This window comes from Sorex fumeus, unplaced genomic scaffold (genome assembly GCF_029834395.1).
Source record: "Sorex fumeus unplaced genomic scaffold, SorFum_2.1 ptg000098l, whole genome shotgun sequence".
NCBI lineage: Eukaryota > Metazoa > Chordata > Mammalia > Eulipotyphla > Soricidae > Sorex > Sorex fumeus.
Genome location: NW_026606155.1, coordinates 66,346,758 through 66,490,936, shown reverse-complemented (window position 1 = coordinate 66,490,936; position 144,179 = coordinate 66,346,758). Strand labels below are relative to the sequence as shown.

Sequence of the window (144,179 nt, the reverse complement as noted above, 5' to 3'; positions counted from 1 at the left end):
ACCATATGGTTCCAAGGATCAAACCTGGGCTCCCATGCTCATAGACTTAGCTGTCACAACCACAATGTGCCTCCGGGCTCCACCTTAGCACATCAACAGCCTTTGTCCAGAGATGCCTAATTGAATCGCAAAATGGATTAGTGCCCTACACAAATGTCTATGGAATCCAACCATTTACAATCTAGGATTTCAGAAGAGCGTGGCCCTGGCACCCAAGATATTCAAAATGAGCAATGGACAACATATGGCAGACAGGATTGAATGGTGGTGGGAAAATTCTAGCAAAATATAATGCCCCAAAATAGAAAGAGAGTACTGGCAAAATTGCCTCCCACAGAGGCAGGGTGAGGACTGGGTTGGCAGAGGGGATGTACTGGAGACTGGGTTGGCAGAAGGGATGTACTGGAGACACTGGTGGTGCAAAGAGTACACTGGTGAAGGGATGGGCATTCGATCATTGTATGGCTGCATCTCAAGCATAAAATCTTTTTAACAGTATCTCACGGTGATTCAAAAAAATAATACGTAATGTGGAGTTCATGCCCAATTCAATCAGCTTAATCAATGACTTAATAGCAGTACTCCTACATTAAAAAAAAGTCCTGGGCTCCCAAATACAAAGCATGCTCTACAAGCCTATTGAGTCACATCTCTTTGGCCCCATAAATTTATATTTTAATTATTTAAAAATTTCATGGGCTGGAGCAATAGCACAGCAGTAGGGCATTTATCTTGCATGCAGTCAGCCCGGCTGAGCTGGGTTCGATTCCTCCGCCCCTCTCGGAGATCCTGGCAAGCTACTGAGAGTATCTCGCCCGCACGCCAAAGCCTGGCAAGCTACTCGTGATGTATTCAATATGCCAAACATAGTAACAATGAGTCTCAAAATGGAGACGTTACTGGGCCTGCTCGAGCAAATCGATGAACAAAGGGAGGACAGTGCTACAGTGCTACAAGTTTCATGGTGCCTGATGAATTGATTAAATGGTCATTGATAATGTAGTTTTATTTTAAACTCTTTCGATTGTCCTACAATACTCCGGATATATTCAATCTTTGATATCAGGTATATAATGCTTTTAACTTCTGGGCTGGAGCGATAGCACAGAGGGTAGGGCGTCTGCCTTGCATGCAGCCAACATGGCCGACCCGAGTTCGATTCCTCCGCCCCTCTCGGAGAGCCCGGCAAGCTACCGAGAGTATTCGATATGCCAGACACAGTAACAACAAAAGTCTCCAATGGAGACGTTACTGATATATTCTACACTAATCAATTAAGAATGAATTAAAAAATGCAATATGAATGAATAACGGTGATTTAAAATTACCTAGTATTTAATGTTTAAAGATTCAACTAGTAGGAAAGTTTGGCAAACTTGTTCCCCTCTGGCACCTACTATTCTCTTGGTGTAGTATATTTTCATTCCTTTCTCCAATTTTCACTCTTTGTCCTTGAGGTTTTAAGCTTAGGTGGCATTTTCTGTTTCTTTTCTTTTCTTTTTTTTCATTGAATCACCAAGAGCAACATGTACAAAGCTTTCATGTTTGAATTTCAGACATACAATGATCAAACACTGGTCCCTCCATCAGTGTACATTTTCCATCACATGTCCCCAGTATCCCTCGCCCCCTTCCCAAGCCCCACTCCCCCCCCCCCCCCCCGCCTGTATGGCAGACAGTTTCCCTCTTACTACTTATGCACATTATGGTTTGCAATACAGATAATGAGAGGCAACCATGTTTGGTTCATTATCTACTTTCAGCACACATCTTCTATTACAAGTGATTTGTCCAACCATCGTTGATTTAGTGATCCCTTATCTATCCCAGCTGCCCTCTTCCCCAGCTCATAAGGCAGGCTTCTAACCATGGAACAATAATCCTGGCCCTGTCTCTACCGTCCTTGGGTGTCAGTATCATATTATTTTATTTTATATTCATGCTCCCAATTCTTCTAAAGCAAGTATACACATATAAAACAAAGTGTAGTATGTCTATAAAGATGAGAAATAGAGAACAGTTTAGCCTTCAATTTAATAGTCTAGGCGAGAAATGTATTTTCTCAATGGATTTTTCTGATGAAAAAAATCTGTCTTTTCTAATTTTGGGGGGGCTTAATCAAAATTTCTTTGGTGTGGGGGGTGTTTGGTGAGATAGTACAGAAGTTGCCTGCCTTGCAAACAGCGGACCTGGTTTTGATCCCCCTAATCCTATGTTGTCCCCAGAGCTTGTCATGAGTAATCACTGAGGGCAAAGCCAAAAGAATTACTTCATTTCAAGCAAGTTTTTGATTATAAGATAGAGAATTGAAGAAATCATCTGGATTAATTTGGCCAAGAAAATTTGAATTTTTGAGAAAATTAATTTTGTTTGGTTTTAGGCCACATCTGTTAGTGCTTGGGGGCTACTCCTCCCTGCCTGCTCTGGGGTCACTCCTGCTAGTGACTGGCATCAACGATCTAGGCTTGAGCATGCAAAACATGTGCTCCACGGGCTCTAACGATAGCACAGTGGGTAGTTCGGTTGCCTTGCACACGGCTGACCCGGGTTTTATTCCCAGCATCCCTTATGTTCCCCCGAGCATCACCAGGAGTAATTCCTGAGTCCATGAGCCAGGAGTAACCCCTGTGAATCTCTGAGTGTGACACAAAAAGAAAGAAAGAAAAAAAAAAGAACACTTGTGCTGCAATACTTTGAACCATCTCTCCAGCTCAGATTATGAGCTCTTATTCAAATTAATGCACTGGGACTGTGACTCAGCAGAAGAGTCTGTGTCCTGCTGGCAAAGGCCCTGGGTTCCATTTTCAGCCCTCCCCCGCCCCCCCCCCCCCCGCCCAATTTTCTCCAAGGTTTTCCAGTGAACTGGGAGGGCAGAGAGGTGAGATGTGACTTTCCTGAAGTGTACTACAGAATCTCAGCCCTGGGAGCTGGAGGTTGAGAGCTGTGTAGATAAAGGAAGAAGGTGCATGCATCTTTTTTTTTTCAAGAGCTCAGGTGATTCATAGCAGATGCAGACTTGAAGTTTTGTTGTATGGTAGCCATTCACTGAGTCTCAAATGCTTTCAATCTACCTAGCACTGTTGCTCCTCCCTCTACTCCATTTTTTAACACATAGCTGATTGTGATAAAGTGAGACATTTTTTAGTGAAAAGGATACAGTTATAATACATTTAAAATATCTCAAAAAGCAATACAATTAGCTAAGCACTTATATTTTATTAGTAATAGCAAGCAAGATTAATAAGTAAATTCAACTAAAAATGATTATGTGTCAGAGTGTATAGTTTTTACATTGACATTTCACATAATCTGACTTTGCTTAGAAGAGAAATCATTCGGCTGTTAAAATTACTTTTAAAGAGCTGTCAAAATTGGAAAACCTGCTGTCAAAAATATGATGAGAAAAGTTTAAAAATGGTAAAGTATGTTGACTTAGACAAAAAAATATTACCCTCATGAAGGAAAACTTGAATATTTATCATTATCTTCAAAAAGGATGATTTTTCCTCCTGAAATCGGACATCTTTGTTTTAAGATTTATATCCTGACACATGTATTTTCACTTTAATTGCTACATGAATGAAGCCATTTATATTCGTGCTACATTGAGAATATTTCAGGTGCTAGAGATTGCTGAAATATTAATCTTATGTGTGCTCTTTCTTATTACTTTTTGTTTTATTTTTAATTGAAGATGAATTTGAACCTATGTACTTATTTATTTCCAGCTTCTCTGACTTCTAAATATATTAATTTGGGCTGGGAAGATAGATTAACAATCTGGAGCACACATTTTGCATGCTGGAGTACTGATTTGATACCTGGCAACACATGGTCCCCTGAGTACCCACAAGGAGTGACCCCTGATCACAGAGCCAGGAGTTTACTCTATTGTTCCAGCACCAGTGGGTCTAGTCCCAAATTAAAAATATATATATCTTAATGAGCTGGGGCAATAGTACAGTGGGTAAAGGCATTTGCCTTGTATGTAGTCTACTTGGATTTAATTCTCAGCATCCTATATGGTCCCCTGGGTCTGCCAGGAATGATCCCACAATGAGGAGCTCGTAGTAAACCCTGAGTATTGGTGGGTGTGGCCCAAGCCCCCAAAATTAATTTTTAAAATTAGCAAATATACAAATATATTTTAATTAATGAAATAATACAAATATGTTTTCTAAAAAGTTTACCAAGACTTTTATCTTTTAATTTTAGCTATTAAATTAAAAGATAATACTATCTTTTATACACATAATGAATTTAGTATGCTGAGCAGCTCCTGCATTGCCAATTTGTTACTGTCATGTAAAGTTGGATGCTTACAAATTTCTCCACATGTCAAATATAAATTATTTCTTCACTTTTGTGTGGCATCTTCCCAAAACTTTTTTGACAATTACAATTCAAATTATTGTAAAGCACATTACATATTCCAGTTTTATTTTATAAAGTATAAAAGCAAAACAAAGATCTAAGTATAATGAAGTGGGTTAGTTAAGCTGGAATTATGGAAGAAAAAGATTCACTGATAGAAGAAATAATCCAAGAAATTCTCCACATCGAGCAAATAATAACATTTTATTATGTCTATTATTTTATTATTTAGAAAAAATAATTTAGAATGGACTAATAGATTTTCCAATATTTATTTAACCTTATGTTTTAATCCCCTTAGATTTAACATCAACATTTTAAGAATTGAATTTTATGTATCAAGTAATATATTCTAAATTTCATCCTGAATCTTAACCAATAAAGATACATAAAATCATTGCCACAATGAGATAAATGTAATTTCATGGCTTCAGCCATAATTTTAGGGGATGTCAACTGTATAGAAAATTAGGTGTAAAATTTGTAAATTTAAATACATCTATATCTGGATATATAAATCTTATTGTTCTCAGAAGCGTGTTGACATACTTTATTACATACATTCATAAGAAAATATAAATTTAGAGCTCTAATTGATAAACCCAAAATATATTTTGTATACATTTCATAAAAGTTTGTGTTTCTATGGGAACTTTGGTTTTTGTTTACATTATATTGCAAACTATATTATGTGCCTTGGTTCACCTTAATGACTACCTTCATATATTGCTAATTATACTATTTTTGCTCATTCACTCTGATGATTAACTCCTTAAGGTTAATATTGCTCATCTTTATTGAGTTAGTTTATATTTTTCTTGAATATAGAAAGATGAAGTTACATTTAACTTCATTTGTGAATATTGCATTATGCATGCCACCATCACCTGTTCATTACACTAAGTAAAAGGAGTTTTAGCTTTTATGAAATTTGCAAAATTATATTTATAAAAATTATAATCTTGACCTTATTTATCTATAGGAACAACATGTTTCAAATTGTGGAAAATAAAATTTATGAACAATTTTTGTTTTCTAAATTGAAATGTATCATTTGCTTATTAAATTTCCTGAAGCATTTTAAGACAGGAAATCTAGCTATTAAAAAAACTGTTCACACTTTTAATGTTAGTCAAGGACATGGTGAAAGTTTATTATGCGTATACTAAATTCACTCTGAGATAGTAGGATTCTATAGAACTGGTTAGTAAGTGAGTGCACTATATTATAATTATGCCTATAGGACAGAAATTAAATCTCACTTAGCCTTTCCCTATTTCCAACTAGATACTTGTAAGTTTATGGACTATTTTGTTAGACAAATTGGACCTAAGGTCTTTATTCTTAAATGGTCACTGTGTTCCCACTCTGTTTTAGAAAGTGCTAGTATGGGTATTCATGATAATAGATGTAAGATCTTATAAAGTTATAATTATTTAAAGAAGCAATCATTATATAGTCTTTCAGCGTCTGCGTTTTATAAAGTGTAATTGAAATCCTTAGGATTATTTTTATTTCTAGGAGAATATTATTGTGTTTTGTGTTGCATCAAGAGCTTTCTAAGTCACAAGGGGTAAAAAACAATCTTTGTTAAAATTGACAAAAACAAAAGGCAATTTTTTTTCAATTTTTGATTATTTAAGTCATTCTTTTTACCTTTCTTTTAGTGTTGAGGCTATATTGATTTAAAATACTGTATGTATTTTATTAGTACATGTTCTCACCTCTTCATATGTGTGTTATCACACTTTATTTACCTCTCCAATAATCCTCCACCACAGTCCATTGAGTGCGTTTTCTTTCTCACCCTCTTTCCTTTATAGTAACCACAGTCTCAGCAGTCATAATTCAAGTACTTATTCTGACTTGCTTTTGTCTGTTCCTTTGCTTTTTTCATATGTGAGTGAAATCATGGTTTTTTCTCTTTCTGACTTATTTAGCTATTATAAATAGTGCTATGACAAACATAGGAGTGCATATATCTTTTGGATTTGGTGTTTTTATATTCTTTGGATAGATTCTAGGAGTAGATTTGCTGTATCATATGGTAGATCTACTTTTAACATTTTGAGGAAACTCCTGTTTCCATAGAGCTGTTTTCTATAGAAACTGCTCTAGTTTAAATTCCTATCGGCAGTCAATGAGAGTTCCTTTTTCTACACATTTCCACCAGCATTCATTTCCAGTCTGTTAATTTCTTTTTTATTAAACTATCATCATTAACAAAGTAACTAATAGTTGAGTTTTACGCCTACAATGTTCCAGTGCAAACCCACCACTAAGTGTCAACTTCCCTGCACCGAGGACCCCAGGTTCCCTTTCAACCCCCAGCTTGCTTCCTTGACAGGCATATTTGTAAGTTAGATTATTGTAGTTTGGATCTCCTGCTTTTAGTGTGGTTGGTCCTGTGATATAGATACACAGATATACCACATCTCTACATCACTAATGTGTCCAAGACTCCTGTCCCCTGCTCCTGTTACTTCCTGTCCCCTTCTTCTTATCTACCCCTTTGATTTCTTTCCTTTTCCTAAACCTCTTTATTTCCATAAAGTAGAGAACAGTGTAATCTAGGTTTTCCCTTTTGGTTCCTTGTATTCCCCTTTCCTTTTACTCTATTTGGCACAGATAAATGAGATTATCCAGTATTTGTCTTTATTTTTCTGACTTCTTTTTGAAATAATATCCTCCAGTTCTATTCAAGTTTCATTGAATTGCATGATTTCACTCTTCCTTGCAGCCGCATAGCATTCCATTGTGTACACATGTCACACCCTCATAGACTATTCATCTGTTGTTGGACACCTAGGTCAATTTCATATCCTAGCTGTGCTACGTGCCGCAATGAATAATGGTGTGCATGTGTCCTGTCTTAGTGCTTAGGAATCACTCTGGCAGGAATTGGGGAATCATGTGAAATACTGGGGATTGAGCTTGGGTTAGCCATGAGAATATTATTCCCGAATTTAGAGCTTTTGAAAAATAATGTGGGGGAATAAAAAGGCCCCAAGATTGGTGTAGTCCCCTGGGTAAAACAGTCTAGGTCTTTTAGATAACTGAGTAGCAAATGTGGGTCCAGGCAAGAATAGAATAGGAAATTACCATGACTTTAATACTGCACTTAAAAAATACTTGCTGATTATGTATCACCCTATGGCTATGACTATATAAAAATCCCAGCCTTTGTCCTTTATGTACCTACTAAGCATTTTTGTTTGTTTGTTAGTTTTAGAGCTACACCCCCAGGTACTCACGATTTACTCCTGACTTTGCCACAGGTGGGTGTCCAGGAACCTTAAGGGGTTTCAGGAATTTAAACTTTTGGGGAGGCAAGGCCAGTACTCTGCCTGCTGTACTCTCTGGTCCCAAACAGTTCTTAATGTGCCTGTTAACAAAAACAATGGTTCACTTGTCTGGAGCTGGGGAGCCAGGGTGGGGAAGTAGATTTTGTGTTTAATAAAAGTCCAGACTCTTCTCTTGATCTGGGCTGTCAAGGCTATCTTGTTGCCTGGACATGCCACAGTCTGTCTCTCTCTTTGTGACTGACCCTGCTGGACAGAGGTCAAAGGTATCAATCTGATTGGCTTTGTCGTGACAAACCACCACAAAAATACCCAACGAGGGGGATGGAGTGATAGCATAGTGGGTAGGGCGTTTGCCTTGCACGTGGCCGACCTGGGTTTGATTCCCAGCATCCATACAGCCCCTGAGCACTGCCATCGGTAATTCCTGAGTGCAGAGCCAGGAGTAACCCCTGTGCATCGCTGGGTGTGACCCAAAAAGCAAACAAAATAAAACAAAATAAAATCAAAGAAACCCCCCAAAATGACTAATAACTCACTGTAGGTCCACATAGGTATGATTAATATGTGACTGATATTCCTTGAAAACAGTGTTATGCCTAGCTTTAGGGAGTTTCAAAGAGGTTGCTTATGTCTTTGGCCATAATAGAGAAAAGTTATGTAATTCTTTTTATTTAACTCTCCCTATATCTATTCTCTTCTGTGTTACAAATAAGTTTTATACCTCTAGTACATGAATATAAGGGAACTTGCCTAGTAGCATAATTTCCAGACAAAAAACAGTCATATCAGATTTTTTACCTTTGCCTTACTAAAATTGCTCAGGGAGATTATTTGATGTTCTTGGCAAGAGCAATGAAAGTGAGACAGACTTTTGCAAGATTTCTTAAAATTCAAGAGAACAATAACCTAAGTAAGGTAAATGTATATGAAATTCTAGAAGTTATGTGTCGATAATTAAGGAGGCCAAGACACTTTTACAAGAGGGAAATAAAACACTATAGCTTGAAGTTTAGAAGCTTCAGGAAGAAAGTCTATAATTGCACTGTGATTCCCTAATAATAGTATTTTAGAGGACAAGTTTACAGCTACCTTTAGACAGTGTAAAAGAAGCTCACAAGTAATCTTTTCCCAAGAGATGACATTGAATGGGCACCAAGAAAGATATTATAACTATAATGAATTTTAAGTATATATCTATTTATATATAAGGTGCTCATCTTTTGAAATAGTGTGATAAAATATAGTGTAACTTAAAAAATGTCCTCTTCTAGAAGTGTAGCAAAGTTGGAGTTCAATGTAAAATTGTGTGTGAGATCATTTGAAGCTGAGAAAACATAAATACAGTATGGGCCCACATACCATGAAAAGTTAACAAATAGGGAAAGGAAGCAGTGGGAGAAACTCTAGAGTCCTTAATCTTATTTTATGGTGGAATTCATGTATTGAAAAGACTGGAAGAACAGCCCCCACACTTCTAGAAATGAGTCAGTTTCATGTCTCAAGCTGATTATAAACCATTCAGGGTGGCAGCCTCCCACAGACGACTTGAACAGTGACTAGAATAGAGGATGGTGGCTAGTACAGCTTACCATATGTACCCTGAAGGCTCAGAGCCCAATCACCAGGTAAACTGGGGATTTTAGGATCAAAAAGTTGTCTAACATAACTTTTATGTATTCTGAAAAAAGATAGCTAACTATGTGTGTGTTTACATGGCATATACATATCTATATTTATATGACATGTACATGGCATATACATATCTCTATGTATATGCTATGTTATATAAATATGCCATGTTATACACACATACACACACATATATATATCATATTTTTTCTATTTGACATATGTTTAGCATTCTAGACCAATTGTACAAGTTTAGGAGCTCTATCTTATTAAAAACTCTTCCAGATCACCATTCTATGTGATGAACACAGGTCATATTGTTTCATATAAATTCTGTCTTAAAACAATTTTTTTTGCTTTTTTGGGTCACATCCAGAGATGTACAGGGATTACTCCTGGCTCATACACTGAGGAATTACTCATGGTGGTGCTCTGGGGATCATATGGGATGCTGGGACTCAACCCAGGTCAGCAGCGCGTAGGGCAAATGCCCTACCACTGTGCTATTGCTCCAGACCCTTAAAACAGAATTTTTATCACTGTACATTCAGGACTATTTATTGCCTAGAAGATAAAATACTTTCTAGTTAATGCAATGCTCCTAAATAATAAAAGACATGCAGAGATGCTAAAAAGAATAGCACTGTAGCACTGTCCTCCCCTTGTTCATCGATTTGCTAGAGTGCGCAACAGTAATGTCTCCATCATGAGATTTGTTGTTACTGTTTTTGTATTGCTTATTATGATTCCTCCACCCTTCTGGGAGAGCCTGGCAAGCTACCGAGAGTACCCCACCTGCACAGCTAAAAAGAATATCTTGTTTTTTTCTTTTCTGATCACATTGAAGGTTTAATATTTAAGGTTTTTCTTGTATTTTATTCTTAAGTAGACATAAAATATAATTATACATTTATGTATAATATATATTATAATGATAAAAGAAATCTGTTTTGCAGAATAGAAGAATTTGTACATATTTCCTTGACTAAGAGCAGAAGTAGCCAAACTTTCTTAGGATGTTCACATTTTTGTAACACACTTTCAAGTGTTAACACCCAAATTTAAAACCACTTTTTTTTTAATGTATATATATTTTATTTATATATTTTTTCCCTTTATTTTATTTTATTTTTTTTAAAGTTGTAGATTTACAATTTTTTTTTCTTTGGTTTCAATCATACAATGATCAGATACCCATCCCTCCACCAGTGCCCATCTTCCACCACCATGGATAATATCCCTCCCACCCCCAACCCCCCATCCCCCCTGTCTCTGTGGCAGGGCAATCCCCTGTGTTCTCTCTCTCCTTTTGGGTGTTGTGGTCTGCAAAAGAGGCATTGAGTGGCAAACATGTTCAGTCCATAGTCTACTTTCGACATGCATCTCCCCTCCTGGGAGGATCCTCCAAACATCCTTTATTTGGTGCTCCCTTCTCTATCTGAACTGCCCTTTCCTCTAGGATACCCGGCTGGCCTCTAAGTTATGGAGTAATCCTCCTGGTGCTGATCTCAGCTATTCTTGGGTATTAATCTCATACTTTGTTACTTTATATCCCCCAGATGAATGCAATCTTTCTATGTCTATCCCTCTCTTTCTGACTCATTTCGCTTAGCATGATACTTTCCATATTGTACCACTTGTATGTAAATTTCATGACTTCATCTTTTCTAAGAGCTACATAGTACTCCATTGTGTAGATGTACCAAAGTTTCTTTAACCAGTCATCTGTTCTTGGGCATTCAGGTTTCTTCCAGTTTCTGGCTATTGTAAAGAGTGCTGCAATGAACAAACAAGTGCAGATGTCACTTCGACTATACATTTTTGCCTCTCTGGGATATATTCCGAGGAGTGGTATTGCTGGGTCAAACGGGAGCTCAATTTCTAATTTTTTGAGAATCGTCCATACTGTTTTCCAGAAGGGCTGAACCAGTCGACATTCCCACCAACAGTGAAGGAGTGTCCCTTTCTCGCCACATCCACGCCAGCATCGGTTGCTTTTGTTCTTTTGAATGTGGGCCAGTCTCTGAGGTGTGAGATGGTATCTCATTGTGGTTTTGATCTGCATCTCCCTGATGATTAATGATGTAGAGCATTTTATCATGTGCTTTTTTGCCATTCGGATTTCTTCTTTGAGAAAGTTTCTGTTCATTTCATTGCCCCATTTTTGGATGGGGTTGGATGTTTTCTTCTTGTGGAGTTTAACCAGTATTTTGTATATCCTGGATATCAACCCCTTGTCAGATGTGTATTCGGTGAATATCCTTTCCCATTCTGTAGACTGTCTTTGTATTTTGGTCACTGTAAAACCACTTTTTTATTGCACCATAATTATTTGATTATAACAATTGTGATAGAACAAGCGCTATAGGATAATGAATATTCCTAGCTAGGAGGCTTAGAACAACACCAGATATCCTTATATGTATAGTGCAAATTAATAAAATTATATAGAGTAATTGTATTAAAAATTACCAACTAAAATTTAAGAAAAATCCTTCATAAAATTGCTATTTTAAAACAAAATGTGGAAATAAATCTGAGTACAATTTATGGTCATTTTATATAAAACATGAAAATTCTTATTTACTATTTTGTGAAGATTCACTGAAAGCTTAAAATGCTAAATTTAGAGAAATAGAAGTCAGGTTTTGTTTTTATTTTATTTTGGGGGGGGTTGGGTCATAGCCAATGGTATTGGTGCTCAGAGATTGCTCCTACTTCTGTAATCTAGGATAACTCCAAGAAGTGCTTAGGAAATTCTTTGTGATGCTGAGGATCAAACAGGGGTCTACAGTGTGCAGAGAAAGTACCTGGAGGACAAGTATTTCTACCCTTGTATCTCCAGTTTAAGAAGTCAGTTTTAAAGTTATCATATATATTTTTTCAGAACTCAATTTGACCTGTTAAATATAGCTTAAAAATAATGAATCTGAAATGGCTGTAATGGAAATTTTAAAAGACACTCTTTTTTCTTTGAAAAGACATTCTTTTACCTGCATATTAGCACATGTTCAAGTAACTCATACAACCAACATTGTGTAGCAATACGTAAAAGGAAGTTTTGAAAATTGAATATAATATAGGATATTTGAAGATAAATTTTGAACATAATGTGGGAATTGCATATACTGCTGTATTTCACTATATGTTTATTCACTGATGAACCTATCTGGCAAGTTGAACTATTAAGGCTTTCAGCATTTTAAATTCCCAGTATTCCACTCTGCTCTACTAACTTGATAATGATGTGTATAATGGAATTTTCTCAAAAAGTTTTATTTCAATTTTGTTAGGAGATTTTTAGAAAAGCTTGATTTTAACTTATTTTTCATAGAATTAAAAAAATGGTCAGTTTATCACTTCATATCCTTCTGAAAGAAAAATAAATAAGGACCATAAATAATCCAGAAATCCAGGATTTATATTAATAGGCACTACATATTTCTGATATGTCCTCTAAACTAAAGGTTTATAATGAGTGAGACAAGAAATTATAATTCACTCTATCAAAAATCTGAAGAGGGAGGGAATATTTTTGCTATGCACAAGCTGAATCAAGTTAATGAGGCATCTAACATTGCAAAAAGAACGTTGTCTATAAATAAATTCAGTCTGATTGGGATGTATTAGTTGTCTGATAATATTCTGTAGCCTACAGATGCTTTGGGTAGAATGTAGATTCTTAAAAAAGAAAGACCAGTGGAATTACTTCTGTAAATCTCCAGGTTGTTTCTTGTATGTTTCATTACAAGAACATTTTCTTTAAAACATGACTTTGCATTAAGGATATAAATTTCAAAGTAGTCATAGGCAACATGTATTCTTCAATTGAAATCTACCCAAACCTTAACATTTGAAAAAAGTATAACCATTAATATTTTTCCATTAAAATCTGTCTCTTATGGTGCTGCTCAGAGAAGGTACAAATTTTGGAGTTTAATAGAGGATAGATATAATTATGATATGAGATACTGCTCAGTTAGATCCGTGATATTGTATATGAGCTACAATCTTATTGTTGACAGGAGATTTGGCTTATTGGTGAGTACATTGCTGTGCAGGCGGGATACTCTCGGTAGCTTGCCAGGCAGGGTCTCTGAGAGGGGCGGAGGAATCAAACTCGGGTTGGCTGTCCCGCCTGCACAGCAAAGCCTGGCAAGCTACCTGTGATGTATTCGATATGCCAAACACAGGAACAAGTCTCACAATGTTACTGGGCCTGCTCAAGCAAATCGAAGAACAACGGGAGAACAGTGACAGTGACAGTGACAGTGAGTATATATTATTTCTGACTAGCTACTGAATGTTTCTATATAGTTAAAAAATGTAAAAAAATAGGATTGTAGCATCTAGAAGTATAGTGGATATTATATTGCTGATCCCTTTCCTTTCTCCTCAGGGATTTATAATACTAAATATATATGTCTGTCTGAAATAGATTCTTTTATATTCAGTGCAAATTTACTTCCATCCTTTATAACTTTAGATTTGTTTTAAAATTTGATTCTTTTTTTTCCCTTTATTTTATTTTATTTTTTTTAAAGTTGTAGATTTACAATTTTTTTGTGCTTTGGTTTCAATCATACAATGATCAGATACCCATCCCTCCACCAGTGCCCATCTTCCACCACCATGGATAATATCCCTCCCACCCCCAACCCCCCATCCCCCCTGTCTCTGTGGCAGGGCAATCCCCTGTGTTCTCTCTCTCCTTTTGGGTGTTGTGGTCTGCAAAAGAGGCATTGAGTGGCAAACATGTTCAGTCCATAGTCTACTTTCGACATGCATCTCCCCTCCTGGGAGGATCCTCCAAACATCCTTTATTTGGTGCTCCCTTCTCTATCTGAACTGCCCTTTCCTCTAGGATACCCGGCTGGCCTCTAAGTTATGGAGTAATCCTCCTGGTGCTGATCTCAGCTATTCTTGGGTATTAATCTCATACTTTGTTACTTTATATCCCCCAGATGAATGCAATCTTTCTATGTCTATCCCTTTCTTTCTGACTCATTTCGCTTAGCATGATACTTTCCATATTGTACCACTTGTATGTAAATTTCATGACTTCATCTTTTCTAAGAGCTACATAGTACTCCATTGTGTAGATGTACCAAAGTTTCTTTAACCAGTCATCTGTTCTTGGGCATTCAGGTTTCTTCCAGTTTCTGGCTATTGTAAAGAGTGCTGCAATGAACAAACAAGTGCAGATGTCACTTCGACTATACATTAAAATTTGATTCTTATCTTAAAAAATTTATAGAGAAAAAATTAAGTGTAAAGTGACAAATAGAAGTCTTTCTTCCACTCTTTTAACTTTCCCATACTCAGTCCTCCAACCTAAAGTTTTATACTATTTGTGCTTTCTTGTGCTGTATATTTTTTACTGAAACTTTTCAAGAATTTTGTGAAACCTTAGAGACCTCTTCTAGTTTAATTGAAATATATAAAAGTAAAATTGGAGTTTGGTGAATTATGCAGATTTAGTGATAATTTTTTTCTTGACATTTTATTATCTTATTTTATTTTTTGTTTATTATTACTAGTGTTAGATTGAGATGTCAAAGGTTTGAACTTGTGGCCTTTTGATTGTCATGCAAATGCTTTATGGTCCAGTAGAGCCACCTACTGGGAACATAAATCAAAATATCTTTATACTGACATCTTGGATACTTTTGCTTTCATTGGCTACTTCTAATAACACTTTTTTCTACCTTAATTAGATAAAAGTTTATAGAATTAAAATAAATTTTTTGTCCAAAATTTCTATTCGTAGTTATTCTTCATATTGATTTTTTCTTCACTTCTTTACAAATGCAACCCATACTATTAAGGATAAAAGAAATGCTCACCAATGCTATTTCAATCCTTCGCTCCACAAAAGTTTCCCAGAGCACTACCAGGAGTGGTCTCTAAGTATAGAGTCAGGACTAGCCCCTGAGTGCCACAGGTGTATCTAACTGCTCTCTCCTCCCAAGAGACTTTCCACCTGTGCAGTTCAGCCTTCTTTTTTTTTTTTTTTTTTGCTTTTTTTGGGTCACACCCGGCGATGCACAGGAATTACTCCTGGTTCATGCACTCAGGAATTACTCCTGGCGGTGCTTGGGGGAACCATATGGGATGCTGGGAATCGAACCTAGGTCGGCTGCGTGCAAGGCAAACGCCCTACCCCCTGTGCTATTGCTCCAGACCCATCAGCCTTCTTTTGATGATCAATTCTTTGTGTTATTCTCCATAGTTGTTTTCAATCTGGCTCACAACAAATATTAAGAAAATAATTGCCTCATGATATGACCATTTTATTGTTTGCTTCTCTAAGTGCCATTCCTTGTGCCTAATCATATATAGGTTCTTTAACTTTGAAGTTAAGTTTGATTTCTGATTGAAGTCTTGACTCTTCTCGGATCACGAATTTTCTAGATGTCAGGATAAACCTTCTTGAGTTATTTTAAGCATTTATAAAATGTCATACTTTTGATCTTTTCCTGATTTTAACTCATTTTAGAAATCATTTGTTAATAGTCGTTTTTTTGTGAAGCATTAATTTCAGGTGCTGGAATTCCAGTACTATGAAATGGCTTGAAACCTGGAGGAACTTAGCATGTTCATTGTCGGTTTCTACCAGGTGAGTAAAGTGTCAAATAGTATATAGCATACTTGTTGAAATAATATGTAAATAAAGATAATTATGAAAAAATAAATTGAATGACAGGTTGATCCTTTGAGTAACTGTTGAAGTTAATAGAACTAAAATGTCACGTTTCTGCTGGCAGCTAATTGATTATTGCACAATCTAGTTCTTGCCAAGTTCTGTAACTCCCTGTTCTCCCGCCACCACAACCACAACATGTCAGCCACATCAGCCTGTTTAAAGTTCTTCAAACAAGTCAGTTTTTTTTTTCTTGCCTTAGAGCCTTTGTATGGACTCTCTCCCTTTGAATAGTCTAAAATTGGAAAGGTTCATATTCCTTTGACAAATTCATCCATAAATAAAGTAAAAATATTTTTTCACTTCAAACCCTGTATGGTAGATAGATTTTAGTATGTTTTTATAAACATAAATTTCTGAGAAGATTCTAAGGAAGGCGGAAATTCCTAATTTTACTTAATCTTAATGTTTTCCAGGAAGCATAGCTAATCATAAATTTATGATGTATATGCTTCTAGAATTATGGTAGAGCAAAACATCTTACTGCATTACCGATTATTAAATATGACTTTGCGAAAATACTTAATTTCTCACAATCTTCTATTTGCTATTTCTGAGGGGACCTGTAAAGACTCAAATTTTACTGTTTAAATTTTTCAGGAAAAGAGTAAATGTTAAAAGTACTGGATGGAAATAGAAACATTTAAAATTTTTTGTGTCTTGGACAACACTTGGTATTACATTTCTCAATTAGCAACTTTTAACCTGATCTGTTCACTGAGTGCCACCTGTGGCTTTTTGCCTGTTACCTCAGCCTGTAATGCTGTTGGGTTGTTTCCCTGTGAAGGCTGCAGTTTTCTCCTGAGCACCTTTTAGAGTAACCTAAGCAAATGGAGCTGACTTCCCAATGGGTATATTATCAGTTGCCAAACCACTTAATCCAGAGTTGAAGTTCTCCTGTGAGAAGTCCTTCACGGCAAATCAAGCACACTTTTACGAAGTGGAAGACTGGAGTTCTTGGTACCTTTTAAGGATGAGTCATGTGGTTATGGAAAATATGCTCTAGATAGACCAACAGCTGAGCTACATAGCAATACCTGGGTAGTTGCTGTATTGAATATGTTCCCTGACATAGCCTGCCTCATGGTGCGGTGCTAATTGGTACTTTTAGTTCTCATTTCCGGGTTTCCTAAAGCTGACAAGGGTGGTATCAGAGTACAGAGATGGCTGCAATGCCTGCTTCGTTCTAAAACATTGGTAAGTAACTAGTCAATTATTTAAGGGGAAAGTAATCACAAAACATTAAAATATAGGTGGCTTTAGCAGATAAAAATATAGAGACTCAGAGAACTAGATACTAGAGTACAGCAGGTGAGGTGCTTGGCTTGCATGCTTCCAACCCAGGTTCTATCCCTGGCATCCCATATGGTCCCTTGAGCTCCTCCAGGAATAATTCCTGAACCCAGAACCAAGTAGTGCCCCTGAGCACTGCTGGGTGTGACCCAAAGGGCAATAGAAATAAAAAGGAGGAGGAGGAGCAGAAAGATGAGGAGGAGAAGGCAAAGGAGGAGGAGGAGAAAAAGGAAGGAGTAGGAGGAATTTCTAAACTTTTTTAAAGTATGTATTCAATATATAGCAATGATTGAAAATTCACTGTATTATTGTATCAATGTCATCCCGTTGTTCATCAATTTACTCAAGTGGGTGCCAGTAACATCTCTATTTGTCCCAGCCCTGAGACTTTAGCAGCCTCTCCTTACTCATTTTTCCTAACGATTGGAGACTCTTTCCGGGTCAGGGGAGTAAGACCTGTTATTGTTACTGTTTTTGGCATATCGAATATGCCACGGGTAGCTCTGCCGTGGATTGAAAATTAATTTAGTTAAATTATATATATGTAAATTATTATTTTATGGAATATTTAAAATAGCTATTCTTTAAAAATTTAGCAGTAAAATTGTTAAAAGAAAAGATAAAAAATGAACTTAGCCAAATTTTATATATATAAATAAAATTGGAAAAATATTAATGCATTTGGTAGTCTGTATTTAGCAAGGGAATCATATCAACATCTCTCTTCATTTAATACACATGTATATAGATATTGTTGTGTCCCCTTCATATACACATACATATACACACATGAAGATCATTTGAACTTTACCTTACACATAGCCAATTATATTAATAAGCTCCATAGAATGGCATAGTGAGAATTTTGTAGAGTGGTAAAACACATGACTTAGTAGACTTCAGGATCTCTAATTGGAGGCAAGTGACTGGGCAGTACTCTGAACTGAATTGTGTTGATACGATTCTTTGCTTCCACTGCACAGTGTCCACAATTCTCAAGGAGTCTTTAACATTACTGCATTCCCATGGACAATTGAGAATTCCCATAGGGAATCTCTTTGTTACTTTTTTCCTAGTGGGCTAGTTTTCATAATTTATTTTTTACTCTGGCAACGTTAGAAAAACCTACATTCACATATATTTTTTTGTTGGTGTTCCGACTTCTAGTTATTGCAATTAATGTGAAATGGGATGACTTTCTGAGAATGTTTAGGTCTTAAGAGAGATACAGTTTCCTGATGTTATACTATGCATCTGGTTGTTAAAAAATTTCTCCGTGATTACAACTATCATTTCTTCTCATCTGAGATTGATGTTTAGGGCATGATAACTTTGCACTGATTAATCTTTAATGTTAATTTATATTTTTGCTGTCTTTACTGCCTCACATGGTCACTGTGATACAGGCTCAGACCCATATTTCTTAGGTTAACTATATTTACTGGGCTGGAGCGATAGCACAGTGGGTAGGGCGTCTGCCTTGCACGCAGCCAACATGGCCGACCCGAGTTCGATTCCTCCACCCCTCTCGGAGAGCCCGGCAAGCTACCGAGAGTATTCGATATGCCAGACACAGTAACAACAAAGTCTCCAATGGAGACGTTACTGGGCCCGCTCGAGCAAATCGACGATCAACGGGAGGGCCTTTACCTTTACCTTTACCTTTCTTTCTTATATATATGGCACCGATCTTTGAACATGTCACTGGTGATGGGAATCTTTGCTTTGATATCCAGTTTTCTGCTGGGACAATCGATGAAAGTCCTAGCAAATGTCATATATTTTCAAGTACTAACCTATTTAGTTAGTAAGATATTAAATTTAATAGTAAGAAATTGAAGTTCAAATATGCTTTTCTGGACAATAGTGATGATTGATAAATGTGCTGACTACTTGAAGGCAATGGAACAGAAAAGTTTGGGTAGTAGCTAGCAAAGAGCAGATAAAGGTAAGAGCAAGGATTCTCCAGTAACACATTTTGGAGGAAGCATGAATGCTCCCTTGGGTAAAAATGCAAAATACAGAGATTCAATCATTAAATTAGGTTGGTTTGATGATTAATGTCTAAAGTACAGTTTTCAAAGTGTTTTAATGAAGTTTCATAATACTCTGTGCCTTATTATTGATGAAACTCAACTAAGAATTTCAAAGTGGTATTTTTCAGTATTTCATGTGTCCAGATCCTGAATCATTGAGGTTATATTGGTTCCAGCATTATTTAATTTTCTTTAAGTTTCTTGTTGCTTTTTTTTTTCTTTTGAGATACACGCAGCTTATGCAGGGCTTTCTTTTGGCTCTGAGCTCAGGGATCACTCCTGAGGGGGTGTGGGGGACCATTATGTGGTATCTGGGATCAAACCTGGGTGGGCCTCATGCAAAGCAGAAGCCCTACCCACTTTTCTATAGCTCTGGACCAGTTTCTTCCTATCTTTTGTTAAGTCTTCTGTCTACCAAAGGACATTATTTTAGAATATTTTTTTTTAAATAAGCTTTGGTTTCGTGCTTATTTTGTAGGACTTCCAGAAGTCATGTTCATAGGTTCTATCTGAATAATGACTCCACCATCAGCAGGGATGGAGACAGAATCTTCTAGCTTTCAGATTTTCTTCTCTAGTTATGCTCTCAAATATAAAGTTTTAACCTGTATTGCAAATCATAATGCCCAAAAGGAGAGAGAGAGAAAGAAGAAAAGTGATTGCAAAAGAGGCAGACTTGGGCTGGGAGTGGGAGGTGGCGGGAGGGAAATTGGGGACATTGGTGGTGGAAAATGTACACTGGTAGAGGGGTAGGTGTTAGAACATTTTATGTCTGAAACCCAATCATGAACAGCTTTGTAATGTATCTCACAGTGATTCAGCAAAAGTAATTTAATTAGAAGAAAAATAAAGAAGGTTTGAACTATTTTTACTAGAATGGTAAGACTTATTTTACTAGTTTTACTTTCTAGTATTTACACAAATCACTCTTTGAGTTCCTAGATCCACAGAGTTAAAGCAATCTGGAATAACAGCATCTCCAAAAAAGAAGCTCATATTCCCAGGAAAGATTCTCAGTAGGTTGACCATGCTGATGAAGCAAAGTTCTCACTACCTTATTCAAGATGTAGGAAATTTTGATTGTTATTAACTTGATAATACTTTATTAATTCAATTATTAAATTGTAAATATATTTGTTTCATGTTATAAGATCAATGGCAATTTTTGCATTACACATTGGGTCAAGTTTAGACTTGACATTCATTCTTTATTGTCTCACACTATGCCAAAAGGACATAAAACATCTACTAATGCAGTTAAAAAGGGTTTTCAAAATAGCTTTTCTATGTTACATTTGAGATAAATGAACAGAACATACTGAATGTGGCTAATTTAGTAAATTTTAACATAGCTTAAAGCTTTAATAAGTTCTAATGGTCAAAATAATGTACATATATTTCACTTCCAAAAATTTCCTCGTGCCATTTCTAAAATATGAAATTTTTCCCATTTATTTTTACCTCAGGGCTGGAGCGATAGCACAGCGGGTAGGGCGTTCGCCTTACACACGGCCAACATGGCCGACCAGAGTTCGATTCCTCCGCCCCTCTCGGAGAGCCCGGCAAGCTACCGAGAGTATTCGATATGCCAGACACAGTAACAACAAAGTCTCCAATGGAGACGTTACTGGGCCCGCTCGAGCAAATCGACGATCAATGGGAGGGCCTTTACCTTTACCCTTTTATTTTTACCTTAACACCAACTCTCAGAATTTCCCATGCAATTCCACATTATCCAAGAGAGTCTCACTAGAATAAATAGTAAATTTCAAATAAATAGGTAGAGTAGAGCAGGACTCAATCTATTTTGTGGTAGCCTCCTATATCTTGGATGTTTAAAACTTTCATCTGTTCTTAATTTTTAGAAATCTGTATGTGCCATTGGTTTATAGTACACAAATTTTAGGAATATAACTTCATACATCAATAAATCCATGAGGCTAGAAAGATAGTAGAGTGAGTAGGGTGTTTGCCTTGCATGTGGCATACCTAAATATGTTCCCTAACACTGCATATTGACTCCTGAATTCTTCCAATAGTAATCACCAGTACACAGCTATGAGTAAACTCTGAGCCCTACCAGGTATGAACCCCCCAATTAAAAAAGCAGATGGATATCACACCCAGCACCAAAATTTAGTACTATTATATCATTTTGTCCTACTCTTCTGCCACATTACCATTTGGTAATCACTATTCTGTAGTGAGAATATAAGTTATTTGGCTATATTTGATCTAACCATTGATTAGTTTTCTTATAAGCTACACATGAATGAAACTAACCTCTTTTTATCTTTCTGTTTTTGCCTTAATTTGCTTAGCATAATCATTATGAAGTCAACTCATATTGTTGTACAAGATTTCATCTCTTTAAAAAACAGTGAAATTGGACAAAAGCAATACTACAGTGACTTGGGTGTTTGCCTTGCATGTGCCAGACCCAGGTTTAATCTTCAGCACATTTGGTCCCTGGTTCCTTCCAAGAGTGATTCCATAGTGCAGAGCCAGAAGGAAGCCCTGAACACTACAAGGTATGGCTCCAAAATAAAACAAAAAATAATAGTGAAATAGTGTTCTACTATGTGTATGTTGGAGTGGTTTGTGTGTGTATGTATATATATACGTGTGTGTGTATGAGTATGTGTATGTGGGTATACATATATATGTATAAACATGTATATATATGCACACACATTTTCTTTATTAATCTTGTCACTGGAATTTAGTTATTTCCAAGTTTTGACTATTATAAAGAGTGTATCAATGAACATAGTGAAGAATAAGCTCTGTTTATTCCCTCTTCTGACTTTATGCCTATATACTCTCTACTCCCTATACCTCTCTGGCCTAATAGTCCCCATAGTAACAAACAAAACCAGTTTTATATTTCAAACTACAAGAATAATAAATAATTTTATATTTTGAAAAAGAAAACCCAAATCATACACTTTCCCAAAGCAAACACTATTATTATTATTGTTGTTGTTTCATTTTGACTTGAATCACACCCCGCTGTGCTCAGGACTTACTCCTGCCTCTGTGTTCAGGGATCACTGCTACTGGTACTTGGGCCCATATATGATGCTGGGAATTCATTAGGGGTCAGCTACATATAAAGCAAGTATCTTAAGCCCTTTGGTATCTCTCTGACCTTCCTAACATTATTTTGAGCAAATATGTAGCATAATTTATCTTATCGCTCCATGTAGAGATACCTCATTTTTAACTTTTTTCATTTCTTTTTTTTTTGGGGGGGGTCACACCCAGCAATGCTCTGGGCTTACTCCTGGCTCTGCACTCAGGAATTACTTCTGGCGGTGCTTGGGGGACCATATGGGATGCCAGGGGTTGAACCCGGATTGACTGTGTGCAAGGCAAACACCCTACCCACTGTACTATTGCTCCAGTCCCAACTGTTTTTATTTCAAAATTTTAAATAGTTGTTTATATTGTATCAATGTTCTATCCAGCAAAACCCACTGTTCTGTTGCAATAAAATTGTTGTAAATTAAAGGGAAAAAATGTATATTGGTAAGGTGTTTGCCTAGCATGTGAATGACTTAAGTTGGATCCCTGGCATCCCTTGTGGTCCCCAAAGGACCCCAGAAGTGATCCCTGAGTGCAGAACCAGGAGTAATTTCTGAGAATTACCAGGTACGGTTCCAAAACAAAACAAAAAAATAAATATAAAGCACAAATTTAGGTTTGCTCTTCAAGTCCATGTTCTCCCTTGAACGTTTATCTCACATGCTTGTCTTAATGTTTCCTTGCTTGCCTATTTCCACTATTGAGAAGTCTGTGTTCTCTCTTGAATATATTCTTCTCCTTATTTCTTCCCTCACATCTTTCTTTTTTTTAAAGAACAAAACAGGTATATTTCTATTGGACTATTGATACAGAGGATAGAGTGGTATGAATGGATATTATGAATGACAAATAATACAAATATAGTTTATTTGAAATAAAAATGCTTATACAGCTCTGAAGGACACTCATAAATGAACTCTTGCTTGACTTTTTCACTCAGCAAAAAAAGATGAAGCACAAGCACCCTTTTTTTGGACATGTATTTGGAGAAAGGAAGACACTACTTGGCTTTTAAAAAACTGACCTTCCTTAAGAACTGGTCATAGAAGTGTAAACAATGTAAATGAGTCCACCATTACCAGCTGTCATATCACATCGATGTCACCTGTGCATTAAGATTACACAAAACCTGCCACTAGAGGCTTGCTATATCACAGTTACATTTGGCAGGCAGGACTGAGAAAGAGTAATTTAGAACAAATTTTACAACCTATTTAAAACAGATCACCAGTATTCCCTGAAATACCTGGTTACAATAGAAAAAATATTGCCTGGAAGTTACCCTTTTCACTTTGGTTCATTTATTTTTCGTTTGTGTTTGATTCACTTGCTTATACAATCCTGCCAATATATTAAAGCACAAAATATCAATACCTACTTTTCCTTCAACATCTGCATTTTTAAGTTTTATATTCTACTACATCCCTAGTATGTCAGCAGTTCCTGAATATTAAAAAATGGATTAAAAACTCCTCTGTAAATGCAGATATATATAATTATAATAGTACTAGAGGGAAGGAGACAAGGTAAGAAAAAAAAGCAAACACATTTATGGGCAGGGAATGTGGCTCAAATCTTTGTATTTAAAAACAATTTTTTCAGAGAAGCTTGTTATTATGGAATGTCCAGAAACTTCCTTTGCTCCACCCCAAAAGGACTTGAAAAGTCCTAATCAAAACTTTTGAAGGCTACAGTTGAGATGTTATAAATGATCAAAGCAGTCAGAGGGAAATGTCTTCCATTCAGCCATAGTTGGTAGCATAGCTCCCAGCTGCTGGTGGATCAAGTACAAAGCACTGAAGTACCAGAAGTGCTCTGAAGGATAAAGGTAGAAAAGTACTGACCAAATGACCTGTCTATATCAGTAATAGGACTTTATGGATAGGAAAATTTCCTAAACAGAATGACTCCAGGATAGATCAATGTTTCCATCACTAAATGTTGCAAATTAAAAAAAAAATTACAAGTAGATATAGTGAAAGAGAAAATTACAAGGCAAAAAGAACACAAAAGAAACAAGACAATGCTGGACAATATAAGTCCAACAGTATTCCATGAGACTAGAAAACCTGTTAACTTTGAAAGCCCTAGCAAAATATCACTCTTGTTTATAAATCACTTATATATCGAATGATCACATGTTGAATCCTTTCTTTCCATGTAAAGAAGAGCCCTGCATTCAGCCTTTAAGCATTTTGCATTTCCTTCCCAATCTTGTAGCTGAGGATCTTGTTCCAGTCGATCTTGGTGCGGGTGACTGGAAGCCGCCGGCTGAGGGCCTTGAACATGGTGTCTAACATTGGTAGTTCTCACTAATTGCTGTCTGATACTCATTTTCTGCATGCTCTATGATTTTAGTAAATTCCTTGGCAGTTTGGACTTCATTTGAAACAGTTACTGAATCTTGTACATCTTTATGGCTAACTGAACATTTCTATCTTCATAATAGTGAACCTGTATTTTAAGTACTCCCACCACTTGAGCTGTAGGTGGTGTGATGGTGAACTTCCACTCTGATCTTCAAGGACCATTCCAGAAATTTTTAGGCTGAAACTGGTGGCTTTCAATGCAAGCAATAATGGTCTGTTGCCCATCTAGAGTTTTAGCATAAACAGTACAGGAGCCGTTGGAATAGTGATCTTTCACATAGGCCCTTAAAGCAGTCACAGTATTCTCTCCACGACTTCAGACTATCATCTGTGTCCTCTGGCTGGGGGGTCACTGGCTTCTTTCCGTAAGTGATCAAACTTAAAGAAAATCTTGTTTTTTGGATCTAAAAATCTGATATTGCCCAGGTCACCATGTTCTGCAATTAAAACCTGATCTTCATATCTTTCTATCTTCACAGGCGTGAGCTGATCCATGTTATACTAGGCAAATGCATGTGCTGCCCCTTCTCTGAGGAGATTGTCATTATTAAGTAGTAGTCGGACATCACTGAACACTTAGTTCAAGTCTCCTGGGGGTGCATGAGTAATGCATTTTGCAGCTATAGTAACTTCTCCTCATCCAAAAACCGATCCTTGAAGTAGGCTATCCTGACTGCTCTGGTCCGCCCACCCCAGCGCAAAGCAGGCCGGGAAGGAAACCGCGTGGGGAGCAGCAAGGGGGCCGCCGGAGGCTGGAAACGCTGACGGGGACGCTGCAGCCCGTGCCCCGGAAGTCACCTGTGCCCGGCCGCTCTCGGGTCTAATTGCTCTTTGAGTTACCCGGCCTGACAAGGGGAGGCGGCGGGCGGGAGAGGGGGGTTGGTCCTGGCACCAGCTCTCGGTTCCACCAGTCTGTACTCGGTTACTGTCCCCGCACACGTGACCTCCCGGGCAGTCGGAGCCCCTCCCTCACATCTTTCTAAATAAATTTCGATGAAAGCTTTCTTGCGTCATCAAAAATTTCAATAAATAAAAACGTACAAGTTATACCTGAGAAGTTATTTATGAATAACTAAATTTTCATTTCAAAATTTGAATATATTAGCTCTTATAGGTGAAAAAGTTTGGACAATTCATAGAGGCAATGTAACCAATAACTTGGCTTATTTAGGAATATAATTTTCAAAAATTTGGTGAAATTTGAGGAAATTTTCTTACCTTTAGGCCTTGAAATGGACCCAAGTACTGAGATTTGCTAGAAGGCTGTATTTCAGAGGTGGTAATGATGGATCCTCATAGTGTATTCGATCTGCTCCCTTAGGCAATGCATATGATCCAGTCCATTGAACTCTCTTCCTAATCCTATTGGAATACTTTGATAAGACGAATTTTATTTTATTTTGGTTATATTTTAGGAAAAATTATGATGAGAAAGATTTAAAACAATCATAGTGAAAAGGAAGATTTAAAAATTTTGAAACAGATTTGGTTGGTAGCAATAGCTAAGGCAAAAGTCAACCCTTAGAGGAAAATGGAAGCTCTGGAAGTTAATGACCTACTCAAAATGATGTAAAATTTGATTATGAATCATCTGGCAAAGAAAACAATAGTCTTGATAGGTGAGTTTGAATTTTCCAAACCTTGTAACAAATATTTAAAAGTTCACATTTGGAACAAAAAGAAGTTGACAGCCACTGGAGCTTTCTAAGAGAGGGAATGATGTTATCCAAACAACATTTATGGAAGATTATTCTAGCAGCTGTGTTGGATTTCTTTAGTTGCCTTTCAGTATATTGCCTGATTGCAAGTAACATTATAAAATATGGCAGAAGAAACATTTGAGAAGTTGATCTAAAATTTTTCATCTGTGAAAAGCCATCACATACTAATGAAGTATCTTGCATGTGCAAACTTTAATGTTAAGAAAAATTAATACAAAACTTTTGGGTAATATAATTGTAATTTATGTATATCAGAGTATAGAAGTAACATAGGCATTATTTTTTAAAGTATTTTTTTTAACTTCACATATATATTAGATCCTGTCCTCCAATATGTGCCAAAATATTGATAAGTTTTCTGATATAGAGCTCTATTTTTAAAACCATAGCACTGTAGCACTGTCGTCTGGTTGTTCATCAATTTGCTCAAGCAGGAACCAGTAATGTCTTCATTCTTCCCTGTCATGTGCTAGTGTAGCCCAGTGGTGTCTACTAGCTCCAGGAACACGAAGTGAGACTTGTTGTTACTGATTTTGGCATATCAAATATGCCATGCGGAGCTTGCCAGGCTCTTCCGTGTGGGCGGGATATTCTCGGTAGCTTGCCAGTCTCTCTGAGAGGAATAGAGGAATCGAACCTGGGTTGGCCACATGCAAGGCAAACATTCTACCCGCTGTGCTATTGCTCCAGCCCATAATTTAAAACCATAATTTCTTGAAATTATGTTATTCATTTAGAAAGAAATATCATAGAGGTGACTTTGTTTTAAATTTTTCAGTTGTGAAAATGATCCTCAATATCTAGATAGTAATAAAATTTGTGGAGGAATGCTTGGTTACTGTATTTACATCTTTAAACGTACTTATAGCCAATCATCATGGCATGAATTGTGTACTTTTTGTTGTTAGTTTGATGTTCATGCCTGGTAATACTTGGACAGTGGAGGAAGTAGGGCCGTAAAGTGCTAAGAAATGGAATTCAGGGCTTTACATGTGAAACATATGCATTCTACCACTTGACTTTCATTCTTGGATCCTGAACTGTGTACTTAAAAATTCATATATTGAGGGGCTGGAGAGATAATCTAATGGGTAGGGTGTTTGCTTGCATGCAGCTAAGATGGATTTGATCTTTGGCATTCTATATAGTCCCCCAAGAATCTCCAGAAGTAATTCCTTGTGCTAGATAGGAGTAAACCCTCAGCACAACTGGGTGTGGCCCACCCACCCCCCAATTCATACATTGAATTATTAAACCTTAGTGTTTGGAGACGTAATCTATAAAGAAGTAATCAAGTAATAACAAATTTTAATTAGTCTGTGGCTCAATACAACATGATTGATACCCTTAAAAGAGGAAGAAGATTGATTAATACAGGCAAGGAAACAGAAAATAAAATGAGCAAAGCCTTGTATTCTAACTGCAGAAATGAAGTTATCAAAAGGGAAGGGGCAGAGGATAACAAAGTAGGTAGTGGGCCCAATGGATTGCAGTGGATAATTCTGGATTATCAGTGGTGGATGCACTATGGTTATTTAAGCTTTGAAGCGGTGTGAATTTGTTGTCATAAGACATCTGTAGCTGTATAAACCAACAATACCTCTTTAAAAAATATCCTTATGGAACAAATTAATTATAAAAGATTGTTGAAAAAAAGAGCTGATAAAATTGTTTATTCTATAATTCTACCTTAGTAAATATAATTGCAATTGCTTAATAAAAGTGTAGAAGAAAATTTATCAAAAGGTAACACATTAATTGACATTGTGGTGATTATTTTCTTCTGTTTATTTTATGTGCTTTTTGAAGCTGCATTGAAAATATGTTTTGCCATTATGAAGTATTCTTATTTATATAAATAGAAATAAAAGGCAAATAGAATTAGGTAAGGTTTTATTGTAGTGAGAAAAGCACATTTTTATCCCTTAAGTGTATGCCTCTATGAAGTGTGTGTTTATGAAACAAGTATAAAATAACAACTGCTTGTTTTCCCTTTTTTCTACTAGGTCACCTCTAGGGGATTCAAAGTTCAGATAAGAAGGAAAATATCTTTTTGAATCAACTGCAATTGAAATAATTACTATTGCTTTGTCTTAAGTTCAGTGAAACTTCTTCCTGCTATCTACACTCTTGCATCCATATAGAAAATGTTCAGAGTTCTTGTACTGTATTGGTCAGTATTAGAAATTTTCTTTTATGTTTTCTATTTATCTGATAAAACTGTTTCCTCATGATCATATTTTCTTTTAAGTCCTGGTACTATTAATAGTTCCCACTTCAAAATCATTGTATTTTTATTCCATTCTTTGCTTCAACTTATAGCCTATTTATTTAAAAATATTTTCAGATTCCCATGAACATGATTTATATTTTTTAGTACTGTCACTTATAGGGTCTAATGAACAAAGTGTTTCAAGATTACATCTCGCACCTGAGTGACCATCATCCTCCACTGAAAAAGAACTTCTTGACATTTGCATTGGTGACTACAGCAGAGCAGAAAGAGAAATGTGTAGATATTTTGAGGAAAATAAGACATAGGATATAAATTAATATAGATATTCTGGATATTCAGACCTTTCCATTTCTTATTTTGAAATAAGGAAGCATGTATCAAATGAAATTGAGGCTTATGATATATTCCTTGCCCTTCAGACCTGAAGAAGTGGGTACAGGAAGCAGGTGTTGTTTATCTTATCAATATCTATTTTATCATCCAGTCTGTCCTTTAAAAAGTTGATTAAGTACTGCAAAATGGGTATATATCTTAATTGCAAATACCATGCTAGAGTTCTTATCATTGTTTTAATAATAATAATAATAAATAATGGTTCAGATGTGGTAATGGTTAAAATTTAGCAAACTTGTTAATTTTAATTAGCAAATATACAGTTTGTGTTAATTTGTGATAGACAATATTTGTACACACTGTTGCCTCAGCTCTGTGTTAAATACCTCACCTTATTACAAATAGAGTACAAAAATGTCTTCACTGCCTGGACATCTCATAGAACACTCCACTGATAAATTATGTCAAGGACATCATGTTGATAGATCTGAATGAACAAAGGATTACTATTAACAGGAGTCTTTGGTAAGAGAATTCAGTCTTAGAGGTAGTTTATAAATCCCACAATGACTCAGGTACCACATCAGAAAAGATTTCAGAATACAGTAGTCAGGAGCATGTCACAATTTACACCAAAGAGAAACACAAATTCCTGAATCTTTTACCCACTACCTAAAGTAGGGAACTAATCACTTAGAAGGTCTCTCTGGCTCTATTGGTCACACATTTCTCATAAATGTATCACTCTCTTATTGTACTACTCAGTGACCAGAGAGGACTGTCAACTTTGAGTAGGGTCTGGAACACTTAAGTGCTACATTGTAGTTTCAAATTCTTTGTATAACTACCCAGCCACCTGAGTCTAATCTGGCAAATGGATCTTATGATTTGGGAATCTTAGTGATAAAATGTGGCATGCAGTGTATAGAAAGGCCCAATAGAAAAATCACAATGCAGCTTTGGGATTATGGGGCAAGATCTTGCCTTTCACTGTATAAAATTGTGTGCTCTTTGAAAAGAATCTCCTGTCATGTTAATGGGTTCTGATATGAGAGAGAGAGAGCAAGAGAGCACGAGCACTTGATTTGGGACATTAAGTGACAATTCATCTGGAATTGCCCATTATGAGTTGAATTCATTCTGACCTGTCAAGTCATAAAGCAGCTGATAGCTACCTAGATAATGTGCCTGCATCAGCTTCCACCTTCTACAAAGAGGGCTCCTCCCTATTTAAAAGAAATACTTCACTCTCCATAGCAGTTTTAAGTTCATGACAAATTTTAGTGAAAAGACAGATATCCCACATATCCTCTCTTTCCCTTACATTTACAGCATTTCCCATGCTCTATATCCACCGTTAGAGTGATACCTTTGAAAAAATGGAAAAAATAAGTTACCATCGAAATGCAACATCTAGGAAAGGGTGGCCCCTCAGAAAAAGAGAAGCTACCGGAGAACTTAAAGGATATGATAAAAACATGAAAGGATCACTAAGAGCCAAGACTGTTTTCCTATCTTAGCATCCTGATTAATTTTTATATGTGCAGAGAACTTCAGACCAAAACAATTGGAGAAACTATATATAACATTCTTCCAAAACTCATCCTTCACTGTTTCCACACTGTAGAAGCTCATGTTTTTTTCTTTAACTTTTTCTCTCTCTTTTCCTCTCCCACTCTTTCTCTTCTCACGTTTCTAAGTAAATTTCTTTGAATAAGAGTATTTTACTTTACTAAGAAAAAAAGATAAATCTACATCAACAAATCATAATTACCCAACTCCATAGTTCACGTTAGATTTAACTTTGGGTTTGGGCAAATAACTAATGATATGTATATCCCATACAATAACTGTAGTCTATCCCCTAGTCCTTGAAATCCACAATCTGCCTCCTCCTTTCATTGGTCTTTCTTTCTTTCTTTCATTCTTTCTTTCTTTCTATCTTTCTTTCTCTTTTTCTTCCTTTCTTTCTTTTTTTTAAGAGACAGAGTAGTCATGTTTTATTATAGTACATGTATAAAAGTCACTTAGTGGTGTAATCAAGTTTTGTAAATCTTGTTTTTCTTTTACAGAATGTGGTGTAGTTGGAATAATGGATCACATAGCTTCTTTGAGTAGCCTGTTTCACTTAGTACTATAAAGTAAATTTCTTCTGTGTGTTTTCATGGTTTGATAGCAATATGTTTAGTGCTGAATAATATTTCAATTCATGGATAAATAAAATGTTTCATTGATATATATATCTCAGTTGTTTGTTTTCCTTTTAAGTATTCTAAGAATGATTATGCATTTTTGAGTCCCTTACTATAATTATTACAAATAATTTATGTTGAGTTGTAAGACTGTCCTTTAATTTCCACTATTCTGTAATATTCCATAAACTTTTATAACCAAATCCTTCTGGTGGACTCCATCAAGTCATATTAAATTATCCAAAAGTCTTATATATCATCCTCACAAAATTGCCTTTTATCCATTCTCTTTCTTTTCAATATTAACTATTTAAAATATATTGTAATCTAATAATTTGATCTTTTATATATGGAATCTGCCATGGTTTTTAAATTTTGGTTCTATACAACCTATCTTATAGTTTCTTTAGCTCTGCCTTTGTACTCATTTAATCTTCAGTTCAGTCTAAATATGCTATTAAACATGGTTTTAAACTTCACAATTATGCTTTCTTTCTTTTTTGATTGCTTTTTGGATCATACTTGACTGTATTCAAGGCTTAGTTATGACTCTGTACTTAGTTATCCCTTCTGGTGGGACTTTTTGGAGCATATGTAGTTCTGAGAATCAAACTAGGGTTATCCACTTGCAAGATAAGAGCCTTACCTGTTATACTATCTCTCCAGTATCCAAATTAGACTTCTTATGTCTAAATTTGATTCCCTTTAAAAACTGTTCATGTTTTTATTATTTTTTACAATTCTATGATGGTATTTTCTATTTCTGTAAACACTTCATTTGTATAAATTTTATGTTTGGAGGCATAAAATGTCAACATCTGAAGGTCTTGGGACCAAATCTGTTGTTCTTTCTACTGATTGATGAATGATTTTTTCCCCAATTTGTTTGATAATCTTTGATTAAGTGCTCCTGTTTGTTTGATCTCAATTTGTGTAATAAAGTTGCAGGTCCTATTCCTTCAGGCTATACTCCCCCCTGCTCCCCCCACACTTTATTTAAACATTGTAGTTTACAAAGATATTCATTATTTGCTGCAGGCATTCAATATCCCAACACCAATCCCACCACCACTGTCATCTTCCCTCCATCACTATCTCCCTTTTTTCCAACCACCCCTCAGACCTGTTTCATAACACGCCCACAATAATTTATTTTATATTGCTTGTTACCTATAAATGGCTAATAGAATGAGAAAAAAATATTTCCTTAGAAGAAAATTAGTGAAGATTGTTGTATCTTACCATGTGGATCTTAAGTCCTTTTTTGAGGGATTGCTAAGATATTGTTATAAATTAAGCCTACTCAGTTAATGTTTTTGTTAATCAAGATTTCTGGTTTCTACATTACATCCTATCCAATCTGATGTGCTACTACAGGGTTGTCAATGTTTTAAAGTTCAGAGAAAATCTAGAATTTTTAACTGGGCAGTCAAACCGAAGTTAAATTTTTTTTTTCTTTTTGGATCATACCCGGATATGCACAGGGGTTACTCCTGGCTCTACACTCAGGAATTACTCCTGGAAGTGCTCAGTAGGGGACCATATGGGATGCTGGAAATCGACCCGGGGTCGGCGGCATGCAAGGCAAATGCCCTACCCACTGTGCCATTGCTCCAGACCCTGAAGTTAAAATTTTAACTGGGCTGTGTCCATGAAAATTTTGTGGCTAATTGATCCCTTTCAAGATTTATTTATGAGTCTCTGGAACAAGGTCAATAGATGAGCTTACACGGTGGCAGAGGTGTTTTGTGGTCCTTCAAGCTAATTTCTAATGGGAGAACATTAATTAATCTCAAGCTACTTAAGCTTCTTTATAGAGTAACGATCAATGAAAGAGAGTGTAATTCTACTCTCCTGCCTTAAGATTTGCTCAAAACTTTTCTGATAGCATTACTAATACTCCCATTAAATTTTATGGAAATATCATGGTTCTCATTTGCCTGCTCCATACTGACTTTATTCTTGGTTCATCAGACACATTTTTCTGATTGTAGATAGTGCTTTAATAATGTTCTTAGGTATTGTGGCCTCAGGAATGTGCAGAAAATTAAGTTTTATCAAGTATGTACTTTATGGCTGGAAAGTTTATTGAACTCTGTTGAGTCCTAGCACAGCTTATGGTTAGGATGTGCATTCTAAACAAATTATCTGTCTGTCTGTCTATCTATCTATCTATCTATCTATCTATTTTTAATGGAATTACCATGAGATACACAGTTACAAAATTGTTTGTGATTGAGTTTCAGTCACACAATGTCCCAACATCTGCCCTTCAGGATGTGCAGTTTAATAAGCACTCTCTCATACTCCTGTACACCAAAATATAAGAATCAGTGGTGTGGACTAGGATGCAAATAAATGGTATGCCCAGTGAGTACTTCCAAACCAGCTGAATCCCAGATTGAATAAGAATATTTTATTTATTTATTTATTATTATAAAATTTTTTAATAGTGAGACATCATGAGGTAAAGTTGCAGACTTACACATTTTTGTGCTTGGGTTTCAATTATACAATGATCAAACACCCATCCTTCCACAGGTGCCCATTTCCCACTACCATGGATCACAGTATCCCTCCCACCCCCCATCCCCCCCACCCCACCCTGCCTCTGTGGCAGGGCATTCCCCTCTGTTCTCTCTCTCCTTTTGGGTGTTGTGGTTTGCCAAAGAAACATTGAGTGGCAATCATGTTTGGTCTATAGTCTATTTTCAGCATGCTTCTCCCATCCTGGGAGGATCCTCCCAACATCTTTATTTGGTGTTCCCCTCTTTATCTGAGCTCCCTTTTCCCCTAGTATGTGCGGTTGGCCTACAAGTCATGGAGTAAAATTTCTGGTACTAATCTCGGCCATTCTTGGGTGTTAGTTTCCTATTTTATTACTCTATGTTCCCCAGATGAATGCAATCTTTCTATGTCTATCCCGCTCTTTCTGACTCATTTCGCTTAACATGATACTTTCCATGTAGTACCACTTGTATGTAAATTTCGTGACTTCATCTTTTCTGACAGCTATATAGTACTCCATTGTGTAAATGTACCAAAGTTTCTTTAACCAGTCATCTGTTCTTGGGCACTCAGGTTTTTTCCAGATTCTGGCTATTGTAAAGAGTGCTGCAATGAACAGACAATTGCAGATGTCACTTCGACTATACTTTTTTGCCTCTCTGGGATATATTCCGAGGAGTGGTATTGCTGGATCAAATGGGAGCTCAATTTCTAATTTTTTGAGAATCATCCATACTGTTTTCCAAAAGGGCTGAACCAGTCGGCATTCCCACCAACAGTGAAGGAGTGTCCCTTTCTAGCCACATCCGTGCCAGCACCGGTTGCTTTTGTTCTTGTGGATATGGACCAGTCCCTGTGGTGTGAAGTGCTATCTCATTGTGGTTTTGATCTGCATCTTCCTGATGGTTAATGATGTGGAACATTTTCTCATGTGCCTTTTAGCCATTCGGATTTCTTCTTTGTGAAAGTTTCTATTCATTTCATCTCCCCATTTTTTGATGGGGTTGAATGTTTTCTTTTTGTGGAGTTGAACCAGTACTTTGTAGAAACAGTGGCCAAAATACAAAGACAGTCTACAGAATGGGAAAGGATATTTGCCAACTACACATCTGATAAGGGGTTAATTTCAAGGAATAAGAATATTTTAAAGCAAAAATTTTTGTTAGATTAAGAGGCTGAAAGGGCTATATGGATAGTTCTAAAGAATCAGATTTTTTCAGTTTTGGGAAAATAAAGGAGGTATTTAAAACAGACATATATGTGTGTGTATGTACGCATGTACACACATATACATACATTCACACACACATTTAGGTTTAGGTTTATGTCCAGTTGTCCAGTGGTGCTTAGGATTTATTCCTGACCCAATGCTGAGGGATCATTCCTTGCAGGTTCGGGGAACAATATGGATCAACGCCTTGTTGGCTATGGGCAAGGCAAGCACTATACCACTGTACCATCGCTCCACCCCTCAAAAACACACGAAAATATTTTTAAGTTTATGTATTAGAAAGAGAAATAAGTACGATAAAAGGGTTTTAAAAATGGAGACTGGAAGCAGAAATATCGGTACAGAAAATTTTCTCACATTTTTATATTAGAATTATCTTCTGAAATTCTGATGTGTGAGAATATCACCAAATCATTCTATTGTACAATGAAGTTTGTGAATCATTTAGATAAAGGATTTAGCCCCTGTATGAGATTTGATAAGGAGTATGAGAGGAAGAATCATAAAGAAAAGGAAGCATTGACAGGGCTAGCCAGTATTTGATAGTGTTTTGTATTTTAGGTGTATAGTATTATCATGCAATTTACAGCTCAGTACATATGAAGTTGAACCCCTTTTCATATGCTTATCTTCTTTTCCCAGATGCTTTCAGAACTAAGCCTACTAGGGGGAGGGAGGGTGAAGGGATGGTTTTTGCCACACTTGGCTCAGGGTTTACTCGGAGCTCAGAGGTCAATCCTGGCAGAGCTTGGGGACTATATGGGATATTAGGTATTGAACTTAGGTCAGCTGCATGCAAAGTAAGTACTGTCCCCACTATACTATCTCTCCTGTCCCAGAACTTTACCTATTTTATTGAGTTTTTCCCCTAGTTTTCTTCTAGGTTAGTTTTAAAAGTTCTTAGTGTGTTTTGGAATAAAATTATTGATCAGATAGGAGCTTTGTAAAGAAATTATTATTTTTTTTTTGTTTTGACCACACTTGGCTCTGCTGAGGGTTTACCCCTGGTTTTTTGTACAGGAAATCTTCTTCTTTTCTTTTTTTCAATGTCTGTTCTATTTTTTTTAATTGAATCACAGTGATATACACATTTACAAAGTTGTTCATGGTTGAATTTCAGTCATATAATGTTTCATGACCTGTCCCTTCACCATTGTACTTTTCCTACCAGCAGGAGTCCCAGTTTCACTTTCCCCTTCCCCCTCCCCCCACACCCACATTTTGTCCCACTGACTGCCACTATGGCAGGCATTTCTCTCTCTGTTTCTCTCTCTGTCCCTCTGTCTCTGTCTGTCTGTCTGTCTGTCTGTCTGTCTGTCTGTCTCTCTCTCTCTCTCTCTCTCTCTCTCTCTCTTTCCTTTTGAGCCTTATGGTTTGAGATGCAGATAATGAAAGGTTATCAGGTATATCTCAGGAGTTATTCTTGGAGGTGCTTGGGGGACAATATGCAGTGCTGGGAGTCAAACCAGGATCAGCTCTATGCAAGGCAAGTCTTAAACTCCTGCACCTCTGAAATTCGCAAAGAATTGTTTTTTTCAATTGAATCACCCCTAGAGATATGCACAGTTACAAAGTTGTTTAGGATTAGGTTTCAATCATACAATGTTTCAACAGCCATCCTTTGCCAGTGTACATTTCCCACCACCAATGTCCCCAGTTTCTCTCCAGATCCTCCCCCTCCCCCGGTCAATCATCCCCCAATGTGCTACTCCACTCCATCCTGCCTCTCTTCTCTCTCTCTCTCTCTCTCTCTCTCTCTCTCGCCCTCTCCCTCCTTTCTGACATTATGGTCTGCACTGCAGGTACTGAGAGGTTTGCCCTTTTACCAATTTTCAGCATTCAGTTCTTGTCGCAAGTGATCATTTCCAACTATTCTTGTTGTAGTGGTTCCTTCTCTAGCCTAACTGTTCTCCTCCCTTCTCTCTCCAGTATTACCACTTGTGGCAAGCTTCCAACCGTGGACCATTTCTCCTGGCCCTTTTTCCCACTGCCCTTGAGTTTTAGTCTCATACTGTTTTTTTTATACCCCACAAATGAGTGCAATCATTCTATGCCTGTCTCTTTCCTTCTGACTCATTTCACTCAGCATGATACTCTCCATGTCCAATATTTATAATTGAATTTCATGATTTCGTTTTTCCTGGTGGCTGTGTAGTTTCCAATTTTGTAGATGTACCATGTTTCTTTACCCAGTCATCTGTTCTTGTGCATTCAGGTTTTTTGCAGATTTTGGCTACTGCAAACTGTACTGCAGTGAGCATAGAGATGCAGATGGCCTTTCTGCGGTTTGCTTGTGGGTCCCCAGGGTATATTCCCCAAAGTGGTATTTTTGGAATATGTGGGAGTTCAATTTATAGGTTTTTGAGGACTACCCATATTGTTTTCCAAAAACGCTGGACCAGTTGGCATTCCCACCCACAATGAATGAGAGTCCTTCTCCATGCATCAGTGGTTTTGTTATTTTTGATGTGTGTCAGTCTCAGTGGTGTGAGTTATTTTCTCGTGGTTGTTTTGATTTGCATCTCTCTGATGATTGACAATGTAGAGCATTTTTTAATGTGTTTTCTGGACATTTGTATTTCTTCTTTGAGGAAGTTTCTGTTCATTTCTTCTCCCCATTTTTAAATGGGCTTGGATTTTTTTTCTTGTAGAGTTCTACCAGTGTTTTATATATTGCAAAGGAAAATTTAACTTATTTCTGACAGCTTTTCATCCTTTTACCAGTTTCTTTTGCAAAATGAAGTTTTTAATTTTAATGAAGTTTAGTTTATCATTTGTTATTTCATGAACCATACCTTTGGTGTTGTATATAACAAACGTACCACCATATCCAAAGTTACCTATTTTCATCTATTTACTTCTAGGAATTTCATAATTTTGCTTTTAAATTTGAATTGGAAATATATTTTGAGTTAATTTTTGTGAAAGGTGTAAAGTCAGAGTTTAGATTCATTTAAAAACATAGGAATACTCCAGAGAGCAACACAACTTGTGTGCATTTTGTTTAAATTTCTTTGATGAAAGTGTTAGTTTTTTCAATTTTATACTTAATTTTTGGAATATTTTATTGTTTCTACCTATTTAAGGAGAATTAAAGAGAATCATTTATGGTCTATAGCATTGTGTCACATATAATAAGATAACATGGAAAAATCATCTGCAATTCCTTCTCAAGACCTTTATTTTCTACAGAATAGACTAGCAACTAAACTTGTGACATGAAAACAATATTTGTATTTTAAAGATACGATCCTTGTAGGGCAAAAGAAATAGTACAGTAGATCAGGTAGTTATCTGGTATAAGGCCAACATGGGTTTGATCACTGGCATGACAGATGAGCCCCAGCAAGAAGGCCAACAGAGAGAGCAGGGGACATTGATTAGATTTTCTACAGAGGGATATTCTAAAATGGGAACAAACATAACATACAAAATTATCTTTGTGCCAGTCTTCCTTAGTTAACCTAAAATGAACAATCAATTATGTTTACAAGTATTTATACAGACCTTGGAAGAGTAAGAAATACTTATTCATATATGTACACATATATCAATGTATGTAATGAATGTGTTTCACCTCAATATTATTTTTTCAGCAGGTGGTGTATTTGAAAGTGTTAATTTTTCCTTTTTATTTATTTATTTATTTATTTATTTTTTATAATTTATTTCTTTATTGAATCACTGTGGGAAAAGTTACAGAGCTTTAGGGTTTAGGTCTCAGTCATGTAAATATCAAACACATTTCCCTTTACCAATACTTATTTTTAACCACGAACCCCAATAGAACCCCACCTCCCACCCCTCCCAATTCCTGTGAGGCAGATTAGTTCTAGTTAATACTCTATCTACTTTGGCTAGATACATTGTTTCGATAGAAGATGCACAATTATTGTTTAGAGTTTACGACCCCCCCCATCAGACATGCTGAAACAGCGTTGTGAAATGATTTGCTTTCTACAACTTGGTTTAAGAATAAAATGATGGTTTTGGATTTCTGCTATTTTACTTATTAACCCTGGAAGAATTTCTATTAAAAGTTAGATAGTTAAGAGATTGGTTTCTGTGCTCTGGAGTCGTGGCCGTGCCGGAGAGCCGCTCGTGGGGGGCAGCTGGCGACCTCGGTCGGGCGTGGAGGACGGCCCAGAACGCCCCCCTTCCCATGAGGTCCCTGCCGCTCCCACCACCCCCGGCTCAAACCTGCTGTCCACAAGGCTTCCGTGCGGCCGCCATCTTTCTTTCCAGAGAGGAGCGGGTGAAAAGTGTTAATTTTTAACCAGACAGACAATATAGAAGGAAAAAGTATGGCTTACATGTAGCCTACCTGGAGTTTGATCTCTGATACCATATATGATCCCTCAAGTCATTGCTTGTCAGATATCAAAAGTATATGTTGTTTTTTTAAATTTTGGGCTCTCTCTCTCACACATATTTTATCCTCTCTTATCAATACTGTATTATCTTTCTCAATAGAATTTATCAGTGGTTTTTATCTTATTGTTGCTGTTGATATGGTTTTGAATTTTGTTCTGGGACCACACCCAATGATGGTCAGAGTCTACCTCTGACTTGTGTTTTTGGGTTGCTGCTATCAGTAATAAGAAAACTCTGATGTATCAGGGCTTGAACCTGGGACACTTGTATGTGAGTATGCTATCTCTCTGGCCCTTTGAGTGAAGGTTTTGAAGTAAAGCATTAATTCTCTGAAATAGCTATTGAATTTCACAAAGCAGTTTAAAAAACATGTTGGAACTTTCTTCTCATAGTTTTTAAATTCTCTTTAAAGTTCATACCTGCTATATTTTTGGGTTCTAATAAAAATGATTTATACTTTATTTATTGAATTCCCATAACCTTTGTTCTTATTTGGAAAAAAAAACCTACTTTTTTGTTTTGTATTTGGGTCACATCCTGTTGTGCTTGGGACATACTCCTGGCTCTGTACTCAGGGATTGCTCCTTGCAGGCTGGAGCGAGAGCACAGCGAGTAGGGCGTTTGCTTTGCATGCCAACCAGGGTTCAATTCCTCCGCCAGTCTCAGAAAGCCCAGCAAGCTCCCCGTGACATATTCGATATGCCAAAAATAGTAACAAGTCTCACAATGGAGACGTTACTGGTGCCGGCTCGAGCAAATAGCTGAATAACAAGAGGATAGTGTTACAGTGCTACATCTTTGGTAAACATTCTGATTTCTTTTGCATTTCATAGAAGCAAGTAAAATGGTACAAAACCACCATGGATTCTACATTTATTCTTTACTGGTTGATAGAAACTCCATGGAGAGTTTCTAAGCATCCTAAACTTAGGTTGACCTTATACCTGTCTTTTGTTTTAGAGATAACATTTGTATAATAACACTTTCCTGAATAAATTGGATTATAGACTCACTCTATAGGTTATTGATCTTGTTGCACTTTTATTTTTTAAGTTAAATTCTACAAAAAAATCCCTATTTTCCTTCCAGCTTTGTTATGTGGTAGTGTGTCCCACAATAACGTATAGCTAGCTTTGATTTTCCTACTAAATCATTACTTTTGTTAATTTGTGGGTGGTAGTTTTCCTGGCTTTTCATCAATTCAAAACTTAACTATTTCCAAGACAATGCTGTGAACATATCCCACTATCCATTCTAATAACATTATTTCATAAGTACTAATTGTTAATTGTGAAGTAGCAGCTGTTCTAAGTGAATTGAAATAGCACACAGGATTTATAATATGTCCTCTTCATACAGTATAAACTATTTCAATTGGAAATATGCAATACAGAAGAAATGACAATAGGGTCTATTTTTAATAGTGAAAGTTTAAATGCATAAAATAAAACAGGTTGGTTATTGAGTTAAAGGAGACCACTTTAAGTAGGCTGAACTCTGAAAGCATCTTGGAACTGAACTGGAAGGCAAGGAGTTAGATATATAATGCAATAATAAGAAAGACTTTTTGAAGGAAGAACCAGCAGTAACTATAGACACACTCAAGTAGGAAAAATATTAATGTGCTACAAAGGTAGGAAGTGTGTTGATGTGGAGAGAATGCATGATAAGAATGCTGAGGCATTAGATAGTATTTGGCTATGTAGGCAAATTATAACAGATGATATGCTGGGTTTCTATTCTAATCACAGTAGAAAGTTTTTCAATAGCTTCTATCATATAAGTAGTTTAATATGATTTATATTCTTTAATACATCATGTTGGTTGTCAGGAGGAAACTTCATTATGAGAGACAAGAGTACAGGGTAATCAGATAAAACACTGTAGTGACCCTGACAAAAGATGGTTGGAGTTTGAATTAGGGTAGGTGGTAGTAAGTGGTGAAAAATGGTCAAATTAAAAACTATTTTGAATGAAATGTTTATAGGATCTGCTACTAATTTAATGCAAGTAGAGAGCCTATAATTGAAATATAACCCCTATATCTTTACTATTATTATTATTTTGCTTTTGTGGGGGAAAGCGCGTACCTGGCAGTGGCCAGGGACTATAGTAGGCTCTATGCTCAGGGGTAACTGCGTGATCCTTGGGTAATAATGTGATGCTGGAGAACACACCAGGTCAGATGCATGCAATAAAAGCACTTGAACCACCACATTCTTGTTTCAGGGTCTTTATTTATAGTTTGAGCAAGTACAATATAATATCAGTTAACAAAGATAGGAGAAAATGTGTGTATGCCACATATATATGTGTGTGAACATGCATACATGGGTACACACATGCAAGCAGATTAGAGGGAAGTTAGTTCAGGTTGATTGTAATAATTTTTGCTTATCTCTGTAGTCTTTGAAGAGACAATTTTATCTTATAAAACTTACAATATACAAAAAGAAGAAGCCAGCATCATGTGTCTTTTCCCTCAAGTGTTGTTGCTTTTTTCCTTTCTCAAAGATTTATGATTTATCTACTTTTATAACTGCAGTGATTTTCCTATTAAAAACTTAAACAACTGGATGTTTATTTTATAAATGCAATTTTAGATACTCTCTCACACATGTACAAACACACAGATTTGTAACTCAAGCTCATTCATTAATAACCGTTGAAGATTATTTCCTCATCTCTTACATTTTAAATTTCTACAGTCACTTTATAATTATTTGAATTTAAGTCATATCAGTTTATTAGATCAATAATCTAAAAATAACCTTATTCACCTTCTTATGGTCATTTAAAAGCCATATTTTATTTGAAATTATTAATATATTTTCTGTTGCATTTATAATGCTACTTTAACACTTTCTCACTTTCAGTGCTTTTACAATTTATGTTAACTACAAATGACCTCTAATAGCTGAAGAAATTTTAAGAGGAAACGAAAAAATGCAGCTGTTACACGCTCTGATTTTAAAGGATATTGAAAGGTAATAGTAATTAAATCAGTATGGTATTGGAAAAAAACAGGTGCAGAGAAAAGATGGAATAGAAATACCAGAAGTAAAGCCATGCATATACAGACTCTTAATATATGACAAAGTCTCCTGCCCCCGTGCCTGGCTGTCCTCACCAGGGCCCCTTGGAGGGGAGTGGGTTGAGTTTCCTTCCCCACCCCCACCAGGGCTCCGGCAGCGGAAGACCTCCAGGACCAGCCACCACCATGCTGAGACCACTCTCCACAGGCATGAAGGTACCGGCAGAGGAACAAAGGCACGCGGGTCCCGGGGCTGAGATCTCCAAGCCTGCTCAGATCGGGGCTGAGCATCCTCCACCCAGATCCTCCATATTCCAGTAGGCTGGGGTCACACCTACCAACTGGCCCCCTGGCACCGTGTAATCCCATCACTGGTCAAGACCCAGAGACTATAAAACCCAGGTCCCGGAAGAGAACAGTGCAGAGTCTCCTGCCTCCCGCACCTGGGTGTCCTCACCAGGGCCCCTTGGAGGGGAGTGGGTTGAATTTCCCTTCCCGCTCTGACCAGGGCTCCAGCAGCCGAAGACCTCCAGAACCAGCCACCACCATGCTGAGACCACTCTCCACACGCATGAAGGTACCGGCAGAGGAACAAAGGCACGCGGGTCCTGGGGCTGAGATCTTCAAGCCTGCTTGGATCAGGGCTGAGCATCCTCCACCCAGATCCTCCATATTCCAGTAGGCAGGGGTCACACCCACCAACTGGCCCCCTGGCGCCGTGTAATCCCATCAATGGCCAAGACCCAGAGACTATAAAACCCAGCTCCCGTAAGTGGCTGCATTCGCGGCCGCGCGATATCTTATTATCTCATTCTTACTGGCAGGCTACTGCATTTAACCTGCCCACACGGCAGAGTCTGGTAAACTCCCCGTGGTGTAACCAATATGCCAAATACCAGTAACAATGATGGGTCTCATTCTCCTAACATTGAATGAGCTTTGATATGGGACTTAAAAAAAAATCTCAGGGCTAGGGCGAAGGATACGTTACTGGGGCCTGCTCGAGGCAATCAATGAACAGCAGGATGGTCGTCGTGATCGTGAATACATGACAAGCAATACAAAATTATACAATGTAGACAGGGCAGCCTCTTCAAGGAATGGTGCTGGGAAAATATGGGCAGTTATATGCAAAAATAAGCACACTTGGCCACTATTTAACACCTTGCTTAAAAATATATATTGATTCAAAATATTAAAGTTTAAACATCATATTTCAAACCACAAAACAAGCAAAATATGAGATAATATATTTCATGACCTAAACATCAGAGATTTTTTTGTGACTCAACTCTGCTGACAAAGGAAACAAAAGCAAGAATAAAGAGATGTAACAATGGTACAGCCAACCTGGATTTGATCCCCAGTGCTTCATGTGGTACCCTGAGCACTGCAGGAGTAAATCCTGAGAACTGCTGGTTGTGAGCCCTAAACATGCATCCCTTTATTCCACCTCAATGAAGACAATCTAGTAATTGGAAGACAATCTAGTAATTGGAAGAATATATTTGCACATCACACATAGGACAAGCCATTTACATCTAAGATATACAGAGAACTCACACAAACAATAAAATGGACAAAAAACATGAGTGGTAATTCTCCAAATAAGACATATTGATGGTCCTCTGACATGTGAAAAATGCTCAATAAAACTTATTAATAAAATGAAAATAAAAAGTACAATGAAGAATCACCTCACACCTGTGAGAATGGTCTGTATAAGAATGTTTATAAGCAACAAGTGTTGGCAGAGTCATGAAGAAAAAGAAATTTTGGTGCACTGTAGGTAAAAATACAATTTTATGAAATAACTTTATGGGCAATGTAACATAATGTGGAGAGATATTAATCCCCAAAGACATATGTACACCTGTGTTCTTTGCGGCACTATTTACAATAGCCAAGGTAAAAAATAACAGCAATTTCCCAGTAACAGATGAGTGGGAAAATATATCATACACACAATAGACTACTATTTAAATATAAGAATATGAATATTTTCAGTTTGATGCAACTTTGATGGAGTTGGAGCGTGTCACATTGAGTGAAGTGAGTCTGAAAGCAAAAGATTAAAAACTTGATGATCTCACTCATATGAGGAGACTAAAGAAACAAAGGAAGAGATTGAAGTAGATCTTGAGACATGATTAAAATAACTGGGAATAGAGAGAGAAGGTGAATGGGGCCAGTGGTGGCAGGGTCATTTAACACTGGTGAAAAGATTGGTGTAGTACTATAAAGCTGTAAAATAATGACTTCAATACTAAAATAAACTATGATACCAAAAATAAAACTGAAATTTCCAAATTTCCAAATGCTCCAGCAATACCTCTCCTAAGCAATTATTTGAAGGGTAGGAAAACACTAATTCTAAAGATTATTTGAAATTCTATGTTCAAAGCAGCATTAGCAAGAACATAGAAGGAACTTAAGTCTAAAAACATATCACTGGATAAATAAGTTGTGCTAGATCTACTTAAGAGAGCACTACCCTACCATTCAAGTGATGAAATCTGTCTGAGATTTCAGACATATAGGAGGAAGAGTGCCTTCCTTGCATAAGACTGACTCAGGTTTGAGCACTGGCAACACATATGGTTCTCTAGGCTGCACCAGGATTTATCCCTGAGCACCAAGTCAAGAGTAAGCCCTGAGAACTCCCAGGTGTGGTCCTCAAACCAAAAAGAAATTTAAAAAAGATAGAATTATATTTTTGATATAAAATGAAGAATGTTTGGATAATTCTATTAATTGAAATAACCAAGAAAATCAAAGACAATTATTGGATAGTCTCACTCACATAGGTAATATGAGATATTAAAGCAAACATACTGGTAAAAACTAAATAACTTCTGGATTTTGAGAAAAATATGGTGGCTATCAGAGGGAAAGGAAAGGTTAAAGTCAGAGGATTGTGAAGTTGCTAGTGGTGAGATGAAACTGAAACTTTTGTGGTAGGAGTGGGAACATTACATATATGAAAAAGAGGTATGATGCTGTACACCCGAAGTTCATCATATTTCAAATTAATGGTCAGTCAATGAAAAAAACCCTTTTTTTGAACATAACAAGGATGGCTCAACCCTCCTCTGGTGAAGACCACCTTCTTGGTCACTTTGATTTGTTGGGTTGTAATACAATAGGTGAAAAACTACAAATGCTCTTTCCTTTGCAGTTAGGTGAGTGGTGTTCAAACATAAAATCGAAAGTATTATAATAAGTTGTGTAAGCTCCTCCAAAGAAGAACAGGAAAATGGCACAGTACTTTTCTTCTTTATTTTGACCTATCATAGTCCTAATACTCATTGGCACAAGACTTATTTATTTATATTTTGAGTGTAACATTTTACAACATAAATCACGTGTATAAGGAAACATGGACATGGAGAGTATCATACTGACTGAAATTAGTCAGAAAGAGAGGGATAAACATAGAATGATTGCACTCATTTGTGTGATATAAAAGCAAACAAACAAACATAGCAATGAGACTAATACACTGGGACAGTAAAATCAAGGACCAGAATTGGTCCATGATAACACTGCTTAAAGTGCTGGAGCAGTAGGCAATTGAAACAGAGAAAGGACCACTACGACAAAGATATTTGGTAAGATCACTCTGAATAAGAACTGTGTGCTGAAAGTAGGTAAAGGAATAAACATGATAACCTCTCAGTATCAGTATTGTGAACCATAATGTCCAAAAGGAGAGAGAAAGAGAGAGAGGGAGAGAGAACGAGAGAGAGAGAGAGAGAGAGAGAGAGAGAGAGAGAGAGAGAGAGAGAGAGAGAGAGAAATAAGGAAACTGACTTCCATAGAGATAGTCTGATGGGAGATGTGGCAGGAGGGAAACTGGGGATATTGGTGGTGGGAAATGTACAGTGGTGAAGGGATGGGTGTTGGAACATTATATGACTGAAACATGATAGTGAACAGCTTTGTAACTGTTTCTCATGACGATTCAATAAAAAGTAATAGAAAAAGAAATCATTGGTGCAGGTAAATCAAAGTGTACTGGAACATGCTATTATTATTTGCCTGTATGCCTCCATCGCAAGATGGAGAGATCTAAAGGCAGATACAGTACCTGAGATTTTTTGCATATAAAAATGTTCTGAGCATAATGTCTCACATGAAGGCATTTAGTATTTGTTGAATGGCATTTTATTCCTTTCTGGTGAGCTTATTATTAAATAGTTCTTAATTAATTAAAAACCTTGCTTAAAACTTACTTCCTGCAGAAGGATTTTCATGTTTAATGCTACTTGATTGTGATTATATTGCCACTTGGCATTTCCTTGGTACTTACGTATCTCTGGCTAATAAAAGTGCCTATCTAATTTTCCTTGATGCATATATAAGTTTTACAATATATATTAAAATGCATTTTAGGCAGGAATTTGGAATCAATTTTGAATCACACCCTTCTTTGAATAATCCCACATAAAACCTGACATAATATTCTGTCATCATATAAGAACCTTTTAAATATACATGGAAATTCAAAAGGGCCAATCTCTTCCCTGATATTATAATTTCCACCCCAATAGAATAGCTGAATCTAAGAATATTTTATTCATCAGATGATCATAATTTAAATTTCCAAACAAGTTATGCAACAAAAAAGAGTGTGTATTTGGGGAATGCAGAGGATAATAACACTCTAAATGTTATATATAACTTTATTTTTAGTTATAATTAGATGAATTGATGTTTATTTTTCATGTAAACATGTATTATTGTATTCTTATCTTAGTTATAAAATTTTATTGAATATATTACCTACAGAGATGGCATCTATAGTAAGTGGAAGGTATATAATGACTAAAACTAGCAAATAGAGTGATACATTTGATAACCAAGAATGAACTAATTTTTAAAGCACTGTAGTGGACAAATGAGAACAAATAGTAAAAGCACAAATAAGTCATTTTGTTCAGTGTATACAAATACACTATGCTTTATAATAATCTTTATTTAAATTGCTCTGTTATTTCAGCTCTTTGGAGTTACTTGAGTTAAGGGCAATATAAAGTTGAAAATATTAATAATTAACTGATTTGAGTATCTTTGAATTAAAGGGTATAGCATAATGCAGAGTAAAGAAACAGCATAATTTTCACTTAACAAGAATATAAAGGTTAAAGAGATGAGAACTAAAGATCTAAATTCATTTCCCAGAACAGGGCTTTATTACCAAAATAAACTTGAGACCACCACTTAGCATCAAAGAAAAGTCAACAAAGAGATTAGATAGTCATTAATCATCCTAAATGTATGGTACTCTCTAAGTGTCTGATTGACATTGTTGCTATAAATTTTCGCCTAGGAATATGCCTCAGATTTTTCATATACCTCTATAATTTACTTTAGTACTAATCAACCACACTAAGGTTTAATATCTGAAAAAGTTGGTAGAAAACTTTTTTAGCATCTAAATACAAAATATTGATTAAATATTGATTTAAGTTTCTAATTCAAAGTAATCATGGAAATGTTTTGTGTACATTCTTCTAGTTAGAGTGTAAGAAAGTTTGTTTCTTTGTTCTTTTGAAAGATTCTTAGAAATTTAAAAATTTTTGGCTCTATTTAACTGACTAGGGCTACATATAACTAATTTCAAGTTGGTTTTAACAGGTAATTGTGTTTATCTCTTGGTATAGATTTTCATGGTAAATATAAGGTCACACTATATGCTTGAATCAAAATGTAAACGTTATATTTTCACTTGTCATTTATTTATAATGAATTACATGGATTGATACTGTCTCACAAACATATAGCAATCGTGATGTTCATAGTAATTTATTTTCATGTTTACAAGTGTTTCATAGGATTCTATAATTTACAAACTTGTCTTCAAAAAGGTCATTCTTCTAATTTTACAGTTTTCTCTCAGTATATTTAATCACCTTTTATTTATAGTAGTAATGCAATATCCAAATGCAGCTAGACATTGTTCATTGTTTTTCTCTTATTATTTATTTTATCACCAATTAGTAGGCCCAATAAATGTATTCTGGACAATAATCTATAATTAAAAATAATGACCTGGAAAACTGATCATCATCGTTGCCATAAGTGACAAGCATTAGTATGAATTGATAGGGTACAATGTTTTGTGTCTCAAAAGACAAATTATGCTTAAAAACCTCAGGGTATTCAATTTAGTAAATTTTAACTGAATTCCAAATACATGCTTTGTATTGTCTAAAGTCAAATGAGGTACTTATCCATTTTTTAAGGCTCCTGTAAACTAAACAATTAAAGTATAGATCTCCATGTATTGTGTTTACTCGTCTTGGAAATCATAGTCTATTGACATGTAAAATCTAAAGTGTAAACTGACTTCTAATTTTAATTTCAAGCTCAATTAATTTATGGACTAATAATCAGTTTTATTTTATTTTGTGATTAAAACAAATATTCTCAATAACTATAAAAAGTTAATTGAGATATTAACTCAATTCTTGATACTTGGTTCTTTTGATACTTGGTGTATTGAAAGTTTAAGGATTGAATTCATGACAAATAACATTTAACTTACTTAAAAAGATACTACTGAAATATGAATTATTTATATCATTACGTGTGGAAGTTTTTATGCTATTTTAACATGCACATTGGGTAATGAAATAATCGCGAAAATCATTTCTATCAATAATAGAAGGGTAAAACCAACATTTAGAAAAAGGTTTATTTAATTAAAAGGGAACAAAAAGCCTTAATAAAATGTCAAAAATGCTTTAAGCTTCCTAAAAATAGAAAAGAAAATTTAAAAAATCATAATTTATGTAGGTGAATGATAGGGAAGGACAAGGAATGAAAAAGCAACAGGGAATGAGAAGTTTTCAACCAAGATATCTTTGATGTATTACTTTTAACAAATACCATATATTTTTTAATTCTATGAACACAATTGAATGAAAATGTTAATAGTTAATTCAGTAAAAGTCAGCGAATGTCATTGCAACACAGACTTCTCATGGTACATACATCACTTCTTAATTAAAAGTGCCATAAATCCTTACAGAACTTACATAGTTTGGTCTAGTGAGGCAGTACAAGTGTAGGGTATATGCATACAACCCAGGCTCTATCCCTGACAACACATAGATCTTTAAACATGGCTGAAAGTGGCCCCAGAGGATCCCGAATACCACCAGGGTGGCCTGGTGGTGCCCTTCTTTGTGGGCTTACCCCTCCCCAAAGAAACTTACGTTGTTTGAAGGCTATACACGATTGAAGGAGTTGATCATTTAATAACACTTTGTTATTGTCATATGAGCAATGTCTATTTCTTTATTTTTACTAAAAAATCCCATAGTTAAATTTGTTGACCAAAACAAGAAGCAAAAGCTTCTATGTGTGGTAATATGAAAGAGTACACATGAGAGCGGAGTGTGTTTTCTTGGCAGTTCTTTTGCTACCATGTTTTTTGTTTTGTTTTTAGTGCTGGAGGGCAGCAAATTGGCAGGTGTAAATAAGGATCTAGCTAGTTTCATACTGTATTTACAATCAGTTATGATGGGTTAGGAAGTCTATGGTGCATAGGGAATTGCACATACAACGTCTGTTAACTAGAATGGAAGCTTAATATTTAATTTCAAACATTGCATTATATTCAGCTTCAGTCTAATCTTTTAATACTTTTTACCAATTTATAAAGTATACCTACATAGATTATTATGAACCCACTGGGTCTTATTTTATACTTGAATAAAGTTTCAAAACTTTGAATTTACATATTTTGTATCTAAAATTCAAATGTAGCATATAAATTTGGCATAATATAAAACTAGGAGGTAAGGGGTAAATATTTCTTTATAGGAAGAGGAGTGTGCGCACGAGAGAGAGTGCATATGAGAGAAAGAGACTCCTCAAGTAAAAAGATAATTTGTTTTAGGGTACCCATAAAGCATATTGTTATAATGTTTAATTTTTGAAAATAGAAAATAGTAATTTTCCCATCTAATTTGATGTAAAGCAAATCATTTTGTGATATACTTTACACTTTTCTAGGATTTGCATGTACCACATGTCAAATCATGTCTCAGAAACATAGCAACCACTAACGGATAAAGCTTAATGTCACATGGTTATACAGATTATAAATGTTTGTACAGATATTGATTTTAATAAGGATTTTTCATATCAAGGCAGGAAAAGTAAGAATGGTCTCACAAAAAATTTAGAGTGGGTTATGTTTCTGCAATGCACTTATCTGCAATAACTTTTAGAAAGCTTCTGGAAACAGAAACTTCCCATTTCTCTATTTGTTCAGTGCATTCAAACAAAAGAACCAAGATTGTCTTGATTTTCAGGAGGAATAGTGGAAAAGATGAAAGGAGAGTGGTATGAAATAAATAAGAAATAAATAAGAGACTGTTGAATAAAACAATTAGTTTTGCCCCAGGCTTCTGCAATAGCTTATGAATTCTTACCAGCATTAGTTTACAGCTGTAATTTCAGGATATAATAGGAGATTGAATCTTATACAGGCAATGAAACAGATGAACAAATTCACAAGGGATTGTGTCAGGCTTTTTCCAGTACTAAAGAAACATATTAATCCTTGTCACTGTTTTCAGAAACGCTGTGACAGAAATAAACCTGTACTGTAACTTGGCCCTTTTAATGAGCTTCTGGAGTGTGGGCTTTCCACTCAGCACCTGAAAAACACAACAAAACACCTTTTATATTAAAGATGTGAGGTTTGCTGCTGGCTAAATTTGTACACAGAAGTCTATAAACCAGTGCTCAGCCAGCTGGGAAGCAAGAAAGCAAATTCAGATTCTGCCATGAACTTCACAGACCAATTATCTACTTGGAATCATGGGAGTTTAACAAACAAATACCAGCCCCTGCTGAGCCTTTTCAGGCCAGCAGCTTATGGGTGATTCAGTTGCATCCGAGGCTTTTAGACTGATCAATTCTTAATCACAAAGCGCAAAAATTATTCTCAGACTCATGTCAGTTTCTTTGGACACGTTTGTTAACAATCTGCTTCAAATCATTTTTTTAAAAGAAACTGCAGACACTGTTTTTATTGACTCCCCACTTGTAAAATGTTTATAGCTTGTTAATTTATATTTACCCCTTTACTTTTGCCTGCAAATCAACATCACTTAGCACAGTTTGGTTACACTTTGTCCAAAGGAAATTACAGAAGCCTGCTATGGGGCTAAAATGAAGGAAAGCTGCGGAAAATCAATACACTGCTGATTAAACAGATCGTAGCAAATTCACGGCTGTATGCTACAGCATGGAGACATCAGTGTGATGTCTATCTAGCAGTTAATGTGCTTTCAGTCAGGTGAAGAGAATTTCAGAATAAGGCAAAAACACCCAGAAAAACAAGAGCTACCCCTGACACAAGAATGTATGTGCTTATATGAAACCTACATTTTTGTGCAAGGTAGCATTTCACGTGGGAATAAATAGGATGTGTTAATTTTATAAACCAGAACAGGGCAGTATCTTTATTACAACACTTACCTTTTGTATTATGAGAGGAACTAATGGCATTGTGAGATACCATCTATTCACTACCTTAAGATAAGTTTTGTTGTTGCTGTAGAATATTGGACCGATCACCACGTTCTCATATTACTTCAATTTGGCAATCATCAAAGTGACTGAGAGCTAGATTATTTATAGAGGATATCCAAAAGTAATAATGATAGCCAATGTAATATTCTAAGAAATTCAGATAGAATCACTTAATTTCCAAATTTAGAGCGGGAGAATGAATATGAGATAAATTAGGTATGAGGGAAATGAAGTTCATACATAATTAATTTTTTAAATATAGTGGGAATAGAAGATGCTAACAGTGCAGTTATGAAGGTTAACAATTATTTATGAATTTTAGACAAAGGCAACTTTTGAATTACATGGGAAGATTTGAATTATGCAGACTAAAGTAAATGTGATCTTAAAGTATAAATTCTCATTTTTATGCTACCTTGTTCTTTGGGCTTTGCAAAGTTGAATACTTTGAATACAGTAGAAGAATATGCATAGTCTAAAGACTGGTTAAGACATGGCACTTTCTCTAATGCAACTTGAAGAGTGCCCTCTCTTATATTGTCAGGGAATTAAGAAAATGGTACAGCAAAAAGTTTAAATAGAATCTTTTTGGAAAAGTTCAACTGAAAGAGATTTTGCTTCAACCTTTTAAGATTTTATTTGACATCACGTCTATTTACTTAGACTACTGTAATGCTATACCAATTTATTTCTTAAAAAGTTATATGCCAGAATAAAATTTGTGGCTCTACTTACCATTGTTCTTTCAGAATAACTATAACTTGAATCTATTATAGTATTCTGACACATAAAATTCAGTGGTAATTCCTGATAAAAATACTTGAGAAAATTGTGTTCTACACAAAAGGCAATGTAAGTTTTAATCTCTTTTGTTTTTAATTCTTCTTTCAAAATATCAAAGTCTTTCAAATGGTAGCATGGTTAAGTTCTTTGCCAAATTCCATGTGCTAAAATGAAGGTGTTTTTGAGTCATCAAAGCTTATAAAAAGACCTTTAACAAGTAAACAGCTTTTCTCTCTCTTTTTTAACTGGAAGATGTGGTATAAGAAAACACATTCATGGACACCATATGTGAACCAAGTTTCATCCCAAGATTTTGAGAATTTTGAGAATTCCTAGAAAAGGCGGGATTAAATTTATATCTAAAAAGTCCCATTCAATGATACAATTTTTATACTGCTCTCTGATATAAAAATCTTGGCCCTATGCTTTGATTATTCCACTTAAAAGTCTCTGATAATCCCGTTTAGGAGCCGAAGTCTTCAAGTAGTTCAGTTACATGAACTACTGTTATTATTAGTAGGTTTAGAATATGTGTATTTACGATCACATTCTATTTTTTGGCAAATATTGACTTTCCTAGCACGGTGAATTATCCAACATTTTTATTGTGTAAGCTAAAAAATGAGATAATTTCTTCTTATTTAAACATGATTTTGTTACATTAGAAGAGCAAAGCAGTGAAAACTAGATAAAACTTTAGAAAATATAGAAAAATACCTGTGTTTGAAATACTTGGTTTGCAAAATTTGATTGCTAGGCTAATTTGCTCTTCAGTATGTGTTTAACTATTGTTTTTCTTTGTGGTATTGAAGAAAAGTTAGAGGCATAGCAGAATATAAGAAGAAAGAACTGAACATCACCAATATAAATTGTTAAATAAAGATAATTTACACGTGGTTTATTTGGGTATTTTCTCATTTTTGTAGTCCCAATAAGTTAACAATTGTTGTTTGTATACATGCTTTACGTTATTTAAAATTCACATACTGTATAAATTTGATTGTTGGCAGGGATTTGAATACCCTTTGGTAGAAACCCCCTTTTTCTTAATAATACATGGTAATTTATCACCATGAACTATATGATCCCTCTGGAAAAAAATTGATGCACATTGCTCTCTAGTCTATAATTTTAGTGTTCATGATATTAAGCTTTAATTAAATTATAGTTATTTTAGAAATGTATATCCTTAATTAAATTATACCATGCATATAAAGAAGAAATGAATTTGGTGTGATTAAAATGTGTTTAAAAAATGTTCTACTAAAATTTGAATGCTGTCTGTCATCTCCAAAGTATGACTAACTAGACTTCAAAAATGATTAGAAAGTCAACTGAAAAATTGCCAAGTAAAACCTTTTGGTTCTTTAAAGTACTGTGCTTTAAAATTTTGGACAGTTTCTCTATTAAGCCTAAATATACTTCTTATAGAACATACAATATTATATTTCTAAATTAATTGCATACTCTCATTTGTTAAAGAATTTCACTCCATGTGAAAAGCAAAGTCTCACTAGATGTGAATTTTACACTGTGCTAGATCAATCCCAATACCAGTAAATGGATATTATTAAACAGCATGGGGTAGTGCAAACTGGGAAAGAAAACTTGTAGTGTGCTGCCTTTGAGCAGACCTGGCTTGCATGCTGTGACAGGGCAATTGTCGACATGCTTTTTCATGCCAATCTGCAGCTTTTTCAACTCTAGATGCTATGGCAACCAGGGTTTAACAGACTAAGCAGCTAACAAGCTTCCCTGATGGAATTGTCTGGTTGTGTGATTGCCTTGTCTTAGGGAAAATATAAAATAGAATGAAGACGCTTGTGGACATTTGTCAAACTGATTATAATTTGGACAGTTGAATCATAATTGTCTGTTGTGTAGTGTATAGTAGTGACATATGTTATTTTCCACGTTCCTTGCAGAGCACACCATTGCATTCCCGCATAGGCTCTGCTTCCCTTGGGAACAATGGGGTCCTGGCTGCTGTAGGTTTGGTGCAACATGGCAGTCCACACCTCACACCAGATCATCTGGAAAAGAAAAGAACAGAATAGTGTTGAGTTCTAATTTTTTTCTCTTTGCAAAGGTTTATGTTTGATTTACACTATATTTGTATAAAATATGATAACGTAGTTGATATAAAAAAGAGATTTCCCTTTTATAAAATATTCCTGTTCATAGGGTAAGTTGTAGATCAAAATATGCAGTGAATTAATTTGTTATTTATGATTGGGCATAATTTTAGTTCTTTGGGAATATTGATTTTTTAAATTTGCAACCACTTAAACATGTATTTGTGTCACCAATCATATGCATAATTTAAAACACTGAGGAAATAATCAAGCTTCTCTGATGGAATGGTCTTGTTTTAATACTGCCTTGTTCTATTGAATGGAATAGAAGCTATTCTATTGTTTTAAATGATTAAAATTCTGCTAATAAAATTTCAGGTTCCTTAAACAGTCAAAGGCATTGTATTTTCAAGATCATTGAATACCAGATTCTTATTATTTTGTGGAAATATGAATTTAAGAAATTTTTAATCATTAGAACAAATATTTCTGGAGGAATGTGAATGAAAAATAAAACACAGTATTTTATAGGTAGAACTATAAAATAAAATTAACTATTTTGGAAGACAACCTCATGGTTTTATAGTGCAAAGCAAATTATTTGTGCTTAAAATTTTTTATGCTTTGAAAAATTAAAATTTGATTTTATTAATAGGTTCTAAACTAGCTGAAGTTTGTTAAGTATTGGTTGATGGTACAATTTTTTATTGAGTAAGTGCATCAAAAGGGTGCATATGATAATGCATACTTTTCTTGGTTGCGTCTCACCAATGGGCTAATTATTCTTTTTTGTATTTTAAATTTTGAAATAGTACACATTGATATCTTTGGTTTGAGACACCAAGACCTCTTCAAGTTACATTAATGACATATTTAGATGGTGCAATTCTTGAAATGGATCATTTTTTCAGTTTGAGAGACCTATTCTTTTTCTTAAATAGAAAGATCTAAGGTCGAGAACACCTTCTTCTATGATGAGTGGTACAAAAAGAAGAGTAAAAATGAAGTTGGGAACATTTTGCTTCCTTCATAAAGAACTTCCTTTGGACAACATTGCAATTGCAGCTCTAGAATGTACCAAAACTAATGAGCTGACAATTACTGCCATAAAAGATTCATCTTTTTTTTTATATAAGTGTAAATCTTTCTTTCTTTTTTTTTTTTTTGGTAAAAATAGCTTCTTTATTCAGTGGTTTCCAGGTCTTCTTCTCTGTCTTACTTGAAATTATCCTTTAGTATTAGTCACCCTGTACCTTTCACTTTCCTGATGTCAGCTTCTGTTGTACCATGGATAGCTCTATTTAATTTGATCTATTAAAAAATGCAACTTAATTGCTCTCCAACAGGAAGCTTAGTTGAATCGTATGTTAAACAATTATTTAAAATTAAATAAAATTAAGTATATTTTCAGTAGAATGAAAATTTAGTCTCTATCTTTTTATTTAAATAGCAAGAATTCAGATATGGTGTATTTTACTTTTAGATTCACTGAAATTCCTTTTTACTCAATAGTTTCAAATTTTGAATGCACCTACACTAGAATTTACAAAACTGTGCCTCAAAACAAAGTAATTTTTTGAGTCACAATGAGTTGAGTGAGAGTCACAGTGCCTTTTCAGTTTTTTTGAGTATCAGAGCTTTATAGTTCAAAGCTTTATCTTCCTGAAGACATTGGTGGAGGGAAGTTGACACTAGTGATGGGATCGGTTCTGAAAAATTGAATACCTAAACTCATCTTTGAATAACTTTGTAAATCATGGTGCCTCAATAAAAATTGTTAAAAATAAATAAATAAATAAGAAATAACATTTACTCAGTTACATTTCAGGAATGTAATTTCAGTAAATTTTAGCAATGTTAAGAAGTCGGATACCTTTGTAAAATATCTAAAGTGTATAGAAAGTTCTGTTTGCCTATTATTTATTTTATTATCTAGATTATTATCTGGGCTGGAGCGATAGCACAGCAGGTAGGGTGGAGTGATAGCACAGCAGGTAGGGCGTTTGTCTTGCAAGCGGCCAACATGGCCAACCCGAGTTCGATTCCTCCCCCCTCTCAGAGAGCCCGGAAAGCTACCGAGAGTATCTCGCCCGCAGGACAAAGCCTGGCAAGCTCCCCGTGATGTATTCGATATGCCAAACACAGTAACAATTGTCACAATGGAGACGTTACTGGGCCCGCTCAAGGAAATTGATGAACAACAGGAGGACAGTGACAGTGACAGATTATTATCTATCACTTCATGTAGGTGAACATTGATTAAACCTAATTTGAATCTTAGGAAAGAAATGAAAGGGCTGGAGCGATAGCAGAGAGGGTAGGGCATTTGCCTTGTACGCAGTCGACACGGGTTTGATTCCCAGCATCCCATATGGTTCCCCGAGCACTACCGAGATTAATTATTGAGTTCATGAGTCAGGAGTAACCCCTGTGCATTGCCAGGTGTGACTCAAAAAGCAAAAAAAAATAAAGAATAAAATGGAAAACTTGGGCTGAAGAAATAGTGTAATAGTATGGGGATTTAGGCACTTGCTTTGCTTGCAACAGAGTACATTTGATCCAAGGCACAGTATATGGTTCCCTAAGCACCAGCAGTAGTGATCCCTGAGCAAAAAGAAAAACTTGAGTTTAATAAAAAGGCAAAAATTAGTTCCTACCCTCTCATTTCTTCTAAATATATTTTCTTTGTCAAAGGTTATAATATTTCATTGGCTCTGAAAATTATGATCAATTCATTGTTGTGAAAAGAACCTAAGGCTCTAGTACACTATCCACAGCACACTGGCACTAATTATTTTGGTGAAAATATCACATCAGTCTATTAAACAAATGCCAACTTAATGTACTTGATTTAATTTCAAGATATTATATGAAAGTATATTTAATTTTTAATACAAAAAGTTTAAATTATCACTTGCGTTATACTGATAAAATTCCACTTGGGATTGGTTAGTGGGCTACATCCAACTTCTTTTTTGTTTCCCCTTTATTTTATTTTTTTTTTTTACAGTTGTAGATTTACAATTTTTTGTGCTTTGGTTTCAATTATACAATGATCAGATACCCGTCCCTCCACCAGTGCCCATTTTCCACCACCATGGATAATATCCCTCCCACCCCCATTCCCCCATCCCCCCTGTCTCTGTGGCAGGGCAATCCCCTGTGTTCTCTCTCTCCTTTTGGGTGTTGTGGTCTGCAAAAGAGGAATTGAGTGGCAAACATGTTCAGTCCATAGTCTACTTTCGACATGCATCTCCCCTCCTGGGTTTATATCCAACTTCTTATTTGGCCACAGACACATCTCGATTCACTCGTGTAGGCTCTTGGAAGATGGCAGAGAAAAGGCAGCAGTAATGATGGTATGCTGCCTCCTCCGTGTGATGATGCATACTTGACATCTATGAAATGAGTGAAGATTAAAAACAGAAGTAAAACTTACTCCTGGAAACAAGTGAACCCTCTCCTTGAGAATGTCAGGAGCGGAACTTTGAGGAAAATATGAAGTATGCAATAAAACATACGCACTATGACCAAGCAACAAATTTGACTACTTTTGTAAGCATTATCATAGCCTCAGGCAGGTGAAGTGATGTTTAGATTTCAATTGATTTTCCCCATAAGAAGTGGGACTGGTGTGACATTCATTGAGATTGCTATACCTCTTCTTTTAGGGATTATTATGACTCTTATTATATCTAATAAGTATTATAATGTAGAACTCAAGAGTTGTGTCAATGGGGAGAGATTACCATTAACCTCTTATTAAGATGGTAGCAAATTGTGATCCAAAATTTTCCTCTTTATGTCATATTTTTTTTAGTAATAAATGGTGGCATTTTTAAAAGTTGGTCTGGCAAATTTTCAATTGAGCCAAACTTTCTAGGACATATTTTATTACAAAAAGTATCCTTTCTCTTTTTGGCCACATCCAGTGATGCTCAATTCTTCTGACTTTGCTCTTAGGGATCACTCCTCGTGGTTGAGGGGTGAGTTGGCCCAGCAGAGTCCATATGGAGTGCCAAGGGATTTAACCAGGATGTGCAAGACAAGGGCTGGAGCAATAGCACAGCGGGTAGGGCTTTGGCCTTGCACACGGCCAACCTGGGTTCAATTCCCTCATACCTCTCGGAGAGCCCAGCAAGCTACCGAGAGTATCCCGCCCGCATGGCAGAGCCTGGCAAGCTCCCGTGGCATATTCGATATGCCAAAAACAGTAACAAGTCTCACAATGGAGACGTTACTGGACCCACTCGAGCAAATTGATGAACAACAGGACAGTGCTATAGTGCTACAGTGCAAGACAAAGTCCTACTCCTCTAGTATTGCTTTGTACCTAAATTTTTTTCTTATGAACTTGGACATGATTTGGAATAAATTTTACTATATAGTGTCCATGATAGTAACCTGAACTATAGAAACTTCAGTTCATTGAAATTTTCAGTATACCATTGAACTTAAGTACTTTGGAAAGATTTCTGGTCAATGATTAGCACCTTTGGAGTGATATTGAAAGAGCTGGCCTGTAGAAAGGGAACATTGAAGACAGAGGACAGAGGATGTAGGAGCTGTGAATGCTCTGGGACACAATCGCAGATGTGGTCATAATTCTTTCATCTTCCCTCAAAGCATCATGCGCAGGTTCGTGTCAAAATTATTGACACAGTTACACATTTTCATACAGATTCAGAAACATTAAAATACCTTGCAACATTTCTATTTCTAAAATTTATCTACAGGCAGTATTTTATCTCTTTCTGAAATTTTCTTTTTCAGGCTATTGGGAATTAGTAAAATCTTTCCTTTTTATTGCTGAAATGATTCACAAAAAGTCCAACAGGAAATTCTTTTAAAATAAAACCTGGAATTAATAATATTATCTTCTTTTGCTTTGAGCTTTCTGGGTTATTTCTCCTAAATAACAAAAGTGAATGAATGCAATGATGGTGAAAAACATAATCATGGGAATGAAATAATTAATATTTATTTAGCACTTACTGTGTTACAGGTTTTTATTGATTACTTTAATCTACTATCTCTTTCATTTTATTTATTTATTCATTTATTTGATTGTTTTGGGGCTACTTTCAGCCGTTTTCAGAGCTTATGCACTCTGACTCTTTACTCAGGGAATACTCATGATGATGGTCAAGGGACCATATAGGGTGCCAAGTATTGAATCCAAGTCTGCTGCATGCAAGACAAGTGCTTTATCTGCCACACTATTTCCCCAGCCCCTATGTTAGATTTTTTTATCCTACTAATAAAACCCTAGAAAAATGATAACATTTTTGTGTCATTGTATAGATGATGAAATAAAGACACGGAAAAGTTACAACTACTAAGTATAGAACTTTTATTATTAACTAAACTGTCTGATTTAAAGACCACAACTTTTAATTCTTCAGTGTTTTAATTTGGTAATTAAGCAACTATTCAAATCCTAGGGAGCAATAAATACATTCCATTAATTCTATTTATTACCAATATTAGACTTGGTGAGGATGGTCAAGTTTTCTCCTGACATCATCTGATTTTAAGTCCTCGATGCTAGCTTATAATATGCACAACACATTGCAGAATTCTAAAAAAAAAATGAAAATTAGGAAATTCATTCCTTAAACAGCATCAATATACTCATATTCATACGTGATGGATAATTATTACCTTCTTTGATAACTCAAATATTATAGCAGTGTGCTAGGTGCTTTATTGATATTCACACCAATAGAATTAGGGAGACATTCCCTTTTGCACATAAGTAACAGGCATAAAGAAATAATCTATTAAAGAACTACAAGTTTTCAATCAAATTTACATCTTTTTTCCTAGGATTTATTTTTATTAAACCAAAGTAGTTTAGGTTGTAATATATAAGAATGATAGAAATGAAAATTTAAGCATTTCTTTATTCTTTTTGGTGGTAATGAGAGGTCATGTTGGGGTAAGCATGTGTTCAGTGATGGAGTGCATACTTTGCCTCTGTGAGGTCCAGGGTTTGCTCCTCAGCACTGCAGAAAAAAAAGAAAGGGAAAAGAAGTAAATGGAAGGAAAGGGTAGGGAATGGAAAGGAAGAGAATGGAAGGGGAGGAAAGGAAAGGGAGGGGAGTAAAGGAGAGGGAGAAGAGGAGGGGAGGAAGAAAAAATATGATTGTGCCATTAGTGCTTAGAGATGTAGTATACATTCATGCTTTTAAAAAGATTTTTTTTCTTTTTCTTTTTAGGTCACACCCTGCAGTTCTCAGGGGTTACTCCTGCTTTGCACTCAGGAATTACTCCTGATGGTGCTCGGGGGACCATATGGAATGCTGGGAATCGAACCTGGGTCGCCACATGCAAGACAAAAGCCTTACCTGCTGTACTTATCACTCCAGACCCTAAAAATATATTTGATAATGTATGTAGTCATTTTCAGTGCTTCAGATTACAATATGACCTGCTTGACAATTTGCACATAAAATATTGTAATATATAGTTTCATTTATTATGAATTGATCTTGCTCTAGAGCCAATGCAATGTTGAAGACGAAAATAATATTTCATTGGTTAATTAAAGGTAACTCATCTCTTTCAGTTAAAACATCTTGTAAAAAATAAAATCCATATATTCTCTTATAGTTTTCTCTCATTCACTTTCACTTAATATAAACTTGCTTGTTTTTTGTTTCAAGAAAAAACTATACAGAAATTAATAACAAACATTTTTTTTTCTTTTTGGGACAACAGGCGATGCTCAGGAATTTCTGGTGGTGGTGCTTGGTGGACCATATGCGATGCCAGGAATTAAACTCAGGTTGGCTGCGTGCAAGACAAATGCCCTACCTGCTGTACTATCGCTCTGGTTCCCTGTTATTCTTTTGCGGGTCACTCCCAACAGTACTCAGGTCTTTCTTCTGGCTGTGCCCTCAAAGATCACTGCTCAGGGCTCAGGGGAACATTTAAGATATTGGTGATTGAACCTAGGTTGGCCGCATGCAAAGCATATGCTTGTTGTTATTGCTCTGGCCCTTACAGGTAACATTTTAGATTAGAAAATAAATGCACCGCAGTTTCCTCTGACTTACTTAGTGTTACTTTGGGGGAAGTCAAAGAACACATGATGAGGAGACTCAGAACCCCGCAGAGTGACAAGTATGGCAGGAACTAAGGCCTCAAGCAAGTTGTTGGTCAGGATATGAGGCCTGCCAGCACTAGGACCACACAGCTAAATAATTCCTAGATCACAACGGAATTAAAGGTCTTTTGAGATAATAAATGTTACTGTTTTTAAGCCAGCAAGTTTTGGGGATAGTATTTTAGTTATACAGCATTCTCTGTATAGTAACAATTTCAAATTTAAACTTTTTGATGGGTAAACTCTTGCTCAAATCTCTCAAAGGGAACATCTTTACTTTCTGAGATGAAAGTTTTACAGTCCTTTTTGAAGCAGTGAAGCAGGTGTTTTTTTTTTTTTGTTTTGTTTTGTTTTTTTGCTTTTTGGGTCACACCTGGCAATGCACAGGGGTTACTCCTGTCTCTGCACTCAGGAGTTACTTCTGGCAGCGCTCAGGGGACCATATAGGATGCTGGGAATTGAACCCGCGTCAGCAGCATGCAAGGCAAAAGACTTACCCGCTGTGCTATTTCTCCGGCCCCTGAAGCAGGTGTTTTGTACTGTCCTTTACCGCTCCTCTTTCTGTTGTGTGGAGTCTTGCTTTTTTTTGGAGGGGGGGGTCACACCTGGCAATGCACAGGGATTACTCCTGGGTCTGCACTCAGGAATTACTCCTGGCAGTGCTTAGGGGACCATATGGGTGCTGGGAATCGAACCCGGGTCGGCCACGTTCAAGCAAGCGCCTTACCCACTGTGCTATCGCTCCACCCCGAGTGGAGTCTTATTCAGACTTAAATTTGTCTCAATGGAAAGTACTAAGAGCCTGGTATTATTTGAATATGATTCTAGAATAATCTGACAATGAATCTAGTCATTGCAGCTGGTCAGAGTCACCATCCCATCTTTACCAAGGCCCACTACTTTTTGAGCTACTTGTACATTCAGCAACTAAGCATACAAGAACTTTGAACACCCTACATATCATTTATGGCTTCCAAGAAACCTGATGCTCCACCATCATAGATTGATTGTAATATCACTTAAGGGAGTATTTTCTCAATATCCAGTTTGATGTGAAATTTTTTTTTCATTTTTAAAGTTCTGCTACATTATACTCATTAAACCTTATGGGAACAAATTATTTCACAGGGAATTTCTCACAAATTTGTTATACTTGCAAAGTGTTGGAAATAGTCTGAAAGAAAAAACATAGGAAAATAACTGAAAAAACCATAATACATCTTCAAAATGGAGTGCTGTTCATTTGTAAATAAAGAGAAAGTTCTCAGAATATAGGTTTCTGTGAAAAATAAAAAGCAAGATTAGTAAACTATTTACAATAGTGACCAACTAATGAAGAATGAAGTATAAGATAATATAAATATATTTGCTCATTTGTGGAAAAGACAAAGGAAGGATAAGACAGAACCTAAAGACATTTATTACAACCAGAGATAAGAAAAGGGTAGTGAAGTTGGAGATGTAGTACAGAGGATAGGGAGATTACCTTGCTCCTGGCTGGTCTGCATCTAATCCCTAGGAGTTATTCCTGAGCACAGAGCCAGAATTAAGCTCTGACAACAGCCTGGTTTTTCTCCAAAACAAAGAAAAAGAGATAAAGAGAACAGAGAGAGATATAGAGACAGAGAGAGACAGACAGACAGAGACAGAGAGACAGAGACAGTGGCAGAGAGAAACAGAGAGATAGAGAGATAGAGAAATAGAGAAATAAAAAGGAAGAAAGGGGTAAAAATAAAGCAGCTATAGGAATGTGAGACAGCATTGAAGGCGAAACAATACTTTTGAAAGTATACATTTTCACACAGTTCCTAGAATTATGAAACTTTTAAATAAACAAACCACTTGGGATAAATTCAGGGTGTGCAGGGCTTCAGACACAGGACAATAGATTGGGTCAACTCAGATTCAACATCTGGCACCCTATATAGTCCCTGGAGCCATGAGTGAATGAATGATCCTGAATGAAGAGCCAGGCATAAGCCCTGAGCACCACTAGGTATGGTTCAAAAAAAAACAAAAACAGAAAACAAAAGAAAAGCAAAGCAAATCTCAGGATATGAGGAGAATCCAAAATGAAAATGAAAAATTACAAGTGAACCAATTAAGTTATCTCTACCCTCATCAATCAAAAGCTGATGAGGCTAGAGATTATAAAGGAACACAGGTAACTTTAGAAAGCAGTGTTTCGATTGAAGATAAAAGAAAATTTAAAAAAGCCAAAAGTTTTACACCAGATTTATGAAATTTGTAAAAAATGCTATATTTTATTTCTAACATGGGTATTAATGATGAATATATCAACTATGTTTGTGTGAAGTTTATGTAAGTAAATATGAAATAACCAGAACCATGTTTCTCCCTGACAATCATATGGAAGCTTAAATTAGTGTGTGTGTGTGGGGGGGGGGGTCACACCAAAAGTGCCCATTCCTTATTTCTGCTTTTGTGCCCTGGAATCACTCTGATGCTTCTTAAGAGATCTTGTGCAGTGTTGGGGATCAAATCAGAATTGACTGCAAACAAGGCTAGCTTCTTAACCCATGTATTACCTTTATATCTCTGAATTTAAACTATGGTTTTTGCAAACATTTTAAAAAATTGGCAAAGTCAAACATAAGTCAACAGAGGCCAGAGTGATAGCACAGCCAGTAGGGTGTTTGCTCTGCAAGCGTAGGACCCAAGTTCAATCCTTCGAAGCCCATATGGTTCCCTGAGCACTGTCAGGAATAGTTCCTAAGTATAGAGCCAGGATTAACACCTCAGCATCGTTGGGTGTGACCCAAAGTGTAAAATAAAAACCTGAAAAACATTGGTCTACAACACCATCATCTTTTTTTAATTTCTTGATTTCGTATCTTAGGCATATAAAGCTCCTTTTGTCCACTCAAACCCAAACTCTTTAAGTTCATATATTCCTCTATCTTAGCTGATATTCCTGTTAATATTTTATGGAACAGAGTCAAAAACATTCCAGTAAAAGAAACTCATATGTGTCTCCCTGAAGCTGTACTGAGACATACTTAAAATATTACCTATCGCACATTCATAGACTATTCTATACATTTTTTATACCATACTTTCTCTAAAATTAGTTCTCCTAATTTTAACTGTATCTTTCCTGGATATTATGAAATTTTCGTAAGGCCAGAGATGATATCTCAAACACCATTTGTGTTGCCATGGTATGTAATAAGTAACAAAGTAGTTAGTGCACATTTCACTGGTTGTTAGATTCATCACAAACCACTGAGTAAGATATTAAATAAGTGTAAAGAAGGGATAAACAAGGACTAAAGTTCATGATATACTTCCAATTTGTTTTAAAAAAACTTTTATCAATCCTGCAAAAACATTTATCCACAATCCAACTTAAATTTTCCACCTTGCCTTCCTGTACCATGTGTTTTTGGTTATGGAAAATAATTATATGTTCACTTTTTTCTTTTTGGGTCACACCCAGCGATGCTCAGGAGTTACTCCTGGCTCTGCGCTCAGAAATTACTCCTGGCGATGCTTGGGGGACCATATGGGATGCTGGGAATTGAAGTCGGGTCAGTCGCGTGCAAGGCAAACACCCTACCTGCTGTGCTATCCTCCAGCCCCAATCATATGTTCACTTTGCTTAAATATCATATGTATTATAAATAGCTTCAAGGTATTTAATGAAAATATAATAAACTTAAAAATACATAATAATTTTGAAGACCTTGGTTGAAAAAGTAATATGTGATCTGAATACTCATACCAACCAAAATTGTGGGAGAAAACACTTTTATCATATGACTCAGCTTCATCTTTTGAATTTTAATCAATTCATTTTTTTTATTTTAAAGCTTTGGGGACACACTCAGTGATGGTTAGAGCTTACTTGCTTACTTATGGTTCTGCACTCAGCAATTACTCCTGGCAGTGCTCGGGGAACCATTTGAGAAGCCAGGGGTCGAACCCAGATTCACTGATGCAAGGTAAGCACCCAACCTACTGCACTATCTCTTCAGCCCCTAAATTTTCAACAATTTAAAAGATATTTTCATTTAAATCTAGGATAATTTAAAAAATTGAATGTGGAGAGAGTAATATAGGTAAAGATTCAGTAGTAGGATATAACTCATACACTATTATTTTGTTGAGAAATCCTTGCTTTAGAGTCAAATATACATGGCTTTTTCACAAATATAGGAAAAAGAATTTATAAAATGTTTTCCTTAAATAAATCATATTTTAAATTTTTCTGTGACTAAGATAATTTTTAAAAGTATGATTTTGCGTGCATGTGCTGATATGCTAAGAACAGCTTTCAGTTTTTTTAAAAACAGGCTTATTTTTCTCTATCTTATTGAAAATTCTATAATGAAATGAAAAAGGCAAATGATTTTAATTCACTGGGGAAAAGAGGACAATTCCACTTGACGTAATTGTTGCTTTTACAAAGTAATCATGAATTTATTGCTATTTCTAATAAAAGCTTATTTTTAATATTATAACATACACGTGCAATAATGTTTCCCCTGCTAGTTTTCTTTATTGTGGAGTTGTGGATAAGGATAAAAATATCTTAGAGAAGTGTTGTAGGCACCATAGCCAGCCAATTCCAGGGCATCCAGCAGTTGCAGCAGGCCTACAAGTGGGCCTTTGAGAAAGTTTACCTGCAAACAATTGAATTGGAGGCTGTAGCAGGTCACTGAAGCTCAGGCAGAAACTGGACAATACTGCCTACAAAAGAGCAAGGAGCAAGGCCAGGAAGTTGCTAGCTGGTCACTCTATTTTAGTGACCAACACAGGGCAGTTGGTCACTAAAATAGAGAATACCCAGAATATGACCATACTCCAGACCTATATTTGGCAGAAAAGGGAGGAAGTTCTGGTTAACCTTTTGGCCTTTGTCTCTGATATGCAGCCACAAATCCACAAAAATACTGTCATGAGATTCTCATTTTCTATTTCTATGATGTAAGTGGCAATTTCATTCTGTTGTAGACTCTAGGTGGTCAATTATTTCTAGAAAGTTATAGTTTCATCTATAGAGATACTTTTCCCAACAGTAGATAAGACAGTTGCAGTGACATGAAACTTAGCTAGGCTAGAACAAGGGACTCTTAGCAAATTCTGGAGGTAAAGTAATACATTAATATCTAGGTCTAGCATATATCAGGAACCATAATAGCAATAATTCTTTCTTAGTTTATAGTCAATTTCTCTGCATTAATCTAGACACCCAGCTTCTTAAACTATGGGGCTCAACTCCAGGTGGGGTTGTATAACTGAACGTGCATGTTGCAATAATTTTATTTTTTAAATTATTTTTTTAAAGAAGATTTATTTTATTCACTTGGGGAAGGCATGGGTTACACCTAGCCGTGATGAGAAGTTATTTCTGGTTCTGCGCTTAGGATTCCTTGCTAGTAGTGCTCCGGAGAACGTCTGTGATAGACCGTATGTGATGTCAGGGATTGAACCAAGGTTGACTGCATACAAGGCAAGTTTCTTTTTTTTAATTTTTATTAGTGAGACATCATGAGGTATAGTTGTAGAATTACAATTTTTTTTTGCGCTGGGGTTTCAGTTAACAATGATTAAGTACCCATCCCTCCACCAGTGCCCATTCCTCACCTCCAATGCTCCCAGCATCCTTCCCACCCCTCCCACCCCTCCCCATCCCACTCCACCCCTGTGGCAGGGCATTCCTTTTTGATCTCTCTCTCTCCTTTTGGGTGCTGTGGTTTGCAAAAGAGGCACTGAGTAGAAATCATGTCTATAGTCTACTTTCAGCATGCATCTCCCATCCTGGGAGGATCCTCCCCAAATCCTTTATTTGGTGCTCCCTTCTCTATCTGAGCTGCCTTTTCCCCTAGCATGTGCGGCTGGCCTCCAAGCCATGGAGTGAACCTGCTGGTACTTATCTTGGCTATTCTTGGGTGTTAGTCTCCTATTTTGTTACTTTATATTCCCCAGATGAATGCAATCTTTCTATGTCTGTCCCCTCTTTCTGACTCATTTCACATGGCATGATACTTTCCATGTAGTACCACTTGTATATAAATTTCATGACTTCATCTTTTCTAACAGCTACATAGTACTCCATTGTGTAGATGTACCAAAGTTTCTTTAATCATCATCTGTTCTCAGCACTCGGGTTTTTTCCAGATATTGGCTATTGTGAATAGTGCAGCAATGAACATAGAAGTGCAGATGTCATTTTGACTACTTTTTTGCCTCTCCAGAATATATTCCCAGGAATGGTATTGCTGGGTCAAATCGGAGCTCAATTTCTAATTTTTTGAGAATTGTCCATACTGTTTTCCAAAAGGATTGAAAAAGTCAGCATTCCCACCAGCAATGAAGGAGAGTCCCTTTCTCGCCACATCCACGCCAACACTGGTTGCTTTTTTTCTTTTGGATGTGGGCCAGTTTCTGTGGTGTGAAATGATATCTCAATGTTGTTTTGATCTGCCTCTCCCTGATGATTAGTGATGTAGAGCACTCTCTCATGTGCATTTAGCCATCCAAATTTCTTCTTTGGAAAAGTTTCTGTTCATTTCTTCACCCCATTTTTTGATGGGGTTAGATGTGTTCTTCTTGTAGAGTTCAACCAATGCTTTGTATATCCTTGATATCAACCCATTATCAGATGGGTATTGGGTAAATATCCTTCCCCATTCTGTAGATTGTCTTTGTATTCTGGTTGCTGTATCTTTTCAGGTGCAGAAGCTTTTTAATTTAAGATAGTCCCATTTGTTTTATCTGTTTCCACTTGGTTGGTCAGTGGAGCGTCTTCTTTGAAGATACTGTTAGCTCCAATATCATGGCGGGTTTTGCCGACCTTATCTTCAATGTATCTAATGAATTTTTGCCTGATGTTGAGATCTTTAATCCATTTTTATCTGACTTTTGTGAATGGTGTTATGTTGAGGTCTAAGTCCATCTCTTTGCGTGTGGTTTTCCAGTTATCCCAGCACCATTTGTTGAAGAGGCTCCCTTATCAAAGATTAGATGTTCATACATCTGGGGTTGTGTGTAGGGATATTACACCCTGTTCCATTGGTCTGCAGCCCTGGCTTTGTTCCAGTACCATGCTGTTTTAATTATTACCACTTTGTAGTAGAGTTTGAGGTTTGGGAGGGCAATGCCTCCCCACGTCTTTTTCCCAAGAATTGCTTTAGCTATTCCTGGGCATTTGTTGTTCCATATGAATTTCAGGAGTTCTTGATCTACTTCTTTGAAGAATTTCATGGATATCCTTATAGGGAGCACATTGAATCTGTATAATGCTTTTGGGATTATTGCCAAGGCAAGTTTCTTAATCCTTGTACTATCTCTACAGCCTGAATTTTTTTTCCTTTTTTGGGTCACACCCAGCGATGCACAGGGGTTATTCCTGGCTCATTCCTGGCTCATGCACTCAGGAATCACTCCTGGCGGTGCTCGGGGGAACATATAGGATGCTGGGAATAGAATCCGGGTCGGCTGCGTGCAAGGTAAACACCCTACCCACTGTACTATCACTCCTGCCCCCACACCCTGAAAATTTTACTTAAAATACTTTTGGCTTCTTTTTAGCAAATATTTTATTTGTATACATATTAAAAATTCCTGAAGATGTGTACAAATGTCTTAGGTAACAAAAGTACTACAAGTGGAAGAAGTTTAAGAAGCCCCAATCTACACTAAGTAAAGTAATGGGAAACTTTTGGGAGGACACTTAGAAATACTAATGTTGGATCCATTTCTTGGTAGTAGTATGGTATCTAGAGTTGTATTTAAATATGAAACATCATACTAGTGCCACCTTTAAGTAATTTTTCTATTCAAATTGTCATATTTTGCTCCTCAAGTTCTCTTATCTACAACCAGTTGATATGCTTTTGAATAATACAAACAACATTAAAATGTAATTTGTTTATATTAATAATTCATGCAATGCAGGTGTGTGAGAATTTAGCAAAGAAAACAAAGTAAGCAACAAGTTTTTGGATTTAGGGATGCTACAGCAGAAAATAAAGCATTGCCAGTTTTTAGCCTTATATTTCAAAACCTAGTAGACTATTCTATTTCCTTCTGAGAGTAAGACTAGAAACACTCATCACTTTTTTTTTCCCCTTTATTTTATTTTATTTTTTTTAAAGTTGTAGATTTACAATTTTTTGTGCTTTGGTTTCAATTATACAATGATCAGATACCCATCCCTCCACCAGTGCCCATTTTCCACCACCATGGATAATATCCCTCCCACCCCCAACCCCCCATCCCCCCGTCTCTGTGGCAGGGCAATCCCCTGTGTTCTCTCTCTCCTTTTGGGTGTTGTGGTCTGCAAAAGAGGCATTGAGTGGCAAACATGTTCAGTCCATAGTCTACTTTCGACATGCATCTCCCCTCCTGGGAGGATCCTCCAAACATCCTTTATTTGGTGCTCCCTTCTCTATCTGAATAGCCCTTTCCTCTAGGATACCCGGCTGGCCTCTAAGTTATGGAGTAATCCTCCTGGTGCTGATCTCAGCTATTCTTGGGTATTAATCTCATACTTTGTTACTTTATATCCCCCAGATGAATGCAATCTTTCTATGTCTATCCCTCTCTTTCTGACTCATTTCGCTTAGCATGATACTTTCCATATTGTACCACTTGTATGTAAATTTCATGACTTCATCTTTTCTAACAGCTACATAGTACTCCATTGTGTAGATGTACCAAAGTTTCTTTAACCAGTCATCTGTTCTTGGGCATTCAGGTTTCTTCCAGTTTCTGGCTATTGTAAAGAGTGCTGCAATGAACAAACAAGTGCAGATGTCACTTCGACTATACATTTTTGCCTCTCTGGGATATATTCCCAGGAGTGGTATTGCTGGGTCAAATGGGAGCTCAATTTCTAATTTTTTGAGAATCGTCCATACTGTTTTCCAGAAGGGCTGAACCAGTGGACATTCCCACCAACAGTGAAGGAGTGTCCCTTTCTCGCCACATCCACGCCAGCATCGGTTGCTTTTGTTCTTTTGAATGTGGGCCAGTCTCTGAGGTGTGAGATGGTATCTCATTGTGGTTTTGATCTGCATCTCCCTGATGATTAATGATGTAGAGCATTTTCTCATGTGCTTTTTTGCCATTCGGATTTCTTCTTTGAGAAAGTTTCTGTTCATTTCATTGCCCCATTTTTGGATGGGGTTGGATGTTTTCTTCTTGTGGAGTTTAACCAGTATTTTGTATATCCTGGATATCAACCCCTTGTCAGATGTGTATTCGGTGAATATCCTTTCCCATTCTGTAGACTGTCTTTGTATTTTGGTCACTGTTTCTTTGGAGGTGCAGAAGCTTCTTAGTTTAAGATAGTCCCATTTATCTATCTCTGTTTTCACTTGCTCGGCCAGTGGCGTGGCATCTTTGAAGATACCATTAGCTTCAATGTCATGGAGGGTTTTGCCAACTTTATCTTCAATGTACCTTATGGTTTCTGGTCTGATGTTGAGGTCTTTAATCCATTTTGATCTTACTTTTGTACATGGTGTTAGGCAGAGTTCTGAGCCTATTTTTTTGCATGTAGCCGTCCAGTGATGCCAACACAATTTATTAAAGAGGCTTTCCTTACTCCACTTCACATTACTTGCACCTTTATCAAAGATTAGAACTCATCACTTTTTTTTTAATTTTATTGAATCATCGTGAGATACAGTTACAAGCTTTAATGTTTGAGTTACAACCACACAATGATCAAACACCCATCAGTCCACCAGTGCACATTCCCCACCACCAATATCCCCAGTATACTCCCCCTTTCCCACCATCCCACTGCCTTCATGGCAGACATTATTCCCCATACTCTATCTCTACTTTTGGGCATCATGGTTTGCAATACAGACACTGGATACTCATCATGTTTAGATAAACATAGGTGTTAAGAGTGAAACATGGTCAGAGTGTGAGGAAAAAAGTAGAAGTCTACTTAAGACTTACAAAAAAAAGAATGCTATATTTGAAGCATTCTTTAAAAATTGCATGAGGGAGAGTATCTGAAATATAATAAGCCTGATAATAAAAAATGATAGAATTAAGTTTATGGAAACTGGGATTACAAACTTCTACCCACATTAAATTGATATTATTTTTCTATAAATAAAAATTTATTACCATTAAATTAGGCTGGAGCAATAGCACAGTGGGTAAGGCATTTGGCTTGTACACGGCTAACATGGCTCACTCAGCTTCGATTCCTCTGTTTCTCTTGGAGAACCTGGCAAGCTACTGAGACTATCTTGCCCTCACGGCAAAGCCTGGCAAGTTACCCCTGGTGTATTCAATATGCCAAAAACAGTAACAACAAGTCTCACAATTTGTTGTAAAACGTTACTGATGCCCACTCGAGCAAATTGATGAACAACGGAAGGACAGTGCAGTGCTATACCATTAAATTAATTATTATTAAAATTGGGAAGATGGAAGTACATTTCACAATTGAGATAAAAATATTGGATCTAATGATACTTTAAAATATAACTTACATAAAAATGTTAGTCTCTCAGTACCAAATATTATTTAGTTTTTTTTTCAGTTATGTTGTAAAGAATATATCACACTTGGTACTAGTCTAGTTTATAAGAGACAGACTGGGGCTGGAGACATAGCACAGCGGGTAGGGCATTTTCCTGCACGTGGCTGACCTGGTTTCGACTTTCAGCATCCTATATGGTCCCCTGAGCACTGCCAGGAGTAACTCCTTAGTGCAGAGCTAGGAGTAAGCCCTGTGCATCGCCAGATGTGACTCCAAAAAACAAACAAACAAAAATATATACATGAGACATACTATCATAGAAAAAAGCAAGTAAAAATTTAGTTATTTAAGTAAGACTGCTATCAGTTTGATAATATAGAAAGGCAATAAAAGATAGCAACAACATTCTATAAAATTTTATATATTTTTATTGTAGATGTGAATCATTCGTTTTACTGTGAGCCATTTTGTTAAAATTATCATGAGGTTTACAAAAGTGACATGCAATGACAAAATAGAAATAATTTTCTAGTAGAAAAATTTAAATTGCCCCATTTAATTTTTTGCAATATGTAGCTGTTTGATTCCTCATATATATGTATGTATATATATAAGTATATACACACATATATACATATATGTACTTAGTAGATTTTATTTGAGAACTACTATCTACATATACAAGGAGAAGAGCCTTATAGTTTAAATTTTAAAGAAAACAATGTGGGATTAGAATAGTTAATCTAAAATGAATCAGATAATTTTCATCAGTAAACAAACATCAGTGGCACACATATATGTTTTGGCTCTGTGAGTGATGATAGAAATGAAACATCTGGAGACACATTGTCCTCTACCTCTATAGATATGGCAATATGGATTGATTATTGATCTGTTTGCTATATATATTTCTTCTACTTTATTTCTAGACTGAAATAAAGATTTGAGTATCTTTTAATACATAACTCTTCAACACATAGCATGCAATGCACTAAAAAAGTCTTTGAGTCTTTTGTAATTATATTTAAAAAATTATATTGCCTTGTGAAAATGACTACATTATGCAAACTTATCATATTGTATTTTGGAAACAATGACAGTATTAAAATGTACAACTGCTATTCTATAGAGAATTAAGCATCTGAACAAAATTTACACCATTGGAAAATTCATCTTGTAGCTGATTTTCTGAAGGAACTATTGTACAATGAACCCAGGCAATACCAATGTGTTCAGTGATAGAGAAGAAGACGGTAATTGGGTACTAAGGGAATTTGGGTATATTTTTGATAATGTACTCAATTACTTGGGCTTTGTGAACATTCATGGAGTAATTGGTTTTACTTAATAAGTCCATTTATGAAAATAGCCTCTGTTGCACATTGGTTCTTATCAAAAGCTTTTTTTCCTTGAAGAGATTGCCTTGTAAGGCATCAACCTACCAATTAATGTAATTTGTTTAGAGCTATTTTTATTTCTGTACTATCAAGGCATTAACTCTCAAAGGTGAATGGTAAAATACCCAGCCCTATGTCAGCTGAATGGCTATCCCCACAAGTTAAACAAAGAGAGTGGTAGAGAACATATGTATTACGTTTACCCAGATTTTCCCCATAACTGAAGCTTTTGAACTAAGATTGATAGAAAACAGTGTTTAGGAAGAAATAATGCATACTGATTTATATAAAATGCTATTCGTTCTATTTTTCTTTTTGTATTAGCTTTAATGAATAGATATGCCTTTTTGTTTTGTGCTACCCTACCATTACATGATACCATCATTTTTTCTGCCTAAATAAATTCAAATTCTTGTCACCTACTATCTGTACAGGAAGATTTGAGACATTATTTCTAATTGAGATTTTTTACTGAATATCTTTTAAAGATAAATTTGTTTTATTCTTTTACCCACTATTTAAAAGGATTTTCACATTTTTTATCTTCTAAAGGAATTGTCAATGAGAAACTAAAACTGCATAGACTATACATTAAAATCACTTTAGTTTTTAAGCTGTCATGAACTGTTTCAAAAATGCTAAGTTGCTATTGTTTAATGTCTGTCATTTTATAATGCTTTAGAAGTTATCTATCCTGTAAAATTATTAACTGATGCTAAAATTGCCTTGTAAGTATTAGGACAATAGCAATTTTGTAACAGCTGGGACACTGCCAATGTAAGATAAGTACATTTTGCTCTGTAGATTCATAAAGTGCTTTGAAATGGTTTGTAACTGATGGATGGATGCATTTTCTAAGTGTAGAAAGCAATATTTTGTAGAAGGAAATGGCTTGAAAGCTGACACACATGCATGCAAATGCCATTCTCTTCAGTAAGTAATTTGCTTTTTCTTTCAAAAGCGTAAATGGCATAGTTAGACACATTATTTTGTATATTGCACATAACAATACAAGATGCACAAAAACAGCAAGTACAAAACATTTCATATTGATAGAAGAACCCATGGCTGCGGTATATGATTAGCATAAATGTATACACACTGAAGTAATGCCTTCAGGATTAAAAAGTGAAACTGAAAAAAAATAGGAAAGTTCTACTAAACTTCAGGAAATGACAATATTTATTATGCTTTCCTCTTCTAAATATATTACTTGATTAAATTGCTGTATTTTTCAAATAGATATATTTCCCTTAAACCACTAAATATTAATCTTGGTGTCAGTGCATACTAACAAAGCTATCATGTTATTTTGCATAGCTGCTTAGGATGGCTAATATTTTTCAGCATTTAAAAAATGTAAGTCAACAATATCCTTTCCTATACGACAAGTATTCATATAGAGCTAGTTATAATCAAGTTATAATTGCTCTATGACTTGATTGGATATGCAAACTTTAAAAATACAGTTACTGATGCATCCTGAGTACCTAGAACAAATCTGGAGGGTCTGTAAGTTATATATATATGTAGATATTTGTGTTATGAATTTCTGAAGCATATATAAGAAAGAACAACTTTGAATTAAATCATTCTTCAGAGACAGTTGATTTTAAGAGCAATTTTTTTTTTGCAGCTCTTCATTTGTTAAAGAACTGAAGCTCTGGATCAACATTAATTAGCTTTGTGAACTTAGGGAAGCTGTTGAACTTTGTTGAGGTTCAGTTTCTTTTATAAAGTGCTTTGGTGGCCAAAGTGATAGCACAGGAGGTTAGCCACTTGCCTTGTAGGCAGCCAAACTGGGTTCAAATCCCTGGTACCATATGGCTCACTGAGCACTGCAGGGTCACTCCTGAATACTCAAGAATAGTTTCTGGACAGTGTCAGTAATTGCCTTAGTCCTTGTCACTGTCACTGTCCTCCTGTTGTTCATCAATTTGCTCGAGCGGGCCCAGTAACATCTCCGTTGTGACACTTATTACTGTGTTTGGCACATCGAATATGTCATGGGTATCTTGCCAGGTTTTACCATGTGAGCGAGATACTCTTGATAGCTTGCCGGGCTCTCCAAGAAGGGCGGAGGAATCGAACCTGGGTTGGCAGGGTCGGCCGCCTGCAAGGCAAACGCCGTACCTACTGTGCTATCACTCTGGCAGCAAAACCAAAAAAAAAAAAAAAATAAAAGATGTTTATTTTTAAAAGTTTTAAAAAATATTTTTCTATACCAAACATTTCTATTTTATACATTATAGCTTTTGTATCTGATATTCTTATCTTTCACACTTCCATCATATCCACATGATTATTATATTAGCTATATATTTATAAAACCATTTTGTTCTTTTTTTGGGGAGGTGGTTGGGTCACACCTGACAGTGCTCAGGGTTTAGTTCTGGCTCTGTACTTAAACCAAGTCATCCACATACAAAGTAAATGCAACAACACACTGTACTATCATTCCAGCCTCTTTAATTTGTTTATAGTTTCCTTCCTAACATGGACAAATTTCTCTGATGATGCAATTGATTTTCCTCATTGTCCTACTTGATTCAGTATGTTCAAAAGAAATAAATTAATAAAGCCTAACAACTTAAGTAGTATTTTGATTGGCAGTAAGACAAAATTTGTGATTTTTATTTTGGAATATGCCTGTTATTGGGTATTTTCCCAGAAACTGGGTATTAAGACATTTTTGAATTCACTCGTCAAACTATGTTATATAGCATAATTTAATTGATTAATAGATCTGTAATGGAGTAAAATTCTCTACCTTCTCCCTGAATGCTTTCTTTAGTGATGTGGAAGATTTTTGTCACAGATATGCCACAGAAATGCTTTCAAACCACAGGAGTTTACGTATGAGTTATTTCCACTTGCAAGACATCCAATGGGATTTTTTTAAATTTGAAATCCTCCTGTGATAAATGAAAAGAAATATTTGTTATTTGAGCATTTTGCAGGTAAATTCTCAAGGCTCCTTACTATGTAGCTGTTAGAAAAGATGAAGTCATGAAATTTACATACAACTGGTACTACATGGAAAGTATCATGCTAAGAGAAATGAGTCAGAAAGAGAGGGGCAGACATAGAAAGATTGCATTCATCTGGGGAACATAAAGTAACAAAATAGGAGACTAATATCCAAGAATAGCCGAGATAAGTACCAGGAGGTTCACTCCATGGCTTGGAGGCCAGCCACACATGCTAGGGGAAAAGGCAGCTCAGATAGAGAAGGGAGCACCAAATAAAGGGTGTTAGGAGGATCCTCCCGGGATGGGAGATGCATGCTGAAAGTAGACTATAGACCAAACATGATTTCCACTCAATGCCTCTTTTGCAAACCACAGCACCCAAAAGGAGAGAGAGAGAGCAAAAGGGAATGTCCTGCCACAGAGGCAGGGTGGGGAACGGGGGTGGGAGGGATACTGGGATCAGTGGTGGTGGAAAATGGGCATTGGTGGAGGGATTGGTATGTGAACAGTGTAATTTTAAGTTTAAAATTAAAAAAAAAATTCTCAAGACTCCTAATTTTATAGTTTCTATGGATCATTTAGCTTAGTAAATGACTTCTATAATTCAGACTCCAAAAACATATCTTTTATTCACAGTTTCAAATTGCACTTTGTTATAGCCTACACTCTTGGTGTAACATTCTGTATTTATATGCACAGCTGAGTCTCCCTCCCCACCCCAAGCAGAAACCTGGCAGTCGAAAACCTCCAGAACCCAATCACAGCCATGCTCAAGGCCACTCTCCACATACTCAGACGAGTCTCATGTGTGTAGGGACTGGCAGAGGAACGCAGGTATGTGGGACCCGTGGCTGAGATCTCCAAGCCTGCTCAGATCGGGACTGGGTCTCCTCCACCCAGATCCTCATTTCTCCAGTAGCTTGGCAGTCAGACCCACAAATTGCTCCTGGCGCCATATAATCTCATCAATGGCCAAGATCCGGCAAGCTACTGAGAGTTTCCAGCCCGCATAGCAGAGCCTGGCAAGCTCCTTGTGACATGTTTGTTATGCCAAAAACAGTAATAATAACGGGCCTCATTTCCATGACCCTGAAAGAGCCCCCAAAGGGGCAGTGTTGGGAAGGAAGAATAAGGAGAGGCTGCTAAAATCTCAGGATCTTTCTATTCCTGGAGCGAGTAAACGCCTTCGGGCTACACTAGCATGTGACAGGGGTGAATGGAGATGCTACTGGTGCCTGCTTGAGCAAACCAATGAACAATGGGATGACAGTGATACATGATACAATGATATGTACAGTTTTAGTTAGAACTGTGTTATTGGTGTTTTTGTTAGTGTGTTCATTATAATAATAGTCCCCCCTCAAATGCTGTTTGTAAAAAATGGCACAAAACCTATTTCTTGACAGTCTCAATGGCACGCATGATGGAGGTAGAATGCAAATGTTGGAGTGTTTACTTAGCACCATGAACCCTTTGATGCATGTCAAACCTTCACAGAAGATTCTGAGGTTGGGTCCCTTAGCTTCTGTATCCTGGCTGTCACTTAGAACCTTCAGTTCACACTGGAGATTTTCCTGCACTGCATGTCTCAGTCTTCAGAGGCAGCAGGAGGATGGAGTACAAAATGATTTTAGCTCTAGGTTGGCTACTGGACCAACTGGTATTTCAGTATTTTTGAAGAACTTCAGCACCTCAAGAGAAACTGTTTCCTCCAGATGTGGAAAGTCTGTCCCTTTACCTCATGGTGGACAACATTTCAGCAAACCAGAGAAAAGTTTCCCTGGAAACCTGTGGCTGCCAGATGAATGCCAAAGATAGAGATAGCCTGGTCTTCTTACAGACTGAGTACCAGTAAGCTCTAAGCGGCTCATTTTCATTTTTTCCCTCAATATTGTGGATTCATTGAAAAGTAACGCACTTTATGGTTTACCATCTATCACTGTATCAAATTCATCCGATAGAGAAATATACATTTCCCCCTAGTACTGTTTAGACCTTTTATCTCAAAATTCTGTGACTTCTAGGTTCATCTCCTCTGATACTTATTATATATTACAACTGTTAATTTGGTCAAGAGTTTACGATTATCAACAAAAAACTTATTGAGGACTCTGGGTTACCCACCAGCCTTGAGCCTACTCCTTTTCGTCCCCATCGCTGGTCTGGTCTTCTTCCCCTCCCAGGTCAGTTAAGCCTCCAGTATCCAAACCCGGGAATTGGTTTTCTTTGCATAAGCACCCCGGGCGTCCTCTAGGACACTGGGTCACCCACCAGCCCTGAGACTCTTCCTGTTCGTCCCCAATGCTGGCTGTACCGGTCTTCTTCCCCTCCCAGCTGGTACCCCCCACCCCCGCCAGTAACTGTGTGGTCATGCCTCTACAGAAGTGGGCATGGCTTCGGTGGAAGTGAGCATGGCCTAATTTTAGTCAGGTGGACACTCACACGGCCGCAGATAGTTTAGTCATACCAAGAAATCTAGTGTCACATCTCAGTCCCCGTACCTCCACACCAACATGAAGAAACAATGCAAATCCTCACCATGTAGGGAGGATGTTTTAATGAGTCCAGTAACCACAGTAGGCACTACTCACCTAAAAGACCTCTCTGAGAAAGAAATCAGATATGAAGTAATGAAGATGTTCAATGAACTCAATGAAACAGTCAGACATATATCCAGCAACGTGACAGAAACAATCAAGAAATTACAGGAAGAAATGAGAGCAGAAATTGGAAAGCTACACACAGAAGTGTCACAAATAAAAGATTCCATAAACGAAATAAAAATCTCAGTCTGTGCCCTCAACAGTAGAATGGCCAGAGCTGAAGACAGAATCGCTGAGCTGGAAGATCAGCTGCACCAAGTCAACAGGCAACAAGTAACAATGGCAAGAGAACTCAAAATAGCTCTAGAGCGAATCAGAGTCCTAGAAGATGATTCCAAGAAGAACAACATTAGAATCACTGGAGTACCAGAAGCTCAGGGAAAAAATCCAAATGAAAAAGCCATGGTCAAATAAATCATTGCTGAAAAATTCTAAGAGCTGGACAATGTAGCCATTCGGATTCAAGGAACCTGAAGGGTAACAGATAAAAGAGACCCTAACAGAAACACTCCAAGACATATCATAGTTAGAATGATCGATGCCGCTGATAGAGACACAATAATGCAAGCAGCAAAGTCAAAGAAGGAAATCACATACAAAGGAGCACCCCTTAGATTCACAGCAGACCTATCAGAGGAAACCCTCCAAGCCCAAAGGCAATGGCGGCATATAGCAAAAAAGCTCACTGAAATGAACGCTTCATCAAGAATAGTCTATCCGGCTAAACTCTCACTCAAACTTGAAGGAACAGTACACTATTTTCTAGATAAACAGCAGCTTGGGAACTTCATAGACTCAAAACCAAACCTAAGAAGGGCTAGGGGGCTACTGTAAGACAAGAAAAACCCTACAAGCACAACAGACCCTTACAGAAAGATGACAAAAAACCCCATAACAATAATCTCTGTCAATGTCAATGATCTAAATTTACCAAATAAGAAACACAGGGTGGCAAAATGGATTCAGAGACAGAACCCAACATTCTGCTGCCAACAAGAAAATCACCTGAACAGTTGGAGCAAACACAGACTCAAAGTTAAAGGATGGAAAACAATCTCTGCTGATGCAGATCAAAACCACAATGAGATATCATTTCACACCACAGAGACTGGCCCACATCCACAAGAACAAAAGCAACCGGTGCTGGCGCGGATGTGGCGAGAAAGGGACCCTCCTTCACTGCTGGTGGGAATGCCGGCTGGTCCAACCCTTTTGGAAAACAGTATGGATGACTCTCAAAAAATTAGAATTTGATCTGCCATTTGACCCAGCTATAGCACTCCTGGGAATATATCCCAGAGAGGCAAAAATTTATAGTCGAAGTGACTTCTGCAATTGTTTGTTCATTGCAGCACTCTTTACAATAGCCAGAATCTGGAAAAAACCTGAGTGCCCAAGAACAGATGACTGGTTAAAGAAACTTTGGTACATTTACACAATGGAGTACTATGTAGCTGTTAGAAAAGATGAAGTTATGAAATTTACATACAAGTGGTACTACATGGAAAGTATCATGTTAAGCGAAATGAGTCAGAAAGAGCGGGATAGACACAGAAAGATTGCATTCATCTGGGGAACATAAAGCAACAAAAAGGGAGAGTAACACCCAGGAATGGCTGAGATTAGTACCAGGAATTTTGCTCCATGAATGGAAGGCCAGCCACAGGCTCTAGGTGAAAAGGAAGCTCAGATAGAGAAGAGAGTACCAAATGAAGGGTGTTGTGAGGGTCCTCCCAGGGTGGGAGAAGCATGCTAAAAGTAGTCAATAGACCAAACATGATTGCCACTCAAAGCCTCTCTTGCAAAACACAGTGCCCAAAAGAAGAGAGAGAGAACAAGGGGGAATATCCTGCCACAGAGGCAGGATGGGACGGGGGGGGGAATGAGGGTGGGGGGGGGTGCTGGGACCCATGGGGATGGATGACGGGCACTGGTGGAGGGATGGGCACTTGATCATTGTATAACTGAAACCCAAGCACAAAATTTGTAAGCCTATAACTGTACCTCATGGTTTTTCACTAATAAAAAAAGAAAAAAAAGAAAATAAAAAAAAAGAAAACAATCTCTGCAAGCAAACAGCTCCCTCCAAAAAGCTGGGGTGGCCATACTAGTATCCGACAACATAAATTTCAGGTTGAAAAAGATTAGAAGGGACAACGAAGGCCATTTTTTATTCATCAAGGGATACATACAACAGGAAGATATCACACTGTTAAATGTATACTCACCTAAAACTAAGAAGCTTCTGCACCTCCAAAGAAACAGTGACCAAAACACAAAGACAGTCCATAGACTGCAAAAGGATATTTGGCCAATGCTCATCTGACAAGGGGTTGATATCAAGGATATACAAAGTACTGGTTGAACTCCACAAGAAGAAACAATCCAACCCCATCAAAATGGGCCGATGAAATGAACAGAAACTTTCTCAAAGAAGAAATCCGAATGGTAAAAAGGCACACGAGGAAATGCTCTACATCATTAATCATCAGGGAAATGAAGATCAAAACAATAATGAGATATCATCTCACACCACAGAGACTGGCCCACTTCCAAAAGAACTAAAGCAACTGGTTTTGGCGCAGATGTGGCGAGAAAGGGACCCTCCTTCAGTGCTGGTGGGAATGCCGACTGATTCAACCCTTTTGGAAAACAGTATGGATGATTTTCAAAAAATTAGAAATTGAGCTCCCATTTGACCCAGCAATACCACTCCTGGGACTATATCCCAGAGAGGCAAAAAAGTATATTCGAAGTGACATCTGCACTTGTTTGTTCATTGTAGCACTTTTTATAATTGCCAGAATCTGGAAAAAACCTGAGTTTCCGAGAACAGATGACTTGTTAAAGAAACCTTGGTACATCTACACAATGGAGTACTATGTAGCTGTTAGAAAAGATGAAGTCATGAAATTTACCTATAAGTGGTACTACATGGAAGGTATCATGTTAAGCAAAATGAGTCAGAAAGAGAGGGATAGATATAGAAAGATTGCATTCATCTGGGGAACATAAAGTAACAAAATAGGAGACTAACACCCAAGAATAGCCGAGATAAGTACCAGGAGGTTTACTCCATGGTTTGGAGGCCAGTCACACATGCTATGGGAAAAGGCAGCTCAGATAGAGAAGGGAGCACCAAATAAAGGGTGTTAGGAGGATCCTCCCGGAATGGGAAATGCATGCTGAAAGTAGACTATAGACGGATCATGATTGCCATTCAATGCCTCTTTTGCAAACCACAGCACCCAAAAGGAGAGAGAGCAAAAGGGAATGCCCTGCCACAAAGGCAGGGTGAGTTGGGGGGATTGGAGATTGAAGGGGTACTGCGATCCATGGTGTTGGAAAATGGGCACTGGTGGAGGGATGGATACTTGATCATTGTATAATTGAAACCCAAGCACAACAATTTGTAAGTCTACAACTGTACCTCAACGTGTTTCACTAATAAATATTCAAAAATAAATAAATAAATAAATAAAAAACCAAACTTATTTTTCAATCCCATGAGCAGAAATAACTGTAAATTTTCTGAATATCTGATTTAAAAATGCCATCATGTGGAAGAAGAGTTAGGATAGAGAAGCGACCAGTATAATTATGATAGATGTAAATGATCATTCTGGATAAGAACTGAGTGCTGAAATTAGGTAAAGTGATTAACATGATAACTGGTACTAAGATTTACTAATACTGGGATTTACATGATAACCTCTCAGTACCTGATAATGGCAGAAGGAGATAGAGAGAGAGAGAGAGAGAGAGAGAGAGAGAGAGAGAGAGAGAGAGAGAGACTGAGACAGAGAGATTGAAGAAAAGTGCAGCCATAGAGGCAGGTTGGGGCAGTGGGGACCAGAGAGGAAGGGTGGCTTGAGGGAAACTGGGAACACTGGTGGTGGGAAACATACACTAGTGAAGAGATGGGTATCGGATCATTCTGTGACTGAGACTCAATCATAAATAACTTAACTGTGTATCTCATGGTCATTAAATTAAAAATAAAGTGTCACCATATAGGTTATTTCCTTCCTACATTGCCAGTACGCTCAGAGCAATTAGAGCTCATCAGAAGAAAGGTTCAAAGAAATTCTATTTTTATTTTTGTCAGCATTCTTTCTACTTTATATTTATACACTTTCCCCACGTCCTAATTTCCTCTCTCACCTTTAAAATATGTTTCTTATAAATCTATAGGGCTGGAATGATAGCACAGTGGTAGGGCATTTGCCTTGCACACGGACAGCCCGGCCAACTCAGGTTCGATTCCTCCATCCCTCTTGGAGAGCCAGGCAAGCTACCGAGAGTATCACGCCCGCACAGCAAAGCCTGGCAAGCTACCCATGATGTATTTGATATGCCAAATACAGTAACAACAAGTCTCACAATGGAGACGTTACCAGGCCTGCTCAAGCAAATCGATGAACAATGGGAGGACAGTACTACAGTGCTATAATTCTATGTTACATAGATTTCTTTGTAAATGAATTTTGTAAATATCATTAGATACATTCTACGTTTAAACTAATATTACAATGAAATTTATATGTCATTGTACCAAAGCTTTAAAGCATTGACTTTAAATGTTTACATTTTGATGGTATGAATAAAAGAAGTACTCTCAAAATACTTTTTATTAAAATTATATAATTAATTTTATAATTAATTAAATATAAAATTTAAATGATAATTACCTTGTCCATACCTAGTATATTCAATTTTGAATAATATACTAGGAAGGATTAAAATAGTATTCAAGGTTTATATTTATTGATTTTATTTATTTTTTGTATTTTATTATAAATACAATAAATTTTATTTTATTTATTGATATTGTGAAACATGATTGAAATTAACTTTGTCATGAAATAATTTCTTTCATGAAAAGATGAATACAGTTTTAATTTAATTTAATTTAATTTTTTTAAATTTTTTTTATTTTTATGTAGGAATACTGCTATTTATTCAGCCACTGATTAGCTGATTGAATTGGGCATGAACTCCACCTTACTTTTTTTTTCATAATTTTATTTATTTATTTTTTCTTCTTATATTTATTTATTTAATCACTGTGGGAAAAGTTACTAAGCTTTCAGGTTTAAGTCTCGGTCATACAACACCTATCTCTTCACCAGTACTCATTTTTTACCACCAAGAACCACATTATACCCCCCTCCCACCCCTCTGATGCCTGTCAGGCAGATGATTTCTACTTAACTCATCTCGACATTGATTATATTCATTATTTCGACAAAAGATGCACCATTATTGTTTAGAATTCCCCCCCTCCACCCAACAATCAGAATTACTGAAAAGGCATTGTGAAATACTGTGAGAATTATATAATGCTGTGAGGCAACAATAGTGGCCACGCGATTTTGGATTTCTGCAAAGAGCCAGATAATTACGAGATTGGTTTCTGTGCATCTGGTGTTATGGCTGTGCCGAAGAGCCGCTCGTAGGGGGCAACTCGTGACCTCGGTAGGGCGTGAAGGATGAGACCGTTCCGCTCCCCCTTCCCATGATACTGCAGTTGCCCCATCACCACTGGCTCATACCTGGCTTTTCTATAAGATCTGAGGCAGCAGCCACCCTGCTGCTGGGGGGAAAAAGGTGGAAGGGAGCAACACCCTTTCTCTTGCGGGGAGGCATGGTGCCGTAGTTTAACACATGGTCCATTCACTTTTCTTCCGCAAGCTGCCGGGCTCTGGACTAAGTCCTTTTTCCTCTGGAGCCATGGCCATGCTAGAGAGCCGCTCGTGTGGGGCAACTTGTGATCTCGGTAGGGTGTGATGGACAAACCAGAACCGCCCCCCTTCCCATGAAACTGCAGTTGCCCCGTCACCACCAGCTCATACCTGGCTTTCTAATAAGCTCTGAGGTGGTGGCCACCTTGTATGCGGTCCAGATGCATTTCTGCCAAAAGCTGCTGGGTTTTGAAAATTTGTTTCTGAGTCTCTGGGATCATAGCCATTAATCAGCTTGATCAGGAGCCAGAGAGGCCGTTTGTAGGTGGCGACTTGGGGTCTCTTTGGGATGGGGAGGAAAGGGCCAGCTCTACCCCTATCTGGTGAGGCACTGCATGTCTTGTCACTGCAGGCCCAAACCTGACTGTCCAGTGGCCTCTGGAGGATGGTGGTCACTGGGCCGCCAGGGGGAACAGGCCAAGGCACGAAACCTATTTCTACCTGGAGTGGCCCAGCACCAGTAACCTACTGCAGGAACGGGATGCATTTTTGCCAAAAGCCTTTGGGTTCTGAGATTTGTTTCTGAGTCTCTGGGATCATGGCCACTAAGCAGTTCGATCAGGAACCAGAGAGGCCGTGCCTCCAATTATATAGCTGAGCCAGAGGTGGTTTGTGGGTGTGTCTCCCACATACCTAACTTTTGTTCATTTACTTTCTTGGTAAAGTTTGCCCCAAGTTTTTGGGGTGTGGCCAAAGGCACAGCATCAATTTTGGGGTATCTGATAGTCTGACGGTGCCATCAGGCTGCTGATGCACTTTCCTCACAGGTACAGAGTGACCTGCTGGTGGCATCATACTCCCAACAGTTGTAATTTTAATGAAGGGATGGGGACGTAGTAGAGGAGACATACCACTTGCGTTGCATGTGGCTGACTGATTGGAATCCCTAGCACTGCTTACGGTCTTCTGACGACCAAGGAGTAATCACTAAGAGTCTTTCCTGAGCACAGAGCCAGGACTAGCTTCTGAACAACACTTGGGATGTCCCTTATGCTAAAAATAATAATTAAAAAAAGACAAAATGAAACTAATATCTTGTCAGTAAAAATTTATTCCTGAGCACATAGTTAGCTAGTGGTTACCCTTGAGCACTCTCAGTCATGATCCAATACTATGTCCTCAAAAAACATCCAACATAACCCAAATAATAATAATTAATATTCAGGCTGACCCGAGTTTGATTCCTCCGCCCCTCTCAGTGAGCCCAGCAAGTTACCAAGAGTATCTCGCCCAAACAGCAAAGCCTGGCAAGCTACCCGTGATGTATTCAATATGCCAAATACAGTAGCAACAGGTCTCACAATGGAGATGTTATTGGGCCCGCTTGGGCTAATCGATAAACAACGGGAGGTCAGGACAGAATTTTGTGACTAAATTATGACAAAATTATTAATATAATACTTTGCTATGATAGTTTAAAATTAGTTTTAAAAACTGAACTAGAGGTGGTTGTTATTAATTGAATTATTTCCCTGCAAAACTTTTGCTCAACTTCTGAATCCCCGTACTTGTGAATCTGACCTTGTATGGAAATAGTGTAAACACAGATGTAATTAAGTTAGGATAAGGTCATACTGGAAATGGTTGGGCTCTAATTTAATGACTAGATTGCTTACATGAAAAATATTTATTTATTTATTTATTTATTTCAATTTTTTGTTCACACACCTGGTGGTGCTCAGGGATCACTGACTGTGCTGAGTGATCCCTCCTAACAGGGTTCAGGGGACTATATGGGGAGCTGAGGATTGAACCCTGGTCAGCCATGTGCTAGGCAAGCACCTTACTCACTGGACTATTGATCCAACCCCATGGCAATTTAAATACAGAGACTGGGAGAATATTGTTAGTGTAGAAGTATGGAAAAACCAAGGAATACCAAGATTGCAACCACCAAACTAAAAGCAATCAGGAAGCACATGTGTCCTTTAGAGCCCTAGGTGAAGACACATCCCTAAAAACATCTTTATGTGGGACTTCTGGCCTCCAGAATTTTGAGTCGTAAAAACTGTTGCTTTAAGCCACAGAACTTTGCAATAATTTTTTCTATCAGTCCTAAGAAACCAAAATATTGAATATTATTTCTGGAAAGATTCACTTTACAGTTTCTAAAAGAGAACATATTAATACCATATTTTGTATTCTTGTTTTGTCTCTAAGTGAGGTCATAAAAAATACATGCTTGCTAATGATGAAAATAAAAAATTGAGTGACTAGGGATAGTATAGAGGTTATGCTCCTAACCTACAAATACCACCAGGTATGGCCATGGTGTCTCACAGCAACCACCGTGGTGATTGTGATGGTACTAGGCACCACAAATCTTAAGCAGAATCCACTCTCAGGCCCTGGTAGGTTGCTGTGAACTGCTGGACAAGCTGGCTGAGTATTGCTATGAGTGGCCCAGGAACCACTTAGTTTGAAAAAATTTTGAACATTCAAATATCAGCGAGACAATACATCAGAGGAAGAAAATGTACTTCAGGATTAAATGTAAAAGAGTTTCAATATTCAAACTATTAAGAATATATTAAGAAAAAATCAGTAACCATTGGTTATGAAAGTATCCGATTCCCCACCCTCATGTCATAAGCATTAAATTGTTATAATTTTAAAATCTAATCAATGCAAGGGGCCAGAGAGATTATGCAGCAGGTAAGGTACTTGTCTTGCAAGCAGCTGACCTGGTATGATTTATGGCAGCCTATATGGACCCCCTGGGCTCACCCCTCCCCCCCGCCCCAGGAGTGAACCTTGAGTGTAGAGGCAGGAGTAAGCACTGAGCAAAGCCAAGTATGGGTCAAAAACAAAAGCAACAACAACAAAGTTTTCAGTGTAAAGTTCCACTACTAATAATTTTATGCACAATGTGAGAAAGGTAATTTGATATTTGAAGCTCTGATTAGCATCTAAAAAAATCATTGACGTAACTCTACTTTGAAATGACTGCTTAAGACCCCGTGTTTTATAACAAAACATGAGATTAATACCCAAGAATAGCTGAGATCAACACCAGGAGGATTACTCCATAGCTTAGAGGCCAGCGGGTATTCTAGGGGAAAGGACAGTTCAGATAGAGAAGGGAGCACCAAATGGAGGGTGTTTGGAGGATCCTCCCAGGAGGGGAGACGCAGGTTGAAAGTAGACTGGACTGAACATGTTTGCCACTCAATGCCTCTTTTGCTGATCACAACATCCAAAAGGAGAGAGAGAACAAAAGGGAATGCCCTGCCACAGTGGCAGGGGGGATGGGGGGATGGGGGGAGGGATATTATCCTGGTGGTGGAGGGTGGGCACTGGTGGAGGGATGGGTATTTGATCATGGTGTGACCGAAATCCAAGCACGGAAATTTGTGGGTCTACAACTGTACCTCATGGTGTTTCACTAATAAAAAATAAATTAAAAAAAAGACCCCGTGTTTTCTTTCTTTTTTAAATTTAAATTTTATTGAATCACCATGAGATAGTTACAAGGTTTCATGTTTGGGCTACAATCACACAATGATTAAACATCCATTCCTCCACCAGTGCACATTCTCCAGCACCAATATCCCCAGTATACCACCCATTTCCCACCATACTCCTGACTCCATGGTAGATAATATTCCCCATATTCTCTCTCTACTTTTGGGCATTATAGTTTGCAATGCAGATACTGAGATGTTATCATGTATGGTCCGTTATCTACTTTTGGCACACCTCTCCAATCCTGACTGATTCCTCCAACCATCATTTTCTTAGCGACCTTTTCTCTATTCTAGCTGTCCTCTCCCTGCCCGCTCATGAGACACGCTTCTAACTATGGAGTAATCTTCCTGACCCTTATATCTACTGTCCTTGGGTGTCAATCTGTCAGTCTCGTGTTATGTTATTTTATAATCCATAATGAATGCAGTCCTTCTATATCTTTCCCTCTCTTTCTGACTCATTTCACATAGCATGATACTCTCTACGTCTATCCATTTATAAGCAAAGTTCATGACTTCATCTTTCCTAACAGCTGCATCATATTTCATTGTGTAGAAGTACCAAAGTTTCTTTAACCAGTCATCTGTTCTAGGGCACTTGGGTTGTTTCCATATTTTGGCTATTGGGAACATTGCTGCAATGAACATATAGGTACAGATGTCATTTCTACTGTGCTTTTTTCACCCTCTGGATATATTCCCAGAAGTGGTATTGCAGGATCATATGGAAGCTCAATTTCTAGTTTTTAAAGGACTGCCCATATTGTTTTCCAGAAAGGCTGGACTAGTGGGCATTACCACCAACAGTGAAAGAGCATCCTTTTTTCCCCACATCCATGCCAGCACTGGTTGCTTTTGTTTTTTTGAATGTGTGCCAGTCTCTGTGGTGTGAGATGATATCTCTTTGTGGTTTTGAAATGCATATCCCTGATGACTAGTGATGTGGAGCATTTTTTGATGTGCCTTTGGCCATTTGTATTTCTATTTTGAGGAAACTTCTGTTCATTTCTTCTCCCCATTTTTTGATGGGGTTGGAGGTTTTTTCTTGTACAATTCTACTAATGTCTTGTGTATCCTAGATATTAATCCCTTATCAGATGGGTATTGGGTAAATATTCTTTCCCATTCTTTGGGCTCTTTCTGTATTTTGGTCACTGTTTCTTTTGAAGTGCAGAAGCTTCTTAGTTTGATATAGTCCCATTTGTTTATGTTTGTTTCCACTTGCATGAAGACCCCATATATTCAATGGAATCATTCTGTTTTGAAATGTTGCCCTAGGAGCTTCTTTTATTAAATATCATAAATGTAATTCTACTGTAACTAAAGTAAAACAAATCTGTATTACCTTGCCCTATTACTGACGTTATCAAAATTTGAATTGTATCTGAAAGTTTGATTAGACTGAGCATGTAGGAAATCAATTTTAAGAAAGACAAATCTCTTACTGGTTAGTGGTTTTAAGTAAATATGTTACTAAGTATGTCAGTGGTTTAAAGTAAGAAAATAAATCATGAAAATTTAATAGCTATTTAGTTTCTATCTCAAGAATATTTTAATCTTTTAAGGTCATAGATAGCCGCCTTAGATAGATAATCTTGTCATTTTGTAATGGGTCCATTTCACACTAAGAACTGTCCTGTTTCCTAAAAATTTCATGTGAGATGTGCCCCAGTTGATCTTTGACTCAGGTATTTAAAACTTTTCCTTCACAATGCATCTCAGACATAAAGCCCATTAATCAAATTAAATGGGAAAAGACAAGTTTCCCATGGCTTCATTTTTTAACTTGTGTATATGATGATTAATCATTGTGTAAAGAATAGTCACTGAAAATTTTTGTGACAAAATATAGTAAATGATTAGAACCAATACATGATATATTTCAAATAAATAAATTTCACTAGATGTAAATCTAACTTTAATTAAAAAATTTACACATGAAGACTTACCAATTCTCTATTCCTAACAAAATTTTGATATGCAAGAATGAAGGATTAAAATTTCCAAATATTAGCATTTATTATGCATTCCCATCAAACACTACAAATGATGGTCTGATTTTCTTGCAGTGTATGCCATTCTAAAATAAAAAAGGAGACATTTGCTTGCAAAATAGCAATTACTGCAATTATTTTCACGGAGAGAAGCAGGTATGTAAGAATCTTAGTGATGTGGTACTTAACATTTCTCTAATTTCATTTTTCATGCTCTGTGTGCTGTCTTATCACCAAACTATGTTCTTGATTTTATTTATTCTTTCATTCTTTCTGTCTTATATGTTAACATTGCAAAAATCTGTCTATCCAATAACATTGTCTTCAAACATATGCCTTCTAGATAACGTCCATCTCCACTCTAGCGTTGAAATTTCAGCATTTTAAGTCTTGGTAGAAGTCAAGGTAGATGAATCCTTCCTACTTTGAAAAGACATTAATCCATATGGTGATACTATTATTTTCTCCCTCATTTCCTTCAGTTCATTCATTTTTAATTCTCATTATTATTTTCTTTTTGGATGCCTGTGTTTGGGCCACACCTGGCTGTGCTTAGAGTATACTCCTCTCTCTGTATTCAGGATTTACACCTAATGGGCTCAGGGGACCATATGTATTTCTGGGGATTAAATTAGGGTAAGCTATTGGAAGTACCTTCCCTGCTGTACTAACTCTCCAGCCCAATTCTCATTTTTTTAAAATTAGCTCCTTCACCATTAAAAAAAAAATTCTGATTGACTTTACTTCTTAACAGTTTGATAAGCTTAGATAGATTCCTATCTAAATCTATGAGTGGAATTGTTTCTCATGGAACCATATGAATGGAACTATTGGTCAATATGATAGTTCTATTTTTAATTTTAACTGCGAAATCTCCATATTTTTTCTATAGAAGTTGAGCCAGCATTCACATCAATAACTAATGAGCTTTCTTTCTCTACACAGTTCCACCAGCACTTGTTTCTAACCTTTTTATATTCTCACAGATGTGAGATAGTATCTCCTTGTTTTCATTTTTAATTTTCTTCTAATAATTGATACTGAGTATTTTTTTTATCATGCCTATGATTATCTGTGTGTATTCTTTTGTTAAAAAAGTATCTTGTCAGTGTTCACTTTTGCTTTTGTTGTTGAATTTTATGAGTTCATTATGTATTTTGGATGTTAGAGTTTCATAAGATGTATGGAGGGAAAATATTTCACCCCTAGAATAAGTTGTGTTTTCTTCTTGGAAGTGATAGAGTGCTTTGTTGTGAAGAAGACTTTTGGTTTCTTGTAATCCGTTTATTTATTTTTGTGTTTGTTACTCTTGTGGATATGTTTTTATGATAACTATAGTTTTTACTAGCTTGAAGTCAGGGAAAGTGATATCTTCTATATATTTTTCTTAAGATTGCTTTGGCAATTTGTACTCATTGGCATTTGCATTATTATATATAAATTTAACAACATTTCTTCCATTTTCTTAAAGATTACCAGAATAATTTTAAAAAGGATTTTAATGAATTTGTATAATGCTTTGGCTAGAATGGTTATTTTATAATGCTACTTCTTCCAATACATGAGCATATAATATATTTCCATTTCTTTGTGTATTCTATTTCTTTTTACAGCAACATAAATTTGATGTACAAGTTGAGAGGATGTAATCCAAGAAGGAGTATCATATACTAAACTTCTGATTATACATGTATATTCTTACAAGTGCCAATGTTTTCTTTTTTGTTGAAATTAAGAGATTTTCTCATGTAAGCCTAAACCCAGTTCCTCTCTAATATAAATGACAATAGGTAACCCCTGTGCTATCTCTCTGGCCTCAATAATAGGTAAAAATAAGATATTCCTGAAATATCTGCTGACACAAATTAAACTTCCTATTATCAACATTATCCATACTAACCATTTGGAGAAAAATTTATCAACAGTGAACATTTTTTTTCTTTCTTCCTTTTTTTCTCAAACCCTTCTGTGCATACAAAGATATTCACTGATTCTAACTTTTTCTCGATTGAACATTGAAAAGAAAAACTTTCTGTTTCATGACTCAATCTTTTTTTTTTTTTATTAGCGAAACACCATGAGGTACATTTGTAGATTTACAACTTTTTGTGCTTGGGTTTGATTATACAATGATCAGATACCCATCCCTCCACCAGTGCCCATTTTCCACCACCATGGATAATATCCCCCCCACCCCCACCCCCCTATCCCCCCCGCCTCTGTGGCAGGGCAATCCCCTGTGTTCTCTCTCTCCTTTTGGGTGTTGTGGTCTGCAAAAGAGGCATTGAGTGGCAAACATGTTCAGTCCATAGTCCACTTTCGACATGCATCTCCCCTCCTGTTTGGATCCTCCAAACACCCTCCATTTGTTTTTCCCTTCTCTATCTGAGCTGCCCTTTCCCCTAGAAGGCCCTGCTGGCCTCTAAGCTATGGAGTAATCCTCCTGGTGCTGATCTCAGCTATTCTTGGGTATTAATCTCATACTTTGTTACTTTATATCCCCCAGATGAATGCAATCTTTCTATGTCTATCCCTCTCTTTCTGACTCATTTCGCTTAGCATGATACTTTCCATATTGTACCACTTGTATGTAAATTTCATGACTTCATCTTTTCTAACAGCTACATAGTACTCCATTGTGTAGATGTACCAAAGTTTCTTTAACCAGTCATCTGTTCTTGGGCATTCAGGTTTCTTCCAGTTTCTGGCTATTGTAAAGAGTGCTGCAATGAACAAACAAGTGCAGATGTCATGACTCAATCTTTATGGCATTATATTTTTTACCTGCTTGACCTAAATTTGGTTTAAAAACCTAGGACTAACACCTGCAACTCAGCTTCAGCATGCCAACATACTTTGCATGAGTAGCCATATGATATATGGAATTTGAGATTTGGAACATTCTTTAAAAAAATGGAAACCCTGGTCTTCAGAGCCCAGGCCTCTAAATTCTGTTTGACCCACACATAATTTTAGAGAAGTCAGGGCAAAAATGTGACATCCTGGGAATTTCCCTTTGCATTTGATTATTCATAAGGATGTACCAAATACATCTCTCCTCTGCTGGTCCACCCTCTTAGGGATGTGTCAGGTAGATGAGAGATGCCTTTCCCCATAAGCTCAGATTTCCACAATACTCTTCTACCTACTGCGCTATTGCTCCAGCCCCTTCTCCAAAAGTCTTTTGCTGATGGTGAGTTCTTGCTTTTAGGGACTCCATTAATTAAAATATTTTCCTCCAACTCTCATTCTGTAAAAAAAATTGTAAATATACTAAACTTATGTTTTCAACTTCTTTAGTCTAAAACTTGTCTTTTTTCCTATCTCTCTGTTTTTTAAAAGTCCTTTCTACATTTTTTTCTTATCTCTTCTATATACCTCTTACTTTTCCTCAGACCCTGAGGATCTACACTCTTTTTCCAGCTCCTTGTATGCAGTGCCCTCTATAAAGTAACAGGAACAAAGGGAATGATTCAAGGACATATTTCCCGTTCTCTGACTTATCATTTCCAGTTACTGCTGTCGTCATTAAGGAAAATCCAAAATTTAGATTAAGCCTCAATATATAATACAGTACACAAATTATTCTACAGTAAATTTTTATATATAATTTTGTAGAGGCACACCAGGTGATGCTCGGGGATTAGTTCTGTCTCTGAATGCAGGAATTTTCCTGACAGTTATCTGGAGGACCATATGGGGTTCTGGGCATTGAACTGTGTCAGCTGCATTCAAAGTTAGCACTCTACATGCTATACTATCACTCTGCCATCTGAACATAATCTTTTTTAAAAATTTTTATTAGTGAAACACCATGAAGTACTGTTATAAATTTACAAATTTTTGTGCTTGTGTTTCAGTTATACAATGATCGAGTACCTATCCCTCCACCAGTGCCCATTCTCCACCACCACTAATCCCAGTATCCCTCCCACCCCTCATCCCCCCATTCCACCCTGCCTCTGTGGCAGGGCACTCTCTGTTGTTCTCTCATTTTGGGTGCTGTGGTTTGCAAAAAAGACATTGAGTGGCAATCATGTTCGGTCTATAGTCTACTTTGAGCATGCATCTCCCATCCTGGGCAGATCTTCCAATACCCTTTATTTGGTGCTCCCTTCTCTATCTGAACTGCCTTCTCTGACTGTTGAGATGAGTTTCTTGTAGGCAGCAGAATGTTGGGTTCTGTCTCTGAATCCATTTTGCCACTCTGTGTCTCTTAATTGGTGAATTTAAACTGTTGACGTTGAGAGAGATTATTGTTATAATTTTTTATAACAATATAAAAATTGTTTTTATAAAACACAAAAATTGTTTTGTGTCATCTTTTTGTAAGGGTCTGTTGTGCTTTTAGGGTTTGTATTGTCTTATAGTAGCCCCTTTAGCCCTTCTTTTAGTTTTGGTTTTGAGTCTATGAAGTTCCTGAGCTGCTGTTTATCTAGAAAATAGTGTACCATTCCTTCGAGCTAAACTGAATTCTTGAAGGACATATTTTGAAGTTTAAGAATGTAGTGGTTTGATCCCTTGTGTCTGAATGGCTTAGATGTACAGATACCTTATGTCTGCACTTGCCTTGAAAAACCCCTTGCCCATTACCCCAGACCCTCTGAATCCCTGCATTCCTTCCTTGGCATTTGTTTCTGTAATCTAGAACCCACCTTTGATACCTTCCATTCACTAGATGTTATTCTATACACCACAGATTCTTGAGGACATTTGTATTTGTCCTTGTTCTTCTGAATTCACATGAGATCCTCTGGTTTCATCCAAATTGTAGTACATTACATGATTTCATCACCTTTGTGTCTGCAGAGTATCCCACTGTGTACAAATGCCACACCTTCATTATCCACTATTCTGTCATTGGACATATCTGAGTTATTTCCATAGCCTTGCTATTGGACTAAGTGCTACCATGTACATAGGTGTGCTTTTATTTTTTTGGGGGGGGAGGGAGGCAACACCCAGCTATGCTCTGGGCTTATTCTTGACTCTGCACTCAAGGATCATTCCTGAGGAGGCTCTGGGGACTATATGAAGAATCATGAACCTAATTTGGTCAGCTGCATGCAAGCAAGAACTTTATCCACTATACTCTCTCTCTTTTTCTTTTTTTGAGGGGGAAAAGGGTAACATCTGGTGGTGCTCAGAACTTACTCTTGCTCTGCACTCGAGAATCACTCCTGGTAGGCTCTAGGGACCATATCGGGTCAGTGTAAAGCAAATGCCCTATCAACTGTACTCTCTCTGGTCCCAATTTTCTACTTTCTGCATTAGAACATATGGTCCAGGAATAGCCTCCCCATGCCCCAAACTAAAAACACTACAGGATCGGAGAGAGAGGCTGAGTGACTGCCCTGCATGCAGGATGAGTGGCCCCCTGACACCGTATGTGGTTCCTTAAGCCCTACTAGGGATATGTCCCAAGCACAAAGTCACAAGTAGACCCTGAGCACCACCAGTTGTGGAAAAAAAAGAAAGAAAAAAGACCAAAAACTCCGAATCTCCATCCAGTCTTGAAAGGCATGACACTTGGACCTCAGGTCTGTGTCTGATATTTTGTACACTCGCCTCCACTAATGTACCTACTTCCATTAGCAAGTTTTCTCCAAGTTTCATACCTCAGGGCTCTTCATACTGCTGGCACAAGGACAACACTCTCCCCATATTACCACCCTTTAAACCTTACAAACAAGGCGACCCAAGTGACAGTAAAGGACTTAAGGCACTTGGCCAAGACCAGAAATCCCTGCCACCTCAGATGGTCCCAAGCAATAGGAATGATCCCTGAGTACAGAGCCAGGACTACAATGAGCACTGTCAGGTGTGGTTCCCTAAACATATGAAACAGCTCAGTGGTAAAGCACCTGCCTAAGAGGTTTGAGTTCATGGAGATAAACCTCTGGTACCGACCCTATAAGCCACGTGTGATTCCAGCCTTTAGGTCCCACTGCCATGGGCCATCTGGCACACCACAATAAAGGGCACATAACACTGGAATGTGCAAGCACTGACCCCAGGGTGCAAGTCCCATTCACGGAGAGAAAAAGCACAAAATTCTATGGCTCTTGCTTTGTGTAACACCAAGCCAGTTTGAATCCTGGCACTGCATATGGTCTCCCCAGCAGCACCAGGGGTGATTCCTGAACACAGCCAGAAATAGCCTCCAAGTAACGTAGGTGTGACCCCATCCACTCCCCAAAAAAATCCCAGAAGAAATAAAAACATTTTCCTGATCTGCTTTAATTCTTTTCACATTTAGCTAAACTGTAGTTGCCTATAGCAGTTCTGTATGTTCCCTAGTATCAGAAACTATAAAACCACTAAAATCTAAAGAGGAAACATTAAGAATCCAAGGAACAAGGAGCCAAGAATCCGGGTATGAGGTTGTTATGTATGTAACAGAGAAGTCAAGACTGCTGGTATGAGGTTGTCACCTATTTCACCCACCCAGAGGCAAGCTCAAGAAGCCTAAGCCGTTCACCACAACGAAAGCCTCGCTGTGAGGACAAGCCCAAGATGGTCCTATAGTCAAGTTTCAAACTGCAACTTGAACAAAGGCCAGGCCAGGTTGTTGCTGCCAGGGAAACTTGAGTGTCCTCTTCCATGGCATTCCCGTACATTCAGGCCAGTATTGGAACATGGCGGCCTCAAGCAGGGATGGCTAGAAGTTAATACTGGAAGCAGCGTTTCGTCTGGATATCATCAAGAATCTGCTGGGTCTCCTCATCTTCAAACTGGCCCTTGAGGCTTGGGATCAGAGCCTTGGGCTCCTCTGCGGTCTCGGGGCAAAGGTTGGTCAGACATGCCAACTCAAATTTATGTAGTTTCTTCTGTAGTAATAAACTCCAATGGTCTCTCTGTTTTTGAATGTTTTGGCAATGGTCTCTCTGTTTTTGAAGCGACTAAAGTGGGCCGTGTAGTTTAGCGTCTTCATGAAGACCTTGGACAGCTCCTGCTCATCCTCGGCGCTCTCGTTCTGCTGCTTCGGATGCTTCAAAAGCATGTACAATTTGGAATTCAGGATAGTGTCGGCTGTTTCAAATTCTTTGGGAAAGATAAGCTGGGAAGCGTCCTCCTCGACGTTGTCTGCTGGCGGGTTACAGTATTCAAGTGGAGGAATCAGAAAGAAAACATTTCAGATCCAACTTCAGTGTACAAAAGCATAGCAGCGGGTTTATCTGCTTGGCTTTCACCCTTTCAGTAATACTTAAGTAAATAAAAATCCTTTAGTCTGGGTCTAAAAATCTCACAGGGAGCCCATATTTGTGCAGCTAGTCAGGTCACTTGAAATAAGTGTGCAAATATTATTTCTCCAGAAGCAGCATCCTGCTTTCTCAAAACTGCAGCCAGTGAAGGAAGGAATGACTGTTCTAGCCCACAGAATGGTAGCAGTCATGAACTTTTTTTTTCGTTTTATTGAATCACTGTGAGATAGTTACAAGCTTTCATGTTTGGGTTACAATCACACAATGATTAAGCATCCATCCCTCCACTAGCGCACATTCCCCACCACCACTATCCCCAGTGATTCTCCCCTTCCTCAGCTTCCCCCTACCTCCATGGTAGACAATGTTCCCCATACTCTCTAATTTTGGGCATTATGGTTTGCAATACAGACACTGAGAGGTCATCATGTTTGGTCCATTATCTACTTTCAGCACATACCCCTCATCCTGACCATTTCCTCCAGTCAACATTTTCTTGGTGATCCCTTCTCTATTCCAGCTGTTTTATCCCTTCTTCTCATGAAATTGAGCTTCCATATGACCCCACAATACCACTTATGGGAATATATCTTGAGGGTGAAAAAAGCACAGTAGAAACGACATCTGTACCTCTATGTTCATTGCAGCACTGTTCACAATAGCTAAAATCTGGAAACAGCCCAAGTGACCTAGAACAGATAACTGGTTAAAAAACTTTGGTACTTCCACACAATGGAATATGATGCAGCTGTTAGGAAAGATGAAGTCATGAAATTTGCTTATAAATGGATAGACATGGAGTGTATCATGCTACGTGAAATGAGTCAGAAAGAGATGGGAAGTCATGTACTTTTACAGCTACTGTCCAGTCTTTGCACAGTTGAGGCTGACTTGCTGGAAATTATCTGGTGGGTGTCACCACATCCTGGATGCCAGCACCCACCCTCCCTTTCTTAGTCACAGCTGATTGAACTGAGGGTAACTCTTCAAACATTGAGACTATTTATATTTTTTGACATGGGATCAACTTTGCTCTGCTCATATTTTTAGGACCTCAATTGCCTTCCTCCATCTCTATTATTGGAATTGATAGTATTATATCCCAATCTTTAAAATCCATTAACTCACTTTACTCTGTCATCAAGAGGGTATTCATGAAGCCTAGGGCCCCTACCAGATATTATCAGCAAATTCACAGGCGACTGAATGTAAGATCCAGAGGATGCTGTGTTGCTCAGGGATTACATGCTGGTCTGGAGTGGGGCCTTCAGGGATGCATCTGAAGATTACTGGGGTCCATGAGTGATTGGGCAGTGAATCCAGGTTGGAGTGCATGCTAAACATGTACCCTAACCTCTCGCCTGCTCATAATAGATCTATTATTGACTCATGAAAAAAAGCTAGGGACACGTCTCAGATTTTTCTCCTGAATTGTTTGTTTGTTCCAACTATTAACTCACTTCTGCTGTGAGGACATCATTTCTTACACAAGAATCCACCTCTGTTTTTTTACTATCCAGAGAGCCACCCAAGCCTCAAATAAAATTTCAAACAAAAATTCTATAAATTTCTGAAGCTGTGCTACAATCCCAAAGAGAGGCCTAGTTTCTGTCTTTCCTAATCTCTCCATTGACTATCAGTTAATACTAATTTATATACTATACTGCATAAACCCAGGAGGATGCTTCAGACACAAATCACTCACAATTTAATCTCCATCCAATAAGCGGACCCGACATACATATAAATCAAACCAACAACAGAGGTTTATCTAGGTTTATCTGTCTACCACACTCTCTAGCACCAGCAAGACCTTTACGTAACAAAACCAGAATATCTCACGGTTCAGGCCAACCCTCTGCCAACATTCAAATCCATCTCCATATTGCTTTCAAAAGTTTACTACAGATTTTTCCTGTTTGGGATATAAGTTTTTTTCTTTCAATTCTTTAACATAAAAAGATGCCGAAATTATGTTAACAAAATAAACCAACAAAACAATACACCTCCTTCGTTCAACCAATGCATATATTCTCCCTCACCTTGTTTGTCTAATAGTAGCAGCTATCAGGGCGTAAGTATAATTTGCACAATACAGAGAGGAACTTAAGAAACCTTTTCATATCTGTCAAAATCCCAGTTATGATCTTAATTTTCCTTTGTTGGACTGTAAGCATTTTTCTGCTTGCCTCCTACTTGGAGTAGTAGCTAAGCCTTCACTAGCTCATAGTTAAATTCACTTGCCCCATTACCCTATATTGATTCCTGAGCAAATATGGAAGTAGGGGACTATTGTTTAATACAATGTTCAGCAATCTGAAACTTTGTCAGTCTTTACTATTTATTAAAATTCTTGTAGGGTAACTCTGGAACAATAGATTATTATGTCCATTTTGAGAACAAAAATTTTTCTCTAAGGATGACAGACAAAATGTCTAGACATTAAGACTATGAAAATTCTATAGTACAAATGGTATTTCTTGTAGCTGTTGTTGGGCTGGAGCAATAGCACAATGGGTAGGGTGTTTGCCTTGCACGCGGCCAACCTGGGTTCAATCTTCTGTCCCTCTCGGAGAATCCTGCAAGCTACCGAGAGTAGCTTGCCCACACAGTAGAGCCTGGCAAGCTCTTCGTGGCGTATTCAATATGCCAAAAACAGTAACAGCAAGTTTCACAATGAAGATGTGAGTACCCACACGAGCAAATTGATCGAGTACCCATTCCTCCACTAGTGGCCATTTTCCATCACCACTTATCCCAGTATTCCTCCCACCCCCCATCTCCCCATTCCACCCTGCCTCTGTGGCAGGGCATTCCCTTTTGTTCTCTCTCTCCTTTTGGGTGCTGTGGTTTGCAAAAAGGCATTGAGCAGCAATCATGTTTGGTCTATAGTCTACTTTCAGCATGCATCTCCCATCCTGGGAGGATCCTCCCAACATCTTTTATTTGGTGCTCCCTTTTCTATCTGAGTTGCCTTTTCCCCTAGTATGTGCAGCTGGCCTCAAAGCCATGGAGTGAACCTCCTGGTACTTATTTCAGCTGTTCTTGTGTGTTAGTATCCTATTTTGTTATTTTATATTCCCCTGATGGGCTGGAGCAATAGCACAGTGGTAGGGTGTTTGCCTTGCACGCAGCCAACATGGCCGACCCGAGTTCGATTCCTCCGGCAAGCTACCGAGAGGATCTCGCCCACACGGCAGAGCCTGGCAAGCTCCCCGTGACGTATTCGATATGCCAAACACAGTAACAACAAAGTCTCCAATGGAGACGTTACTGGGCCCGCTTGAGCAAATCGACGAACAAGGGGAGGGCCTTTACCTTTATATTCCCCCGATGAATGCAATCTTTCTATGCCTGTCCCTCTTTTTCTGACTCATTTCGCTTAGCATGATACTTTCCATGTAGTACCACTTGTATATAAATTTCATGACTTCATCTTTTCTAACAGCTACATAGTACTCTATTGTGTAGATGTACCAAACGTTTCTTTAACCGGTCATTTGTTCTTGGACACTCAGGTTTTATCCAGATTCTGGCTATTGTGTAGATGTCACTTCAACTATACTTCTTTTGCCTCTCCGGGATATATTCCCAGGAGTGGTACTACTGGGTCAAATGGGAGCTCAATTTCTAATCTTTTGAGAATCGTCCATACTGTTTTCCAAAAGGGCTGAACCAGTCGGCATTCCCACCAGCGCTGAAGGAGGGCCCCTTTTCACCACATCCGCGCCAGCACCGATTGCTTTTGTTCTTTTGCATGTGGGCCAGTCTCTGTGGTGTGAGATGATATCTCATTATTGTTTTGATTTGCATCTCCCTGATGATTAATGATGTAGAGCATTTCCTCATGTGCCTTTTTACCATTCGGATTTCTTCTTTGAGAAAATTTCTGTTCATTTCATCGGCCCATTTTTTGATGGGGTTGGATGGTTTCTTCTTGTGGAGTTCAATCAGTACTTTGTATATCCTTGATATCAACCCCTTGTCAGATGGGCATTGACCGAATATCCTTTCCCATTCTGTAGACGTCTTTGTGTTTTGGTCACTGTTTCTTTGGAGGTGCAGAAGCTTCTTAGTTTAAAACAGTCCCATTTGTCTATCTCCGTTTTCACTTGCTTGGCAAGTGGCGTGACATCTTTGAAGATACCATTAGCCTCAATGTCATGGAGGATTTTGCCAACTTTGTCTTCAATGTACCTTATGGATTCTGGTCTGTTGTTGAGGTCTTTAATCCATTTTGATCTTACTTTTGTACATGGTGTTAGGCAGAAATCTGAGCCCATTTTTTTTGCATGCAGCTGTCCAGTTTTTCCAGCACATTTTGTTAAAGAGGCTTTCCTTGCTCCACTTCACATTTCTTGCTCCCTTATCAAAGATTAGATGATCATTTGTTTGGGGGATATTTCTTGGTAGATGTTTTAGGGTTCTCTAAGTATAGTATCATATCATCTGCAAATAGTGAAAACTTGATTTCTTCCTTTCCTACCTGAATGCCCTTAATATCTTTTACTTGCCTAACCACCATTGCAAGTACTTCCAGTACTATATTGAGCAGCAGTGGAGAGAGTGTGCATCCTTGTCTCATCCCTGATCTTAGAGGGATGGCTCTCAGTTTTTCCCCATTGAGGATGCTGTAGGCTTGTGGTGTATGGCTTTAACTATATTGAGAGAAGTCCCCTCTATCCCCATTTTGGTGATAGGTTTCATCATAAATGGGTGCTGGACCTTGTCAAATGTTTTCTCTGTATCTAAAAATATAATCATATGGTTTTATCTTTTTTTGTTGATATGATGGATTATATTGATTGATTTCCAAATGTTAAACCATCCTTGCATCCCCGGGATGGATCCCACTTGGTCATGGTGTATGATCTTTTTGATGAGTTGTTGACTTCTATTTACTAGTATTTTGTTGAGAATCTTCGTATCCGTGTTCATCAGAGATATCTGCCTGTAGTTTTTTTTTTCTTGTGGTGTCTTTTTTTCCTTTGGTATTAGAGAGATATGGGTTGCATAGAATATCTTTGGGACAGTTTCTGTTTATTCAATTTCCTGGAAAATCTTGAGAAGACTGGCAGTTGTTCCTCTTTATATGTTGGAAAAATTTGCTAGTGAATCCTTCTGGGCTTTTGTTTTTGGGAAGACTTTTGATTATAGTTTCAATTTCCTTGATGTTAATATGTCTATTCAGGTACTCTAGATCTTCTTGATTCAGCCTTGGGAGGTTACAGGAATCCAGGAGTTTATCCATTTCTTCCAGGTTCTCTTGTTTTGTGGCATACAGACCTTCAAAGTAGTCTCTGATGAACTTTTGAATTTCTTTGGTTTCGGTTGTAACATCCCCCTTCTCGTTTCTGATTCGGTTTATTAGGGTTCTCTCTCTCTCTCTTTCTTTGTGAATCTTGCTAGTATTTATCTATCTTGTTTATTTTCTCGAAGAACCAGCTCTTGGTTTCATTGATCCTTCTGGGTTTTTTTGTATGTTTCCATGTCGTTGATTTCTGCTCTAAGCTTTATGATTTCTTTCCTTCTGCCTGATTTGGTCTCCTTTTGTTGAACCTTTTCTAAGCTCTTGAGCTGTACAGTCAAGTTGTTTATGTGGGTCCTTTCTTCCTTGCTGAGAAATGCTTGCAGAGCTATAAATTTCCTCTTAACATGGAGTTTGCTGCATCCCATAGGTTCTGGTAGCTCATGTTCATTCTCATTTGTTTCCAGGTATCTTTTGATTTCGTCCTTGACTTCCTTTCTGACCCACTCGTTTGTTCAACACTGAGCTGTTTAATTTCCAGGTGTTTCATTTCGTTCTCTGTGCCTGTATGTGAATCACTTCTATTTTCAGTGCATTGTGGTCTGAAAAGATTGTTGATACTATTTCTATCTTCCTGGTTCTATTGAGGTATATTTTGTGTCCTAGCACATGGTCTACTTTGGAAAATGTTACGTGTGCACTGGAAAAGAAAGTGTATTCTTTCTTTTGGGGGTGTAAAGTCCTGTATATGTCTATAAGCCCCCCCCCCCCTTCTATTTCTTCCTTCAAAGCCAATGTTTTCTTGCTGAGTTTTGTTCTTGTTGATTTATCCAAAGGTGCTGAGGCATTGTTGAAGTCTCTGGCAACTATTGTGTTGCTAGCAATGTTCTCCTTAAAATCTGTTAGCAGTTTTTTAAGTATTTAGCTGTTCCCTTATTAAGTGTGTATACATTTAAGAGTGTGATATCTTCCTGTTGTATGTACCCTTGATGAATAGAAAATGGCCTTTGCTGTCCCTTCTAATCTTTTTCAACCTGAAATTTATGTTGTTGGATACTAGTATGGCCACCTCAGTTTTTTTCTGAGGGAGCTGTTTGCTTGCAGAGATTGTTTTCCATTCTTTAACTTTGAGTCTGTGTTTTCTCTGACTGTTCAGATGAGTTTCTTGTAGCTAACAGAATGTTGGGTTCTGTCTCTGAATCCATTTTGCCACCCTGTGTTTCTTAATTGGTAAATTTAGATCATTGACATTGAGAGAGATTATTCTTATGGGGTTTTGTATCAACTTTCTGTAATGGTATGTTGTGCTAGTAGGGTTTGTCTTGTCTAACAGTAGCCCCCCTAGCCATTCTTAGGTTTGGTTTTGAGTCTATGAAGTTCCCGAGCTGCTGTTTATCTAGAAAATAGTGTACCGTTCCTTCGGGTTTGAGTGAGAGTTTAGCCGGATAGACTATTCTTGATGAAGTATTCATTTCAGTGAGTTTTGTTTTGCTATATGCCACCATTGCCTTTGGGCTTGGAGGGTTTCCTCTGATAGGTCTGCTGTGAGTCTAAGGGGTGCTCCTTTGTATGTGATTTCCTTCTTTGACTTTGCTGCTTGCAGTATTTTTGTCTCTATTGACGGCATCCATCATTCTATCTATGATATGTCTTGGATTGTTTTTGTTAGGGTCAATTTTAGCTGGCACCTTCCTTGAATCTGAATGGCTGCATTGTCTAGCTCTGGGAATTTTTCAGCAATGATTTGTTTGACTGTGGCATTTTCATTGGGATTATTTCCCTATCTGGTACTCCCTTGATTCTAATGTTGTTCCTTTTAGAATCATCTCCTTGGATTCTGATTCGCTCTAGAGCTATTTTGAGTTCTCTTGCCATTGTTACTTGTTGCCTATTAACTTGGTGCAGCTGATCTTCCAGCTCACTGATCTGTCTTCAGCTGTGGTCATTCTACTGTTGAGGCACAGACTGAGTTTTTTATTTCATCTATGGAATCTTTAATTTGTGGCATTTCTGTGTGTAGCTTTTCAATTTCTGCTCTCATTTCTTCCTGTAATTTCTCGATTGTTTCTCTCATGTTGCTGGATATATATCTGACTGTTTCATTGAGTTCATTGAATGTCTTCATTACTTCATATTTGAATTCTTAGAGGGGTCTTTTAGATGAGTAGCACATACTGAGGCTTTTGGACTCTTTTCATTGTTCTCCACACGTGGTGGGGATTTGCGTTGTTTCTTCATGTTGGTATGGATGTATGGGGGCTGAGATTTGACACTCGATTTCTTGGTATGACTAAACTACCTGTGGCTTTGTGTGTGTTGGCCAGCCCCAAATTAGGGCACACCCACTTCTACAGAAGCCACGTCCCCACAGGTACCTGGTGTGTAGGTGGTTACCAGCTGGGAAGGGACAAAGACCTTTGTCCCCAATGTCACAGCATTGGGGACAAACAGGAAGAGGCTCTGGGATGCTGGGCAACCCAGGGTCCTAGAGGACGCCTGGAGCACTTGTGTGGAGAAAGTCAAGTCTCGGATTTGAATAGTGGCGGGTGGCTAACTGAACTGGGAGGGGAAGAAGACCTGCACAGTGTTGGGGACAAACAGGAAGAGGCTCAGGGATGCTGGGCGACCCAGGATCCTACAGGACGCCTGGGGCGCTTGCACGGAGAAAACCAAGTCCCGGGTTTGAATACTTGATCTTTCTTTCCTTCTTATTCTGTTGGTCATCATACTCACTATATCTTTATTTGCTTTGATATACTGTTTCTTTTATTCAACAGACTTTCCAACAATACATCATGCAACTCAACAGAAATACTTGGAGGTCCCCTTCAGAGTATTTCTCTCCCCCTACCTCTAAATCTGTGTCAGTTTTATACTCTATGACTAGCATAAGTATATATATATATATATATATATATACTTATATATGTATAAGTATATATATGTGTATATATATGACTATATATGCTTATACATATAAGTATATATATATATGACACGCACTGTCACACATCCATGTTTATTTTAAAATACAGAGTAACGAGAATGAGCGAGCACAATTCAAGATGGTGTTTTATGGGCTTATCTTCTAGTCTTGACAAAAATTCTCTTAAAAAGGTTCAAGAGGGCTGAAGCAATAGCACAGTGGGTAGGGCATTTGCCTTGCACGCAGTGACCCGGATTTGATTCTCAGCATTGCATATGGTCCCCCAAGCACCGCCTGGAGTAATTCCTGAGTGCATGAACCAGGAGTAACCTCTGTGCATTGCTGGATGTGACCTCCCCTGCCTCAGAAAAACAGGCCCAAGAATTTTTATGTGAATTGAAACCCTCTAGCATGTCTTTTAAGTGACAAATAGCATGAGATATTACTCTCCATAAATATTTGCACATAGAAATCAAACTTCCAATTATCAATATTCCGTATTAACAACCAACCATCAAGAAGATATTCTTTTTTGTTTTGTTTTGTTTTGGGTCACCCTGGCGATCTACTGGGGTTACTTCTGGCTCTGTATTCAGGAATTACTCCTGTTGTTGCTTGGGAGACATTATGGGATGCTGGCAATCGAATCAAACCTGGGTTGGCCACGTGCAAAGCAAACGCTCTACCCGCTATGCTATTGCTTCAGCCTGAAAAGACATTCTTTATGAATAACGAAAGCTTTGTGTAGCTTTCCTTCACACGTACACACATATATACACACATGTGTGCATATATATGAATACATAAATAATATATATGTAAGGTATATATATGGAGATCCTCTGCCTGCTCCCAGCAGACCTCCACTACCTCTACTACCTCCACTACCCAGCCGCTGCCAATCTCCAGGACACTTTCTGGATACTTGGCCGACAGTCATGCACAAGTGAAGCCCCATAGAACCAGGGAAGTAGAACTTTGTTACCTTGGACTCCAGCCTCAATGGACCCGGGAACAGAGATCCTCTGCCTGCTCCCAGCAGCCTGGCAGACCTCCACTACCTCTACTACCTCCACTACCCAGCTGCCGCCACACTCCAGGATGCTTTCTGAACTGTGCAGCCGCTTTTGACACATCATAATGCACTTACAAGATTACCGCACCATATTTGATGGGGTTCAAATATGGTTTGAACAGTGGAATCACTTGTAAGGATGATTAGAGGCCAATGTAAAAGCCTCTACCCCTCTCAGAGAGCCTGGCAAGCTACCGAGAGTGTCCCACCGCATGGCAGAGTCTGGTAAACTATCCATGGTGTATTCAATATACCAAAACCAGCAAATACAATGGTTCTCTGTTAGAGACACCAATATGGGCAAGCTTTAAGAAGGATGAGGAAGGAGAGGCTGATAAAATCTCAGGGACAAACTAGGCTGCCAAAACGAAGAAGGACAAAAATGATTGTACTTTCAATGCACATATACTGGCATCGGATGCATCCACTGAGGACTTGATGGTGCAAGCGCAAAAGATCAAGTACAACATCATTGGTCTGACGAGAAGGCATCAATCATATCATGCCATTTTCAACACTGGAGAAGAATCATTCCTCGGAATATGCGACAAAAGAGGCATCGGTGGTGTTGGTGTCCTTGTCAACATGAACTTGGCCATAAACATTGATTCATTCGAATGCTTAACAACCTGAATCAGATGATTACACTTGAATAGATGTGGCTCACTGCAGGCAGTTTCTGTCTTCGTTGTCTACACACCAATATTCAATTATGATGAAGGAGAAATTGAGAAGTTCTACATGGAGCTGGAGAAGTTCTATAAAGAAGACTATACCTTCTACAAGATCATTGTTGGTGATTTTAATGCCATGATAGGAAAAGAAGATTAGCCGAAGAACTCCGCATAGGAAGCCATGGTCTAGAATGAAACGACAGGGTGAGAGACTGTCTGAGTTAATCATGTCAACCAAGACCATCCATGGTGTCTCATAGTTCCAGAAGGCCGAATGTAAACGTTGGACATGGGAGTCTTCCGGTGGACAGTTCCACAACAAAATTGACCACATTATATTCAATCGACGGTCTTGCCTGACCGATGTTGCTGTTGTCCCAAAATTCCAAAAGGAATCATACCACCCTCTCTTTTATGCAAAATTCTGCTTCACAGGGCAGGGAGAAAGGGCTGTAGAGTTTAAGAAGAGTACTATCGGAAAGATCACCAACTGGGAGCTCATTGGCATTATTGCTGCAACATGGGAAGATGCTGCCATTGACAGCATTGACGAGGAGTACGAACGACTTGTTCAGCACCTTCATGATTGTGCGAAGAATGCTGAGAGAGACTTAGTCACAAAAAGATGCCTGTCTTTGAAAACTCTCAAGCTTATTTTTCAAGGTGTCTTGGCACAAGCCTCAGGTAACTGCATGTGAATGTCCAAGCTTCCAAAGCAGTGCAGAGAAGCGTTAGAGGAAGACCTCAAAGAGAGAAGAGCAGCAGTGCTAGCAGATGTGACAGAAGCTGGGAAAAGCATTCGCAACGCTCGTCTGTCCTTCTCCAACTAGAAGACCAAGATGACTTTCCTCCGACGTCCTGATGGATCCATCAGATCTTCCCGAAGGGCAATGGAGAAGATTATCCATGACTTCTACTCGGAGCGATAGCTCAGCGGGTAGGGCGTTTGCCTTGCACGCAGCCAACATGGCTGACCCGAGTTCGATTCCTCCACCCCTCTCGGAGAGCCCGGCAAGCTACCGAGAGTATCTGATATGCCAGACACAGTAACAACAAAGTCTCCAATGGAGACGTTACTGGGCCCGCTCGAGCAGGGCCTTTACTCTACTCAGATATCTTCAATAGCCATGTCCACCTGCCCACAAAACGACATTGGGATATGTCATTCCCAGTGTTCTCCCTTCTGAAGTACGACATGCCATTTTATCAGTAATGAAGCAAACATCACCCTGCACAGAGAAGGTCATACCCGAATAACTGGAGAACCTGCAGTCAGTACTCATCAATAAACTGGCTCGGTTTTCACATGCTACCTGTCTGAATGCAAGTTTCCGTCCCAGTGGAAAACCAGCAGGACTGTACTACTGTATAAGAAAGGAAACATCCACAACATTAGCAACCATCGCCTAATCTGCCTGTTGTCTGTCGTCTACAAGCTGTCCACTTGAGTCATCCTGAATAGGATTGGCACAACACTAGATGAAGGATAACCATGCGAGCAAGCTGGTTTCTGACAAGGATTCAGCACAGTTGACCAAGCAAATTGAGGTTTCTCGGAAGTTCAAGATGCCGCTCTGCCTAACGTTCATTGATTTAAAGGCCTTTGATTCTGTTGAGACTAAAGCGGTCATAGAGTCCCTAAACAAACAGGGCATTCTAACTCAAATACATCAGGATCCTCATGAGCTGTATTGCGGATTCGCTACCAGGATCTCACCATTCACCATTGACGTCAATGAGGGAGGTCATCATAGACGTCAAGAGAGGGGTTCAACAGTGTGATACCATTTCACCAAAACTCTTCAGTGCCATCCTCGAGAACGTCATGCAATGACTGGAATGGAAAGGAATGGGAGTGAAGATAGACAGTCAGCAACTACACCACCTCCGCTTTGCTGATGACATAGTTCTAATAACACCAAACGTTAGCCAAGTGACACAAATGCTGGCCTACTTCGACTGTGAGTGCGGAATGGTCAGAATACAGCTGAATCTCACAAAGACAATGTTTATGAGAAACAATTTTGTTCCTGACTTTCCATTTGCTCTCAATGGAATGAACATCTCTAAATGCAACAGTTATGTGTACCAAGGTCAAGAAATCAACATGACAAATGACCTCGCACCTGAGTTGCACAGGAGGAAGAGAGCGGCTTGGAACGCCTTCAAGAGTGTTGAAGAAATAGCTAAGAGTACAAAAAACCTCTGGCTCTGGGCACTTCTCTTTGATTCCACTGTTATTCCTGCATTAACGTATGCCTCGCAGACTTGGGCCTTACAAGATGAGAATGCTATTTGGGTTTTCCAAAGAGGAATCAAAAGAGCTATGCTTGGAGTATCATGTTTCACTCAAATGAGAGAAAGAATCCCGAGTTCCGATCTCTGTCCATGGTCAAGAATCATTGACGCTGTCTCGTTTGCCAAGGTGTCGAAAATCAGATGGGCTGGACACATAATGAGATTTAGAGACGACCAATGGACTAAAGCCATTACCGACTGGATTCCACAGGATGTCAAAAGATTGTGTGGCTTCTCACCTATGAGATGGTCAGACTTCTTTGTCAAGACCCTGAATGATCGTTTGAGGCTTTTCGTGTTCCTAGAATGAGCGGACGCCATTGGTGTACACTAGCATGTGACAGGGACGAAAGGAGATGTTACTGGTACCCACTCAAGCAAATGGATGATTAACAGGATGTCAAATGATCAAGTGATCATGATATATATGTATCTAAAACTTCAAACCTTTTAATGGGTGATAAGATATTCCCTGATCTCTGATCCTCTTCTATTTTAAAGAGATAAACATTCTGTTGCACAATTTTCTGTCTTCATGCATTTTTAATGCTTACCTGCCTAACTTTAAACTAATCTTATCCCCTTTGGTAAGTTGATTCTTGAGCCTTCATTATTTTGTTGATATTGTTGCAATTATAAATAGTATTGTTTTCTTGAAAACTTTTCTCTTCTAGATAAATTGTTTATATGTAGAAATGCAACAAACTTTTGCCTACTGATTTGGTTGCCTGCTACTTTACTGTATCAGTTTATTGTTTCTAATAAGTTTTAATGGGAGTCTTTAGGTTTTTCCTCTGTATATTATCATGTCATCTGCAAATAGTGATAGTTTTACTTCTTTTCCAAATTTGTATCCCTTTTATTTCTTTTTCTTTTCTAGTTGCTGTGGCTGGGACTTTCTATGTTACCTTAAGGAGTACTGTTGGAAAATCATACAAGCAACTAGTACCAAAAAAGGCAAGGATAGCAGAACAAAGGAGCATATTAACACATAAAACAATTACTATGTGGGAATAATTGTACAGTGGGTAAGCACTTGCCTTGAATGCAGTCACGTTGTTTCAATCACTGGCATCACATATACCACCCACTCCACCTCCATCCCAGCTCTGCCATGAGTGATCTCTGAGTGCAGAGACAGGAGCATGCCCTCAGCACCACCAGGTGTGCTCCTACCACAAAGAAAAAGAAAAAGAGAAAGGAAAAGCAACTACTAACAGCTCTTGGCAGAGGTATCAATCAATATATTGTAGTAAACTTTTATAGTCCACTCTTATCACCAATGAGCAAATCAACTGGACAGAAAATCAATAAGATAGCAAAAACCTTACACGAGGATTTGGATGAATTGAGCTTAAAAGACATTTACAAGGCACTTCATCCCAAAGAGCCAAATACACATTATTTTCTATTGCAAAAGAAACAGTTTTGAGGGTCGACTGTATTCCCGGACACAAAGCAATAGTCAATTGAGTAATTAAAAATCGAAATCCCATCATATCACATTTGAGATCACTCTGGTATAATACTAGAAATCAATCATTGCCAAAAAGCTGGAAAACCTCACATTTGGAAAATAAGCATGCTATTGAATAAATATTTGTCAAATCAACGAGCAAATTTAAAAATCTTAGAAACAAATGAGTATGAAGGTCCAAGCTATTATAACATGTATGACACAGCAGAAGATATAGCAAGAGGGTAGTTAATAGCAATAGAGACATAGATCAAGAAATAAGAAAACGATCAAATAATCTCACACTGAAAGCAGCTATAAAAACATACAAAACTTATACTCAAAGGGGGAAGAAATAATAAAATTTGATTTAAGTGAAATATAAATTAAAATGAAAACAAAAGGTTAATGAAATCAAGATCTAGTTTTTTAAAAGAACAGGATTGAACTATCTAAAAATTTAACAAACTATTCTCATGAGGAAAGAAAAAGAAACAAAATAAACCCTAATGGAATAAAAACAAGAGAGAAGTTGCAATACTACAGAAATTTTTATTTCGAAAAATTATTTATTTATGTATTTATGTTTTGAGCAACACCTGGAAGTGCTCATGACTTACTTCTGGCTCTGTGCTCAGGAATCACACCTGTCTGGGCTCAGGGAACCATATGAAGTAGCAGGGATCCAAACAAGGTCAGCTCTGTTTAGGACAAATGCCCTGCCCACTATACTATCACTTTAGCTGCCTACCACCTACTGCAGAAATTTTTAAAAAATCATGAGATGTCTATGTCCTATATACGACCAAAATGAAAACACTAGATTATAAGGGTAAAGTTTAACAGTCATATCACTTTCCTAGACTGTCAGAAGGAAATATATAGCATAAAAAATGAATAATAAGCAAATCAATTGAAACAATAATAGTCTCCCCAACCAAACAAAAGCTCAAGTCCAAGATGTTTTCCTATTGAGTTCTGTGAAGACATTTAGTAATAGCTGACCTATTACTTTTCTTTCTCAGATTTATTCAGAAAATTATAGAAAAGTAAATTCTTCCAAACACACCTCTTGAGATCAACAGTATCCTGATGTAAAAAAATGGAGAGAGACATTACACACAAAAAGGAGAACTATAGATCAATATTCCTGATGAACTTTGCTTCAAAAGGCTCAGTACAAGTTAGTGAACTGAATACAACAATGCATTTTAAAAAGCATGTCCCTGGGCTGAAGCAATAGCATAGTGGGTAGGGCGTTTGCTTGCATGCAGTCAACCCGGGTTCAATCCTTGGCATCCCATATGGTCCCCCCCAGAACTGCCAGGAGTAATTCCTGAGTGCAGAGCCAGGAGTAACCCCTGAGTATTGCTGGGCGTGACTCCCAAAAGAAAAAAATAAGCATGTACCAGAACCAAGAAGCATAATTTCCGGGATGCAAAAATTGTTACATAGCCAAATTCAAATGTACCCATTCAAATTAATTAATGTAAAACACATCATCATCACAAGGAAAGATAAGAATGAAACTATCATATCATAGGTATAGAGATAGATTTTAATAAGATTAAATTTCTATTTATGATGGGAATGAAAGATTCTTAACAAAATGGGGAAATAAAGGAACTTACTTCATTACAGCAAAGACAACATACAATAACCCCACAGCTTATATTGTACTGAGCCTCAGAAAAAAATGCATTCTGAATGGAAATACTGGAAAGAAATGAGTGAAGAGAGGATAGTCATAGAGGAGATATATATTAGAGATGAAACAAAAAGAAACAAGTAATGGAAGCAAGTAAAGGTCAATGATTCGTATTTGAGTGGACATTAATGCCTATTAATAAGTTAGCTGATGAAAATTTAAATAATTTCATAGGAATGAAATGAATCTTAAAATATTTAAACTGAAAAATAATCAACATTAAGATTTATGCCCAAAGAAATAATTTATATGTCTTAGTATTAAGAAAGAGGGCAGGGAACTCTAGTTTTTAAAATCTTATAGAAAGAAAGGGACTATCAAGAGCATGCTATATATTTGTCGTTATTTTTTATATATCTATTCATTGAACAATAATACTGCTAAATTCATTTGGCAAAGTCCTCTTCATTATTTGTAATATAAAGACAGTACTTTTATTGCTACCTCTATTTTAAATAATGACAACATTTATCAAGTGATTATGAAATGCCGTATGCACTCTAATATGCATGTTGAATGCTTCACTCGTTTAACCTTCACTACAGGAACTGTGAAATAGATATTATCATTACAATTTAGATGAGAAGAGAAGTTAAAGTAAATTACAACTGGTTACCAGTGATGCTGGGATTTGAGCCCAGATTGTTAGCAACTAAAGTCCAAGGTGGAGATTTTCACACAGCTTTGTCTCATACATATCTGATATTTACTCTCATCATGTATACTTTACATACAGAAATAAGCCTAAATAAGGGCTGGAGCGATAGCACAGCGGGTAGGGCGTCTGCCTTGCACGCAGCCAACATGGCCGACCCGAGTTCGATTCCTCCGCCCCTCTCGGAGAGCCCGGCAAGCTACCGAGAGTATTCGATATGCCAGACACAGTAACAACAAAGTCTCCAATGGAGACGTTACTGGGCCCGCTCGAGCAAATCGACGATCAACGGGAGAGTAAATATCTGATATTTACTCTCATCATGTATACTTTACATACAGAAATAAGCCTAAATAGGAAAATAAAAGTAAATAAGACTCCAAATCGACATTTAAATTACATGCATATGTATATAACATAAATTTACTAATGTATATTAATATATATTTGTTTGGCCGTTTTACTAAGTGGTGTTCAGGGCTCTTCCTGGCTACCTGCTTGTTGATCATCCCTGGCCGACTGGAAAATGATGAAGTGCCATAGATCAAACACAAGCCTCCTGCATGCAAAGCTTTAACTGGTCTAGCTTTCTCTGTGACCCTAAATTATTTTTCTTTTTCTTTCTCTCTTACTAAAGTATGAGCAAGTTAAATGTAGAATTCAAGGTTATTAAATTTGTAGCTTCGGGACCACAATGGTTTCTGAAATGTTGGTTATATTGGGTCTAGTCCTCCCATTGTTCATTGATTTGCTGGAGCGGGCCCAGTAACGTCTCCATTTTGAGACTTGTTGTTACTGTGTTTGGCATATTGAATGCGTCATGGAAAGCTTGCCAGGCTTTGCCCTGCAGGCGAGATACTCTTGGTAGCTTGCCAGGCTCTCAGCGAGGGGTGAAGGAATGGGACCCGGCTCGGCCAGGCTGGCTGCACGCAAGGCAAATGCCCTACTGCTGTACTATTGCTCCAGCCCCTGAAGTGTTATAGACGTTAAACCAACATATGTTGAACTGTTGAATGAGTCTAGGTTTTAAGTCTTGAGAATTAATAAGCTCTTAATTCTTCAGCTTAATCTTTCATTTTTATATCAGATACTTACTTGCTCAGTATTTGAGGTGAAATCCAATTTTTATTAGTGGAATATTGAGTTTAAAGCTCTTCAGTAAATTTATTAGGCCTAAGCTTTGCTGTGTGTATCTTCTCTACCAAAATTACTTTTTACAAGATTACATCACCAAAATATCATGCTGGTTGTTTATTAAATTATTTTATGTAATTTGTTCTAAGTTGTTATTTCATGCAATTTGTTTAAGCCTATCTTTTTTTTCTGGATTCCCCACCATTTTGAAGTAGTCTTCTATTACTAAGAATTTAATTTCATGCTGCTCTCAAGTATCTTGAATGGAGACCAAAATGTGTGTGACTTCTGGAATGGTAAAATACTAATTTTGTATAATTCACCAAAGATAACTGTGTTAAATGTTCCTTGCTGTAAAAATGCAATAGAAAAGATAAAGAAATATTCTTTTCAAGTAATTTTAATTCAGCAAGTTACCTTTTATTGTAAGAATTATGAAAAAATATAGTTTTAACAGGACTGGAATTATCACTAAATTAAAAGATAAATTGTCTCATTTTAACAATGACTGGGTTCTGCCTTAGAAAATTTGACATTATTAAAATGTTTCACTATGTCAGAAAATTTCCAACGAGACCATTTCTGTTATTAAGATGCCTTCATTGCTTTGACACACTTTCCAAAATACATGCTGTTTTTCCATACAATTGAAACCAAACACTCCAAAACAAATGTTTCTGTGCAAAGCAATACTACACCATTTTAAGGCTGCATGGATTGTTTAAATCTAAGCAGAAATAGCTTCTACTCTATTTGCTGGTTAATTTTGCTAAATTTACCTCACTCGGGTGTATTGAATCAAACTGCAATTTGTAGCTAAAAAATTATTTTTGACATAGAGAGAAATCATAGGAGGGAATTTTATACTCCTTAAAATAAGTTTTTATTTGGAAATAATTTTGTTTTTCTTTTGTTTTGGGGCCACTCCTAGCTGTACTTAGGGCTGATTTCTTGCTTTTTGCTGAGGGATCACTGCTACTAGTGCTTGGGTTCTTTACCCTCTGTACTGTCTCCCTGATCCTACCAAAAATGTTATAGGAGCTAAATCTGGCATTGTTGGCTGTGGGATAGAGTCCACTCCTAGAGGTTCTTGGGGTACCATGTAATGTCATGGATCAAGTGAGGGCCTTCAATATGCTACATATGTGCTCTCTCTGCCATTTGAACTATCTCCCTTATCTTCAAAATATTTTTTTCTTTTTGGGTCACACCTGGCGATGCACAGGTGTTATTAATGGCTCTGCTCTCAGGAATTACACCTAGAGGTGCTCAGGGGACCATATGGGATGCTGGGAATCGAACCCAGATCAGCCACATGCAAGGCAAATGTCCTACCCACTGTGCTATTGCTCCAGCCCCCAAAACAAAATTTAAGGTTAGTCTTCTCTATGTTTTTACTTACTCTGTTTTGAAAGCTTCCCCAAAGATACTCACTCCAAAAATGAATCAATACATTCCCTATAGATTGACCATTTTCTAAGAAAATGTACCTAGCAGTAAAGGAGCCAATTTAGGTTTTATAGATCTAACAAGCACACTTCAGCCACTTTCATTACCAGAGATAGGTGGAATCAAGTGACTTTGTATTTTGTAGTTCAACGTGACTGACTTTTAAAATTATGCCCTGTTGAACTTTTCCTTACCTTTACAGAAAGACAAATGGATTTACATGTTCTGATTTATAACTTGTAATCTAAATTCTTTCATTTTTTCCACTTTTGTATAACCTATCTCTCATACTATGAACTTCAGCCTCCTCATTTGCATAATTTACTGCTCTATTTTTGCTTAACTGGAATATTTATCATAATCATTCACTGAAACTATTAGCATTATAAAACTTATCACCTCTTTACCTTACTTAACATCTTCAGAACTTGTATTATCAGCACTAACGTTACTTGAAATAATTTCTACTTTCCTACGTTACCATCTCTGCCATACTGGACAGCTGTGTCTGAGCATGTGATTAACAATATATGTGAAAGTCCACTACAAATTTACTTTAGCTAGCTTCATTTTGATCAACTCTGTGTTTTTATTTCTAAGAAAGCTTTTCCTACCTCACTAAATTTTTGACAATCAATCATTTTGAAAGTTTCTGTAACTTTAAAAACATGAACTCCGATTTCTAGAGGCTCTAATGAGCCTCATCCATGAGTTAATCTGGTGAAAAACCCAGGTATATGGGACTTGTGACCAAAATCTGCAGACTCACATGGAGTTGGGAATGGATAACCTTCCCTTATCTCCCTCTGCTTCTGGTGGCCTGGCAATCATGCCCATGAACTGCCTCTAGTGTCATGAGCCGATTAACGGCCATGATTCAGAGACTCACAAATAAACCTCAGAAGAGAAAGAGAGCAACATGCCACAGAGATGCCTCCAGACCCCCAAATCACCATCAGTTAAAATTTTAATTCTAGTTGTATCCCCCTATTCAAAATCTTAGAATTCTTGGAGCATCTCATACGCTATATAAGGGCTTGATGATTCTAGAGTGATACAACAATCTTCACACACTTTCCTTAAGGAAACATTTTTGGATCATCTTTAGCAGATTATTCATAACAAGAAATACAAAGTAAATCATTTCGGTTCTGCTTTGGGGGCAGGCTTAGGTGACCGGTGTAGAATAATTTGAAATATAGAGTGGTGGGAAGGTATAATGGTTGTGATTATTGGCGATGGAGTATTGAATGTAATAAATTATTGTGAACAACTCTATAAAAATTAAATTAAAAAATAAATAAAAAGACAAACAAAAATTTGTTTTCTTCATATATTAAAAAAGGTCTCATTTCCTTTTTATTTTTTTAGTGAAGCAAGCTTTTTTTGTTGTGTGTGTAGGGTTCACACCTGACAATACTCAAAGATTAGGCTCTGCACTTTAAAAAAGTATCATTTCCTGGGAGATGCATGCTGAAAGTAGACTATAGACTGAACATGATTGCCACCCAATGCCTCTTCTGCAAACCACAGCACCCAAAAGGAGAGAGAGAACAAAAGAGAGTGCCCTGCCACAGAGGCAGGGTGGGATGAAGGAGGGGTGGGTGGGTGGGAGTGATACTAGGATTGGTGGGGATGAAGATACTGGGACTGGTGGTGGGATGGGTATTTGATCATTGTATAACTGAAACCCAAGCACAAAAACTTGTAAGTCTACAACTGTACCTCATGGTATTTCACTAATAAAAAAGTATCATTTCCTTTTCATTTTTTTTAGTGAAAAAGTTTATTTTTGGGGGTTGTTTTGTTTTGGGTTGTCCAGACAACGCACAGGGGACCACATGGGATGCTGAGGATCAAACCTGGGTTGGTGGCTTATAGGGCCATCTTACCTGCTCTACTATCTATCACTCCAGCCCCAGGTAGCAAGATGGTCTTTATTAAATGAAACCTACTTAGAAAGATGTGAGTGGGAAGGGAATGAAAAAACATGTATTCAACAGAGAACATGATCTCGAAAGAGCAAGCAAGTAAGGAAAGAGACATAAGAAAAGCAAGCAAGATGCATGTTCAAGGGAGAACACCGGCTTAAAAAACATACCTTTCTCATCTATTTTTAAAATCAGCAGCACTTAAAACATATTCTCCATGTATTATTAAATGATATCTGTGTCTTAGTTGTGATTTCTGTTCTTTATAGCTATTTTCTCTTCACTATGATTTCTACTTTTATTCAGAGGAGATTTTCCTTCCCTAGGATAAATTTAATATCTTGTTGCATTATTGTTATATATCATCTTTTCTTATCTTTTCTTTCTTGTAAAATATTTATTTTTTCTGCATTATGTACTGCTCTGCATTGGACCGTATCACCTTTCTTCTATGAAATTAAGCCTTCTTCTAATTTAAAAATTTCTTTTTCTTTTTACCTTTTCATTACTAAAATATGAGTCAGTTTTCAGTTTTGCAGTTTCCCTTTCCACATACAATTGCCTTAATTTCCTCTTTTTTTTTCTTTTTGGGTCACACCCGGCGATACTCAGGGGTTACTCCTGGCTTTGCACTCAAGAATCACTCCTGGCGGTGCTCAGACTTCATTCTGTGTCTGTCCCTCTCCTTTTGACAAGTTGCAGACAAAGATTGTCAGCATTAATATGAAAAACAAAAAGCTTACTAAAAAGCCTCATTTTAGGGGCCTGAGAGATGGTACAGAGAGTAAGGTGTTACTTTTTTTGACTTTCTAATACGATCTCAACCTCTCTGTTAATTATTTTTATGCATTCATTTTTTAAACATCCTTTTCTAAGTTGTCATTTGATATTTATTTACCTTGAGTCTGCTCTCAGTAGCCTGTCTAAAAATACTTTCATCTCTATGTATTATCTCTATGTATATCTGTCATTTCTCTAGGTATGCTCTTCAAATAGTAACTCCAAGTATAATATGACTCCTTTTTAAAAAAAATTATTAGTGAATCACCGTGGGGTATAGTTACAGACTTACAAATATTTATGCTGAGTTTCAGTCATACAATGATCGAGTACCCATCCTTCTACTAGTACCCATTCTCCACCAACAATGATACCAATATCCCTCCTACCACCCCCGCCCCAATCCCCCCCCCACACACACACACTACCCCTCCCCTGTGGCAGGGCATTCCCTTTTGTTCTCTCTTTCTTTTTGGGTGTTGTAGTTTGCACTAGAGGCATTGAGTGGCCATTGTGCTTGATCTATAGTCTACATTCAACTCGCATTTCCCAACCTGAGATGGTCCTCCAAATACCCTTTCTTGGTGTTCCCTTTTCTATCTATCTGAGCTGCCTTTTCCCCCAACAATTGAGACCAGTTTTACTCCCAAGCCATGGAGTAAACCTCCTGGTCCTTATCTCTACTATTCTTGGGTGCTAGTCTCCCATTCTGTTACTTTATATTCCATAGATGAGTGCAATCTTTCTATGTCTCTTTCCGACTCATTTCACTTAACATGATACTTTTCATGTTGATCCATTTAATATGACTCTTCTTAATACTATATACTAGATACTTCTAGATACTACTCTAGATGTTATTATTGCCCTCAAGAAGCCCATATTTTAAAAAATAAAGACAAAGTAAGCAGTTATCTGAAGGCTGAAGTAATGTTGCTCAAGGCAACATTAAGTGGCTAAAGAGCCCCTGTTTGACTACAGGTCATTTCAAAAGGGCCAGAGTTTAATATCTTGTATATAGAGAATGATGGGGCATGAGACTAAGGCATTAACTAATAGAACAAGTAGACTTCAGGGAGAACCTATGGTTAGAAGGAAACCACAATTGTCAAAAGTTTGAGAAGCACTGGCTCAAAGTTTAATGATAGAACAAAAGGAAATCTGACCACAAAAGCACCTATATTGACAACAGAGTAATCAGATACTGTAAGATTAGAACATGGTGAAACGAACAAGAAGGAAACTAAAATATTTTTTATAAGTGTAGTTTTAATGAATCATACATATTTTCTTACATTACATGCAATGTATTTATCCTATGTGAATATAGTCTTAAATATGACAGATTCATTTAGATTATTATTCTTTTGGTGCTATACCTATAGATGTATAGCAATAAAAAGCAGATTTTCTTACAGTACTTTCAAATCCCACAAAGGAGAATAAACTTTTTTTAATCATTATAGTACTTGCTTTATAAGCACTCACACCTCTTATTTAAAGAAGTGCCAATAAAATACAATGTCAACTATCAGGGTAATTAACTGTTTTATATTTTATCAATGATATTATTTCTCCTTTCTTAGAAATATGAGTAATAGGCCCTTAGTTTTTTTATGTAGGAATATTGCTATTTATTCAGCCATTGATTAGGCTGATTGAATTGGGCGTGAACTCCACCTTATGTCATTTTTTTTCCTTTTTTATAAGTTTATTTATTGAATCACCGTGAGAGCAGTTACAAAGCTTTCAGGTTTAAGTCTCAGTAATACAATGATGAAACACCTGTCCCTTCACCAGTGCCCATTTTCCACCACCAAAAACCCCAGTATACCCCCCATCCCACAGCTTCCCCCTACCTGTGGGGCAGATGATTTCCACATTACTCTCTCTCTTTGATTTCATTCAATATTTCGACCACAGACCCACCATTATTAAATTTGGGATTTTACCCCAATACTCAGATCTGCTGAAAAGGCAGCAATAGACAGTTTGTGTTCTATTGCTGGTTATGAATAACATATGATGTTATGCGGCCGCAGTAGTGGCTGTGCAATTTTGGAATTCCAAAATTTTAACAATTAAATCTGGATGGATTTCTGCCAAAACCTGCTGGGTTCCAAGATTTGTTCCTGAGTCTCTGGGATCATGGCCGTTAAGCATCTTGATCAGGAGTCGAGAGGTCGTTCATGGGAGGCGACTTGGGGTCTCGTTTGGGTGGGGAGGAAAGGTCCAGCTCCACCCCCATCCCATGATGCCCTGCGTGTCTCGTCACTGCAGGCCCCAACCTGACTATCCAATGGTCTCTGAAGGATGGCGGCCACCGAGCCTCCAGGTGGAGCAGGCGGAGGGATAGCACCCTTTGCCCCCTAGGGTGTCCTGGCACGAGTAACATACAGTGGGGACCGAACACATTTCTGTCCAAAGCAGGCCATTAGTTTTTATGATATTTGGGATTTATTGTCTCATGACACATATACCATGTTAAAATTTTCCAAAACTGTACTTATAAATAATTATTTTAATTAATTTAATACAATTTAAGGAATTTATAAAATTTAGGAGTATATTTAGATAAAAAACAATAAACAATTCCAGTTAGCCATTTCATTCCCATCAAACATGACTCTGAGGAACCAAACCAGTTCTATCCCAGTGTAAAATGAAATTTATATATCTCTATGTATATTTTCCTGGCTTATGATGTTAAGATAATGACCTTAATTTTGCCAAGAAAATAGAGACCACATTTTGTACTTATTAGTGGTTATATCACTTTGCTCAACTTAAACTTAACTAAGCATGTAAAAGCAAATTTGTTAACCTCAAATTTATTTTAGCACACTAAATTTTAAAAATATAATTTCACCGTTTGAGAGGAATCTATTCAAAAGACTCAGGGAGTAGATGTCATGACATCTTATAAAATTTAAGCTTTGAGAATTGAAGTGTGTCTTACTCCTAAATTTTTTCTAGCAACAGATTTGGAGTAAAAATTAAAGCCATACATGTTTAGGTTCAAATTTTCAGAACAAAATTACTACCTAAAATTTCCTATATGTTCACCTATAACATACTCAACTTTGTGATTTTGTGGATTTTTAAAAAAATAGTCGTGCTCCTGTGATTCAACAGTCTATAAAGTTAATTTAGTTTGTTTTCACATAATTATTAATATATGGTCTAGCTGATTCAGCAAAATATGTTAGATTGAGAAACAAAATACTCCCAGTTTTAAAAAATCAATATTTTGTTAGAAGTGAATATCTATCTTTAGAGTGCAGTTAATGTTTTACTAGTAAAAGAAACTTGTTCCACATGCAACAGCTTCCTCAATGACAAACCATATGTTTATGTTAGATTTTTAAATTTTACACAAATAAAGTAAATATTTTTGTTTTTAATATTTTTTAAAAGTTTATCAAATGCTGGTTATCAAAATGTCAATATTTGGGGGATGTAACTTCATGCTTTTAAAAAACGCAGTTACCTCATAGTATCCACTACCAAAGTAACAATATTCCACCACAATTTATTGAGTACCCTCCCTCCTTATGTTCCTTCTTTACTCTCCGCTCTGATTAAGATCAAGGGTTTATTTCATTTGGTTTTGTCTGTTCTCTTGCCTTGCTTCTCTGTAGCCCATATATTAATGAGATCACATGTGTCTGTTTTTCACCTTTTGACTTCTGACTTCATGACCCACTTCTGTTTATCCATGTTGTTGCAAGATTAACAATGTATCTCTTCTTATGGCTGAGTAGTATTCTATTGTGTATATTTCACATCTTTTTATTTAGCCATAAGTGTTGAGCATTTGGGTTTTTTTTTAAATGTTGGTTATCATAAATGATACCTAAGTGTGTGTATGCTTTTTTAAAAATTAGTGTTTAAATGATCTTTGGATAGTAGTCTAAGAGTAGGATTGCTAGATAATAAGGTAGATATATTTTTAATGCCTTGATAATTCTTCACCTATTTTCCATGAGGGTTGAACTAATTTACATTCTCATCAACAGTGAACGAAGATCCTTTTTGTCTTTCACTACTTCCATCACTTATTTCTATCTTTTTAAAAAGTTCAGAAGCCATTTCGAAAATATATGAGATGGGGGTATCACATTATTTTTGTTTTCATTTTCCTTATAGTAGGTGATCACAATAATTTTTCATGTGCTTGTTGGTCATCTGCATACTTGATCACTTGATCAATTGAATTCTCGTTAATCGTTGATTTGCTTGAGTGGGTGTCAGTAACGTCTCCATTTGTCCCTGTCACATGCTAGTGTAGCCCAATGGCGTCTGTTTATTCTAGGAACGTGAAGAGTCTCAAACCGATCGTTCATGATCTTGATGAAGAAATTGACCATCTGGTAGATGGGTGGCCACGTGGTCTTTTGATGTCCCGTGGAATCCAGTCGGTAACGGCTCTAGTCCAGAGGTCAACTCTAAATCTCATCATGTGATCAGCCCATCTGATTTTTGATGCCTTGGCAAACGAGACAGCGTCCCTGATTCTTGATTGTCGACGGAGGTCGGAAATCCGGATCTGCATACATTCTTTGGTAAAGTGTTGGTTCAGTTTTGATTCAACTAAATTAAAAGAACATATACTTTAATTTTTTAGCTTGATGGTCAGAAAGTTTACTTAAAAATTAAAGCGTTATCCAACAATTAAATGAAGAAAAACAAGAAATGGTATCCATTTAATCTCTATTACTTTACACAGTATTAATGGACCTTTCCCACACATATCCCAGACAGTCTATATCTCTCTATTTCCTGTTAAGCCTTTAGTTTGATATCTAGTAACTCGATGGCTCTTAAAGTGAAAAGTCCCAAAATACTTTTGGGTAATAATACACTAAATGACCAGCTGGGCAGTAATACCAAACACTTCTCCTGTCACCTGATGCAGTAAGATATTTTCATTGCCCTTAGATACTTAATGCTTTGTTTTATCAGAAATTGCCTGACATTCTATCTTGGATTGGGAGTTTCCAAACAGGTTAGGGAAAAGAGATGAACTACTCCTAGTTGTCATTCTAATTTGATCACAACTTAATGTGAGAATTCTCCATTGTGGTTTAGAAAACTGAAACTAAATGTGGTAGTATTAGTAAATGATCTATTTTACTTACTCTAGCAGAGTTATTACTCATTTCAAGTTAAGAACAAAAAATCTAGGAAAAATACTAAGGTAGATGGAATGCTTGCATAGCAGATTTACATGAAGGCTCTTAGTAAACCAGGAATTACCCTTACCTGAACCTCAGGTAAAGGAATCTACTATTCTTTGCTATTCCTCCTCTCCTTCCTATTAACAGCCATAGGACATAACAGCAACTTTGTGAGTCTTGAAACTAATAATAGGGATAGTGGAAACTGATAATAGGGACATATAAAAGGGGCTTGGCTTCATGATTTTGTAGAATATCATACCAACCTCTGTCTGTCCATATGCCTTTTTTGTTTTGTTTTGGGTAACACCTAGAAGTGCTCAGGGATTACCCATGAATCTGTGTTTAGGGATCTCTCTTGGTGCTTCGAGCTGGGTTAGCAGTATTCAAGGCCAGCTCTTTAACTACTGTACTGTCTCTGATCTCTAGTTTGCTTATTTTAACATGAAAAAAAAACCTGTAATATCCAAACCGTTTTATAATCGAACAATCATAATTTATATCTAAGAATATCTTAGGGCTCTATCTTTTTTAGAGACTTTATTTTATTTAGAAAATTGAATTAGGGGGTATGGTGCCGCCAGCAGGTCAATCTGTACCTGTGAGGCAAGTGCATCAGCAGCCTCATGGTGCCTTCAGACTTCCAGATACCCCAAAATTGCTGCTGTGCCTTTGGCCAGACCCCAAAAACTTGGGGCAAAGTTTACCAAGAAAGTAAATGGCTAAAAGTTAGGTATGTGGGAAACACACCCACAAACCACCTCCGGCTCAGCTATATAATTGGAGGCAAGGCCTCTTTGGTCCTGATTGAACTGCTTAATGGCCATGATCCCAGAGACTCAGAAACGAATCTCGGAACCCAGCGGCTTTAGGTAGAAATGTGTCCAGTCTCTGCAGTAGGCTACCGGTGCTGGGCCAACCCAGGAGGGAATAGGTTTCGTGCCTTCACCTGTTCCCCCTGGCGGCCCAGTGGCCGCCATCCTTCTGAGGCCACTGGATAGTCACATTTGGGCCCCCAGTGACGAGACACACAGGGCCTCATGGGATGGGGGTGGAGCTGGGCTTGTCCTCCCCACTCTAATGAGACCCCAAGTCATCGCCCATGGATGGCTTCTCTGGCTCCTGATCAAGCTGCTTAACGGCCATGATCCCAGAGACTCAGAAACAAATCTCAAAACCCAGTGGCTTTTGGCAGAAATGCATCAATACCACACAGTATGTTACTGTTGCCGGGCCACCCCAGAGAGGAAAGGGTATTGTCCCTCCGCCTGCTCCCTCATGGTGGCTTGGTGGCCGTCATCCTCCAGAGGCCATTGGACAGTCAGGCTTGGGCTCGCAGTGACAAAACTTGTTGGGTCTCACGGGATGGGGTGGAGCCAGGCCTGTCCTCCCCACCCCAACGAGACCCCAAGTCACTGCCCACAAATGGCCTCTCTGGCTCCTCTTCAAGCTGCTTAACGGCCATGATCCCAGAGACTCAGGAGCAAATCTCGAAACCCAGTGGCTTTTGGCAGAAATCCTTCCAGATTTAAGTGTTAAAATTTCAGAATTTCAAAACCACATGGCCCTACTGCAGCCACGTGACATCATATGTTATTCATAATCAGCAATACAACACAAACTGTTTATTGTTGCCTTTTCATCAGATCTGAGTGTTGGGGTAAAATCTCAAATAATAATGGTGGGTCTGGTGTCGAAATATTGAATGTGATCAAAGTAGAGAGAGAGTAATGTGGAAAATATCTGCCCCACAGGTAGGGGGAGGGCATGGGATGGGGTATACTGGGGTTTTTGGTGATGGAGAATGGGCACTGGTGAAGGTACGGGTGTTTCATTGTATGACTGAGACTTAGACCCAAAAGCTTTGTAACTGCTCTCATGGTGATTCAATAAATAAAATTTTAAAAAATGAAAAAAAAGTAAGGCGGAGTTCATGAACAATTCAATCAGCTAATCAGTGGCTGAATAAATAGCAGTACTCCTGCAAAAAAAAAAAGAGCTTCTTTTGATATACTTACAAGATAAAAACATTTTCATACAGTAGTTAATGTCCGAATAAATATTTTTATATTAGTAAAAAAATAATAAAAAATAAAAAATTGAATTAAATTATTTTATATGCTTTGAAATATTGTTAATATTAATGCTATTGGTGTTCTAAGTTTCTGCACCTTAACTATCACTGAAGTGCCAAAAACCTTCTAGCCCTGTTCCTTATTTCACTTCTAGTACACACATCCTTCTCCCTTTCTACCCACTTTTTCAGTGATAACTTTAGTTACTCAAAAGTTTTAGAGTCTGTTTTCATCAAACTCCATTCATTACTTTTTTTGCTTCTTTTTGCTCCACGTATGAATGAGAGTCTCTGGCATTTATCTTTTTCCAATTGATTTATTTCACTTAACATGCTATCCTTTAATTCCCTTTAAGTTGTAGCAAATGGCAAGATTTAATCTTTTCCTACAGCTAAGTAGCAATGCATTATATAGAGTAGTAATGAAATATTTATATCAAAAATAAAATACCAAAAATATTTCTATAAATATATCATAAATTTCTTCTTTCAAAGTTGCTATATATACCATAGAAATATGCTATCTATATATGTATATGCTGAGTAGTATTATAATCTAACTATCTTTCTATCTATCTATCATCTATCTATCATCTCTCTCATGGTTTGTTTTTGCAGAGTGCAGGTCTTTGGACTATATTTAGCAGTGCTTGGAATTTACTCCTGGATCCATTATCAGGGATTACTCCTGGAAGTTATCAGGGAACCATATGAGGTTTCAGGGATAGAACTCAGGTCAGCTGCTTGCAAGGAAAGTGTCTTAACTCCTGGCTCTATCATAGTTTCTTTATCCACTCATCTATACATTTGGGTTATTTGTTTGGTTATTGTACATAGCTCTGCAATGAACATAAACGTGCATATGTAAGAATATAGAAGTGATGGTCATATGAGAGTTATATTTGAATTTTTTCAGAAGTCTTCATTTTGTTTTCCATAGAGTCTGAAACAATTTTATTTATACCATCAGTAAATGAGTATTCCTATTCAGCATATCTCCACCAGTACTTTTTGATATAGGCCATTCTCAGTGATGAGAAATTTCTACAATTTTAATTTCTATTTCTCTGATGAGAAGTGCTGAAGAAATTTTTTCACGTGCCTATTTACTTTTGTATTTTTTTTTTTTTTAGGAATGATATACTCACCTCCTCTCCCCATTTTACTATGAGTTTGTTGATGGAGTCTTATTGTTTAGCTCTTTATCAGATGTGTGCTATGTAAATATATTCTCCCATTCTGTAATTATCATCTTATTTGCCAAGCCTCTTTATCATTCAAAAACTTCTAATCATTTTTATTAGTAGCAATGACATTGTAAAGTTATTCATGCCTGGGTTTCACACATACATTGTTTCAACACCAATCCCTTCACCTTTGCCTGCTGTACTCCCTCAACTCCACCCTTCCTTTGCCTCCTACCCATCGGTCTGCCTCTATGAAGGATATTTTTAAAAAATATATAAATTACAGAAAATTCTAGGTTGTTGAAATCCACTGATTTATTTATTTTTGACAACGAAGTTAATTATTGAAGGCAAGTTTGAGGTCAGTATACTCTATGTTATCTTCTTTGTATTTTATGAATTTTGCTCTAATAGCAAGGCCTATGACTCATTTTGAATTAACTTTTGTGTATGGTGTGAGATAAGGGTCTAATGAAAAACTTTTGTACATGACTATTTTTCCCTATATCGCTTTTTTTTTAATTCTATTTTTTGGGAGAAGGAGGGCTCACACCCATCTGTGCTCAGAGCTTACTCCTGGCTCTGCAGTCAGGGATCAGATGGTGTCAGAGATTGAACCTTGTTCAGTGGCATGCAGGGCAACTTCCCTACTGTCTGGACTATCTCTCTGGTCCCTTCCAATACCATTTGTTGAAAGACTTTCTTGCTACACTTACTGTCTCTAGCTCTTTACCTGACTTTTGTCTCCTTGAAAAATTAGGGCATGAATTATAGTAGCTACTATCATTTGCATTTGCTTTTATTGATTAAACTGATTGGTTTGGATTGTTTCCTTGGAAGGAGGCTTTGGCATCCCATAGTTGGCTCTTAAGATTTGCTGTTTGTATTAAAGGCAATAAAGAAATATTTTCCTTTCTGGATTCATGAAGCAAAGTGTATTGCCACGAAGCATTAAGAAACGTACTGAAGGTGTCAAAAAGAAATAAAAATAAATGTTTTACTTTACTCATGATAAGATGCTCTACCTATTAGCTGTGAGTTATAGGTCAAAAGTGTTGTTAAAAGTCTATAGAGGTAAAACATATAGTTTAACAATTTTGTTTTGATTAGTCTATTTAAATCATGTTGAAAACCTTAATTTTACACATAATACACTTGACAAGTTTGCTTCACATTGTGTATTAACCAGGACACACTAATCTTTAAGAGTTTCATTCTTAAAATTTTGATCTTTATAAAAGCACTCAGATATTAAAGTTTTAAATACATAGATTACCATGAAACATGTGTATATACTTTCAGATTTTTGTTTCTGTGTTTGGGGGTAGATGCCAAGAAGTGGAATCACTGGGTTGTATGGGAGTTCTATTACAATTTATTTGAGAGATATCCATATTGTTTTCCATAGAGGCTGAACAATATGGGATTCCCACCAATAGTGTCTGAGTTATCTCACAAGCACGAACTGTTTTCAGAATTTTTAATATATGCCATTCTCATTGCATATCCTAATGATGATATCCTAATGTTGCTTTGGTTTTTATTTCCTAAGTCATAAACATGATGAAAACTTTTTTATTTTTATTTACTTTTTATTTTTTTCCATTAAAATCCATTCTTTATTTTTTTTAAAATTTTTTTAAAATTTATTTATTTATTGAATCACTGTGGGAAAGGTTACAAAGCTTTCAGGTTTAGGTCTCAGTCATGCAAATATCAAACACATTTCCCTTTACCAATACTTATTTTTTACCATGAAGAACCCCAATAAGACCCCACCCCCCACCCCTCCCAGTCCCTGTGAGGCAGATGAATTCTAGTTAACACTCTATCTGCTTTGATTAGATTCACTGGATGAAAACTTTTTAATGCTTATTGGCAATCTGTATGTCTTCTTTGATATGAGCAGTCAACTGTCTGTTCATCTACTCTCCCCATTTGGGGAAGGGGTCATTGGATTTTTTGTTGTTGATCTTTGTAAGAGCTTTTGAGATACTGGATATTAGCCCTTATCTTATATAGTGCATGTAAATATTAACACCACTTAACCATATTCCTAAAATAAAATGTTAAAATGTAAAAAAATTCTCAAATGATTTTAAAAGGCTGAATATTAGGGTCATAATTAAGAAAATGCACTAAATTATTCTTCTTTAGTCTTTTAAAAGAATTATTTAATTTATGATAAAATAAATATTACTTTTTTAATATCACCATTTTATATGGAAAATTAATAAGGTATAATGTAATGTTACATTGTTTTTATACTAAGTAATAAAATCTAATTAAATAATGGATTTTGAAGTAAGAAAATAAAATAAGGCAAAGACATATTAAGTGGTAGCTAATTTCATACTATATAGGTATTAAATTTTAATATAGCATTTTAATTCATTTTGAATAAAAATTATTTATAGTATGAAGACTTAAGAGAGCCAATATATTCTGCTATAATAGGAGAGATTATTAATATAATTCATCACATTAGTTGGAAATATACTAAAACATAATTATCACAAGAGATAATGAAAATAATTACTAAAATTCTATATCAACTCTTGATTAATCACTAAAAATTATGTTCGGAGTTTTTTTCATAGGATGCATGAGTATCTATTTAAAACTTGGAGTTGGCATTATAGTTAGAGAGAATATTAGGGTTATTCTTTTTAATACAGGAATAAGTTTGGAGTGTACTCTGAACCAATTCTTATTTAGTTACATACCAGAACAACTGAGCCACAGATATTCAGAAAGGAAAATAATTAATATACAAATAAAAGAATGTACATAAACATTAAATTTTCATACAATACAATAAAGGGTTTTTTCAAGTGAAATTATTACAAATCTAATGATAGAAAATCAATTAAAATTATTTAAGGAAACAAAATAACCAAAATTTTTCAAGCTGTTTGCTACATTAGAGAGTAACAAAGTTTGAAGGCAAATATACCTGAAGATGGTAGGTCCACATGTTCCCCACCAACTTCAAATTTATGGTATATTTTCTGATGGATGTTGAATGAAATTCTGAAGCCAAGATACAGCTATTACATACGTATCACCACCAAATTATCAGCACATAACTAACCATCTGTACATATGCTTTGTAGAACAGTAACATTTGTGTCTGAGTGCTCACTCAATTGCACATAAACACACATGCATACACATAAAACATATATACACACTCACAAATACACACAACATGTACACCACATACATTTATACAACATAAGCACATACATATGTGTTTGCACATGTACATATAAATACACACACACGCACACACCTGTTCTCTTTCAAAGAAATACTGGCAAAATTCCAAAAGGATTAAATCAGGATTTCTAAAAACTAAAACTAGAAGGTGATAGAAGTAGGTTGGCAGGATATAGAATCTATACTGTTAACTATAGGAATTTGAGAGAAGCTCTGTAACTTGAGAGCAAGGAATCTGCCTTAAAATATTTTTGGATAATTTCTAGTGATAACAAAGAAGTAATTTTGTGACGAGATTAACACAATATTAGGAGTGAAGAATATACTTTGAGATTGTTGTTTCATTAGTATTTTCCCCTATAAAATGCCATCATCAAAAGCCTGTGGCAGTTTTGCAACAATTCTCAATCTTGGCTGCTTTTTTAAAGTTAAGGATTTGAATATCCAGCACAAAGTAGAAGTTTTTGTACAATAGTAGAGGTTCCAATTATATTTTGTACAACCATAGAGGTTCCAAACATATCAAGGTATGTCCTATTATAACATAGAGATGCTGGTTGGAGGATAACATATTGAATATACAATGTTTCATACTGAATTTTAAATTTTAATTTAAATTAATTTTGATTTTTGACCCTAACTTGGCTGTTCTCAGAGCTTAATCCTGGCTTTGTGCTCAGAGATCATCCCTTACAATGCTCGGGGGACCAGATGCCATGCCTATGATAGAATCTGGGCTGAATTTTAGAGAAAGAGAGTATTATAAAACAGTAATAAAGTTAATAGATAAAAGTGTTGAACTATTAGTAGCTATAGATAAAGTTGATAAAGTTAGTAGCAGTAGGTAAAGTTAATAATTTTAGTAGGTAAAACTGTCAATTTTTTTCAAAGATATAGAAATGATATAAAATATTAGTTGGGATGAATGCAGTACCATTTTCTACATTTGATAAGTTAAATAAACAGGACATAAAGATTGTGTGGCAATGGGACCAGATGGAGCCAGATGGAACTTGACGTTCACAGGGCCAACCACAGTTCGATTCCAGCATCCATATTGTCCCTAAGTCCCGCCAGGAGTGATCCCTATGCACAGAGCCAGGAGTAAGCCTTGATCACTGCATGATTTAGCCTCCAAATGAAGCAAATAAAAGATTGTGTGGAGATACTAAAACAAAGAAATAATGGATCTTCCAAAAGTCAGGTAAAGTTAATAAAGCTGTTCCTCAAGCATTGAGGTTGAAGAAACAGTGGACCATTAAAAAACAATGTTATAAAAGGAATAAGGTAGATTTTAAAATACCATAAAAAGTTTAGCCTCTGAAAATTTGGCTTTAATGTAGAACATTTCACATGTAATTTAGCTGGAGTGTCATTTTTATCAATGAAAATAGAGAAATAATTCTTTATCTAAGAGAGTTTTTATGAACCACAAATTAAATAATGTAGGTAAAATAATTACTTTTGAAGGGCCGGGTTGAGTCAAACCAGGGTCAGCAAAGCAAATTCTTTACCTCCTGTACTGTTTTTATGACTCCCTCAAATAAACCTTTAACTATAATAGCATATCAGTGGGATAAATAAAACATTATCCATTTATATATTTTTATAATTAGATAAATTCTAGTTATTTTCCCTATTGGATATTGTAGTTGTATTTCTTTACAAATTATCTAGGACTTAGTAAAAAAAATCTTTGAGTGATTAAATTAATGACAACAGCATAAAAACTAAAAATGAATGCTGACTCAGATCTATAAAAATAAGGAAAACTAATAATTAGGTAAATAACTATTGTATTATGCATGGTTTGTTATTTTTTATATAGTTTTCTTTCATACAACAAATCTAATACTGCTTGGTTTGCTTGCTCATCAGGTTTATTCAATGTGGGATTATTATTTTTACCCCAAGTGCCATTATATTAGGCTAATAAGAATGTTGTGGGATCTGTTTATTACCTTGGCCTGCTTGTTAATGAGACTCATGTGGGTTTCAGTGTATAATTATCCACCTTGAGGGAATGAGGTGGTTTCCTGCCTGGGAGTCAATCTGTTACCAGAATGTAGAGTAGCATTATTTCACCCTGGCAGTTCAATTCTAGTTGTAGATAATCATACAAATGATATAAAATCACGTTCATAGTTGTCAATGTATTTTATCAGCATCAAGTGATTCATGTTTTTTGTTGTTTAATATACGGGAATCCAGTTATTAATACGATTTTGAAAAGGGAGCTTTTTTTGAACATGCTAGTCATAAAGAACTGCTTTTCATTTTTTTCCAAATATAATTTGTAGTGTATATATATGTATATTAAATTAAATCACTGTGAATTACAAAGTTACAAAGTTATTCATGACTGGGTTTCATGGTTGGGTTTCATGTGTGCAATGTACCAACACCAATCCCTTTACTTCTGTGCACTTCCTTCTAATGTCCCCAATTTTCCTCATGACTCCCAGCCTTCCTTTTGGTAAACACATTTTCCCTTTCCTTTTAAGCACAGTGGTTTACAATACTATTGTCAACAAGGTATCATATATGTCACCCGCCCTCCTTTCAACACTCATTTCCCCATCCACAGTGATCATTCCCTTTATCAACGTCATAGTCTTCCCTTCCCTGACCTATCCTGCTCACAGTGGCACACACCTCACAGTGGCAAGATTTGTACTAAGGCCCAACATTCCTGCTCCTCATTTCTATTGCCTTTGGGTATATTTATACCCCAGTTCGGTTTCTTTATATTCTGTATATGAGTGAGATCATTCTGTGTCTATTCTCTGCTTCTGACTCATTTGACTGAGCACAATACTCTCCAAATCCATCTATGCAGCATAAAGTTGTGTGATTTTATTTTTTCTTGCAGCTGAGTGGTATTCCATCATGTATTTGTACCATAGCTTCTTTATCTAGTTATCTTTCTCAGGCACTTGGATTATTTTCAGATTTTGGCTGCTTTGAATAGTGCTTTTATGCATTGTGTTTTAGTGCTTCTGCATTGTTTATTTTAAGAAGTGGAATTGCTGGATTATATGATGTTATATATTATTATATATTCCTCATTGCTAGATTTTTGAGAAATGTCCGTGTTTTCTTCCAAAAATGATGAACCAGCTGACATTCACACCAGCAGTGGATGAAGGTCACTCTCCCTACTGTGTCCACAACATTGGGTGTTATTATTACTGTGGCCCCAGTTTTAGGATAATATTTGTTTAGTTTTGGCTCTAAATTAGCATTCATATCACCAAATATTCACAGTATATTTTCACTCATTAAAGCTGATCCCTAAGGAGGTTTTACATATTTATCTTTAAAAATATCCTTTCACAAGATAGCTTTTGCTATATTCTTATAGCTGTCCACAAGTTATGACCTTATATTAAGCATATTTTTCACTTGGAAGGCATTTATGTAATCCTACTAGATTATTCTTTTGATATTGCCATTTGCCTTTTCTTTACTATGCAATTTAGTCACTTTCAAGTAAAAGGTAGAAGTTTCTCAATTGCACAGGCAAATGCATTTTGAGATGTACATATATTTTTGGCACTTTATTGAGATCTGAAAAATTTATTATAGAAACACTATTTTAGTTCACCAAATAGAGCAACTAAAATTTTGTGCGGTGATCAATATTTCTTAACTTTTGACATTGTGGGAAGTATATCAAGGAAAATAATTTACATTTGATACAAATAGTCCTTGAAATAATTTCACCATATTCTAAATTTCTCATATAACAGATATTGCTGGCCATGTAATTTTAGGCTGAATTTATAAATAAATAAATATTTAATAAACCTGTTAAATCTCCATAAAATTAAATTTCCATAGTCATTTCATATTCAGTAGTAATACATGAAGGTAATTCTGATGATAACTGGCCTGCATGTAAAACTTTTGCTTAATTTATAATATACAAAAAAAATTGGCTCCTAAAGTATTAATACTATTTTCCTTTTTCACTAGTACCAAATGACAATTTTTTTGTTTTGTTTTGGTTTTGTTTTTTTGGTCTATATCTGGTTATGCTCAGATTTTCCTCTTGGCTCTAGACTCAGGGATCATTCCAGGTGGGACTCAGGGGGATACAAAGTGTGCCACAGATAGTACCAGAATGTACAAGATTTTCAGCCTACCCAATGTGTGCATCCAATCCCTTTACTGGTAGTTTGGCATCACCTATATCTTACCATCTATTATCATTTAAAATATTTTATAGTTTTTTTATTTTTTAGATAGTGATGTTACTTTGGGTTTTAGTGGCTTTAAATAAAGGTAGAATTGAACATATTTCCATGTATATACATATGTGTATATATATATATATATATATATATATATATACATCACTGTCACTGTCACTGTCCTCCCATTGTTCATCTATTTGTTCGAGTGGGTCCAGTAACATCTCCATTGTGACAATTGTTACTGTATTTGGCATATCGAATATGCCATGGGTAGCTTGCCAGGCTTTGCAAGATACTCTTGGTAGCTTCCCGGGCTCTCCAACATACATATATAAATTTCCCATACTTTATTTAAACACCATGATTTGCAAAGTTGTTCATGGATTATGTCACAGGCATTCAATATCCCAATTCCAAATCCATCATCACTATCATCTTCCCTCCACCATTGTCTCCATTTTCCCAACCACCTCTTAAGCGTGCCCCTGTACCAGGACAGTAATAATTTATTTTATAGTGCTTGTTGTCAATAAATGACTAATGGAATAACTATTTCCTCAGAGAATAATTATTGAAAATTGTTCTATCTATGGGGGACATAAGTCCTTGTCTGAGGGATTACTATGATGTTACAAGTTAAGCTTTCTGTGTTCATATCTTTGTTAATTGAGATTGATTGGCTTCCATATTACATCCCATCCAATCTTGTGTGCTTCTACTGGATTGTCAGTATTGTAAAGTTTGGAGAAAATCCATAATTTTTAACTGGGCAGTTTTATCTGGGGTGTATCCAAGAAATTTTTGTGACTAGTTGATCTCTTTTGAGATTTATTTATTTTTGCTTTTTTGGGTCACACCCAGTCACGCACAGCGATAATCCTAGCTCATGCACTCAGGAATTACTCCTGGCGACGCTTGGGAGACCTTATGGGATATTGGGAATTGAACCCGGGTCAGCACATGCAATACAAACACCCTACCCACTGTGCTATCGCTCCAGCCCCACTTTTGAGATTTATTTTTGAGTCTCTGAAACATGGAGCCCGTAGATGAGCTCACGTAGTGCTGAAGGTGGTTTCCAGGGCTTCAAGAAGTACAGGGAGATGGTGTGTGTGTGTGTGTGTGTGTGTGTGTGTGTGTGTGTGTGTGTGTTCAGGGTGGGATTAGGTGGATGCAACCCTTCCAGCTCAAAGAAGGCCTGGAGTTTTCAGCCACAGGGATCTGTGTGTGAGTTTTCCCAGCAGGTTTACTTCTGAGGTGCAGAAGTCTGACTGGAGGTGTGGCAGTGGCTTTGGGAGCAAGATGCTTCTGAGGTTTTTGTGTGTGGGGGGGTGGGGGCGGGTACTGGCTGAATCCTCTCCTAGTGTCTCAGATGTCTCAGCTAGGAAGAGATGTTTGAAAAATTTTTGCAGCGAGTTGATCCTGTTCGAGATTTACTTTTGAAGTTTCTGAAATAAGCCTGGTAGATGAGCTTAGTTGGTGCTGGAGATGGTTCATGGATGTAGTTGTCAGGATTTGCCTGTTTTCATCTATTTAATCGCCATATATATAATATATATATATTAGTTTCAGTAATGTTTGTTCAGATAGTATATCATCTTTAGATTTTTATTTTAAATTTTACATGTTATTCATGTATTATCTTATAAGAAATTTATCAGATACATTATTTGCAAAAATTTGTCTCACTCTATGATTTGTCTAATTTTATTCTTAATCTCCAAAGGAGACGTTACTGGGCCCACTCGAGCAAATCGATGAACAACAGGAGGGCCTTTTATTTTTTCTGACAGAGCACAGATATTTAAGCTTGATAAAATTCAGGATTTTTTAAATTCAGCCATTTATCTTTCATGATTATAATTTGGTGGTGTATCTAAAAACCCAAACTTGAAATCATGCAGATTTTTCTAATATTTTCTTTTAGTAAAGTTTTACATATGTCATTAAGTATGTACCTTTGTTTATTTTTCATATTTATATATATATTTCTCCATAAACATTGCTGAAAATCTGCTCTTTGAATGAATTACTTCTTACCCTTTGCTGAAAGTCAATTGACTATATTGTGCTCTTTTTTCCCCATTCCATTGCTCTGTGTGTCCATTCTTTTGCCTCATAACATTATTTACACTGTTGTAGCTTTTTAATTAGTTTTAAACTCATATAACAGTAACTGAGTATTGCTTTTTTCACAATTGTCTTGTCTATTTTAGTTATATGACTTTACATAAATTTCTATAGCAATAAAAGAACTTGAAGATTTGATTTGTGTATAGCAAAAATTGGAAAGGACAGATGTCTCTCTTTTAAAAAAATTTATTTATTTATTGCTTTTAGGATCACATCCAGCAATTCTCAGGGGTTCCTCCTGGCTCTGCATTGAGGAATCACTTCTGACAGTGCTCGGGGTGCCATATGGATGCTGGAGATAGAACCCACGTCGGCCGTGTGCAAGGCAAACGCCCTACCTGCTGTGATATCACTCAAGCCCCAGAATTGATGTCTTAATATTGAAACTTACAACAGTCATACATATATTTTCTCCAGTTAATTTGTTATTGTGTGGGTTTTTTTGATTGTAGTTTTGAAGTTGTCTATATATTAATACATATAAATATTTCATTTTGTAGGAGGAATACTTTTCAAAAAATTTTAAAGAGTCTCCTGCCCCCGCGCCTGGCTGTCCTCGCCGAGCCCCTTGGAGGGGAGCGGGTTAAGTTTCCTTCCCCGCGCCGACCAGGGCTCCAGCAGCCAAAGACCTCCAGAACCAGCCACCACCACGCTGAGACCACTCTCCACATGCATGAAGGTACCGGCAGAGGAACAAAGGCATGCAGGTCCCGGGGCTGAGATCTTCAAGCCTGCTCGGATCGGGGCTGAGCATCCTCCACCTAGATCCTGCATATTCTAGTAGGCAGGGGTCACACCCACCAACTGGCCCCCTGGCGCTGTGTAATTCCATCAATGGCCAAGACCCAGAGACTATAAAACCCAGCTTCCGGAAGCGCGCGGCCGCATTTGTGGCCCTGTGACATCTTATTATCTCATTCTTACTTTGGACAAACTGGCAGGCTACCAAATGTAACCTGCCCACACGGCAGTCTGGCAAACTCCCCGTGGCATACCCAATATGCCAAATACCAGTAACAATGATGGGTCTCATTCTCCTAACCCTGAAAGAGCCTTGAATATGGCACTTTTAAAATCTCAGGGCTAGGATGAAGGAGATGTTACTGGGGCCTGCTCGAGGCAATCGACAAAAAACAGGATAGTCGTGATCATCGTGATCGTGAAAAAAAATTTTATTGAATCATCATGAGATAGTTACAAGCTTTCATGTTTGGGTTACAATCACACAATGATCAAATACCCATTCCTCCACCAGTGCACATTCCCCACCACCAATATCCCCTGTATATCCCCCCTTTCCCACCCTCTCCCTGCCTCCTTCCATGGAAGACAATGTTCCCCATTATCTCTCTCTACTTTTGGGAATTATGGTTTACAATGCAGACACTGAGAGGTTATCATGTTTGGTCCTTTATCTACTTTCTGCACACATCTCCCATCCTGATTAGGAAGAATACTTTTCAACTTTATGTTGGTATCTAGGCTTAGATTTGAATTTTTCTTGATAACATATAAAAGTAATTATTAAATACCCAGGTTTAAATTTCATATAATTTCTCCAAATTATATGAGATATTATTAGAAATCTTCTCTTAAATTTGTTTAAACCACTTAAAATATAAGCAGCATCATTAATTATCAGGCTAGGTGTCAGATTTGATTTAGCTAATAGGCTATTGTTTGCAGGCTCCTAATCTAGTAGAACAGAAAATCTAGAGAGAACACAAAGGAGGAATAAGTGTTTGAAGGATAGACATAAACATATGACTAGACAAATAATCTGCTATGTATTCTAAAAGAGAGCAAGTCTATTACATTTGTGTTATATATTTAAGTGTGCAAGTGAATGCACATGTGTATATACTTAAGTATAGGCAAATGAATTTGTGTATATGTGTATATATTAATGTGTGCATAGTGTGCATATGCATATACAGGATAACATTGCATATGTATTTTGGTACATATTTTTGCTTTTTTATACAAATAAGTACTCAGAAACAAATCTTGTTCCCTCTCCCCCACAAGAGATGTGAACAAATAATTGTGTTTATAATATAGAAATGCAATATATTATCTATTCCTAGACATTATTATATTGCTTAAGATAAATTTTGTTACCTCATTATGAGTATATATCTCTTTTCTTAACATTATTCTTTTGAACATCTTAATCTTACCCAGAAACTATTGCCACATATCTATTTATACAATTATATTGCACTTAGAGACAAAATTCAAACATTCATGCCTACTGCCTTCAAGGAATTAATCTATTATCTATTCCTTCTTTTGCTTACAATATCATATCAAATCTTCTGACTCTTCCTGGAGTTATGTAAATGTATATGAATTTAGTTTCAATCATTTTCTTTTAGGTAGGTTACTTAACTTTCTGAATTTTTCAGAGATACTGTAAATAAAGGAGAAAATAACAAGTGTAAAAAGTTTTTTTAATCCTGCATCCTGTAAAACTATATGTGGCGGGTGGTATGAAGGGCGGAAGGTCAGCATACATTTTCTTGCCAATTCCATATGTGAAATTCATGGGATACTCAGAAAATAGTGTGGGCCTCAATCTACTCAGCTGGAAAGTTGGATTTTGAAAAATGGCGTGCAGAGAGAATATGGAAGGTATGGTGTCTGGCAATTGAAGTGGACTGTAGGAGATTCCCAACACATTATATGTCTCAAATGATGAGCACTCCAAGTAATATAACAAGGAGAGAAAGGTTATTATCAAACACTGCTGTAGTCAACAAGAGGGCTTCCTGCTGTCTGTGGACACAGAGGGATGAGAAAACATAAAGTCACGGTGAGTACTGTTTGCTTCAAGATATTTAGAAGTAATTTTATCTAAAATTTACTTCTATCTTATAAACTGCCAGAAACCTCTGAAAGGAAACAAAGCTTTGGGCAAAGCATCAGTCACTGGGTCCTTCACATATAAATCCTATTTTAAGGAAGGACTTTTGGTTTATTCAACATCTAATAATTTTGTTTGTGGTCAGGTTTTAGGATAGAAATAAACTAGATTTTATTGATATAAAAACACATTTATTTCCTAAAATACTCTGATTGATTTTCACCTTTAAAAACAATTATAGCCTCTTTTCTTGTAATTCTAGCTATACATAATAGGAAATCAACTCAATAAATCATCTTGGTGTTCATCTTTTACAAGTATTTTGCCTGGCTCAAAAAGACAGATTATTATTCATTAAAAATTAAAGAAACTGTTAAGGTTCAAATAATAAATTGGACTGTGCATGCAATATACCTCTATTTCCTCATCCTTCCAATGAAATTCCTTTCATGTCTATTAAAGCCTCTGGAAGATGTAAGCAACACCAAACGAACAAAAATTAAAGAAATGGGCTGGCGAGGTAGCACAGTAGGTAATGTGCTTGCCTTACACTTTGTCAACCTGGGTTCAATCCTGAACATTCCATATGGTCACTGAGTCCTACCAGGAGTGAACACTGAGTGCAGAGCCAGGAGTAACCCCTAAACACTGCCAGGCGTGTCTCCTATACAAACAAACAAAAGAACACAATATCAACAATTGATTGTTTTATTTTTGGGTCACACCCTGAGATGCTCAGGGCTCACTCATGGCTCTCTACTCAGGGATCATTCCTGGTGGTCTTGGGGGACCATATGGGATGCCTGGGATTGAACCTGGCTCCACTTCACGCCAGGAAAATGCCCTACTCACTTTACTATTGCTCAGGCTCCAAACAATAGCAATGATTGAAAGAAAGAAGGATTTTCTCCCAAACATGTATGTATTCCTGGCAGGTAAAAGAATTTATACTTTTCATAAATTAAAATAGAATGACTATTTTTATTTCTAATTCTAATAACCATAGAAGACACTGGATATCAGATATTACCTGAGAAAGAAAGAAAATGTCCTGAGTTAGTATGTTGAAGAGATGTCTTTTGACGTGCAGTAGATTACAAGAATTGATTTTGTCAGAAAAGTGGTTCTTAAGAATATGTGAAAAATATTTTCTGAATTCTTATTTAAGGACGAGCTCTATTTCTATCTATCACTATTTGATTCCAGGTCATTTAGATTTCAGGTAAAAACTTAAATAAAGTGGTAAAACTAAAATAAAGTTATAACTTACTCTTCCAAATTGTTCAAACACCTGTGATTCTAAATGCCATTGATTATATGAATGCTGCATTAATACAAATTTGGGGGTATGCCTGAGAGGAAACAATAGGGGGGAAAATCTACACCACTTAATTAGTTTCTAGGTTGGTCAGAGATTTGATCTTTTGAATAAATGCTATTGACTTAGTCTACCCATGCTGACGCCGAATCTCTGTAATTACCCACTATTTCAGAAATTCACTTCATGATTATATCTCTGTGTCTCTTCTGTATCTTTCTCTTAAATATTTCAATCTGACTTGAAAAAAATAGATATCACATCACAACAATTAAAATAACATATAAACATTTAAGGTTTGATCTTAGCTGAAGCTTTCCATTTATAGATAAGGATGTTTTTTTCCCTAAAGTGTTAGATTTTGTCATCTATATGACATATATCTTTCTATTTCAAAATTTATTGATAAATATAATAGATTATAAGAATAAGGTAAGTGGAATGGCAACTGTTACTATTAAAAAAACATTAAATTCAAATAAAATATATATGTGATTTAATAAATAAAGCTAGTGGCCCAGAATCATATTAGGAATGTACTCATTCTTTTGATTTGGTAAGTTTACCAGTTATGCTTATAAAACAACAATTAAAAATAAATAAAAAGTATGAAAATTTGTAATTGCATTTGATTTCTTGATAAATAAGCCAACATCTTTGTACTTAAATTATCTGTTCTTCCAACACATGATGTCCTCCAGTTTATATTATGCCCAGAAAAGATGGACTTTCATCACACAGAATGGTTTAATTTGGTTAACTGTTTTTATTTCTCAATATACCATCTGTTTGAGTCAAGGTTAAGTTGAAGATAACTGAAACTACTATGGCTATTTTAAGCAGAAATGTATTCAATACAGGAATTAAATTCATGTTAACTTATTAGAAAGCCTGAAAGATGGGTTTTAATACCCTAGAAGTAACACCCTAGGAGAATTTCTACCTGTTATAATTGAGAACCTAACTACTATTATTACAATCATAGAGTCCAGAAATAGATAATTTTATAGTTTTTGAAATCCTTAGAATAGAGAAGTATATGCTGTTGACTTCAGCTTAATTTTACCAATGTATTGGCATATGCAGAAATGAATACCCTATGTGTTTTCAACATTCAAAAGTTATTTATGGGACACCAGAATCTTTTCAAATGTTACTGCAGGAAAATCCAATGAGTTTTTTTGACCAGAAAAAATAGTCAGAGCTGTGATCTTCATATCGGTTGCACTTCTTTATCGAATAATTTTATTTAGCTGTTCAAAAAAAGTATATCTGATCCCTGACTGAAAAACAAAGACTTAGAAAAGTAGAGTTTAGCTTCTGAATCTCACAAGCATAGAAAAGGTTGCTCCAAATGTGAATGTACATTGAACAACAATGTATGGTAACTCTCACAGTCTGTCTGTTTGTCTGTTAATTCTTGTTTTTTACCCCCATAGGTTTTTGCAATTAAAAATGACAGCAACAACTAATTTTCAACTAAAACAATGAAACCATTTCCCAATATTAATTAAAGCATACACTGTCCCAAGAAAAGAAAACCAAACTTCCATTAATCATATAGTACCAACAAGGGGCAGGAGCAGTACTGATGTATAAAGTTACTGTTCACCCCCCCCCCCCCACTTAAGTATTCATGACAACCTACCCCATATTCCTAGGTTCACTCCTGTTCAGTATTCCTTTCCTCCCACTTCTGCCCTCATTATTATTTTTAAGTTTAATTTAGTTTTTATAAAGTTATTCATGATAATTTATTACATTCAGTGTTCTAACACCAATCCCACCAGCATCACATCTTCCCACCACCATTATTTCCAATTTTCCCAACCACCATGCAAGCCTGCCCCAATAGCAGACCCTAAATAATTTTGTATTCCTTGTTATGAATAAAAGCGATCAAAAAAGATTTCCCTAAAAGAATGTGTGAAGATTGCTGCATCTTACCCTGGAGCAATCAATCCCTTGTAGAGAGATTACTAATATGTTGTTTTCAGATTAAGCTTTGTATGTTAATATTTTCTTAATTGAGATTGGTTGTTTTCTACTTTGCATCCCATCCAATGTGGTGTGTTACTCCTGGTATATAAATGGTGTGGAGTATGAGACAACACATGAATGTGGCCACATGTTCCAGAAATTCTAAAATTTTAAATAGGGTGATACAGCTGGAGTTAAAATTTTAACTGGATGGTGACTTTGGGGTCTGGAAGCATCTCTGCAGCTTGTGGATCTCTTTTGATGTTTATTTATTAAAATTTCTGGATGATGGCTGGTAAATGAACTTATATGGCGCCAGAGACAGTTCATGGGCATGCCTCCCAGGCTCCTGGAAGAACAGTGAGATGGGAGAAGGTAGCTTATCCCTGACTCCATGAAATTGTGGAGATTTTGGTCATAAAACCAAATACCTGAGTTTTTCAACTGATTCATTCCCGGATAAGGCTCATCCCAAATCTGTGGAGTCTGCTTTGAGCATGGGGACGATTGGGTCATGGAGGTTTTTGGCTGCCAGGGCTCTGTTTGGGGTGGTGGTGGGCTCATTCATCTCTTTCAGGGGTACCTCAGATGAGACTCAGTCTGGCACAGGGTCTGGAAGCATCTTCACAGTCTGTTAATCTTCTGCCCTCATTATTTTTTAATTGGAAATTATGGTTTTGGTTTATATCATTACCTCTCTTAACAACATTCATATCTTGAGACCTTCCATCCATGTTACTGTTATTTCTTGGCAGCCTATTTGTTCCCATGCCCTTCATTTCCCTAACTTAGCACTCTCTGAGTTTTTATAGTCTCTGAGTTTTATTATCCACTGTTATTTTGCATACTTTTGTTTTGGTTCATCCACTGTTATTTTG

The 144,179-nt window shown here is 36.9% G+C and overlaps 2 pseudogenes; both read right to left on the bottom strand.

Annotated features, from left to right (window-relative positions):
- Positions 1-24,467: 24,467 nt before the first annotated feature.
- On the bottom strand, positions 24,468-97,243 carry LOC130041635 (F-actin-capping protein subunit alpha-1-like; annotated as a pseudogene).
- Positions 97,244-97,271: 28 nt separating this feature from the next.
- On the bottom strand, positions 97,272-100,970 carry LOC130042018 (DNA-directed RNA polymerase II subunit RPB4-like; annotated as a pseudogene).
- Positions 100,971-144,179: the final 43,209 nt, after the last annotated feature.